The sequence below is a fragment of the Nyctibius grandis genome, chromosome Z (assembly GCF_013368605.1).
Source record: "Nyctibius grandis isolate bNycGra1 chromosome Z, bNycGra1.pri, whole genome shotgun sequence".
NCBI lineage: Eukaryota > Metazoa > Chordata > Aves > Nyctibiiformes > Nyctibiidae > Nyctibius > Nyctibius grandis.
Genome location: NC_090695.1, coordinates 95,058,386 through 95,198,068, shown reverse-complemented (window position 1 = coordinate 95,198,068; position 139,683 = coordinate 95,058,386). Strand labels below are relative to the sequence as shown.

The following is a 139,683-nucleotide window of genomic DNA, read 5'->3' as shown; positions in this document are numbered from 1 at the left end:
GTAGCAGCTCTGAAGCCCTATTTTTCCATAACCATCTTAATCAGAAGAGAAGAAAATAGCTATTATTTCTGGCATTAATTAAAATGACAGTTTTCCCTTCTTTTTTATACTCCAGTTCTGTTTAATAGTTTTGCAGGTTTCCATTTTAGTCCTGGCACTTACAGGAAAATAGACTCCACTGTCCCAGTGGCATATCAGTTCTTTCCAGATTTGCCAGTGTTTCATTTAGTTTATCCCTGCCCCTGCATTGTATTCATTTGTACGTCTCTCAATTTTTAACACTTTTTACTTGTGGAAAATACCATAGTGCCTTCTCCAGACAACAGGTTTGTCTGTTTCTTCGCTGAAATCTGTATTTCTCTACAACATCGTTGCCTGCCAACATGCCTGCTCTCAACAGGAGGGACTGTTCTGAGAAGAAGAAAAGGAGAATTTCATAAGCCAGTAATCGCTGTGAGCCACTCAGTCCTTGACCTTTCTGCCATGACTGACAGCAAGGAGACCAGCAAGCGTCACACCGTGCTGTGGCCAAGTGGGATAATATTTTCAAAAGTCCGTATATGACTTAGAAGACCACATCCCATTTTCAAAAGCACTTAACTCCTCAGAGAGTTTGACTTCCACTGATAATGAGTGGGACTTAAGACTCCTAAATCTCTTAAGTCTTTTAAAATTTTTCCTCTATACATTAGACACTGTACTGAGACTGCCAAATTGATTCAATAAAACTGACCAGATAATAATGACTTGCACAGTTGCTGATCTGAAATGCAATAAAAATTGGCCTACAGTTGAAGAATTGTACATCCCATTATCCTTAGATCCCTCATTCCTTGCCATATCCCTCCCTTTTAAGATGCATTTAATAACAAATTTACCTTTGCTTCTGTGTTCATCCCAAGTCCCCCATCTTGGTGCTTCAGGCTGGTGTGCAGCAGCGGGCAATTAAAAGACCAACAGAATCCAAGCAAAACCTCTGGCGTGGTTGCCCCCACGAGATGAACTGCTAGGTTGTCTTTGCAATGAGCTTGTGATTTTGTCAGTGTCACTCAGGTAGATTGGGTCAGTTCATGTTGGTTTGTGTGATTGTGCTTTTCTGCTCTTTTTTTATGCACATCATTTTTTAACTAACGGTATCTTCTAGAAATCATTTATGTGACTTTACATGTAACTTTCTGCTGCTGTGTTTCTCAAATTATTAATGTTTGAAAGACTGTTCATAGCTGGCGTTTCTCAGAGAATAACTCTTTACCTGCCCAATGCCATCTGTTTGGACTGTGCAAGCAGGGGGATACTACTCTTTTGCAATCTCTTTAGAAAGTACAGGCTGCATACACAATTTGCAACTCCCTCTAGGATAAAGAATAACAGCCAGTTGGGGTATATATAGAACAAATTGGATGATTCTTCAGAGACCCTCTGTAGCTCAACCAGAAATAAGAAAGTATCAGTTGGAAAATTTAAGCCTTCCAGGAGCATTTTGCATTCATTTCTAACATCCTGATAACGCAACCTTGTGTAATAGCTTCTTGTGGTTTGTTACTGCCCCTCTTGTGATAGTTTTGAGTCCACAGCTGAGCGATGGGAAGGACTGTAAGAACATTTCTCAGCTGCTCAGCAAAAAGTTCAGCCATGTCGGCGTCAGATCCCTTCAGGAGCAACCAGCTGACTGCTGGACAGAACTCACAGGATGTCCATGTCCCACTGGCTGTGCCGCAGGGATCAGTAACATCTGGTGGAAGGGCTAGAAGAGATGGCTCATGGGGTGGAGGGGATGAAGTATTTCAAACTGTCATGGTTGTTTCTGCAGTGATCTTCTCTCACCACAGCTTTGTTTCTGAGCTCTCTTTACACAGACAACAGCTGTGGATGTGATTTATCTCACTTAACTTTAGACATAGGAAAGGTATATGCCAAAGTCTAAAGGAGGTTCCTTTCACAATGAATGGAGATACACCTCCAAAGAGCTATTTGTCTAACTTACTGTAGACGGTTATCTGAGGATGAGATGAATTGCCCTCTGAACTGTCTAGGTTCTTTTCATGGACTATAGAAAGACACTAGCCTGGCCTTTAACATTTAGCTTTGTGATCTGTAATTTAGGACAGCTAAACCACCTTATGGGAAAAGTGGAACAAGAGATTGAGGCAGAGAACAACAAGAGATCTAATTATTTCTGTGAAACAAGAGAGGAGTGAATACGTGGAACAGACTTTTCTTCGTGGTATCTGAGTGCATCTCCTGTAAATTCCCAGCTCTGCAGATACTATAAGGCATTGTGGTTGTCTACTCGTGATGCAAAGCAACCAGACTGTTAAGTGAAGTTCACTGACAGAGCTGTGTGCTGTAGCCTGCATAATCCTCATCTCTCTTTGACTCAGTGGAGAAGAACTGAAAACTATATTCCCCTTTGACTTCTGGATGTGAACTCAAAGAGCAAATCTATAGCTGGAGCACATTCCCAGAACTGCAACAGAGCAAAAGGGGCCATTATCATTTACACTAGCTGAGGAGGTGCTACTGATCTAGATCCAAATGCTGCCCATCTAGACTGGAAGAAATTAACCTCTGCATCTTTTGAAATATATTCAAATCTACAAGATTGAAAAGAGCCATGAATTTCCCTAACTGTCAGAGTGTTTGTATCAGTGTGGCTTCCAGTCCTGAACTGGGAGATTTGAAGGGCAAACTTGAAACCTGGGCTGTAGATCGTTGCAGTATTTTTCATTCTGCTACGTCTCACTTGTGAGGTATTGCTTTACACTACCAAGCCCTTCCCTCCTCACATACACATGTCATACATACAAACCTGGGCTCCTCATCACGTATACAAATGCCCACCTAGGCATAGCCAGGTTCAGTAGGGATTGTATGGTTGAGAAACTGGAAGCAACGATTAAGAAAACAAAATGGAAATTGGAAATGTTGTAAATGTTTGTTGTAAACCGGATCACAACTGAGTCCAAAGCAGACTCTCAGCCTGATCTCATCAACGTGTAAAGACGTGACAAAGTGTAAAGTTTTATGTTGGAGTGTTCTTTGGGTGTTTCTGTATTGTTAGACAGCACTTGGTGTAAGATTTTTGATCACTAACAGGACTTGCAGGTACCACTGAAATTCAGATACATTCTCTAACTCAGTCTAATAAAGAGAAAAAATCAAGCTGCAGACCCAGTTTGAACTGGATGCTGTGCTTGGACACCAGAGTTCAGACCAAGCTACCTGACAGAGACATGTCTGGATACCTGTTGTATATGTCTGTCTAAGGTAAGCAACATTTCCATCAATCCATTTTAAAATCAAATCACTCAAGGCTTTTAATTGAAGTCTGGGAACACTTCTCGGCAATTGGTATTTTAAGTTAAAAAAGGAGTTAACAGGAAGTGTGGGCAATTGCCATATATTTGGTATGCTACTTTTTCTGTAAAAAGGTGTAAAGCACAGAATAACAACCACCTTTCAAAATCCATTATTGGAAAACTACTTCTTCTTTCCTTTAAGAGCTCACAAGAGCTTGTTGAAATTTCAGATGTAGATTGTCCTTTGGAAAATGTCATTGAAAAATTGGCCACTAGAAAATGCAATTGGAAAATTTTTCAGTGGAATATTGTTCTGTTAGAAAATGTGTTTTCATCCAAATCAATTGTCTATGGAAATGTTTCCATTCTAACATTTCATGTTTTAAAAATCTGAAGTATTTCAATACTACTGAAGTAATCCTTTGCAATATTTCACATAATTTCAGTCTTTAACCTAAAACCATTTTTTGGTTTTAATATTTTTATTTTTCTAGTTGAAATATTTTAAAGGCCTACGTTTAAACATTTGCTTTGATTGAAACATTTCTTGAAGAAAATTTTATATTTGATGTTTATATACTACAAAATAATGGCAGTAATGGCTTATAGCAATCAGATGTGGTATAATATCTATGATCACAAGAAAAAAATTAAACAATCTGGCTTTGCATTTTGTTTAACTCTGCTGCTAAAATGATGTATTATATAAGTCAGTATCATGCAGTTCAGCACATTGGGGAATTGTTGCAGGTAAAAATTTCATGCAAACTTTATTACACAGAATTTAATATTCCTTTGAATCAGAATTTTGGCTGGAGGGTGAGCTGTCAATCGGTCTGTCTGCAGCACAGACAGGTCTGGCAGCACAATTTGCAAGGGAGTAGGAACACACACAAAGCAGACTTTTGCCTATGAACTTTAAGTGGAGATAGTTGCCAAAGCTGTGAAAGTGCCTGTAAACCTGTTAGAGGTTTCTGTATTCTTTTATGCCAAGCTATTTTCATGGCCTAGGGTTTGAAAACTCTGTAGCAAGGATGAAGTCAGAGAGACGCTATTCAGGTAGACTGAGTTCAGCTCTGAGGGTTTCAGACTGTGTGAACCCTCACGAGTTACAACACTCTGCATGGGCACATAAGGCTGAGATATTTAAGCAGCAGTTATTATGCTGTCCCCTGGAGAGTGGAAAAGCAAGACACAGTTAAGGATTTGGGACTTCGGGGAGAGCAACATTGTAGGATTTTGCAATTATTTGAATTGTGTATGCCGAGTCATTCAGCATTAATCAGCTTATACTGTGAAGCCTATCAAATGTGTTCCCCTTCGGTGCAGTTACTGTCTCCCTTGCTCTTGTTCAGTTCTGAGAACTGAATAGTATAGCACTATTTGGTGCTATATACCATAAAAAGGTACACAAGAATTTAACCAGGAGATTGTGATTCCTTCCTTATAAGTTAGTTTGTTTTCCCCACTTCTCCTGCTTGTTCAGTTTCCAGAGCTCTTGTTTGCTCTCCACTCCATGTAACGCACGGGGTGATTCGGGGTTTGTATCCCTGAGATCCTTCATCAGAGCACTACTCTGTGCAGTGGTCTAGTGCATCAAATGATTAAGGAAAGTGTGTAAATTGAAACTGTAATTCCAGAAAAACCTTGTGCTTTACCAGACTTGTCTGTAGCAGAAAAAGGAGGGTCTCCCATGGATCAATGCAATGTGCCTTTTGACTTTGGAGACCAAATCCCAGTGTGATTTTTGGTTCAAGCACAGTGAATATGGTTCTTTGGCTCTGGCAGCTTGGATGGCAGTACAGTCATTGCCTTGGACACCTCTCCTGGCATAGCAGGGGTTACACCGGCACCGCTGTGTGGGAGTCCTGCCCACACAGTACCTGGAGGAACTGGGGTAACCATTCAGTCTGACACTTTCCTGAACAGAAAACCTAATTCAGCCAACGCAGTGCTGAAAGGCTATGACACGAAATTTCCTCCTGTATCTTTCAGGTACTGCAGAATTCTGCCGTGCTCCCAGAAATCACACTTGATATTTCTGCAAAACTATCTCTAGACCTCAGGGAGGATCCTCGAGCCAAAGACCAAAGAATCTGTGCCATTCTCAGGGACTTTCCCCTGACTCCTTCTAGTGTAAATTTTGATCTCTGTCTCTGAGCCTGCAAAAGCAAACAGAATGCCTCCCAGCCCTGCAGTTTTCATGTGTAGAACTAATGCTTTTTTATCAAAAAGTTGTTGTTAACAACATCTTTGTACAGATAGAGCAAGTGGAGAGAGAGCTGGTGGGGCTTGTCCGCAGAGGTCAACAACACGGTCTGGCTCTCCAGCCCCTGCGCAGTGCTGACTCCCCTCAGTCTACGCTGCTCTAGTCTCAAGACTCTGAACGAGAGTATAATGCAAGTCTGGCAGCTTTATCAAGGATTTGAGTGGTGACTGCCTTAAGCGGTGAGATTTCTAGTTTGATTCGAGAACGCTACCAGTAAGCCAAGTTAGAACAACAGGAAGCTCATCCACCCTCCCTCCCCCGCCTCCTTTTTTCTGTTCCTCTGCTGCAGAAACTTTCTGATGTTCAGATCGGAGGCTCTCCGGGGTTAAATGCATCATTAGTCATTGGAAAAAAGGGAAAAAAAGACCCTTTAAAAGCAGATGGTGGGTGATAGAGAACCTGTTTGAGAGCAAATATCTACAACAGCATGTCTGCTTCATCAGATATTAGCATCAAAAGCTGTCTGACAATTTAGCAACAAACAGCAATATTGATTTTCTTCCAAACTGCAGACACAGAAAGACAAAGATGGAGAGATGGCTCTTTCATAGGATCCCCATCACGCCTGGGCAAATAACAAGACAAGACCGCCAGACAGTAAAGTACCTGCAACACCCAATCCCATCAGCACAGTAACAGCAGCCTGCAGGTTAGAGGTTATTGGGAGATACATGAGCTAGTTCAGCTCCGGGCTCATGAAGAGTGTGTGCAGAATGGAGTGTTACCATCCCAGGGATGAAGAACTGGGACTGGGGCCAGGACCAGGCTGTTCCCCCCAGGGAAAATGGGAAGTAGTGTAAAGTAGCGGAGCTGGGATGGAATGTGGAAGAGCCCTGGAATGCAGCTTGCTTCCCTTGCTGTTTTCGGAGGATACATGAATTAATTGCTATAAAGCAGTCTGAGCAGTAATAGCTACCACTCCACCTGTCCCTCCCTTAGGTACAGCAGCCATCCTGACTTTTCAGCCATTTTGCCACCTTGGCAATCTGGAAAAACTCCACCTGAGAACTAAGATCAGACTCTTTTCTCCTTTATTCTTTGTCCCATTAACTTCTTTTTCTCAAGTTGTTAGAAAAGCCTTCTGGTCAGCAGTCAGATCTTGCAACTGTTTCTTCATTACAAATGTTGGGTATATCCAGTCCTTTGGAGAACAGCTTCTTTTTTTCTGATTTAAATTCACTGCAACTAGTGGTCTCACATCAATTATGTACACTTCTCCTTGGCTCTCTGTCTGAAAAGCCAGTGAATCTGATAATTTTTGCTCACAGAGGAAGTGGGGAGCTAACAAGGATCTCTGGCACAGCCTGCAGTGATTGCATCTACCAAGGCATTAGCAAAACAGCAAGGAAACAGAAACGGGCACTGAAACTCGCTGCAGTTCAATCCCCTGCTCACAAACTAGTATTTACAGAGTAACTCCTAGCAGTGCTCAGGAAGGGCTACACAAGGCAATCTCTAGACATGGTCATGGGGAAATCCAGAATGTTCAGGAAAGAAATAAACACGGTAAGAAATAAAGAATAACTCATAATTAAACTGAGTTATTCCTGGCATAAATGGACACAATTCCATTACCTTTCTGTTCTGTCTAAACATGCACCAGAATGAACTAAGCTGGATATGGACTCTGACCTAGTTGGAGTTCTTTAAAGTAACATTACAGTATTGTTAAAATACTGTTTTAAGAGCCAATTTTTGGTTGTTGCCTTCATTTTTGCACCCTAGAGAAAGCCAGTGGGGTAAACTTCTATTAAATGAATGTGAAAAATTGGTGCCTGATTCTAACTGTACATTTATAAATATAACATCAAATCCAGTAGCTTACAACAGCTTCTCTCCCAAACAGCTCTGCCCTCCAAGCACTGCCTCCCCTGCTCTAGTAATGGTCTTTCCCTGGTTGCCTCCTGAAACAGTCAAGCAGTCTTCCAAAGACAACCTTTCCCTGGTGAGATTTAGCTTTGTCATTGTAGCACGTCTGCAGCATTTCCTTTGCCATATCCTGGTGCTGAGTTGATTTGCTCATTATCAGATTGCTGTTTATTAATTAAAGCAGTAACAATGGGACAGAGAAGCTGGAATACAGCACAGACAGTGCTTCATTTGTTCCAATTGATTTTCCTATCACATTTTATTACTGCTATTTACTTTGTATGCCTCAGGAAGATTGAACCGCACTGTGTAGTAGGGGCACATATTTGAATTTCTCTTCTTTTTAGCTCTTGCTATTTCTATTATGATAGTCAGAACAGTAGGTTCTTCCAGCAACTAAGTCACGACCTTCTCTGCTATAAAACAGCATATGGAGATTTTGTGATAATTAGACTCCACCAGTGTGTGAAGTCCTGCAGGTGGAGTCCTAGGGAAATCCATGAGAATCTTGGATACTGAACACATCTGCAAATTAGATCTTCAAGACAACATCTTACAAATTCTCAGCACTGACCAGAACCATTGCTGTAGCTGAAGCAGCTAGAAGGTATAATGAAAGAGCATGCAGAATAGGCATATGCATATGCTTAGGCTAGGATGATCTGGAGGTTTCAGGATGAGGTTTTGTCTTGCAGTGAAATTAATGGAGATGATAGTGATGATGACACATGTTTTTTCCTGCTTCTTCCTAGCTCTTTCCTAATGTCTTAGATCACTGTTCACAAGCTGGATCTTGCAAACTTCAGCCAGCACATCTAAAACATCAGGGAAGACCAGATGATTACTGGCAGGAGGTATGTGGTGGTTTATGGAAGTTGACACATGGGTCAACAAAAAGGCAAAGGATGGCACACACTGTAAGATTGCATTAGTCACCTCCTTTCCATAAACAAGGCTCACTGAGAACCAAAAGCAACTTAAAAACTGCCTGAAAAAAACTATCAAAATCTGTGGTGAAGCTCCTATTTTAGGCACAGCTAGGATTTCACTCTAGAGATTTATAAGCATTTGAACTATATTTATTCCGAAATTGCCCCATTCAGTGAGTACAACAGGAAACCCATGGTTGGCTGCAACTGTAGGTGTGAGATGCAGTTGCGTGGGGAGGTGATGAGAATATATTTTTTAAAAAAGCTTTGTTTTCTACATTAATTTTATAATTAGCCTAATTCAGGAGTGAGGAGGCAGCTAGCAGGTGGTAGCATGTGTCATTAATAAAGTTCAAAACAGAAACCACAAATAGTCAGCTGAGCTGAAAGTTTCCGTGGGCTCTTCACCGTTACTGGAAATGTGAGAGTTCCTCACACAGGAATTTCTTTCTTATCACGTGTTTTATCTTGCGGAAACGCTGTTTTGTAACTTAAGCAGAATGTGTGAATGTGTGTGCATGTGCAAACACCCATCTGTGTGCACATGGGCACCACGCAACAGAATGAGTCTATATAGGTGTGTGCAACATTATCCTTTTTGGGAACATGCCACATGCCATCAGGTAGAATTACTCTTTTTTTTTTTTAATAGCAGAACTGCTTCTTTTGTTCTACTTGGAGAAGCTTTTTGTTTTTAGAGCAGAAGATGCTGAGTTGGAGTGCCCCAGCCCTGTCTCTGAAGTACATACACACACTTGTCAGTTGTCCCACAGTGTCTGAGTAGTATGACGTTGAGCTTGTCTGATGGTTCCCTATCCTCCTGCAGCTGATGACCTTGAGCTGCACCAAATGATTATTTTCTCAGTGGGTTTTTTCAGCAGCAGTAGGGGTAATTGAATGATTGTAAAATCGGACACTAGGCCACTCGGGGTTAAGTGGAAACTAAAATAATGTCATCTACAGGAACATTTTTTGGTCACACTTAAGGTCACAGTCAGATAAAGGGTTAGGAAATATCAGCCCGAGACTTTAACATCACAAATGGGTTTCTGCAAGCACAGCTTGTGAGTGATGGGAGGGGGTGAGGAAGAGGGAGGAGAATATACAGATACTGGTGGTGGATTTAACCCGAACTAAATTCAGATGCCTGGATAAGAGTCACTTGAGCAGTACTGATCACAGTGAAAACATTAAGTATCTTTGTTGATCTGGCACTGTTTCATTCATGCTGTATTATTATTGTTATTAGAACCTGTGATTTACTGTGTCCAGCCTGGATCAAATTCAGCAGCTGTATTTCTCAAGATTATTTTTTCACCCTTTCTTACTGAAGTGCATTTATGGCAGCAGCAGTTTTACAGCTTTTTAAAAGAATGATGTCTCCCTCCAGTGGTGACGTGATACAGCTTCGGTTTCCAAAATCAATTAGGCCATGTGAGTCTGAGCAAATGAGTGTGCATGACAATACGCTTTTATGTGAAATAATTTTGTCACACATAGAAGAAGAGAATGACCCTTCATTGTTAGCCACCTATTTTTATAACGTTTCTCCCAACAGAACTACCTTGTCTTTTTGAAAAGCCTCTCTTGTATAGCAAATCTCATTTTAATACTCTTAATTTTAACAAAATAGTTTAATATATGCAAATAGCACTGATTTCCTACTCAATTTGCCCGTTTTACTATTTGAATAGTAATAGTTTCTATCTGCTGATTCCAGAGTTGTACAATAAAACACTGGGCTGTGTCCCATCACCCTGTGGCATGAGGTAATACAGCGCTTTAGACGTTTTGTAGAAAACATCTCTTTGGATTAAGCTGTTTTCAGTTCAGAAGAGACATGTTCAAGCCCTGGTCACCTTGTAATAGAAAGCCATATGATACAAGTGCACTGGGGTGAGGAGATATTGATTTACCTTCTGTAAAATAAATGTAAAGTCAAAAGCCTGAGCATTTTTCAGCACCTCTCCAGTACTCTGCCTGATTTGTGTGACCCTTGCTGCAAGCCTCAAGTCTCAGACCTTCCACTATACATCCCACACCTTTCTAATCACCCCTGAATGGCAGATTCATATTATGAGTTGCAAAACTTGTGTGGCCTGTGTTGTGAGCCACAAGTACTCCCTTCTTCATCCATTTTGTGTTCCTTACTCAAGTTCTCTATTTTTCCCGTCTCTCTTCTCATGTTTCCACATCTGAGATGATGAACTTCATAAACCACTTTTCTTAACCTCCCTATGCCTTACTGTAGTCCCAGTAGAAACAGTGCAATATTAAAAAGGATATTAAAATAGCACAGTGATACCTCAACACAGGAAACAGCAAGAAACATTATTCTATTTAAACACATATTTAGTGTTAATTATGCTTTTCCTTCCAATAGTAAAAAACCACTCAGTGCTGAAATTTGAAGACTTGCTCAGAAAGGGCTCCATGTGGTTATTTGATTATAATATATCAGTGGTGCTTATAGTTACCATTCTGCTGATTTCAAGCCAAAACAATGGGCTGTGATGACTTGAGAATCAGCTAAACAGTTCCCTTTCTTCTGAGTATCATAAATGGATTGGAGAAAACATATTTGAGCATTTATTTCTGAGCTCTTTTATCATCAGAACTGTGATATACAGTAGCTTTCTTCAGTGCTCACTGTATCACAACCGTTTGCTAAAACATGAATATATTTTTGAAGATAAAATGTTGTCTCTTCCAGGAGAATGCATTCTCCTGCCGTTCATTTTGGGTTTCTGGTTGTACTTTTACCCTGTACCCACAAATATTCATTGTACGTTTCTTCCTCCTTCTAGCCAAGGTTATAAATTAAAATTCAATTTCATTAAAATTGGAAGTAATCATTCTCTGGCTCTCATTAGTAATGATTCGGTGCAGGGGGATCCCGGCTGCTCCCACAACTGTAATTCAATTGGACTCACCAGCTCTTGTTCACAAATCGCTTGAGCTGCACTTTCTTCACAAATTTATGGCATCAGCACTGTCCAGAGGTTGAATTACAGCTGCAGGTTTGATCAGGGACTGCATTATTCTGCATCTAATCCCTGCATTCTGACAGCAGCGAGGGGGAGCACTGTTGTTTTACAGGAACTGTGCATTGTTCTTCTGCTTTATGTCGGGGCCTGAATTGCCTTTAGAATCAGGGAACTGTCAGCCCAAAGCTACAAGCAAACAACAAGCTCAAAATGACATGGTGTATAAATAACAAACACCGAGACAGTCAAAAGCCAGCACTCCTTCTTCTGCACTCTCCTAAATTACTGGAATGGTGATTGACCACAGACGGTGCTCTTGCATCACCAGATCCTATCTGAATATATTGATGCTCTCTGAATATATAGTTGAAATGTGACTCCCAGCTTTTACCCAAAATGAGGAATGTTGATATTCACTGGTGGCAGAAAGTCACTTAAACATTGATTAAATATTTCAGCCAGAAGCCATATTCATGCATTCATTCACATACAAGCCTTTCCTCTCGGGCAGTGATCTGTAACCTATGGCATTCTTGGCAAAAAGGGTAAGTCAGCAGATCTGGAGTGGCATGCAGCAGGACGTGTGCCATTTTCCACAGAGGTAATATGTCACCCATCAGCTGACAGCAATATGCCCTCGAACCCACTTGTACCCACGGTTTAAACCCAGTGGAAAACAGAAGCTTTTACCCCTCCTAGAAACACGGTACTGTCATTCAGCTGACTGAAGCGGGACTCACGGCTCTTAGTCTGGAATTGATCTGTGTTAGGACTAGAGAGGTGCACGCCCAATGCACATTTAACCTCCGCTTGGAACAGGGAAAAAAATGGTGCATCGCCTTTGAAAGTTTCTCCTGCTTTAATGTATCCACATGCATGTGCTCCAACAACAGAGAGCAGATCCGTAGCTGGCATGTATCAGTATCTACTACTCATTTAATTAAGCTTTCCTGTTAAATCATTAATGGAAATCACTGAACGTGGGGCATTAAGGTAGCCTCGCCACCATTCTGCTGCTTGTGGCTTCTGCTGATTTTCTTGTGTAATTTTGCTCATTTTAATAACAAAATCTGTCATATTCTAGTTTTGCACAAATCCTGGGAGACAAATTACAAGAGATGTGGAGCAATTCTGGTTGACTTTAATGAGGGTTGTGTTTTTTAAAAACTACTTGGAGAGGAAATCTAAGGTCCTTTTATTTCTTTATGCAAACTTCCCTTTTTTGTATGCTTTGTTGTTGGAGAGACTCTGACATGAGACAGGGTATGGGAGATGTCTGCTTTCATATGACAACTCAGAGCAACAGCATTTGGCTACTGGACTGCAGCTTTTAGCTGAGCTGAATCACCTGTTGTGTGCAGTCCCCTGTGGCTGCAGACTCCCCATGCAGGATTCTCACTGTTTCCCAGGTGTGTTCCAACATGTTTTCAGTGGGTTTTAGTTCCTTCATTTGCTCATTTTTCATTCCTTTGCAAACTGAAATATATTTTTTCCATTCCTAATTAACTCCCTGCCACCCCGCTTGTGGTAAAACCTGATTTATTTCTCCTTCTCTGCACTGAGAGGACAGGCTACTTAATCTCCTCTGGGTGGACGCTGAAACACCGTCTGAATAAAATGCTGATCACTCATCTGGTTAGTTCCTGCCAGCTCTTCTCTGCATTCCTGCTGCCTGGGTTTTGCATCATTTGCTATGGTTTCTTTAAATGACAGAGTCCCTTCCTTCTCCATTTTTGGAGACTAATAATTCCTAAATTAGCTAGTAGTCGCATTTAAGTGTGCTTGTGAGTGTTTATCCTTTCATATTGTCTGTAGGACCATGAATACTCACAGGCTAAAAAGAATTGTTTGGATAAATACTTTGAAAGGGTATTAAGCTGATGGCTACAATTTATTGCACTTGCTGTTCTTTTGGGACATATTTTTGTTGACAGGGACCGGCTTTTTGTATTAACGTCCACTTAGTAGCTGCAGAGGAATAAAGAAGGTTTGGAATCCCTCATTCAGGGAGCAATGAATAAACATGTTGTAGAAACAAACAAATATAGCAGCCCAATGAATTAGCATTTTGAAAGCCTCTGTGTTTGATACCCATCTGCAAAATAAAGAATGAATACCAGATATATGGGGATGCATGCATACATGTTTGCAGTGGCAAGCTCTTTCAGATGGCAAACACTCACTGTAAGTGCCAATGTTTTTGCACATCTTGAAAATATTTGTGTAAAAATGGAAAGAGAAAAGGTTGCCCATCTGCAATGTGTCGTGGAAAATGATGTGGGTAGATGCACAACATGTGCTAAGTGAAGGGAGCCAGGTGAAGGAGGTGAAGAATCAAGATTTTTCTTCTTCATGCTGAAGCTTTTCGAGACCATTTAGTGACATCGCTAATAGCAAGCTTTTCAGATGTGCATCCATTCCACCTCCCCTTTGAAACTAACCTGGGCTGAGAAACTTAACAATGAATTCAGCCAGAGGGCTTGGAAGGCTGGCCTGCCAGCCCATTAATGGTCTCAGGCAAATACTGTGGCCTCTGTTCTATTTATTCATCCTAAAGTGTAGGTGTTAAGAAATATGAGGCTGGTAAGTAGGTGACAGGCACCTGCAAGCGTCACCTCAGCAATTCAGGTTAGCAGAGAGCCTTGGAGTAGGATTGTAAAAATTGCATCATTTGTAACCTTTTCAGCACCAGCGTTTTAAAAAAAAAAACAAACTGTAACCAACAGCTTTCCTTTGGACATGAAGAGAATAACTAAAGAGAACATCTGTTTTCCCTTTAGATGTGGAACTGCAAGAGCAAGCCATGCATAAATTTTATTAAGGCTTGCTAATTTCCTATGAGTTTGGGGAGCAACATGTTACCCGTGGAGATATTTGGCTCTGCATCACCAGATGAAAAGTCATTTTAAAAACAATGCAGAAAAAATGGACATAGCTTGGCAACAAACACGTTGGTTCTGTTCGCAGGGAGCTGCATTTTCTTCGGCTTTGTTTTTGCACTTTTTAGATTTGTGCCTTTTTTCCCCCTCTTAATGTCACTCATCTTGTTTTCCAATGACTTTTTATAACATAGACGACCAAACGAAACGTGCGCCTGAACTGACAAAGCTATTTATTGCTTGAGCCTTTTGTACTCAAAAGCAGAGCTCCAAACACTTTTGGGACTTATGTCTGGTTTTAAGTTGTTTCTGAGATGCCAGACTTTTTCTGTATGCCAAGGACACATGCTCAAGCCACCGTGTGCCTGTTCTGTCCCGTCCCTTTGTGCTCTAGGAATATGTCTCCAGATTTAGAACTCAGAAGCAAGAGCTGTTGAGACATAGCCCTGCTCAGGTCCCACAGGCCCGGTTTCTGTGCCCTCTGACGAAACACCTTTGAGGAGAACCTCACTTTCTGATCTTTCTGTACTCTCAGAACCAAGGTACACCGTCCCTGTGTGTAATCACAATAACTTCACGCTAAGAACTTAGAGCCTGCAGGACACTTGGCAGGACATGCCTGGAACAACACAGATCATGCCTTGTGGCATGAAATAAGTAGAAAAGTCACAGGCTGAGTTAAAAATATGCCTGTCTTCTCTCAATAATTAATTGTTTGGGGATTAATATGAGGTTCCGTGTTTTGAAAGTAAACTAATCCACTCGTTGGCTGGTGTGTAACGAAGGAGAACAGGCTACTGTCAAGCAGTCTGAAAATAGTGAAAATTAACTACGTGAAGTGTCACGATTCATGTATTTTAAGTATATGAGTAATGTATCCTCTGTGGGACAGAAGATGAAAATATCACATGGAAAAGAAAAAATGGTGGCTACAAATTTAATAGAAGAAGGAAGCATACTTTGCTTTGGCATAATTTGGCATTTTTACTGCTTAGTGGCAGCTGGGCTGGACCATTGCAAGAGAATCCACATTTGTGAACTCACAAACAACATGAAACAAGCATTCTGCAGCCTCTGTACTCACAGAGGGGAAAGAAAATACAGGTAAAAATCAGAATACTCTGAAATAAAACAATTACAAATTGAAAGGACTATTTGGTTATCCATTTCTCTTCCAGTCTTACCACTACAAGGCTGCTCGTGGTTCTCTAGTTCTTTGTCTGGACCTAGTTTTTCATGTCTTGATGTCAGTAGAAACTCAACGAGTTTAGTCAAATCTGGATCAAAAAATTGGACGGATGTCCCAAACAACTGTATATTAAAGCAATGTTAAAAGGGACAAGGAAAATACTGAGATACAAATTCACTAGTAAGTGTATTTTTTTCTTGAGAAATGCCTACTTCAGTTTTCTTTGGCTTCACAGGACTTAAGACTGCGATCACTTCAAAGAACTGGGATCTCTGAGAAAGAGCATATTACAATAGTAATCATAAAGTCTTGCAGAAAACATCCAGCCAAGCTCTCAATACCTATAGCAAAAAATGTATATATTAGTACTGGAAGGTTCCCATATACTTAATGATGTTAGTAGAAAATAGTTGATCTATTTGAACTATTCTTGTTTCTTTCCGCCACAGGAGAACATTATTCACTTTGTCCCTCTCCACTTTTTCGTTCTGCTATGGGGAGAGTGCAGAGAGAAGGCTGTTGAAAAAGCCATATAAAACCTCTGAGAATGCAATAAGCAGAATATGGCTCTTTTAACATGACAAAACTACCAGCTTAGGTAAGGGCTTGAAGTGCTTATAAACTCCAGCACCTCCTCAGGCAAAGAGAGTCATAGTCTCAACAACGGAGAAGAAGCAAAAGGAGTTTAGATCATAAATCTTCTTCAGATCTACAAGCTTTGCTATCTGAATGCACAACAAGCAATTCAAGGGCCCCAACATCTTTAAATAAGTCAGACTAAGCCAGGAGTGCTTCTGCCCTGTGGTAACAACAGTTCGATATTTTGACTCAGTTTGCTCATCTAGCACAGTGGTCACAAAGGACAAAGTGGATGATTTATCAACTCAGGTGATTCCATTAGTGCATACTTTTTCTTGCTGTTGTCTTAAGGTTGCCAGGTTCTTGCCTAAACTCTGAAGTTTAAATTACATTAGCGCTAGCTCTGATATTGCTGCATGGTGCTGTACTGCAAGGTGGTAGGCATATCATCCTTGTTGTTTATTTGCTTCCCAGTTTCACTGAGCAAAATATTCTTCCTGGCAGTGACAGTATCTGGTAGCACTCAGGAAAACAACAGCCATGTCCCAGGTATGGGCAAACATTCAGTTTTGTAATACAGCATCCATTTGCTGCATTCAAGTGGTAGCACCTCCTTCACACTGCGCCTCCCCTGATGATGTTGATAATACACTTTCAGAGGAGAAAACACAAGTGGACTGGGTAAAGAATGGGCCGTCATCCAGGTAGGGACTTGGGAATACTTTGGGATTAGTCACCTATGAGCTTCAAGACACTGAAATGATAGCCCTGCATTCTTTCAAGGGCTAAATCCGTATAGCCTCTCCATGCTTGACCCTGGTAGAAACAAGGGCTTGAAACAGATAGAAAGAACCATGGTCAGGCACTTCAGCCCTCCTCATTTCACAGACTCTGTGCCAGAATTCATCAGTGAGGCCATGTCCTCTTTGGCCTTTCTGTAAGCAGAAAATGGGAGTTACTGACTGGAGCTCACTATGCTTTTTCCGTAACTTCTTCATTTACCGGAGCTGACCAGATGTCACTCCTGTCTGCAATAAGGTCTTCATGTACAAGCAGTCCACTACCTTCTCCAACAGCCATATGGCTTTTCAGCTTTAATCTTCTGCCATCTTTTTTCAGGGCCAGGGCCTCAGGAGTTCATGCTCCAGCCTTTTCCCCAAGAGCTCCCCGTCCTTCTGCTCATAATTCAGTTGCTTTGTAGCCACAAGGGAAATGGAAATAATGTTGCCCTCATTGCCTCTTTCTATCTTCCAGTCCTCTATTTTCTTCCATCTTTCAGTCTCCTTCTCCCTCTCTCTGTATCTGTGGGAGATGAAGGAAGGAGAAATAGAGGCAGCTGTACAAGTATTTCTTCATCTGAGCGGAAAGAAAACAGGAGTTACAGGAAGAAACAGAGATGGGGAAAAGGAAAATAGAGCAGAAATAGAAAAAAAGGTAAAGCTGAAAAACTGAGAAAGTAGAAGAAGGAATAGCAAAATGAAGTCATTAATATTATTTTATTTTGTATCAATATAAATTGTTTCAATTTCAGTCTAAGCCCAAAGAAGGGAGATGAACTGGAAATCGTGAAGCATGGAACTAGGCAGATAACAAGGAAATGGAGAAAGGGAAGGGGTTGAGACTGAGTACAAGCCTCTCTCTTGTAAGATTTTACTGGGGTGCTTACACCTATTGCTTACGCTCATAACAAAACATTTGCAGAATCATCAATAGGGATCATCACGTGCATTTGTGAGGTTCTGCGCAGTCCCTCAGCGGAGCAACAGAAGGCGTACTGCTGCAGGTCTGCGGGAGTAAACAAAACTGTTTAGTCCTGTTTTTAGAACAGCTTCTGACTGATTAGATGAGGAACAACAGTGCTATGGGGGAAAGAGGGAGGGGTGGACCTTTTCCTTTTGACAATTAGATGTGAGCTGTTGAAAGCTGCTTTCATGGATGAATGCATAGAGAACTAGGGACGTCTGGCAGCTGATTTGTTTGATTAGTTTATTGTATACCACAATTTCACTCTCACTTACAGATGAAGAAGTCCTATCGCAGGAGTGAGACTTCCTAGTTGCTTGAATTCGCTGCCAAAACCCCTTAGAACCTCAGAAGTCTGAAGAGAACCTCAAGTAGGGCACAGACAAAGCCAGTGGGGCAGAAGTAACTGAGCTAATCAGAAAATACCAATCTGGGCACTTCACAGTTACATAGGGTCTGATTTGCAGGCAGCTTAGCATCTGTGGATTCCAGCGGGAGTCCTGAGTGCTCAGCTGTTCGAAAATCAGGCCTAGAGAGTATGGGGGGTTCGGGGTTCAGCTGTTTGTCGCCATCCTACCGGTCTGCCTGGCTTCTTGTGGGGCAATGATGACATCGGGTGGAGAGACTGGTGAATTACAGCAGTATTTTATCCGTGGAAAGAGCTGCTGCCGCGTGTGAAACTACAATCGAAGAGTAAGATCCTGGAAGAGAAAATAACTTTCTCGAGAAAGGTTCTGTGCTGTAGTGAATGGCTCCTGACTAGTCTTGTGGTGTTCTCCTCCTGACTTCTGCAATACCTAAAGGTGATTTTAACTGTCTTTTCTTGCTATGGAGAAAAAGACTTGCTCTTTGGGGAAGTGTTGACGACAACATCTCAGTGTGATTAATACTCACGCAGCATTTTCACTTCCATGAAATGTTTTGTTAAATTGTTTTTGGTTTTGTCCTAAATCTGTGACTCCCCCAGTCTTTTGGGCCATCTTAAAGCTTCTTAACAACCTTAACTTTCTATGAAATCCCAATCATTTTAGTAGTTTCCCTCAGCTCTCTGTATTGTTTCATTTGCCCCAGTGTTTGGTACAGGCCTGGGGCAGGGTAAATTATCTGAAGCTTAAACTGGATTAGGTGTTTATGGCATAGATAATTAGAAGCACAGACAGAACTAATACAGAAAGGATGATGTAGTCTTGTAGAACTGAGGACACATGCCCACCTTTTATGATTTTACTTTGTAGCCAGAAGGTCTGGGATCCCAGTCACTGTTAGGTGATCACATACCAGCTGCTTCTGAAAAATGTTTTATTTTTTTCCTCCGGTACCTAATCAGGAGACCAAGGGGGTTTTCTTTCCGATGTGTACTTTGATACTTTAATCCCCGCCTCATCAGCAGCCCGGCAGTAGATTGCTTCAAATATGCTTTACAAGGAATTAAACCTGACATCAATGAAAAAATTAAATTTCACGCAGAAAACCACCCCGTGCTGCAGTGTGCTTCGGCAGAGGGCCCAGCCCCAGCGCTGGCTGCGGCAGAGGCCCCCGGCCGCGCTCCAGGCAGGTGGATGCTGCCACCGTTACAGGCCGAAGCCACTTGGGAGCAACTCCCTGCGGCACCTGAGCCTCAGGCTGCGGCCTGCAGAGACAAAGCTTTGTACGTTTAAAAAACTGGCTCAATAGGACGCTGCGGATGCCGAAGTGCCCTGAGCGCGTGTACTCATTTGATGGCGTCAGCGATGACGTGTTTCTGTGTGTCACTGCGTGATTTCACACCCTGACGGCTGAACCACTCTGGTATGAAATAACCCCCACCGCCTGGTTCTCCTCAGCACGGTACTGACACCGTCCCGCGCTGCCGCCGCCGGGCCCGTCACACACCGGCCCCGAGCGGGCCCCGCCGCCTCAGCGGCCACCTCACGCCAGCGGCCCGGGACGAGACGTGACGTCACGCCCGCTCGGCGGACCCGCCTTCTACCACGGCGAGGCGCAGGCCACGCCCCCTGTGACATCACCTCGCTCAGGGACCCGCCCTCTCGCCTCTGATTGGTACTTGCGCCGCCTCCCGCGGGGCAGCTCCGCCCCCGTCCCCGCGCTGTCCCTCCCGGCGCTGCCCGCCCTGCCTTGCCTTGAGCCCTGTCGCCCGCTTACCCCCGCCCCATATGTCGGCTTCTCCAATTGGAAGAGGGAGGCGTTGACCGACACTCCTGTCGCCCAATGAGGCGCAGAGTTAGCGGGGCGGGAGAGTCGGGCCGGCACCGCCCTCCGCAGGCGGCGGCGGCGCTCCCTGACTGACGGGGCCGGGGGCTCCGTGTCCCCCCCGCCCCGCCGCGCCTCAGCGGGACTGGAGGCGGCCGCTGGCTGAACCCGGGCGGAGGGGCTCGGGGGCGTCTTCCCGCCGCTCCCCGACCCCTCAGCGCCCCCTCGCCGCTCGGCGAGGAGCGGGGCGGTGGTGCCCCCTCCCCGGGCAGGGCCGGCGGACCGCGCCCCGCCGCTGCCGCCACCCCTCCCCCCGGCCGGCCGGCCTCCCCGGGCCGCACCCCGCCTCCCCTCCCTCCGCAGCGTCGCGCAGCCGAGCCGGGAGAAGGGGAATGGGCGGTCCCGGCCCTTAGCCCCCGGCTGCGGCTGCTGCTCCTCCTCCCCGGTCCCAGCGTCTCGGTGGCCTCCGCCCGATGCTGGCGGAGCTGGCTGGGGTCTCCGCGGCGTTGTGAGCGCTCCTGCCGTCCCGCAGCCGCCATGTCCGGCGTGGTGCGCACCCTGAGCCGCTGCCTGCTGCCGGCTGAGGCCACGGGCCGCGCTGGGGAGCAGCCGCGGCGGGAGGGCAAGGAGCGGAGCCGCGATGCGGAGAGGGAGGCTCGGCGGCGGAGCCGGGAGATCGACGCGATGCTGGCCCGGGAGAGGCGGGCCGTGCGCCGCCTGGTCAAGATCCTGCTGCTGGGCGCCGGCGAGAGCGGCAAGTCCACCTTCCTCAAGCAGATGCGGATCATCCACGGCCGCGAGTTCGACCAGAAGGCGCTGCTGGAGTTCCGGGCCACCATCTACGAGAACATCCTCAAGGTGAGGGGCGGGAGGGGGCCCGGGCCGGGGGGGGGGGAGCGGCGGCTCCAGCCGCCTTCGCCCCGAGCGGTCGGGGATGGAGGCCGGCGCCGACGCATCCCGCGGTTTTGGGAGTTTGGGCCGTGCCCAGAGTCGCCGTCGGAAAAGGATGTGAGCTCGGCCGGGGCGGCGGCTGCTCCCCCCCGGGTTGCTCCTCTGCGCCTCTCGGTGCGCCCTGTCTTTGGGGCAGGGGGGTTCTGCGGTGCAGGTGTTTTGGAAGGCGTGTACCTTTTGTGCGACTGCCGCCGGGCTGCGGGGGGCGAGGCTCTGCGGCTTTCCAGCGTTACCCGTCAGAAGGCCTCGATGAAAAAAGCCTCAAAGGAAACTTCCCTGCAAAGGGGATTGAGAAAAGCTTTGTGGAAACGCAGAGGAAAGAGGATATAGGTGTGGCCTGTGAACTGGAAAAAACATTTCGAGGGCATTCTCTAAGTCAGAACTGGAGAAACTTCAAAATTTGAAGAAATGAGGAATTTCCATGCCTCTGCTAAGTGCCCCGAGTCTGTGTACCTCGAGATGAGACAAGACATGGGTCCCCGTATGGATGATGTGTCTGTGAGTGGTTTTACTTGGTGTATCTTTAGAAACAGGAGCATAGGCCCTTAGAGTTGGGTAGTGTGGGATGTTATCAAGCATAGCTCTGAAATGGAAACAACTTTGTTTTGGTACCTTTGCAAAAAAGTTTTTGTTCAGTGCCTATGCAGGCTTTATAGTGCTGGTAGTGTATTTCTCTAGTGACTGGAGAACATAAAGGCTACTGAGAGCCTACAGGTAAGAGCCTTCGGTCTACAGGCAATTAAGGAAAATCAGCCATAACAAATACTGTTTCTTTCTGGGAAACAAGCTGTGATGCCCTGTGCAGGTAGAAGTGGCCGTATTTCAGAAAATACCTAAAGATGCATAAAAAGCTCACTTAAGAATAGATTTCTCTTCATGTTCATAATCTTTCTCTAGAAGAACTGCTACTTTCTTGCCTATATTGTTCTGTAGGACTGTCTCCATTCTTACATGGGCATGGATTTGTGAGGCTCTGTGAGATTTCATAGAAAATTAAAGGAAAGGGAACTGTGCAAGTTAAGGATAACAAGAGTTACTTCTGAATTTTCAGATTTGTTTGGAATAGAAGCTTAATATGCACTTAATAAGTGCACCACACACAATGACTCCTGTTTTTAAGAATGCTGCTGTTCCATTAAGGGCTTTTGGTTCTATTAGTGAACAAGGAAAATTGTTGACTAACTTCTTTTCCTTTTTTTTTTTTTTTTACTCCATTTTCAGGAGCATGTACATGGATTGCAGGAGGCTGTTAACTGCAGGAAAGTTGAAGCTTAGAAGCTTCTCTTTCATTGAAGTTATGTAAGCAAAGAGTGTTATGAGTTTTTACCTATACACCTGGAAATAAGGAGCCTTATTTCAGAGGTCTTAATGCTTATTTTGGTATTGCCAGTGATTTCTTTGTTACTGTACTGATTTAAAGTAGTAGCAGAGGCTTTTAAGGAAGCGATTTGTGAAAATGGAAAAAAAATCTGAGATTCCTTCCTCTTTAAGTTGTCTAAGCAATACTAGTTATGGTAAAATATTGTAGTATTTTATATATGCGGAAGGTATAGAGCTTTCAGTAGGAGAATTTAGATTGCTTTGGAAAGGAAAGTAAGTGTCTCCATCTTGTAGAAGGGGAGGCTGGGTTATGCACTTGAAACACTTGTCTGCTGGATGGCTTTGGGCAAATTTGCAGAACTTAGAGTAGAATCCAGGTCCTCAAGGTAGCAATCAGGTGTTCTGATTTCAAGACCAGTGGTTAACAACACTTCTTGGACTGTTGCTGGCTGAACACCTTTTTAAGCCTCCTAATCATCAAACTAAAATTTGGAAGTATTTTTAAAGTGAGATAATATGGTTCAACAGATCGCCCTTTTGACCTTGCAGTTCGTGATTTGGGAGTGTTAGGTTAGGCTACACTTCTGGGTACACGGACCGCATTTGCCTGCCTCTTCCTTCTCTTACTTCTCCGGACGGCAGAGATGTCTCTTGGATATAAGAATACAGTTTACTCTTCACCCATAGGTTTTGGGGAATGACTTGGAAATGGTCGCTATGGAAAGAGTATGCAGAAGAAGGGAGAGAAAACAAAGGGAACTAAATGAGTTTTCTGGTGGGAAGGAGGTCTGAGACTGGAGTGTGGCGAGAAGGCAGTAGATACTCTGTTTGCTTTTTGCTCATCTGATAACATCTTGATACTCTGCCATAATCATCAGGAAGAAATCAAATACCAAGACAAAATTACAGGGCTTTCAAAACAGAGCAGTGTTGTCAGTGTATTTATTTTAGGGTAATTCTGTAATACTTGTATTAAACTTTGTTCTGTGCAAAACCATAAAATGTTTCAAGTAAACTTTTTTTGCTTCTTTGATATAAATTGTCAAGTGAACCTGATTGCCATTCTTTCTATAATAAAGTGTTTAGACTACAGGCTCTTTTAACTTTTTCAGGAAGTTCAGACTGGAATCATCATCCATTAAGACTAAATGGAGCGGAGATCTCCATGTATCTAACTTACAAGAAAGGATATAAGATGGGTTTTTATAATACAATACGTGCACAATGTGAAATGAAAATGATCCTATCAAATAGCATATAAATCTGTTTGACGTTGTGAAGTACAGCTGCAGCAACTTTAGCCCCTTTTTCCACGCAGTTCTCAGCATGGTCAAACAATGGGTCTGTTAAGCTTCTACAGCACTGAGATCTGAGTTAGAAATGCAGTGTAAATCTCTGGGATTAAATGGTCAATTTTTGTTTTCCAACCATGACTAAACTTCTCTCTGAAGGAGGAGGATTACTACTCTCTCAATAGTGCTTGATATTTCTGAAGTGCTTATTGCAGTGGTATTTAGGCGGTCTGTACAGCTTACAGAGAGTGAAGGAACTGATTCAGAGAACAGAACCTGAAACCTCTTTGAAAATAACGGTGCTAAGTATGAATTGATGTTCGTGTCAGCTTCCACTTTATTTTGAGTTTTCAGCTTCTCTCTGTTCTAATATCTTCTTAATGCTGAGTTCTTTCCTTACCCTGTTCTCTCAGTTTCTCATCCTTCACTTCGGGAAACCCTAGTTAGAAACAAAATGCTGAAACGAAATAAATCTGTGATACAGAATTTACTTTTCCATTTAGTACAGGTGATGGTTCAGGGCCTTGCTAGCTTTTTCTGGCATTTGTGGGATGGTCTTCAAATACATTAGTTTTGCTTTGGTTTAAGGTAAATAGTCATCGGTTAACTAGGGTTTTGCTTGTTAATCGAGGCTAAGTTTCAAAGTAACTTTTTGGAACTTTTTGATGATTGAAGTGAAAAGCAGTAGTGTTAATGTTCTGGTATGAGTACACAGGCTTCAGGACTTTAGCACACCCACCTGGGAAAGGAAAGCGGATAGGACAGGGCTAGCTGCTGCAGCATGAATTTTAAGGTGACTCTTGGATATACAGAGAAGCTTGGAAAACGTTTGTGTACCTTTAGTTTCAAATCTAAGAAATGGCTGGTGGTGTTACATGAGTGTTTTGATGCCTTTCGACTGTAGCTGAAGGAGAAATCTTTGATATCTTCCAAAACAGATGGGTTGGCCTTGCTGCTCTACTTGCTTCCTTTGATAAGTTAAAGAGCTTAGGTACTTGATGAATCATGTCTCTGATGTTCCTTGTCTAAATGTTTTTTTGTTTCAAGTATGAGAGTATCATGCTGTTTGAAAAATCCTGGTTTAGCTGCATAAGAAAATAATCTACAAGCACCAGAGTGGTACTTGCACTGGCTTGTTTGGGAGATTTCAATCTGAAGAGAGAAGAATTCAGCTTTTAAAAGCCTGAAGTATAATCTGTTGAGTTTTTTGGTAATGTTAGTTTCCCTGTTGAAAATGGGAAGGCCAGCTCAAGATTTCAATACATCTGTGAGTGTTTTCTTGTTGTCTGTGGCCTGAATTGTGATGATTGACTAAGGAATTGAAACGCCTGGAATTGCGGAGGAAAGGACTGTGCAGCAAATGATGTGTAACTTCATTTGTGGGCTCTGGGTGGGAAAAAAACAACCAAAGATTTTGAACATGAAAACTCCCCAAGGATGTATCTTTGGGACTTTTGAGTGGCGGTTGCAATACACGTGAGCATACCCGAGAGCATTTCTCCTCGACAGCTTGAATATGGATGACAGTAAGGTGGGCAAAATGAGTAGCCTGTGCTGAGTCCATTTTAAGAAGAACTTTGGACTTCTGCAACCCATGCTAAGCCTAGACTGCTGCTGCGTGGTTGTTGCAGGTATTCTGTATATCTTGAGTGGGCTTATATTGTGTTTATGGTCTCTGAGTGTAAGGTAGATGTACCTTGTGTCATTGGAAAACAAAACAAGAAAACTTGCTTGCAATCTGTGAGTTTCAGTTGAGTAGAGGTGCAAACTATGGGAAGTGGGAAAAAAATATTCCTGAATTTATTTGGGAGCTATGCTTTAAGTGATCAAATTATCTAGTCATTTATAATGCAAACATATTTCTTCTACTAGCCTACAGCTGAAGGGGGAAGACATCTTTCCATTATGTGAACTCTGGTTACTCTTTAAATTGACTTGACTGCATGTTTCTTTGGGTTTACATGCCAATGAATTTGGTAACCTGTTAGGAGGTGATGATAGTGACACACAATCTGTTACTTCAGAGTTGGGATCTAGTTGTACTTGAGTAGTTGGTCGCAGGACAGCGTCCGTCTCATTTCCACTGGGACAGCTTCTTTTGAAAGGAATGACAAGGACAATACTCTGTAGGAACTGTGGCTAACTAGGAGCTTTTGCATTAAATTTAACATAAAAGTGCTAAAGCTCCATAATAAAACCGGTATTTAAATCTGATTATCTTTGCTTTGTGCTTTTAGTGTTTAGTGGTTATTTTAATAAGAAAAATAATATTCACAAAATTATCTAGAAAAGAAAAAACTCTTATGAGTCTTTTTGGTCTTTCTGTTCCAGGTTCATTTAATCAATGAAACTTAATAACTTCCAGTTGACATATTTTCTGTGTCTTAAATATAAATTCTGTCAGCTCTGGTGGTCTCTTTGCGTTTGGGGTGTCTCTTGGTTGGGCTAGGAGAAAGCAATCTGTCTTCATCATGGTGGATAGTGGAAGAGGAGTAATGGTCAATAAAAGTGATAAATATTCATCGCTGTTCCAAAATAGAGCTTACAATGCTCTTGTGATGTAGTCATTAGTATTGCAGAACATGAGTTAGTCCCTGGAGACTGTAGACACATACTTTGATGTTTTCCAGACGAAAGTTTAGTCACTTGAGTGACTAAATTTGGGAGCTTATGTTATATTCAGTCGGTTGAGTATACATATATTTTTATAATTAACTTGGAAACAGTATTGGCAAAGAAATTAGCAAATTGTGCTACTAACAATGTTTACAAGAAAACTTTGGAGCAAAGACTAACTAGTACACGTTGTTTGAAAAAGTACATTCAATATAAATTACAGCAAGATAAAAGCTAGAAGGAGTCAGAGGCTGTAGAGTTTCCACATGAGTTTCCTTCACTTGCATGGGGTTTTTTCACCCTCATGGGGGTGAGGAGCTCAGCTTATCCTAGCATTGGAGGCCCTTCTCTCTCTACCCTTCCCTTCTGTCTAAGCACATCTGCTAGGTACTGTGGCAGTGTATTTATGAGGGCGGCATGACGGGATCTTGCAAAACATGATGGGGATACTTTTGGAACTGCAGATGCTGCTTCTGCTCCATTGAAAGCATGAAGTAATTATGAACTAGATATTAGTATGATGGTCTCGGAAAAAGGAGAAACCTGGTAATGTAATTCTGAAAGCATTAACTCGGAACTTTTTATAGGTCCTGCACCAGTCGTCACCTCTGAGGTCATCATCTCTCTACTTTGTGCCTAGTTGCAAGTAGAGCTTGCAGTGAGAGTATTTTTCTTCTGCTGCATTTATCGTCATTTTGCTGGATTCAGTCAAAGACAAGGACTCTTTTCAGAGTTTCCAGACAAGCAGACATCACTGCTGCTCCCAATTCGGAGAGTCAGTGGCTAATCCAAATGTTTCTTAATATTTGTGTTCCTGTGGACTAAGTAAATGACACTTCCCCTTTGTTCTTATTTTTTATTTGTATGATGGGCTGGAAGGTAGGTCATCCTTACTGTTTACCCTGCTCTCACCTGGGTGGTACTGGAATACACGAATGATGAAAATACAGGCATAACTGGTGACCCTTTTTGTTGTCTAACTGGGCTGACTGGTGCTGCTCCCATCCCTACCCTTGTGACTGTCTCACCTTACAGCAAACGAATATAGGCAGTGGAAACCACTTTTATATAAATGACTAGGTTTTTGGTGGTGTTTGCTCGTGGATTGGCTTGTGGGCTCAGACAAATGACAAACCTATCAAATAGGAGAGGGTGGAACTACACTACCAGGAAAGATGCCCCTTTTGATGGTACTGAGGAGTTTGCCTGACTGCTCTGTAATAGGAAACCTTATCCTTGATGACACTGCTGGGTTCTTGGCTGCTGCTTGGCTATAATGTTCCACGGACATAGATCAAATAAAAACACTGTTAATGCTTTTACGATAGCGTGCTGTGAAAATCTGATTGTCTCACTATTACTTTGTGGTAGTAGATCACCTTCTTCCCAGTGTTCCAGACAGCAATTTAAAAAAAGTGCATGTGGCTATATTTGCAAACACTGACAACTTTATTTTTAAAAATTGTAATTGAAAATGTCTTTTGTAGAAGGTTGAGATGTTTTCTAAAAATACGAGTAGGTTACATTTTATCATCTCCCTTTACTTGCCAGTAAGCATTGCTGCTGAAAAGTCCAGTCCCATCTATGGCCGTGTGATTCAGCTTTCTCTCTCTTGTATTGGCACCAGTGATCACGGGGCTGTTGCAGTTTTTGGTACAGTTAGATTTGCTGGTCCAGCTGGACCTGTGTTCATACAGCTGCATCGCTTTGTACTGTTCCACAGGCATAAAGGGTGTATTAGAAGTACCTTGCCGAGGTGGGAACACTCCTTTTGGCATTAACTCAGATTTATATTGGTCTCTGTGAATTTTCCAGTTCCTTGTCAACAATGAGGAAAAACACACAGTAGGAAACACGTTTGAATCTCCCTGTTGCCTGCAATGTTCATGTTGGTTTACAGCCATAGGAGAAGACAGTGTTGGCTATTAGCTGTGCCTTAGAGTCCCCTGATCAAGTATTCAGCAGTGATCAGCACTTCTGTCACAACAGTTTCCATAAGTGATATGGATGCTGGCGATCTGGGGCTTTGGTGTGCGGTTGAGCGGTGTATTAATGGTAAAAGCTTGAAAAGTAGCTGCTGCAGTATTTCATGTGTAATGGTTACTCTGTTGTCTGTGATCTCATACCCCGTAGTAGTTAAAATTAGGTTGAGAAAATGCACTGTAGGAGACTTTTGTATTTGTATACAAACTCTAAGTAGTTTTGTAAGTTCTCTCTAGACACTTGACTAGAATAATCAAATCCTTTGATCACTTGACTGTTAATTTGCGCATGGAAGAACCTGCCCTTGCTTATTAGCAAGTGCCCCCCAAACCTATTGTTTCCTTTATGCATTTGGTGCTTAACTGTGGCGTGTTCTCTCGGCCTCTGAGTTGGTCCATCTGGCAAAAGGTGGGGGATATTTAGGATAACAAATCCTTCAAGTACTGGAATATGTGAATAATTTAAGACGTGAATGTTGTGTTTTATGTAGTAGTGTCACCACTGATGTAAGATATTCTTAAATCAAGCTGGTCTTTAAATACTGCAACACTTTTCATGTATTGGCAAGCATCACTGGCTTCAAGTGACATCAGCTGCTGATAACCTTTCTGATAATTCCCACAAAAGCATTTAATTATTATTTAAAAATGCAGGACAACCTGGATTTTTTTTTCAAAACTAGAGCACTTCCAAAAGTAAAGGAGACGTAATATATTTGAGCCAGTCCTAGCAATGAGCATTTGTGCAAATGCTAATAAAACCTTTGTACTGCTGGTGAGTAGCAAACATTCTGCTTAGCGCCTGACAGCTGTGCTCTGTCAGGCCAAGGATCTAGCACTTTGCCTCTGACATGAAAAAAAAAATCAACCCAAAAACAGGTACAAGAACAAGGCAATGTGATACTTGGGTATACTTTTCCAGTTATTGACAGCTTTGGTTTCGGAAACTTATAGGGCCAGAAGTTGCGTGTGGAATGTAATTGAATAGTCCTTTTTTTTGGACCTTTCTTCCAACAATTTGTCTTGATTGCTTTTTGAGTCCATTTATACCTTTGGCCAAAATCCTGTGTAAATGAGTCTGTCTCAGAGGGGTGTGTAGGAAAAAACCCTTCTTATAGTTTAACCTTCTGTTTGATAACTGTGTTGCTGTACCACTTGTGTAGCAAGGGGCAGGGAAAGAATCTTTTTCTACTCCCTTTCTCCAAGTGGTTTGTCATTTCTGATATATCATACCGTAGCTATCTTTTTTCAAAACTGAATTTCTAGATCTCTTTAGTGTTTTCTTCTGTGAAAGGTATGATACTTCATGAGTTAGATCATGTCACACTCTTGTTACACCTTTTCTTGTTCTCCCCTATCTCCCTTCAGGTTTTGTGCGTGCCAGGTATTTGTACAGTGACTTGAATATGCTAAAAATTGTTAGGAAAGGCACGGAACAGAGAATTTTTTCTTCCCTAACTGATGCTTCCAGTGTGCTACTGTTTTGCCATTTTCTAATGCCTGACACTATCCTTATCTGTGAACTTTCATTCTTTCCACCTGTGCTTATTCTGGGTCCTGCTTTGATTGCAGCACAAAAGCTTTGGATCACTTGAACTGTTCAGAAGTTTATTTCGTATCAAAAGCTGTTGCCACATTTTTTTTCTATATTCCAAATTTGAAAACAGAATGGTAATCGACAGTATTTGATCTTCTGAATGAAAGAGTGATTTGACATTTTTCTGTAGTAGTAGAAAATCAGAAAAAGTCATAGCAGTATTGGGAAAGTTTACTGTGAAATGAGAGCTGCAATGAAAATAGTCTGGTGTTGCCTTTGTTGTTAGAGCTTGGGAGGGAGTGTTGTACATGCAATAAGACTTGTTTGGTGGTGTTTTTTTTTTATTTGTACCAATGGTGTCTGAGTCCAAATTCAGGTTTGATAAATATACTTTCGTAATAAATATATTAAACTGTTCTGTTCATTCTGTAATAAATGGAAATTATAGGAATTTTAATTTAATCTTTCTTTGCCTCTGGGCATCAACAGTACATATAAACATTTAAGCAGTTTTAACTACAGATAAAAGTGACTCCTTGTCTATCTTCCATGATGGTCTTTTTGGAGGAAAGAGGTATGGGAAGTGTCTTGAATGTGTTTCCAGAAAGAGGAAACCTTTCCTATGCTAACATGTACTGCAGATTAATGGGGCAAGGATTATCAAATGCTCATTGTAGCTGCAAAAAAATAGTGTTACCAGTAACTCTGAAATGTGAGAATAGCAATACATGGGATCTAAATTTGGCGATTTCTCTGTTTCTCCTCATCTTCCTGACATCCGCTTGTAGCATTTATAGAACTGTTTTGCGGAGATGGAGAAATGGTTAGATTCACTTTACTGGGGATCTTGCTGAGTCATAAATACTTTTAACTGCTAGGAGTTTGGGGGAAGAAACATTGGCTATTTTGCTCATTGTGTAAAGCTTTTACTCCTGATATGGTTTAGGTGTGTATCGCAAAGCTGGTGTGTTCTACAAATTCTGATTGAGAGGTGCTGCTCCTGTGCATGTGCAAAGAACAGCAGTCCTGCTAACCCATTTCCTATTTTTTGTTCTTCATTCAGTGTTTAAAATTGACCCTCTGTGTGTGTCTATATGTCTCTGTTTTATCAGCGTTAATGCTGATTTATCTGCATCTGAATCTGCCACTCTGTCCCAGACTGGGCTCTGTGTGTGATTTGGTGGTAACTCTCTTTGGTTTCTCTCTCTCAGTCAGAGGAAAGTGCTGATGTTATGTGCTCCCCATGGGTAACCTTATGGTAGTTAATGCAAGTGCATTAAATACTTACTAGCGTCTGTGAGATCTAAGTGTAGTTCCCTCTCTTGCCCCAGGGGAGATTCAAACCTGCGTTTCCAAGGAGCAGCAGCCAGCAGATAAGTGACTGTTCTGGGGCTGGAGCAGCCTCTGTGCCCTTGACTGAAACTCTGTTCTGTGGTTTTCTCCAAACAACAAATGATGAAACTTTCCTTAACAACAGTCTCTCGAGATCCTCCGTGTCTCCAGTGGGAGCAGGAGAAGGCAGAGTGGCAGTGCAGGGGCATGCGCCGAGCCTGAGGTCCCACTGCCACTTTATCCAAACAGGAATTGTGCGATCTTGCCGTTGTTCCTTTGAGACTGAAGGGGCTGCGGTAGCTGTGAGATGGGTGAGGGTTAAATAGGTCCGAAAGCTGTAAGGTGGAAAAGCCGGAGCGGAGCGGCCGGGGGAGATGGCTGCGGGGGGCCGGAGCTGAAGCAGGTGAAAGGTCAGAGCTGGCTGTGTGGGCTGGGAGCTCTGCACCGGGGAGATGGCGATGGCAGTCCGACACACAGCACCGATTAACTGTTTCTCTTCATAAACACTTCTCGCTGAACAGCAACAAACCTGGCATTAAATACCTAGAAACAGCGATGTCCCGCCAGTCTGTTTTTCACTGCGTTGCTTTGGGAACAATTAATCTCTAAGTTCTCGATGGGGCCAAGGGGAGCTGACACGGACTGTGAACTATCTCCGGGATGGCGTTCTGTGCAAGTGGTGGGTTTGCAAGTGTCTACGGTTGTGAGACGTAGTGCAGGCATCTGCAATTCAGAGACAGAACCTTGTAAGTAGTTTTTTTCCTCATGCTTACCTTCGTTAACACCATTCAAATAAAGCAGATCTAAAGGCTTCTGTTAATAAAGGGATAAACTCTGTAACTAGGAATGAGAGTTGGCTTTTGGTCTGTATGACAGAGTTACTAGTCCTGTCTGGAATTTAAAGCAGCAGTTTGTAAATATATTCAATTTTAGTCTTTCCGTGGTATTGTGGAGATATATTCTCTACTTTATAAAAAGAAAGTAACAATCACTGGAGAATCATAAATATTTACATTTTTGGGAAACTGCACTTCAGGAACACTTGCATAGTGACAACTATGGTGCTTCGCTTTGAGTTCCTATTCTGTGACACTCACACTAAGTTACTTCTCACTTCCCTCTCCAATCTTAATTTCCATTGGGAAAGTTACTGTTCTTGTTGTGTGGTGCTGTTAAAGGACTGGAGAGGTGAAAGGTGCAAGTGTTAAGAAAACATACGTGCAGCCTTGATAGCTTAAAGTATGCAAAAAAAAAAAAAAATCAGTCCAGTAATGTGAAGGTTCATGTGAATAGCTGTGGAAACAGAACTTCAGTTTTGTTTATTTAGTTTATTTTCAAAAGCAGTAAAACCAAAAGATCAACAGAACGAGAAAAGTAGTTTAATATAACCCACAGATTTTGCTTGTGAATTAGATGGTGCTTGAGATGCTGAGCCACCATTAACAGATCTATCCATTATTGAAATGATGCTTCCTACTGAGAGATAACTATTGGCCATCTGAAGCTATTTGGTATAGGTGTAGTTAGAATCAAGACTGAAGTTTCAAAGTTACTTAACCTCATGTGTTTGGCTTCTTGCCATGAATACGAAATTAAGTTTCCATAAAAACTGCAAAATGCGAAATTAAGCAGTCTCGGTAATCCTGAGTTAAATTTGAGAACTAGATCACTTCCCTTCCAGGTTTTTTTTCCCAGAATTAGAGTATCAAGCCTTACCTGTCATGACTTCTTAGCAAATGTGTGGCAAGCTCGTAAAGTAACCTGATGCTGATGGAAAACTGCATCTGAGCCCAGTAGCTTGAAATCTGTGCAATGTCTTCAGTGCGCTTGCTGCTGGGCTCTCCTATGGGAGGTGGCCATTTGGATGGAAGTGTCTCGACAGAAGATGCTCATTTACAGCAAATTTTCAAGAAGTTTATGAAGTTGGATAGCTGTGTTTTCTTGTGCTGTACCGTGTTTTATAGCGTCCAAGTAGATCGTGTCAAAATTGTGCTTTACACAACAACAAAGCAACATGCTTCTTGGATCTTGCTAGTTTGGTATTGCTCTCTCTTTCTACCTCAATGTTTAACTAGTTGGGGGATTCATACAGCACTGGAAGTTAATAAGTTTCCTCAATTTTGGATGCTCAATATACTTTGCTTCACCAGAATGTACAGTGTGTTCTTTCAACAATATTTTTTAATGCTCTTCTGATCTCCTAATGCTTGAGAAAGCTAGTGTGTCCTTTTTGGTATATAAAACCCAAATGCAAAGAAAACGGTGGAAGATGATGGTTTCAGGCATGGTGTTACTTTTCAAACTACAGCTGTGAGGATCATACATTAGTTCCCAGACACTTTTCTTACACATTTGATGTTTACTTTTATTATCTGTTGGTAGTATTGCTTGTTGCAACTAGCTGTTGATGCTGGTATGTTTTTCCACCTGGGGAAATATATTGTGGCTAAGTTGCTTACACAAGCAAGCTCTTTCTATCTTATTTCTGTTGGAGGTGTTGCAATAAACAATGTTTATATTCTCTCCTGAGTTTGGTCTCACCAGAAGAGTGTCAAAAAAAAAAAAAAAGCTTCAAGTACCTCTGAGTCATTGTTCTTTTACACTTTAATTTTTTTATGACTGACTTTCTTATCTGAATCATTCTTTAGGGCTGCAGGGTTCTGGTTGATGCACGGGACAAACTGGGGATCCCTTGGCAGTACACTGAGAATGAGAAGCATGGAATGTTTTTGATGGCTTTTGAAAACAAAGCTGGAATGCCCATAGAGCCTGCCACCTTCCAGCTGTACGTACCTGCACTGGGCGCGCTGTGGAGGGATTCGGGAATCAAGGAAGCCTTCAGCCGTCGCAGCGAGTATCAGCTGGTGAGTACGTCCCTCTTCATGGTGGGAGGGAAAAAGTTCCGTGCTGTGTAAATCTCTCTTCACTTGAAAGAGTGCTTGCTACGTGCAAGATTTAACCATCATATAAGCTGTTTGTAGTAATACTGTAAATCTGAGCACTTCAGCAGCAGAAACAAGTGGTAATTGGAGCCAAACTTGAAAAACTACATGGCAGTAAGAGGGTGTGGAAAAGCGCACATGACTGGATAAACTGGAAAAGCAAGAGGAACCAAAAAAGGCAGGAATTAGTTGAACTAAAAATATTTTAGCAGCTCAGTAGGTCTGTTCATAGTAGGTCACTGATGAAGGCACACTTAATTTGTAACTTTCCAGTCCTGCCAGCTTGCACTATATTGATACTGGCAAACTATTCCTGCATGCAGATCTTTTGAAGTGAATGCAACACCCATTCCGGCTGCTGCTATTTGACTGTTTCTTTTCATCCTGACGTCTGCAAGTGAAACTTGGATAAGCAACTGAAAGATGACAGTGAGCTTAAAAATGTGCTATCTTGCATGCTTTCTTGTTACTAGGTTTTCACGCTCTTGTGTCAAAATAGCTGCACTTCTGGTATGGAATATGTTTCTGACAGCTGTTCATAATCCACTCCGTTTTCTTCCTATGTACAAGATGGAGATGCTTTTTTTCTATCTTTTTCTTCTCTTTTCAGTGAGATAAGGTACTGATCCATGCAACTTAGTACCTCTGTTAATAGTTCATGGAAGATGATGTGGGATGATAGCCTAATTGTTCTAATAAATTATTATTTTAACATTTTAATTATGTTTAAACTGCAGGTAGAATTCTTTGGCTTGGGTGTTCTGTCCCCAGACTTCATTCAGCTTTTTTTTGTTTTTAGACATTTAAAGGTGACATTCTTATGCCTGGATATGTTATCAGTGTTTAATTAGAGGAGTTAAGCAGAGGTTAGAAGCATGGCTTTGTATAGTCTCCCTTAGACTCTTACAAAGGAACTCGATATAGCTATAGAAAAACTACAGAAATTCAGCAGTTAAATTCTCGTAGTTTGTTTCCTCATGCTGCTCCTCTGTGTGGTTTCTCTAGTGTCTAATACTGTAGTTAAACTCATGTTGCAGCCCTTAGGTACTCATCTGTCTCCACTAATAAGATGCCTGTTTGAGTCTTGTTGCATATTTTTGAAATCTGCCTCTGAAGTATCTTGAGACTGATAAATGGCTAAAGAATAAATAAAACGACTAGGTAAAATTGTCACAGGATGACTGTATAAACCTCATTTCCTTAGGCTAAAAATGTAGCAATTTCCATGTTACAGCATCGGGGATGAGGGGGAGGATGTGCAGGGGGGAGAGAAGAGAGATTAATTGTTCCATAATTCCTAGCGTCTGTAGACACAGACGAGGACTTTGCTGTTCTAAGCACTGTTCAAACGTGGAATAAAAAGATGGTTCATGCCACAGGGAACTTGAATTTAACATGAGGCAACTACTACGAGAATCCAGTATAATAAGCAATAACTGCATCAGCAGCTTGTTACGATTTTTTTTTTTCCTGGGAAACGCTATGATCAAGCATGGGTTTTGTTTTTAGGGGGAGATTCAGCTTGGGATCATGTGGGAGGTTCATTCCTGTACTGGTTAGCAATAAAATTGCATCAAACTGGAAGAAAGAAGTCCAGTTTGTTGAATAAATAGCATTCCAAGACTAGTAGGCCTACCTCTGCATTCTCTGGCTTTGAGAGCAGGATTAAACAGGAAATACCAAAAAATAAAAAAGCCCCACAAAACCCAAACATACAGGCATGCAAGTGATCATTTAATATGCTGTCATCTTCAACATCATGGTATAGTTCTACATGCATCTTTTTGGATGGCATTCATATAACCTGTTTAATATTACTGGGACAACTGGAACTGCTGCAGGCACCAGAACTGTTAACTGGTCACTAGTGCAACGCTGTGGTGTGCTACAGAACTACTGTGTAACTCAGTGCTGCTGCATGCATCTGTGGCACTAACAACTTTAAAATCCTGAGTGCTGTTATTTTACTGTGCAGGCTGCATCACCAGGAGGTTATCAAGTACCTCAATTGTAAATAAAAAGCACTTCCTGCCTAATTTTTTTTAAAATGTAAGAGATTGTTCTCAAGGATACAAATACTACTCCTGGATTGATCACTAAACAAGTTAAAACCTTAACTTAAACCAGTTTCCGTGCCTCACTTCTAGGCTCAGCAGAAGTCTGATTCCTTGAGTACATGGGGATTAGCAGCAGTACAATTTCTTTAAATAAAAACCAAACAAACAAACAAAAAACCAAAACAAAACAAACCAAAAAAAACCACAAAAAAACCCCAAAACTTCATAACTTTTTAAAGAAAGCAGGTGATTTAAGGAGATGCCTTATTTATACTTGCATATGATGTGTATAAACCCATACCTTCATTTAGGTTAAACCCTTGCTGCATATAGACTCATGTAAATAAAGAGAAGCCAGATATAGTGGACTCTGAGAAAATAAATCCTTTCTGAACTGACTTTAAGGCTAAAGAAAAGCTCTGCATCAGCACTCCCTTGTTTATTTAGTGTGAGTTATTAAATGCAATATGCTTGGTTTGAACTGAATTTATTATCTTTATAATAATTTTAAAATCTTCACCAAAATGTGAAGCTTTACATTACTGTGATCTTCCGGGCAATGTTTGAAATTATGACCTTGCTCAACACTTGCATTTTCTTCACCCTGGACTTACAGTCAACTGAACACCACTTCTTTTTTTAATTATTGTTATTATTTTGACTTCTAAGCCGTAGGATTGTATTGGTCTGCTTTTGAACTCTCTATATTTCTCCAGGAAGTTATGTGACTTTGTTTAAAATAAAAAGTAAAACCTGTTGGTTGGTTAACTAGAGCTGAAAATTGCAGCATACAGGTGTCTTCCGTGGTCTGTAATGCGAAGCTGAATGACTGGCTCAGCAGTAGAAAACTTGTTGAAAGAAAATGGCTCTGACCATAACCTCATACAATCTGAAAGCTGCTTCTCTGGGACCACAGAAGCTGCCTCTGGGCATTTGAGTGTTTTCAGCTTCATATTCAGTGCCTAGAAGTGCTGGCTGCAAATCCCTGTCTGGGTCTTTGAGCATTTCAGAAGTGAGTGGGTGGATTATACAATAGCAGGGTGCTTTTTTGCTTTTTTCCTTCACAGTCTTTCTTAAAGCAGACTAACCAATTTCACTTTCTTTTCACAAACATCAGCCTCTCGCTCTTCCCCCACCCCAGCATGTCCCCACCGACCCAAGTTCCTCTGTTCCTTGTATGCAAGCCAAGTAGTTTGGGGACAAAAGCTTCATTGTATGTTTGGTTACATTGTCACGTCTCTGTCCTCGTTTTTTAACTCCTAGAAAAGGAATTCCTTTGTAATCGGTATGTGATTCTTCTCTCTTCTCCCTTGCCCTCATTATCCTACCCCGGTTTCCATCTGTATGTTAGAAAGGAATACATTTATCATGTGTGTCTGTCGTGTAACATTTGTTTGCTTGAGGTTGCCTGTGGTAGTTTGGGCAACTGGGTGTTAATTCTTCATTGCCAGCAGGTGGAGACAGATTCTATTTTGAATGGCTTCCTTGGCGGAAGGACCTTGGGACTTCAGTTGGGATTTAGCTGAAAGGGTGGAAGCTTCTTCAGTTTGAGCCTCATGACAAGTATTTGAGTATATTTGGAAGTTCAAGTGCATGTATCTGCGAGGTTTTTTTGCACCCATAAATGATGTTTCCTTTTATGTCATAAACCAAGGAGACGGAGGCCAAGGTGGGAATTGCTTTGGTCAAGTCATTTCTGTTTTGTGGTTTGGTTGGTTTGTTTTTTTTGTCCTCCCAGGTCTCTAGTGGGAGAATGTGAGAAGTCATTCACTTTTGTTTTAATGTGTGCAGAACAAACAAAATCTGAAGCGAGGTTAGCTACTTTTTTCACTTCATGTCATTTTGGGTAACGAGGGGACAAATAGGGCTTGTCAGGCAAGAAAATGATACTTTTGTGGTGGTCAGAACAGATACATACTGTGCACTAGCAGTGTTACAGAGCTTAAGCTAACAAGGAGCAGATCTGCAAAGGCCATCAGCTGGCTTCATCAATTCTTAAAGCAAAATTGACATTGTTTTATCAGGTTTTTTAAACACATGCAGTGTCTTTTGGTTTTGTTTTTATATCTCCATTCTAACTACTCTTAGTCAAAACAGAATCTTTATTTGAATGATCCTTACTGCTGCCCTTCAAAATACCAAGTCTTTCTTGCCTGTAACTATATATTTCAAGAGCTCCTGAACTTCTCCTGTGGTACAAGTCATATTCTCATCTCTTCAGAGTTGATGAGGTTATTTCCTCTGAACTCCAAAGCCTATTTGCAGTTAAGGCAACTGTGCTGAGTTATTCACATGCAGCCAGACAGCTTCTGACTGGAGTTTACAGATACCTGCTCTTCCTCATACCGAAGAGAGCATGGCCATCCCAGGAGGCTGCAAAAGGCGCCTGTTTTAATGCAGTTATTCTTAATGTACAGAATATATTCATGATCCATCACTAGAGTATTGATTTAAATTTAATTGTTGTTATTGATGTATTATTATTATTATTGACGTTCACTGCACTGTTGAAAGAATTTCTAATGTTTTAATAGCTCCTTTTTTTTAAAAAAAAAAAAGTCAGTATTAATGGCAAGTAGTGGTTCCTGAGAGGGAAGTAAGGGGCTTGCAAATATAGACAAAAACTTACTACTGTGTCCATAGTTATTTTTAGATCTCTGCACAGGGAATTGTGTGGAACACTTCCAGTAATACTTCAAATACTAAGAGACTTGGATGTGGGAAGACTCTGGAAAATGGTTTAAAGACTGTTTCTTTTATATTGATTCACCATTCTCTGGGTGTTTTGAGGTGTGGGGGTTTGGGGGATATTAGTAACAGGACACGAGTCACTTCCCTATGAATTAACTATGTGGGTTTTTTCCTCTAAGCAGACATTTGAAGTAAATCACAGTGGTTAAATTATGCCTGCCAGAACAGATAGCGTGCTGGAAATGTTGCATAGTGAACAGCCTGCTCCCTGCGTTAGTATAGCTTTGTTGTTGCATTCTCCTTATGCAGGGAGCTGATGGCTTCAAAGCCTCGTAGGCAGCCAGCTGTGTGTTTTGGGTGGTGTGGAGGTGAGGCACTAGTCATTCCCACAAATTCTTGATACAGAGTGGACAAACTGTTGCTTAAATGGCTTTATTTTGATACAGAAATACTAAGTAGGGCAGTAATACAAGATGACCAGAAGTTAGGCTGCATACCAGCTGCTGTAGCATATGGAGGGTATGTGGTAGTGTTTGACTGCCTCTATAAGCCAAGCGAATTGAGAGGCTGGGTAGCAAAGCAGAGTACTGACTTGACATGAGGAGTAAGTGACTTTTGAAGTGGCACGTTAAATGAAATCTACAGAAGTGGGCTCTATGTTGTCAGGATTCTTCAGTGCACTTTGAGATTTCTTGAATCCTTAAGTAAAAAGTTTCGAACTGATCATTTGTCTTTAAGATGCAAGGGCAGAGTAGAGTTAGCCTTAAAAGCATATTTCTAGGCATTTTACTCTTCTTTCAACATATATGCCACAGCACTGAAATGCAGGAGTACTTATGCCTGGTATTGACATAATGCACTTGCTAATGCACTTCCTCTTGAGGAAATACCGAGTGTCAAATCAACTCCAGCTTACGCAGTTGGCCATAACACAAAAATGAGCTGCTCTTTGTGCAAACTACTGTTTGAATATGAGCTCAGACAAGAGGCTATTAATGTTGCTTATTCTGTAAGGACTATTTTTTTTCAGAGCCATGAAACTCACATATTTCATCAGTGAAATCCATTGGGGCTTGACCAGTGCTGGTGAGATTTACAAAGGAAGTAGCCACTCGGTTCAAAGTGCCAGCATGGGAAATCTTGTTACCATTTAATCTGTGTCGTTGGGACTAGGCACCCACTCTTTGCCAAATTACTTTTGAGCTTTGCTTGGGTATTTCTAGTTTGCAGCACTCCTGTGAAACTAAATTATTGCTGGGGAAGTTATGTGGGTTTTTTTCTTGATCTGGATGGGATATACCACTCTGACCCAGAATTTTTTTTTTTAAAAAACAATGGATTGACAGTAGTGCTACAAACCAGAAACTCATGTTTGCTGTTGCTGAGCCTTGGTATTTTGTAATTACACAGTTTTAGTGCTGAAAGTCAAGTACATCTGTATCTAACAATGTTACATGAAATTTTTTTTAAAAAGCTAATTGTGAAGCTGTGGAGGGTAAATCAGCCTGTTTGAATTTAGCTATTACACTTGAGGAATGATAGTGCTACATAACTTAAGCCTTCCCTTAAATTTGCCACTTGTTTTTTGTTACAAAAATAACAGTAATAGTCTGTTATAAACTGATTTTGTTATCTTAGAATTCTGAAACAGTGGCTTAATCTGACATAAGATGTCATATTAACTTAAAAGATCGTTAACTTGCAGACTTTATCTATGCAGCTTGAATAATATCCTGCTCTGGACTCATATAGCAGGGTGAATTATGGAGATGTTTCTCTTCAGTTAAATACCTAAGCAAGGTTTTATGCCAGTTAATTAAGTGCCAGAGGCCCAGATTTGAGTTCTTAGTTCTAGTTCTGTCCTCTAATCCTAAGACCTCAAAAGTTTATGGTCAAGTTATGGAGCTTGACTCATCTTTGTATAGCAAAAGAAGTTAATTGCTTGTTTAAGTGTAATACTGCAAAGCATTGTGGCTGGTCTGTAGTAGGAAGGATTAACAGTTGGAGTCCCTGGCTTTTAATCCTGTCTCTAAGACCAAACAGGAAAATTTTTTTTCAGATCAAAGTCTCAAGAACTGTCAAATAACAGTGGCATTTTGTTAAAGAAGGTGAGAGTTAGTGAGTAATAGTTTGGGTTTTATTAAAAATTGAGAGGTAACATAAAGCAAAACACAGCTGGAAAACTTTGCACAAAATTCTGTGAATATTGGCTAATACTGTGTAGTTTGTCAGTTTGCATCTACAGAAGTTAAATGCTGTCTCCTATTATATTTGCAGTATTCTAAAAATAAATGCTTAAATGAGATTTGTTAACGGGCCTGCTGCCACCAGAACTCCTCCAGCAGCATGGTGTTTGGCTGTACCAGCACTAGCCAAGCTGGTCACTGAGATTGAAATTCAGGACTAAGCTGGGACAGGAGGCAGAGTTGAGGCTGCCTTCATAACACGTCTGTCACCTACACCAAGGAATGCTTCACTTGATAATCTCAGTTCTGCTTTAAGTGCCACTGAGCGAGAGGTGAGAAGAACTTGCATTTAAAGGAGGCTGGATTCAAAACCATTAGAGAGTCAAAGTTCATAAATAATTTTACACTGCAAATCATTTTGAATTCTAGCAAAATCCACTTGTGCAATATCTTTTCTCAGTGAGAGAAGGCATTCTCTCAAGCAGAACCATCCATGGAAAGCTATGTGATGGGTAAAATGGTTATTGGCTGTTCTTAAATACTTTCTGCTATTGGAGAGAAATAACAAGAACCAGAAAGGTTATGAATTATGACTTTTTTTCAAAACAGTGCAAATAGAAAATTGTTGGAGCATAGCAATCTGCTACAATACCTACCTGAAGTCTCAACCAAGGATTAAAGCCCTCTGTACTAAATACTCTGTGGAAAAATAAAAGGATTCCTGCTGTGAATTGCTCCTGGTCTTAGGTTATGACAAAATGCAACAGCTGGATGAAATGTAGCCCGCATGGAATTGGGAGGATAAATTGGAAAGTAACGAGCAGATCATACATAATAAATAAGTTGGTAACAAGAAATTGATATGCCTACCATATGGGAACTGAGACGGATGCTGAATAAAAAGAGCTGTGCTACTGGCTGTTCTAGTACTCTGTATAGTGAATTCCTGGCACTCTACATTTTTTTTTTCCTTTTCTTTTTTCTTTTTTTTTTTTCATTTAAAGATCAAAAACTGAGGGCAAAATCACCTCTGAAGTCTGTAAAATGTACAATGCATTAATGCACTTCATTAATGCCCTGCTGTCCATGGTTACCAAAAGGTTGAAATTCAGACTTTGTGTGGTCCTACTTTTTAATTTTTAGGTTCTTGGAGGTAGGTTAAAAAGCCTTGCATTTTTATGGTATTGTGTAAGGCTGCCTGTAGGAGCTTTTGCTTTTGACCCTTGAATGCCAATAAATCTTGACCGTATTTTTGGTGTGGTTAAGGTGAACGCGAGAAACAACTTCATAGATACAGCTCCCATGTTGAAAATTCATTACAAGAATTTGCATCTTGCCTAATTGCCTTTTTTCTCTAGTTAAAAGATTTCTTTTTACTCGTGTGTATTTTATTAAGAACAAACTTTTGTCTTTACCTCTTAGTACTGGAGCCCATTAGAGAACCGTCTGGGTGTCCCAAAAGATTTACAGAATAAATACTGTGCTCATCCTTGCCTCTCTCTCTATGCATGTGGTAGCAGTTATAATTTGATGTCTTACCTTCAGCAGTTGCACTGAGACACAAAATCTAATGTTCTTAGACTGGAAAAGTCCTTTTGGCTCCCAACTCTTGAGAATAAATGCCACCCTGCTTCTGGAAAGAAGCTTTAATTTTATTATCCATAAAATAATTAGAAAAAATACTCTGTGTGTCTGTCTTTGCAGAATTGTTTTTCTAAGCCCTAATTAGTGCTACTCTAAATCTTGCAGGACTGTATTGAATATAAGGATTTGTTCAGAGCAAGTACAGCTGTAATTAATCTTTGCATTCCCATCAAGAAACGCTGGCACATGCTGTGAGAAACAAGGAAGGAAACTTTCAGTTCAAGCTGGCTGAGCCAGTACCCAACTGCAGCTAAAAACCACTGGAGTAAGCTCTTTATCCCTTTCTAGTGTGCAGGAAAGTTCTGGGCAGAGACCAATCTAACCCAGTGAGCAGCCTTTAGCTTTTGATTATCCTGTTTAATTTCCATGTTCAGAAAGTTTCTAATGGATCTCAGTAATTCAAGAGATTTCAAAATTGGCAACTAGTATCTCAGTAGAGATTCCTAGTAATGAGAATGTGTTCCAGAAATCTGAGCAAGTTAAGTACATTTAAAGGTGTGCTCTTTGCATGACTAAGGGAGTCTAATAAACAGCTCCTGCTGAGATTTGGTGGAAGCAGGGGAGAGCTCATATATTAAGTAATGAGAGTGTGCATAGGTTAAAACCGTGGTAGCACATGAGGACAACTTTTATTCTAGTTGCAACAAAATAGCTGCATTATGCAGAGACATTTATGTTAATATTTACCTGTTTACACTGAAGTCTTAAAACAATCAAAGAATATTGTTTCTAGTGGAAGGGCTCCACTTGTCAGACTGGTTTCAACCCTTCAGTCTCAGAGATTTAGCTGAAATGGAGACTGTGACATTTGTGTTCCCATGATATGGGTTTTCAAAGCTTTTGGTGTATTAAAGCTATGTGTGCTACTTGAAGATCCAGCAAAGACTGGCTAAGCTGTGTAAACGAAGAGGGGGTTCCTGCTACTTGCTGTGTGCAGTGTCAGCACTTTTCTGACCCTATGGCTGGTTTCAGAAAATTAGGCAAAAAAAAAAAAAAGTCATTGCAAAAGAAGAGGTGAATGGTTTTGTTAAGCCTATCTCCCTGACATGGCTCACTCTGTGCTCAGAAGAGCAGTGCTGACGATGCGCTTCAGAAAGTTCCAGTTTTACAAGTCAGCCTTTTGCACCTCGTTTATATGTTCTGTGTAGTAATTCAGCTTTCTTTCATATTGGTACCGGACCTTGTCCTTTCCACCTAGAACCGGGACAGCCAGCAAGGGTGATCTCAGTGTCTTTCAAAATTCTCTGAAGTGTTCCCTTGAGGAAAAACAGTAAGAGGTTAAGGCCTGGATTTTTCAAAGAGACCACTGAATTTAATAGGATAATGGGTAATAAATGCTTTCAAGCTTTCCTGAGTATTCTAATTTATAGTAAGCTATGTAGGATCAAGAACAAGTAACAAACATAGATGAACAAATAAGCAGAACATTAAAAACGAGGTCTGTTTTTATGAGGAAGTCTTACTGGCATCTCTTCTGCATTTTTATACTTAAGAGAACAGATATTTGAAGTTGTTCTTAACTTGTCACACTGACAGTGAATTATGTTTAGTGAGCCTACGCTCTTTAGAAGACAGGACCAGCAGAAAGCTGAAAAGGAAGATGCAGGTAGGATAGTTAGGTAGCGATAACTTGCTCAGTTGACTATGTTATATTCTTGCTAGCTATCCAAATCTTGATCCTTTTGCAGTGACTTCTTGAAAAAATTGTAATTTTCTTTATCCTACTTTTCTTTTGTTGTCTTCCCCTGCTGTCCGCCTAATAAGCCTGCTCTGCCTTAAATCATTGAGTGTTTTATTCAATGTATTGTGCAAGGATGGAGCTTAACTTGGGCTGTAGTTCTGTGATAGAGTAATCACGGTGAGCAATAGGAAATGGTGGTTTAGGGAGTTCTGCTTTGCACTGTGCTCTTGCTTATGTTGGCACAGCTGTTTTTTGGAAGCTCTGCTGTAAATTGGGAAGCTCATCTGCGGCAGAGTGCAACCCTATGACTGATTGTAAGCGCAGCCGAGGTAGCGACATGCTGTGGCATTGGTGAAGGAACAAGCAGCTGGCATCGCAAGTGATCGCGAGCCGCCTTAACCTGATGCTTCCCAGGGAACGATGGCAATGTCTTTATCTCGCTGATCCTTCGTCCAAGCAACGGTTCCTTTCCTCCATAAATCTTTCCTGATGGTAAAATAAGATGCCAGTACCTTGAAGATGCTGTTTAGTTTTTAAAATGTTTGTGTTCCAAGTTATCAGAGTATCTGAAGTGTTTGCATACTGTTCAAAGTCAAGGCTCTGTTCCGCAGGTATTGAGTGTAGAGCAGGAGGTGGTGAGCAGAGGGAGGGAAGAAACACAGTATTTGACTTTTGAGTTTGTGAAACGATAGCTGTGCAACAGTGGAGGTTGTCGTAGACTAGACGACTTAAGCATGCATGTGAACATGATACTGTTCCAGAAAATCTCTTGAGGTTCCATACTGCCGCAAACCGACCAGCTGATAATTGGACACTAATGGAAGGAGCAGAGCTGTTAAGTTGTCTTCTCAAAGGAGTAAGGTTAGCTCAGTACTCTGCTTCTCATTTTTCTGAACGTGCGCTGGCTGGGAAGGCTTTGTTACAAAGGCAGGAGGCAGCATGGTCTCCACCTTCTCATTAGCTTGCAGCTATACTTAAAGCAGCTCCGTGGAGTAAACCTGTTTGCTCTATAATTGACTTAGTATTTGGGGGAGGGGAGGAAAGCTTCTTGGAAACATCATGCAAGATTTTCTGTTTGAGAAAGTGGAAAACATGTTGCTCTGAGAAGTAATTTATTGACACCTTTCAAATGTCTCCTCTGTATACAACACAGATTCCTGCAGTTCAGACTGTGGCAGACTTGTGTTTCACTTGGCTTTACTCCTGAACAAACTATTGCTGTTTGTCCTTAGAAGTCTGCTCTCCACCCTGCCCCCAAAGCCTCTTAATTTGCCTTGCTTTCCTTGATATTCACTTAATTCTGCTTTGGAAAACTCAGTAAAATCTCAAACTGAAAAAATAGTAGTTTATTGATGGAACACTTTCCCATTTAATTCCATCTCTGAATTCTGCATATTTAAGACTTTGTTCCATCCAGTTTCAGTCTGGTCAGAGTACAGTACTGAATCAGTAATGATGTTAGATGTGGGCAGGAGGCAAAAGAACCACCTACTATATCCTCTTTTTCTGTCTTCTTTCTCCTAGTCCAGCACATGCATTCTAGGTTGCAGGGAGTTCAGATGACTGTCCCCGTGGCTGGACTGTTTCCCCCTCTGCAGTTCAGTAAGATGTGACCGGGGCTTTAATTAGGATTTTTTTTTAATAGGCTGGTCTGCTGAACAGCTTGTAGAAGTTTGTTAAACTCATTTCAGTTTCCCCTGTGGCTTGATTAATTTATATGTGTAGATGAGGCCTTAAGGATGGAAGCTAAATCACTTATTTCAAATCACTTATTTCAAATCACTTATTTCAAATCACTTATTTCAAATCACTTATTTCAAATCACTTATTTCAAATCACTTATTTCAAATCACTTATTTCAAATCACTTATTTCAAATCACTTATTTCAAATCACTTATTTCAAATCACTTATTTCAAATCACTTATTTCAAATCACTTATTTCAAATCACTTATTTCAAATCACTTATTTCAAATCACTTATTTCAAATCACTTATTTCAAATCACTTATTTCAAATCACTTATTTCAAATCACTTATTTCAAATCACTTATTTCAAATCACTTATTTCAAATCACTTATTTCAAATCACTTATTTCAAATCACTTATTTCAAATCACTTATTTCAAATCACTTATTTCAAATCACTTATTTCAAATCACTTATTTCAAATCACTTATTTCAAATCACTTATTTCAAATCACTTATTTCAAATCACTTATTTCAAATCACTTATTTCAAATCACTTATTTCAAATCACTTATTTCAAATCACTTATTTCAAATCACTTATTTCATCTTTAGATTTGTTTTCAGATACTTATAGTGCTTAATTTGTATAAAGCAGATGCAGGTAAGGGTGAATAAAAATAAAGCTTTTCATTTGATACAAGAGTTCAACATTACTTGTGGGCTTTTCTTCCTCCATGGTAAGTCATTTCTAATAAGCCTGAGCTTCAAGATAATAGCGTTATATTGATTGAGGACTGTGTCAAAGGACTCAGCTGTAGATGCACATGAAAATAGGATGGAGTTGCACACTAATACAGCTGCTGTTCATGCAGTTACCAACCCCATCTCACCTTGTGAGTCTTTGCTCAGGGACGTTTGATCCTTTAGTGAATCAGTACCTGAACAGTTTTAATTTTCAGCTCAGGTAAATCCGTTCAAGTTTTAGTTTCATAAGTGAAAGTAATGATGTGAGTTGTGTGGTAGGATGGATTGAAGTGAAAAATGCAGGAAAAGCAATCCTGAATGTTTGAAAGAGAACAAATTCTGAAATGAAATAAAAAACCCTTTAGGTTATTTGAAATCTTCATACTAAAATATCAGTAGTGCTAAGGTTTAAGTGCACATTTGGAAGAACTTCCCCTTCTCCTCATGCCGAAACAACCTTCAGTAGGGGAGAGAATATTTGGAATAACTGATACGTCCTGACTGGATGTGAATAAATAAAAAGTGTTTTGAGATAATGACTATAAATGAAATCAGAGAAAACGTGACTTGGTTGTGAATGGAAAATGAAGTTTATTTGTGATCACCAAAGGTGGTATGAGGTTCACTATCACTCATCTGCTGGACTCAACATGCTGTGTTGTCACTGGCACTGGAGCAGGAGAGATGTGAGATTGTAGGGAGGGCAGTCACTCTTGGGTGAAACCCTCTCTCACAAACCCAAAGTACAGCTGTGAACTAATGAAATAAATGTTCTTGGCACATGACGTGAGACAACTTGATCACTAGTGATCTAGGGGATTTACAGGTGCATGTGAAGGTCAGACTTCGTAGAAGGCAATACCAAGCTCAGTGTAAGTGGGTGAATGTGAGATGTTGAGTAGCTTCTCAGTGCTGAGCGCAAGCTAGTGTACCTTGTGAAATTCCACTGATGTGAGAAGTCACTGGGAAAGCAAACATAGTAACAGCTGGCAGAAATGGTGCACTTCGTAGTTCAAAGTTGATCAGTCTCTTAAAATTAACAAATACCGAGCTATTATTGAAAAAGAAGTTTTTTGTTTCTAGGGCAAATGATTTTTGAAAATCAGACACAGAAACTGGCTTGAGGAATCCCTCAGACTTGTAAGCCTTGTGCTTTTTGTAGTTGAGCACACTGAGAGCTGAGGTAATGGGCATGGTGAAAAACTTCAGGCTAATGTAAGCAAGGTGGAATTTGTTTTTTTTTTCTGCACTCTACTGCCTACACACTTCGCTTTATAGGAATCAAACTGTTCAGTAGCACACCCGAGTGCAACTATGACTTAACTTGCATTTTACGTCAGTCTGTTTTCCACCTAAAACCTAACTTTCAGATACTGAGCAGCTTTCTGAATCTTGCAAGACCATCATTTTAGTCTACATAGCGTCTAAAAACATCTTGTTTGTGTACGTACAGACAAAATGAGAATCTTTTTTTAAATAAACATGAGGGATAAATGACTCTTCCCAATCCTTATAGTCACCTTTTAACAACAGGCGTAGACAAGTTCCAGTAAAACGTGTCTGAGCTGATGTTTCCACAGAAAGCGGAGCATTAGGGCACACTGCGACAAATGCTTTGATGTAGAAGTGGAGTAGGAAGCATCGTTCAGTGAGACACTCGAGGTTATGCCTGTTGTAAATGCATTCAAGTTGCTTAGCTTTCCAGCTGGCCACCTGCCATGGAAAAGTCCAAGCTCAACATTCTCTCATGGCTGGTGTTAGCTGTTTTTTCAGCCCACAAGATCTAAGATACTTATTTCCCATCCCTTGATCTGATAAGATTTGAAAGGGAAACTCGCTGGTAAACTTGTGATTTAGTCTTGATCAGATAGTCAGCAGTGCTGACGAGATTAATTCATAAGGTAATATTTTTTTTGTCAATGTCTATTATAGTTCTGCAGATGTCTTCTGTAAACAAAGCAAGTTTCAAGTTCGCATACTGAGCTGCTGAAAAACAAAGCATGGCACTAGGGTCACATAATAACGTGGTTGTGTGTCATTCCCGGTGGTTTGTAAAAACATCCAGTTGCTTCGAAGTTCTGATGTGTCAGTTGGAAATGCACGTTTTTGCATGGCAGCTGCCCCCTGAGAATGAATGGCATAATTTGCTAGAGATTGGCCAGAATCTTGGATCCCTTCTTCCATTTACAGCTCAGGACGTTCTTCTAACTGTGGCAAGGTTGCTGCTTTCAGTTGCCTTCTCTTGTGCGTTTTAGCCAACTGTGCTTGGAATGAGAAGTTGAGCTGGCGTGCGTTAGTTCGGCTTCACGGAGAACCTCCGGTGTTGGAGATGAAAGGGTTCTGGCAGCTATTTTAGACAATGTATTCGCTCAGACAGTTGGCAGGGAAACAGGAAGGAATCCTTTCATGGGATGCTTATGACTAGGTCTGTCGTCTGCTCGTGCCAGGATGAGTGTGTGTGAGCTGGGCACGTTGCTGGTGTTGGATACAGTAATCAGGCTTTTTTTTTGTTGTTGTTTAAACATAACCATGATTCTTCCACATGAATTGCATATATATTCCCTCGCATCTGCTCCTGGAATCTTGCTAGCTGCTAGTCACTGAAGGCTAGGAAATGCTAAGTCACTGTAGCTAATGTGCAAGTCTGTCTGGTTAAGGATTTTTCTAGAATTAAAAAAAAAAAGCAATAAATTAACCCTTTTGTATTGCACTGTACATCTCTGTGGCCAGTACTGTTTTCTCTACTATTTGCACCTGCTTTTCTTCCAGTCATTGCAAGTCTGTGAAGCAGGAATAGCAGTGATGAAGAGACAGTAAGTAGGAGTAAAATCAAAACGATAGGGATTTTTGTTAACGTTTCTCGAAGCTTACAGTGTAGGATGAGCCAGCCCTAGTCTATTAACAGAAAATGCCTTTCCTCCTTGAGGCACTGTTGCTAGTGTGCCTATTTGAGACAAATGGACAGAATTGTTAATATAGTATTGAGAGAAATTTATCTCATCTACATCCTGTTGATGTAGAAACACCTAGAATTTGGGAGAAAAATGTAACTTTTTTTTTTCCTTGCAGTGCTTTCAAAAAGAGTTGCTGTATTTAATTGCTGGGAAAAGCCAACATGCAGGAGTTGCCCTTCACCACAAGAACTCTGCTCCTGTTAAGAGTGTTTCTTAGCTCTAAGGCTACAATTTCACTCGGTCACAGGGATCCACAAATCTTATCACTGATGTGAGAGCTCAGATTAGCCTAGACTTCTTAGGAAAAATTAGATATTTATCACCTATTTTTTTATCCATGTGCTGTAAAGCATACAGTTTGGCCAGTATGTCATGTAGGATGAGTTTTATAGAAAGCCATCCTGACTTGGACAAACAGATTTTTGCATTGCCTGTTTGTACTGAGCTGACAAATAATGAATTTTTAAAGTCTTTTCAAACGTGAACGTCTGATACCTACACTGTACAGCTAGGCAGTAGAAAGAAGAGGTAGTTTTTACAAGCAGCTTGGAACCAAATGGTATTTTTTTGTGGTTGGTATGTTTGTAAGGTACAGATAGCAGCAACTTGGGTAAGCACTGGAGTTGCTGGATGGGAGCCAGTAGCTCAGTCTGTTGTTAAGGAGGAAGTTAAATAACATTAGAGAGGTTTGACAGAATTCTGTATGGCGTAAGTACGGAGAAGTGGATAGTCTCTGCTTTGGAACTGGTGATTGAATGAAAAATTAATGTTTGTCTTGTGTCAATAAATTTCAGTGCCCAGACAGGATGTAGAATATCTGTAGAACAGAATTACAGTGTAGAATGGGCATCAGCATTTCGGGGCAATTTAGGTTACTTCAGCATCCTTCTGAGTGAATTCTTAACAAGCACAGACTTGCTTATCTCCTTGGAGAATAATACTTAATTCATCAGTTGTCACAGAGAAGAGAACACGCTTTTGGCTGTACTAAATCCATGCCCTGTTACCAGTGAGGCTGAATAGAAGTGCAGATTTAGGAGATATAGGGATTATGGTGGCAGGATCTTAACCTGCTTGTTGGGTCCAGTAGGTCTCACTGAGAAAAGTGTTTCCTGTGTCTCTCTTTTGGTGAGGTTTTGGGTTCTAATCTCAGTGCCCAAAAACTTGGCTAATCTAACGTCTCCGACGTTTTCAAATGCTGGTCTCCTGGTTATTGGTTATTTTATCCTATTGCAAGTTAGCATTAGCATTGCATTCTGTCAGTGTGTGTCTGTGACAGTCTTAATGGAATAGTACCTTATATAGAGGCCAACTTTGGATGAAATTATGTGTCAATGCTTTAAGTCCATCCCATTCGTGTATTTGAGATCTTGGAGGTTAAAGGCTAAGAGATTCCCAAACTTCTTTCTGGGGTCTCCTGGATTTCCTCTGTGGCTCTCAGCCCTGCTGCTGAATGTTTTCCAGCTCTCAAATGCAGGGTGGGGTACAAACACCACTGGTCTTTTATTCGGATCCCTGTTGCTTTCATCTTGCAGATTTAGCTGCAGTTTGTGGTAGTTAGTTACAGTATCCATTTCTCTGTGTGTTTTTCTGTATTTGTGGGAATCTTGTTAGATCTGTATTATGTGCTTCCTTGAAGTGTAACGTTTCCTTCCTGTGTGGTTTAATTCATCATCTAAAACAAGTGAAGACTGACAGGTCTACCTTAAATTGTGCACTCTAAATTTAGCAGCTAGAAACAGAATGATCAGGAAAGGCTAAATTAATATTATGTCAAAAAGGCCTTGGGACAAGGAAAGGAAAAAAGCCAATTTGGAACAGAGGGTCCCCTTTCAAGTCTTCTAGTTCAGAGCAGAATGTAGAGGAACTGCTTTTCAGAAGCAAAAGTTTGAAATAAGCTTGTATTTTAGGGAGCTGGACAATAGGACATTTCATTATCATTTCTGATCTAAGCAACTGTCACTTTGAATAACTGGCTGAGGGTTAAAGTGACAAGTTGATAAGTTCTAGCCTTGCAGAACATTTCTTCTTATTACTGAGTTTCTATGGATATTTTAAAGCAATCTACATACGATCTGTTGTGCGTTTATTTTCATGAAATGAATCCTGCTTGGGAACTCTGCCCAAGTGTTTTCTGCTTGCTTTTTGCAATGAGGCTATTGATGGCAAAGGAAGCGATGCCAGATGAGTTATAATATTTCTTTAGGGAGATTTCTTATCTGCTATGAACCTAGCCTGAAGGGACAGAGATGTTAAATTCAATTAGTTATTCTCATGGTGACTTATTTGGAGCTGATGTTAAGATGACATTCATATAGTACAAAATATATAGAATAAAACCAACTTCATTGTGTGTCTTTTGTCCCTTGAGAATGCTGGGTTCAAAATAATCTAGCATATAAAAGAAGAGTTTTAGAGCACTGTTTCAGGAAGCAAGAGTATATGTTTAACTTCACCTTTCCTTCCTTTCTCCTCCACCAGGAAGGTGGAGGAGACTCAGTTTTGAAGCAAATTGTACTATTTTCTCTGGCTTCACCAAACTTCATACTGCAGACAGGGCAGCTTAAAAAGATAATAATAATTTCTAGAAGAATAATCCAATAGCAATGCTGCATTGTGGAACTTGTGGGCTCATTTTAGGCCTTCTGTTTGTGTTTCTTGATTCCCCCAGTTCCCAGATGTGCAGTGACTCATCCTGCTGAACAATGGGAACAGCATCTCTTATTCCTTCACTTGGTCCCAGTTGGCAAAACTGTTACTCAGAGGATATGTATTGCAGAGGGAGAAGAGATTAGCAGTGAGAGAATGAATCATCCAAGCGTTTGTGGTAACTCTTGTGTGGTGAGCAAGAAGTTAAGGCAGACTGATGGTCTATACTATGCTCTGGTGTACCAAAAAGGAGTATCTGAATTATGTAAAATTCATAACTCGGAGGTCACTCTTCCCTCCCCCACCACTGTCCCGGAAAACATGGGGCATGGATGGAAGACAGCGTTTTGACATCTTGATTTATTATCAAGGAGCATGAAAAAAGAAAAAAATAGCTAGCTGGTTTATATCAGCAGCAAAATAGATGATGGTCACCTCAGGCTTTGTTGATATAACTTTCAAATGTGAAATATACTATTAGACTATTAGTTAAAAATAAAAAAAAAAAAGAACTGTCAGTACAGGCATGCTTCACTGATGTGCTTTGCTGTGACTGTGACAGAATGGTGTGTTGTGTCTTAAGTACTGTGCTGGTTGAAATGAAAGAATGTCTTTCAGATTTTAAGATTCCTATTTATGAATATTGTTAGAATATTTTTTTAAAAGGAAATAGTGAACTCACAGGGAAATACAAGAAGATTTGAGTCTTTTTAAATCTGAAAAGAGAGAAGCTCAACAATCTTCTATTGAACGTAAAGGATCTGGGGAAGTTTCTTGAGCTGCCACAATTTGTCTTGACACACTAGCCTGTAAAAGATTGACACGTCTGACCTGGACCTTTTTGTTTGTTTTTTAAGTGAACACACCATGATATGATTATCTTTAGGTATTTAAATATAGCATAAATAGATTAAATAGCTTTGATGGCTTCCATTTCTATTTTGCTGCTTGCAAGCATAGTCCAAAATAGACTGGATACTTAATTTTTTTTCACTAGAACCATTAAAATAGTGCGATTGAAGTTGTCAATCTGCATCAAGATATTTTTAGTATCTGATGAATCAATTGCAAATATTTGCTGCCACTTCTAGAGGAAGTCATACTAGTGAACCAGAAATAACTGGCTGGGATCTGGAAAAGGAGAGCATTTGAAGTGCTAAGCCAGCTTTTGAACGTAGTTGAATGGCTAGGTGACTTCGGAGAAGCCCTAAGAATTTGTGCTGAAAAAGCCAAACCAGCTTGTTTATGATTAGTGCCTTCAAGAGAAAAAATAGTTCAACATGAGAGGGACAGCTGATACTTTTTTATTTTGATAATAACTTGCCTTGAGTGGAAAACCTACCATGATGAACAATTCCTGAACTCTTTATATGTGTGTATTTTTTTTATATACATACATATATATATATATACACTTGTATGTATATTTGTATGTATGTATAATACCCAAAGCATGAGATAAATTATTATTTATGCAAAGCTATCGATGGAATTCAAAACTGTGTTTAAGTGCAGCTTGATATAAAGCTAAATAAACTTAACTTCTAGATTTTAATTAATATTGCTATCTTTTTTTTCCCAGGATGACAAAAAATTAAAAAGATAAAGGAATGTTCAGTTAATACAATTGTTCTGATTAAAAATACTAATACAGAACAGTCCTAACACCTGGAGCTTCCATATTTTCCTCATTTAAATACATTACAAGTTATTCATCAAGTCAGTTGGTGCTGTCTGCAGTTGTTCTGTGCTGCTGCTCGATGAACTGAAATACCCCACGTGCTTCCCAGAAGCAATCGAGTTTTCTATGAATAAGATACAGAGCAAGGTTACTCGAGAAGTCTTTGGAGCAGGCACTGAATGCACCCTTCCATAGGCCATAACACAGGATTTAATCAGGGAATCATCTTTAAAGTAGGGGGGTTTGAGTGTGTGGTGTGGGTTTGGGTTTTGATGGGATTTTTTTGGTTTGTGGTTTTTGTTGGTTTTTTTTTCCCCCCCCTCCCTTCACGTTTGTGTGCTTTAATGTTTTGAGCTTTTCTTAACTTCAAACCCTCTGGAGCTTGTCGGGGATTTGTTGTTTTGACTGGAAACAGGTATTTTGGCTTAAGTACTGGATGTTTTTGAATTCTGTGTTAGAAGAGAATATTCTGACATCTTCAGATCTGTCAGACCATGCATATGGTGTTCACACCTGTTCCAGCAACCTGACTTGGTTCCTCAGCTATCCAAGGGTTTTGCAATTGCTGCTTAAAATTTCCCAGAATTAATTCTTTGGCTTAATTGCGATGTTACAAAGAGCTGTGTAAGAAACTAGAGGAGTCTAGTTTCTTTAAATCACTGCAGAAACGAACATGTCTTTTTTTTCATTAATCAGAATATTTTCTTACCTTCTTACAAATGTGCAAAACGTTAGACTGATGGATGTGTGGGCAGGAAATCGGGGAGGCAGAAGCTGTAAATCAGGTAAACTTCTGTGTGTGTCCCAGCAGTTTACAAGCATCCAGCTGTTTCCTGCTGTCAGCGTGGGAGGGTGTATGGACAAGGCAAGGACTCCTAAAGCAACTGGGTAGAAAATAGGAACAAGTTGTATCAGAGACAGCACATTTGCAGTCGTGTTGGACGTCTAAAGGCATTGTGTAGGACAAAGCACAATAGATAGAGAAGATGGGGTTTTTGCAGCTTCAGTGACCTTTTCTTTTTGGGCTCTCCCATCTCCTAAATGTGACTAATGCTGTACAGGAAGACCTTTTCTCTTATTCATGCGGTCTGCGATATCTCTTCTGATCCTACAGAGTGCCAAAAAATACAGGAAATTACTTTCACCTTATGAAAATTCATGACTGTAAGGAAGCTCTTAGAGCAATTGTTCTTTGGAAACTTCCCACACACACCAAAAGTAGTTTTTTCTGCTAGTGATCCAGTGTAAATCTTTTGTGATACATGATTGTTCTTTGCAAATATGTTTGTTCTCTCTCCTTTATGAAAAGACACTTCCAGTTTTAAATGTTAGGAAATAATAAGCTACAGCTCCTTTTTTGTCTATGCCTTATGCTGAAAGTATGTACTTGTACAGTACACTGAATCCTCTGATCTCCAGTCTCATTCTTCAAAGTGAACTGTTGTGTTGGCATCTGTTTACAGTTTACTGGAGGGGAATAATTCTATTCTGCTGTCTCAAGCCTATGGTGTAGAGAAGAATGTATGGTTTAAGAATTTATATTGCTGTTGGAATCTGAGATGGTATTTTGAGAATGTTCCTATTCTGAATTAGTGACTTGGTGAGGGCACTTACTATCAGGTTGGCCATTGCTGGCATGGCCCTGATCTGTGATATATGTAATGCGTTTTGCTGACTAAAATTATTAAAAGGCAGCAGGATTTTCCATTTTATCATTCTTATGACATGGCTACAACTGCAAGACACATGTCCTAAACAATGAAGAATACTTTCTTACTGAACAGATCATTTTCATCTGAAGCAATGAAAGGGAAACGTTTGAAGGAGAATGGGCTTCTGCCAAGGATAGTTTCACTCCAGAAGCAGAGTCTGCATGTGTATGGAAACAATTTTATTACTTCAAAAGAGTATGTGCAGGGCTTCTTGTATCCACTAAAGTGAAGTGGCACTTGATTTGAGTGTGATACATGGGCAAGCTTGTTAAAAAAAAAAAAAAAAAAAAAAAGGCAAACAACAAAAAAACCCATAAAACCTCTTACACATTTTCGCACAAGAATGAATTTTCTTTGTCAACGTTGCCTATATTCTTCTCAATATAACTGCTAAAGATTTTGTACAAGATGAGCAAATCCATTATTAAAATTCTTGAGTGTACAAGGGAAACTATATCTATAGAAGATAAAGTCCTTCAGAATGTTCCTGTTTTTTGACAGGCAGGTCTAACTTAAATTATCACAAATGGTGGGTGATTTAAATCTTTCATTTTTCTAGGTTATGCTTTTGTTCACTGTTACAAATTTTAAACAAAATACATTGATTTCTTATAAATGTATTTAATTTTTTTCCCACCCAGTGTCAATTAATGCATTCATCATAACGGGGAAAAATCCTGATTCTTTAAGCCAAAGGACTGACTTTAATAGTACTTCCTTCCATTGTAAAGATTTACTAGATAGATTTGAGCATTTATGCAGATCTCTACTCAACTTTGATTTTTCTAGAACTAATAGAGAATTGCTTTTAGAAGAAATGCTACCTTACCTACACGTCGGTAGTATATTACGACAGCTCCACTTCATTATCAGCAGTTTATGTGAATTAAGCTATGTAGTACTTCTGTTGTTCCAGCTCCTGAAGCGTATCAGGATGTTGTCCAAGCTTCCACTTGTGATATTGCTCTGTTAGACCTCAGTGCATGTCGGGAAGTGAAAAGGCTATAGTTCAGTTGGATTTGCTATTCTAGAAACAAGCCTGGTTCCAATCTCTTTCCTTTTCCACAGGGTGAATCGGTGAAATACTTCCTGGATAACCTGGATCGGATCGGTCAGCTGGTAAGACATGCCTTCTCTTTCTGAACCAAAAGAGCTCAAAGAGATAATGGAAGCCTGGGTGTGATATGATTAATGCTTTTGGGGATTTGGTTTGTTTTTTTTGTTTTTTTGTTTTTTTTTTTTTAAATAATAATGCATTAAATAACTTCAGTGTTCTTTCTCTTGAAATAGTAAACTCCAGCCGTATGAAACTGAAGCTCAGTATTTGCTTAATATTTTTTGAACAACAACAAATACTGTTTATGGAAGTTGTATTTATGCATGTATTTTCTTTTATCAGTCCTTCTACTCAGTCTCTGAATCTCACTCACTTTTCGTGATGATCTGATGGCTGGTGCTACTTAAGGTAGCAGAATGAAACCTTACCAAATAAAAAAAATTAGTAGCACTTGTAGGATTCAAAATCTGTAATGAAAACATCTGTCTGGAGACTTGCAGGAGAAAGAAGGGAGATAATTTTCCTAAATAGCAACAGTGATAAGCTTCTGAAGAACAAATCTGTCTACAGTGGTGGGCTGGGCCACAACCTGCAGTAGAACATGTTGCCGTACTCGCTGGTCATGGAGTGTGAACCTGGAAGAAGTATTTCCACTAAAGCTTGCAAGATGTCCTTTGTGAGAGTAGTGAACTGTGAAAAACTTGATTGCAAAAAAAATCCTTTCAGTGATGACTTGGTGATCTGCTTTACTCGACACTACCTAAATGGCAATAACTCTGTAGCTAAGAATTTCATAATGAAAACATAGACTTCAGCCTGAAAATGAGAGGCTTAAAGGAGAAAAATATGAACAAGTGCATTAGTCCTATATTTTTACTCTATGTCTCAGGATCTTCTGTAGCTGTTTACCAATGTGTTGAGATAAATGGTCAACAGTCCGTTATTCATTCGTCACTTGATAATTAAAAAAACCATGTCTGTTGTTGATTTTTCCCATCGCTTCAATATTCTGGCATTAGCCAGCATTTTTGGAAGGACTTTTTTTGACACTCTTTTCCTTTCTTTTACAGAATTATTTCCCCAGCAAACAAGATATTTTGCTGGCTAGAAAAGCCACCAAGGGGATAGTAGAGCATGATTTCATCATTAAAAAAATACCTTTCAAGATGGTGGATGTAGGTGGACAGAGATCTCAGCGTCAAAAGTGGTTCCAGTGCTTTGATGGAATAACTTCAATTTTGTTTATGGTCTCCTCCAGTGAATATGATCAGGTTCTCATGGAAGACAGGCGCACAAATAGACTTGTGGAGTCCATGAATATCTTTGAGACAATAGTCAATAACAAGCTTTTCTTTAATGTTTCTATTATCCTATTCCTCAACAAGATGGATCTTCTTGTAGAGAAGGTAAAGACTGTCAGCATTAAGAAATATTTCTCGGACTTCAAAGGCGACCCTCACAGGCTAGATGATGTTCAACGTTATCTGGTGCAGTGCTTTGACAGAAAGAGGAGAAACCGTAGTAAGCCGCTCTTCCATCACTTCACCACTGCCATAGACACTGAAAACATCCGCTTTGTGTTTCATGCTGTGAAGGACACGATCCTTCAAGAGAATCTGAAGGATATTATGTTGCAGTGAAGGAGAGCAGCCAATGTTCTGTTAAAATTTGCTGGAGGGTTAGATCAAAGTTTTTATCCTTTCTTTATGGCCCTTGCATGTGGTGTAGGACCCATGCTAATTACTTGGCTCAGGAATGCTGTAAACTAGCCAGTCCAAACAGAGGAGCTGTAGGCCGAAGGAGTCAAACGTTGATGTTAGCTACTGAACCATTTGGACTAGAAACACTACTGAAACATGGCCATTGTAGGTTCTGTACCTAGTTTGGAATGCTGAATAACACAACCACCTTCTGCCGCCTTAGAAAAAAGAAATCTCTGACAAACCACGTATGGAAGACACGTTGTTTTAAATGAATATGCTCATTTTTCAGAGACACTAGTCGTACAAACTGCCTTTTTTTGTAGTTTGGAGGTGCTCAATTGATCAAACTAATCTAAACATAATGAGATTGGCAGCTGTATTGGAGAATGTTAATGGAAGATCTGTTCTTAACCCTTAGGAATATAACCAGATCTTGTGTGCATGTTCAGCTTTGCCAAGGGTCTGGAATCCACTGATCAAGGTGGATACACAGCTCTTGTCTGAAGGTTTTGCATGAGCCTCCTGAGGCAAAAGTCTAAAACTGTATAAGAAAACCCATGTTGGAGTAAATTGGATGGGAAGTTAAGGCCTCGCTGATACGGAGAAGGGTTTATTTTGCACTATGGGTGAAGGGTATTACATCACGGGAAAAATTATTTCCTTGGTGAAGCAGCCTGTGCTAGAGCACCTGACCATGTATCTAGATGCACAGTGGGTGCTCGAGTGAGATGTACTTCATGGAAATTCAGCACCGCTCTCACACCCGCAGTTGGCAGTGTTTGTGAAGGTTCAGTATCTCGCGTGACAGGGCGTTATCTATATCCAAAAGTCTGAAAGCTGATTAAACTCTTAAGCAAAGATTTTGGTAGTACAGCAGCTGCTTGAATAGTTCCCAACAGCTGACTTTATAGGAAGACTGAACACCCTAGAGATCCCAGTTTTACAGCTGCACTGATGTATTTGGACAGCAAGGTCTTGCTGTCAAATTAGCCTTTAATCTGTGTCTTAATGGGATCTTTAGCCTATAGTAATGCACATGTAATTCTGAGGACAGTCAAATTTGGAGTTGCCCATTTTGGGCAATGGGTTGTGTGTAAAATTGCAAGAGGCTATGAATAATGTTGGTATGAACTGTTAATTTCCTAGCTCTCTGTGTAACTGTCAGGTGCCTTTTTTGTGTACAGACATATCGGATCTTTTCTACTACAGTGGGGTACATGGACAAACTGAAGATCTGCCTTTTATATCAACATTGCAGTGCTATCCTTTAGGTAATTTTCAAACATAGTTTACTGTGCAATTTTTGTCCTAGTTTTTATCCAAGAATAAAACCTGAAGGGCTGTTTGTACCCATAAAAAGACAGCAGATTCCCTGGAGTTCTTCTCCCCTTTGAGCCTGTAATGGCATGTCAAAACAAGCAACGTTTTACTTCAGCTGGTAATCCCATGGGAAATGTGGTCAAAAAAAGTCCTGTTCTGTTGTCCTTTCATGTTAATTTGGATAAAATCTGGAATTTTTCTTCCCCTCTGAAGCTTGCAGATGTTCATATCAGTATTTTTCTGTAGTTTCCTAATGTAGCAGTCTCTTGCCTTTCTTTGTGCAGGCTTCAGAGTGGAAAAGATGTAGCTATTTCAGTGCTGAGTAACACACACAGTATCGAGGTAAGAAGCAACTGAAAAGTTGCAGATGGGAAAATCTAACTTAAATTTGTACAAACTTAAACAGGAATTAGCTTCCTTGTAACAAGTCTTATTTTTGCCAGGACCAACTCTGTCTTTTAAATATTTATTCATTTTTAACCTCGAAGGGGAAAAATGTTATGTGACTCTAATATTCAGATGGGGGGAGACTCTTAAGATTATTACATTTGAAAAGGTAAATGTTTCAACACAGAGTGATGCAAACAAGTTTACTCATCATACAAGATCCGTTTCTCTAAGCTAGCCCATTTGTTTGGCTGAAGCCTAAGACCGTTTTCAAAGCTTTCAGATATTTTTGGAGTTCTTGGTAGTGGTTTTCACTTCACCCAAGACACTGGGAAAGAGGAGGCAGTTGTGGGCTGACCTGACTTCTAGGTTGACTTGATTTTTATTCCCTAGTTTGCTGTGAGCTTTATTCTTTCACTAAATTTTCTAGATGAGTTAATATTATGCTTGTTTTCTCAAATGAGTTACACATTCCCTTTCAACTGTATTTTTTTTCTCAAGATTTACCTCAGTTTTATGTCTGAATCTACTGTAGTTTTACCTGGGAGGCCTAGCATGGAATTTCCTGTTCTGTTTTTCTCTTCATGCTCATCCATGGTTTTGTATCCTTAGTTACCTTATGGATTTAAAACTCTGAACAGAGCTAATAATGCAACTTATATTTTAAGTAACTTAATCTGCACCTGGAAAAGAAACAGCACAAGGTATATCTCATATTGAGCTCTCAAGCATTTTTTTTTTTGTATGATATGGCAGTTTTGCACACTAAATCAGAGTTTTAGGGAACCAGTTTGATCACCTCAGGCCCATTGTTGCCTTTCTTCTTTTTATTGATAAAATGGGCCTAAGCATGATGCTGTAGACTGCGGATGAAAATCAGTAGTTTGGCTCTGTAGGCTCTGGGTGCTGTCAGACTTTGATAGTGATAGTTCACACCAGGAACCCAGGATCAGGAAACTCTTCTTGCAAAAATCAAGCACTTCTCAAGTTTGCAAAGGGTCTGGCCCATGAGTAAAAAGGACTTTTTTTTTTTTTTTTTTTTTTTTTAAGTGGCAGCTTTCTCTGCAAAATACACTCCCACTTCTTGCCACAACTGAGGGGTTTTTTTGTTTGTTTTTTTTTCAAGGTAAGTTGTAGTATAAGAAAGCCAGAAAATCGTGTTATGGTAAATCAGTTAATTACTAAAGCAGAACTTAGGTAGGTTAGGTGGTACAAACATCTCAGGACAGGCTTGGTCGGTTGCTTAGTCCTTTCACAAGAAACAAAAAGAAAACTTTATTTTAAGTGACATCCTGGAGAACTTTGCAGGTAAACACAGCTGGAGAGAACATCTTTTTTTGTTAACTTTATAGGCTTATTGTTCATTTGGCTAGTCAGGAAGTGGGTCACAGGCAGGATGATAATCAGATGGAGACCTTGAACAACTACTTTTTTTTTTTTAAAAAAAAAAAAAAGCAGCTGTCCCTTCTCTGTCACCCTCAGGTCAGTGACCAGTGACTGGGTGTTGCAAACGGGTAGTCTCTCGCAAGGACAAAGAGAGGAAGTGCTTGCAGCATGTGCTTGCAGGAGAGACTTATGTAATCCTGCAGTTCACGTAGAAAAACTAACTAAATGGGAGTCATTTATCAAACACTACTTTGTATTTGTTGTCCTCAAAACAGACGTTAAGCTAATGCAGCGTGTCAGTCAGTACCATGTCTTCAGATTGCAGTGCTGTCATTCTCTGAACAATGCTTAGATGGCACTACGAGGTGACATGGTGAATTGGAATTAAAAAGGAAGAATAGTTTTCTGTAAGTGACATATTTAATAGGCAGTTGTCACTTTGAAGGAATTAATTCATTTTCAACATTAAGAACTATTTAATATCGATTATGGGATGGAAATTACTGTCCACTCAACTTTACACTACAACTCAAGATGCTTCCAGTTTGATGCAAAGAATTTATCTTATTTAATATGGCAGCATAGATTATTTGGCTTATTAATTTGATAATATATTCAGTTTTAATACTGCTATGTAAAAGCTAGAACTAGGCATGTTACAAGCATGAAGAAGCTCCTGAAGACTGACCGTTTATAGGCTTTCTGAGCCAACTAAAGCCTGAACCTCAGCCAAGCGAAGTGGAGAAACTAACAGCAAAAGAACTGTAGTGAAATGGAGTAAGAAGAGCTCATCTGTATGTGGCACTGCAGACAAAAATGTAAGTCCAGTAGGATAGCTAAAGTAGTTTTTGGTATGAAAAACGGTGCATTTGAAAAGTGTGTCCCATCCTGTCCATGTGTTGTCCCCCCATCCCCATGTCCCCATCCACCCTGAGTATTCACCAGTCATGGTTACTGTAATCTGCAAAGAATTGTAGAATTAAAGAAATTAAAAGAATAGACATGGAACCACTGAAGAAACTAGCAACTTCCTTCAGTGACAGACAACCACCTTCCACAGAATATTATTTTAGAAAACAAGCCCTTTGCTGCCTTTAGATGACCGTCTTTGTGGATATTAACTTCATGTTTTGGAGTCTTTTCTGTGTATGTACCTCTTTAGTTCTCCTGGGAAAAAAAAAAAAACGTTCTGCTGTACAGAACTACAGGATTTCTGTAAAAGGCCCCTCTGATTTTCAAGTAGTGAGTTTTGACACCTGACTTAGTTAACTTTTGTTATTGCAAACAAGATATGCAACACACCTCCATACAGTGCAGCTTGTCCTGTAAGCCAAACACTGATCTCATGATGAGAACTATATTGATTCCTGTAAATGTAATAGTAACCTCTTTCCTATATCATTTTTCTAGTATAAAATCACACGGTGTAGTCAGGGGTTTTAATATAGCACTGCCAACTCTTTACCTCAGTACACTCATTATTAATTCTGTAACGTGGGAAGTGGTGGGTAGGGTGTTTCAGTAGCAACCTTAAAACATCTGTGCCTACTTTTGTAAATGGGTTTTTAGCAGATTTCTAGGCAGCATCTGGAAGACTGGCATGGTCTGGGCCAGACTTGGGCTGAGTTAACATTGACTCCACGCACGTCTAGATGAGGACTGTCTAGCCTAGTGAGGTTAGTAATTGGCAAGACAATACAAGACCTAGTGCTTTTTAATATTACCTGTTTTGTAATTAGCTGGGGTGATCTCTGCTTTGTGCTGTGAAGTGGGCACTTCTTTGTTTTAACACTAACCTTTTTTTTACGTAGATGGAAATGAATAAAGCCAGGATATTTGGAGCTGAAACTGCTGCTCTGCTAACCAGATGATGCTCTCTCTTTGCTCATCTTGGTGGTTGGACAGTTTAGCTTGATTCTTAACGTTTTTATCTTTCTAATGGCATTTGGAAAGTGGTGTTGAAGTTTGTCTATGTGTCTATGCTTGTGTTCTTATTGCGTGAGGAGTATGGAGGTACTAGATTGTCAGTGCTAGTGGTTCTGTGCCTGGCTTGACGAACTGTATCATGACCTAGCTCTTGGTGTATGCCCGAAGGTCATATCGTCTGTCTGATGTGAAAATGATCACAGTTGGAGAGAAAAAAAGAGCAGCACTGACTTCCAAGGTGGGCATTCTGGTAAAAAAGCCAAAGTATGTTGGAAGGGAGCAAGAGAGGGGAGCTATTTTCTAAACAGATCCCAAAAGCTGATGGTGCATGAAGACTGACTGTATTGAAGTGAAATGCCATCTGCATTGACCCCAAAAGCTTTGAGTGACTCTGGAGAGCTATTGGCTGTGAATTAACAGCAGCAGGCTGGCAAGGCTGGCCCTGCTGCAGCTGCACACCCTTCCATTGTACATCTCTCTTCGTCTGTTCATAACTGAGTGCTAAAACTCAATTCTTACTAAGACATGGTATGCAGATCTCTGGCCAGACAGTGCATCTTACTCAGTTCTAACAGCTACTTAACCTTTCTTCGAGATACCAGAGCATGAGAAGTATTTCAGGAGAATGGCTGGGTAAGAGACTGTTTCCATTATTTGAATAAAAGCTACAGCTGATGGAGAGCAAAATTTTTGGATAAGTAGGACCTGAGAGAGCATCTTATGAGGGAAGAAACAGATTTTGGATAGCACTGCTTCTCCGCTAAGAACTTCCCGTCAATCTCTTGTGCTGAGCTTGTGTGCAGGTGGTTGGGCACAAAAACTGAGAGGAGATAGCAGAGAGAAGGGGGATGTGGAAGAGAAGTGATCTTTTGGTAGTTCGTGAGACTTGGAAAGCGTGCTTGGTGGACCTAGGTTTGAAAATGTGTTCAAACTCCCGTTTGCATTGAAGCCATTAACTGTCTTTAGGATAATGAGTGTTTTTCCAGTGAACAGGCTTCCTTATCTGGCATGTGTAATGAGCTTGAATTGATGATACACGTTAAACAGTATTTCTGGAGACTCCACTTAACAAAATGGCTAGTATTTATTGCTCTTGTGATGAGTTGTCTTGTTTATGGAATCAATATGTATGAAAGCAAACTGACAAAAAACAAAGTTATCTCGTGACACAATCATGTAGCTAGGAAGCCAATTAGTGTTATGTTTTATTTTGCAATTTACTTGCTCTCTGGTGCCTATGCATTGTAACACACATACTATGCAATATCATTCTTTTTTTAAACCAGTTTACTGCATTGGGCGAGAAAGGCCTGAGTTTAGCCTTAATTTTCTAACAATTCACAGGAAAGTACTTTAAAAACAGTGACAAACTAAAAGAAGGTGAAAAATGCATCAAGTAAAAGCACAGTTCCAGACTGCTCACATAAGTGTCTTTCTAGCACCAAAACAGCATCCACGATAGAAGCAGCTATTTGCTGTAATAGTTTCAATTTATGAAAACTGTGTACTAGATAAAATTATATTGTGATGTGTAAAAAGTGTATTTTATAGCTTTGGTGACTTAGTTTACTGTTTTGTATATATGAATTTTATAAATCTATTAAAACTTGACTTGTTATACTGCTCTTCGTGGGTTTTATCTTTCAACGGTGTCTAGAGTGACTTTTTTTGCTTTGCTCAAAATTTTCTGCAAGAGATCCTCTTTTTGAATAAATTACACCATGGACTGCATGGAACTACAACTGTCATGCAATAAAATCTTGTTCTGTAATCTTTACATATCTCCTACCTCTCCAGTTCTGGTCTGAATCATTCTTCCTGAGCGTGTCCAGGAATTGAAGGCTGGTGAAACATTAACCTATGTAAAACTTCCAGCTCATTCGTCCCTAGCATTTCAGTAGCGGACTGAGGCATTAGAGCTGATGGGAAGTGGAAGGGGAGACACAGCTAGAGTTCAGGCTTGTGTATTTTAAGCTCAGCAAGAGGAGATAATTAAGCCTGTTGAGTTGGCAACACCTGTTAGAGATTCCTCTTCTGCTGTGTAGCATCTGATAATAGCCATGGGAACTATACTTGCTGCATTTCCAGTGCCAGTCCCCTCTCTTGGTCTTGCTTACTTGTGTGCCGTGGTATCTTGTACGGCAGTGCAGAACCATTGACCTTTGGAGAGTCATCGGTATCCCTGTCTCACAGCATTGCCATCTTGGCATTAACTAATTCTGCCAGAACTTGAGCTTCAGTTCTTAGGAATGTCGTTAGCCTTTCCTCATTTGTACTTTGAAAGGTCGTATCTGGCAGATTTTTGTGGCAAGTCTTAATTCTTGGGTGAACTGTTAATGCCTGATTAATTATATTGGCAGGTACACAATTCGAGACACTTCATGGAGCATTGTTCATCCTTTTTACTAATCATTGGAAATGTTAAGTCCTCAGCTACATCAAGTTCTTGGGAATGGTTGACTCTGTTTCCCTGGAGGTGCTGAGCACTTTCAGGTAAGCATGTGTGTTGTCAGTGTTCAGCATGTCTGAAAATGAGGGCAGATGAATTGCAAATTCAGTATGTGCTAATAGGAGGTTTCCAGGTGTGATCACAGAATTTCTAATCTGAAAAGCTCTCAGCAACAGCTGCAGCTCCAAGTGATCTCTTTGATCAGCTCTGTGAAAGCAAAACAGCCCTTTTCTGGGCCAAAATATTCCTGTGAATTACAGCCTGCAAGATAGCACATAGAAAAAGTGTAACAGATTTCTCACTGGAGCAAGAGCAAGCTCTTTTCTGGTAATATCTGCTGGAACACACTGGCATAACAGGGGCCATGCCAGGCTGTTGAGGCACTTAACCAACGGACAGGGAAGGGATTTGTTTTAAGTTGTCACTTTTGTCTGCTCCAAAGCTGGTTGGGGTTGGGTTGGTTTGTTTTGATGGAGTTTCTCGGATGTCTGAATTGCTGAATCTCCAAAGCTTTAATCAAAATAAGAAATGCCTTGTCACTGGAGCGCGTACTCAAGCTCAGTCCTTCCCTAGTCCGCAGTCGTGAGCAGGTGCTTAAACTGTACCGATTTAGGTGGGATTTAAATTTTTATTTGGAACATACGGTGGGAGGCTTGAGTCAGGGTATTTTAGTGACACCATTTTGCCATACTTGCCAATATTTCTGTATCTCAAACTATTTCACTTCATACAGCGAAGATGTCCCTTTTGTAATCCAGCTGCACAGATGTTGCCCCATAAGAACAGAGGCTGAAGCAGGTAAGTTTGTCTGCCCAGTGTCAATGAATGCTGGTACCCCAGAGAGAGCCTGAACTCTGTATGTGAACTCTGAATTCTCTTCCCCGGATCAGCATGGCTACCTGTACTAGAGTATCTCTTCTGCAATTTCAATATCCAACACTGAAGATAAAAGGGAGAACATGGCTATTTCCCCAGGGAGAGGCTTCTCTAAAACGCAAAGTAGGCAGGGCTACATGGCTTTGTATTTTTGCTGAAGTGTACAAGGCGTAAGGTTTGGGGTGGTTATAGTAATATTTAAGTATTTATTACAGCTCTTTGAGGAGAGAAATTAAATCCCTGTGGTTTCTAGCTCCAGTCTGATATCTCATGATCCTATACAGACCTGGGAGGGAGTTTATTGCTAACAAAAAATATCAAATTTCTTGCCACTCTCCCCAAGACTGACCTGCATCTTGGGAAGCTGCATGGCGTTAAGGGAGGAAGAGTTATTAGGAAGAGTGTTCAGGGATTTTTACAAAAAGTAGCTTGCCTTTAAAGCCTCAATTTTGTGCAGCAGAAACAGACTTGAGATAAAAGTGCCATTTTTAGGGGAGGGAGGTGGTCACATTCACTGTTAAATCAGAAAGTGCTGGATACTGCTAATGAAATGTCTATGGGAGACACTGGTTTCTCCTCTCCCACCTTTGCAAGCTGTTGTAGGCCATTCCACCCCTAACTAGCAAAGAGTCAGGGCTTTTTTTTATTGTGGGTTTTTTTTTTCCCCTGGACAGTTGCATTGTACCCTCACTCTCTTCAATTACAGCAACTTGTTTTAAGAGTAGGAGTGGAATGTTCTGCCTGTTTATTCTTGGGAGAAGATATTTGTCTTTATGAGCTCGTAAAGCTATTAAAAGACTGTTTTCTGCTCTGTTCAGGATTATAGACTTTAAAGTTGCTTCAAAACAAGTACCCTTAAGCTTGAGGCAGAAAAGGTGTGACTGGAGTTACTTGGATCGTGGAGGGGCCTCTAGGTAGCCACAGGACGGTGTGGTTTGGGAGATGTTCTGAGCCAGATGAGTCTAATGTGAATCTATGTTGCACCGTTGCCTTAGGGATTGTTACATGAAAGATAACAGCAGCTTCAGGAAGGAGTTACCTGGTTCTGCTGGGGTATCTCCTGAAGGCAGGTCATGTGCAGAGCTCACTTCTAGATCATCTGCCTGTCACAACAAGGCACCCACAGGTCACAAGGCAGAGAAACAAAAGCGCTGCTTTCGGGGGGCTGCGAGCCAGAGCCCCAAAGCTGTGCCCAGGGGAGCTCTGTGCAGGCTGCTGGTTCTGCTGCCCTTTGGGACTTGCTTCATTTCCCCTCTGGGTGCCCAGTTCCTTTCACTGCCTGTCTTCCTGCAGAAGGCTCACCACACTGTGGCTGAAGTGCTGCACGATGGGCACCCAGGTTCTACTTCCCACTGCCTGCTACACAGTGACTCTGTTCCTGGACCATTTGCAACCAACTCCGATCTTGGCTGCTGAGTTGCAAGTAACTTCTGGGTGTGCATTTATATATAGAGTACCCTACTACTTCTTGCTGATGGTTGATCTGCAGCTTGACCTTCTAAAATGACTCCTAAGTATCTCATCTGTATTTCTGTTCCACAGCTTACTCAGCAGCTTACTAGCTGCAAGTTATGCTGCTGTTCCCACACCCTTCCAAGGAGAAGTATCTCCCCAGAAACCTGCTGCTTAAAATGCTGGAAGTCTTATTTAGGGGCTTACCTTCAATTTGTTTTACTTCTAATTCCTCTGTCAGCTGTTTTTTGCCCCTCTACAACTCTGGTACACGCAGAGAAGAGTAGGAATTGCACCTTTGTGCTTTAGTCCTGGTTATAACCTTGATTTTCTGTGTAACGCTGGCCAGTCATTTTATGTGACACCTGTGACCCAGGTTGTCTCCAGTCCTTACTCACACTGGTGTAGACTGTGTAGTGTAAGTGCAAAGTACTGCTTACAGACCCTGGGAACAACACATTGTGCTGTAATGTGCAGCAGCAGCGCTGGAAACCTTTGCTGATGTGAGGAGCAGCTACCTCCATGGGGATGTCTTTGCACGAACAAAAACCTGCAGTGGAATATTGCACAGACCTTCTCTCCTCCAGCTGCTTAAGGACTTAGAAGTGTATTCAGCAGCTTTCTGCCTTTCACAGCAAAGTTGCATCTTGCCTGCGGACCCTGCTGAGCTGCCTGCACAAGCAGGTGAGGCTCCTGCATTGCCACGCTTATTTACTCTTACCTGGAGCGCTTCTGGAAAAGCTGAGCTGGTAAGTGGTGGTGCTGTCAGTGATGGTGTTAAAAATATCTGTTATTGGTAAGCAACAGCTCTTCAGCAGAAATTCATGTGTTCACAACAGAGTGAACATGAGTCCCTAAGCCAAGTGTCACATTGGGAGTTTCCCATCTGTGACTTCTGCCAGCGGTTCGATTTGTTTCTGTGCCCCCCCCCTTTTCTCTGTTGTCTTTGGACTTTGTTATGATAGAAAGCTGCCTCTTTCCCTTAGGCAATATTGTCACCCTGAGTTTATGGTCTCTTTCGGGAAAGTTTCTAAAGTTCAGCCTAATGATTCAGTACAGAATCGAGTAAGAGCAAACAAGGCTGAACAAAAAGTAATCTCTTGCTTAAAATAGTAAATCTGTTAAGGCAACAACTGGGCAAGTATGGGGCAGTACATGGATTTGTAGTTCAAGCAGGATTTGTTTGGAAAATTCCTGCTGCTGGGAAGAATGTCTTGGATGAGAACGCCATCGCCTTTGAGGCTGCCAGGAGAGGGCGGCAGCAGCGGCTCTGCTGCACCGCGCCTGCGCCCAGCCCAGGCGCGCAGCCTGGAAAAAATATTTCCAGGAATTGCCGTCATCGGTCCCGAAGCCAGAACTCCCTTTTTCTCCCTGTGTGAATCATGCGGATGTGAAGTTGCTTATGTTTCTGGAATCCAGTTGGATTTATTACGAGATCATCTTTTCTACTCACCTGCACGAATGAATCTCAAGCTTTTCTCAGATGTCTCCCGCTGACCCTCTCCCTTCCCGCTCCAAAAATGCACTGCGGGGTTACTGCATGGTTTGAGGCCCTCGCAGTGCACAGGCCAAGCACTCTGGAAAGCCAAAGCTATTACCTCCTCTGAGGGAAACCTCCTCTCTCCTCCTGGCCGAACTGGACCCAGTCCTACCTGCTGATATTTTTAGACGGGAGAAATCTGGAGCGTGGCCATGTAGCTGTGAGCTGTAGAGAGCGTTATCAGTGCTGAGGTCTGAGTGAACTGGGGATGGAGAGGGTCAGCCCTTCCCAGCTTGCTGCTGTTACAAAGCCCGAAACCCCATCAGCCTCTTGAGCTCCATCTATAAATAGCCGGAGAGGAACGGCATGCCGTGGCACTGGGAAGGCAGGCTCTGCAGCTCCTGGGGCCAGCACGGCACCCGTTCCTGGTCAGTGGGTGACCTACTGAGCGGAGAAGAGGGCAAAGGCCAGGGTGTTAACTTCTCAAGGCAGAAAGAGAGGAATGCATGTGTAGTTCCCCATTTTAAGTTAATAATCAAGAGTGTGTGAATGTTTTCGAAGGTTTCCTCTCCTGTGCCAATCTACAGAGGATGTGAGTAGTTACGGCTCACGGCTCCAAGCCTGGCTTGCTTTGAACTGAAGCAGCTCTGGAGATCCCCTTGAGTGTCCGCCAAAGGACAGTTGCACACTAACACTGTTCTTTATGGCAGACGAGCTGCCAGGGATCTTTCTGCTTTACTCACTGACATCGTACCCGTCCTCCTCCATCTCTCTCCCCCCCTACTCGTAGCATGAGTCCGCCAGCCTTGGCTGTGCTCAGCGCAGCTGCCAGCTGATGGAATAGAGATGAACATGTGGTATGGGGTGAAATAGAGAGGGAGAAGTAATAGCTGTGCCCTGATTTAATTTGCATCTCTTTGTTCAGATGGACCAAGCTTTTATGTGAACATGTTTAGTGTTTAGCATAGCCCTCTTCCTGGCTGACTTCAGACCAAATGAAATATGGCATGAAAACACAAGCGCCTACATAGGACTTGACGTGGGGTTTGGAGTCGTGCTGTTGCTTAGACCAGCACAGGAAAACCCTTAGAGCAGAACTGATCACATCAAAAGTATGTTAGCAACCTCAGAAAAAGAAACACCTTTTATTCCTGTGGGGAGTTGCTGTTTCTGACAGCAACAACTTGCATTGAGACAAGTCAGAAGCGGGGCAGTACTGTAACCAAAGCTGTGGGAGCAAAGCTGGCCCAACCCAAGGCAGACTCAGCCTAGTTTTCTTCCCACCGCCAGCGATGAGGGGACGATTCCCCTTTGGACAGTTTTCTGGAACTCAGTTTCCTCCGCAAGGAGGAAAATTTATCTCCGAGAACTTTCCGTAGCCCAGTGCTGTCCCTAGCAAAGGGTAGGTCCTTCTTCATAGCAGGCAGTTGTCCCGTAAACATTTCCCACTTAGCCAGCGCATCCACGGTCTTGTCTACCTTAGCCAGTTCCTCCTCGGAGACGTTCCTCTCCAGGGCAGCAATGCACGTCTCCAGCCACAGTTCATAATCTTTGATGATATCCGTGGAGTTGGTGGGCCCGGCGAGCTGGGGCTGGCTGTGCGCCTCTGCCAGTGAACACGAATGCTCGTCCTGTTCCAGCTCCGGGCCGATGGAGAGGGCCTGGCTGCAAGTGTCCGGTGTCAGCGGCTCGGACAGGGAGGTCACAGCCTCGGAGTCATTCTCGCAGCACATCCCAGAGTCTGAGCTGAACGGAAGGATGTCCTCTGAGGCAGACAGGTCTGCTGACTCTTGCCTTGGCCACGTGGACAACACAGTCTGTGTCCAAGCGTAGAGTTTCTGTGGTGAGAGGAGAAACGGTTTCATTTTAGAGAATGAGAGAAAACAGCTATGCTTTTACAATGTCAGGAAACCTGTTCATCTTGGGTGGCTCAGCTTCAGACGCTATGGTCCTCTCTGCCAGAAGGTGGGTTCAGACAACTCATGGTTACCCTACAAAGCGGGGGCTTTGTCTTGTCACATATTCTTAGAGTCACCATCTGTGGCAGAGCTGCTTCCAGTCAGATGTGGACTGTATCTGCCCTGTTATTGAAGATGGTAGGAGAAAACAGCACAAAATCACTCCCTGCTGTGTGGATACGTCTCCACAAGAGCCAAACAAGAGCCTCTCAGAGGAAGCTGTGTCGTTATAAAAGCTTCTGAGATAGTGGTGAAGAATCTTGTTTCATCATGTTGTTCACTCCTGTGGTAATGTGCATTTTATTCCTAAGAATAGCTCTTCTCCTCTTGAGCTGAAATGCACCAGTGGGAAGGCCGAGCTCCAGGAAAGAATTAATGAAAGGAAAATGTCTGAGACAATTTCCTTTTTAAATATTAAATTCTACAATGGGGCATATAAGGGGTTGCTTCTGGCACATTTATTCCTTATGCTTTGGGGAATGAATCGCAGTACTCCAGTCATGGCTGGATAAAAGGTGATCTCCTTCTCTGCCTTCCTGGCCTGTGTTGGGTTTTTTTTTTGTGTGGATTTCAGCTTTTTCACACCCTTGAGGCCTCTTTCCTCATCTTTACTTTCTGCAGCTCCCAGCTGATACCTTCGCAAAGCCCTGCGATCGCTTTGGGAAACACGAGGGTGACAGAGCGTCACCCTGAGATGCCGGTCACTGTGCTGGGTCCGTACGTGCTCAGCTTGGGGTGAGCTGTAGTGGTTGAGAAGTGGGCAGGAGATTTCCAGCCCTACAGAGCTGCCTCCTCCTGCAGCGCCCGCTGCTCCCTCCCCCTTCCCTCCTCTATTGCTCTCTCTTTGGGCAAGTGACAGAAAGGATAAAGAGCTCAAATTGAGTGGGTGGGAGGAATCGGCCCTGTTGCTCATTTCAGTCTGTGCATGAAGCCTCAGGGAAGCATTTCATACAAGAATAAAATGGACTCTTTCAGCTAAGTTAATCCACCCTACCCCCTCCCTCTGGGGCAAGAGAAAATGTAAAGGGACAACTTTTCTCCTGCCTCATCCCACCTCCCATAGCCCTTCCCTCCCTCTGGGTTTAAAAAACAAAGGCGGCACCAGAAGCTGCAACAGGAGCCAGAGTAGGGAAGGGGACAGCAACGCTGTTTGAAAGCTGCAACTAGCCCGTGATTTTATAACGTCTCTCAAAATTCCCAAGAGTAGTGAATCTGGGAAGGAATCGCAACTGCTACTTAGCCCTGTTCCCAAGAGAAAAAGCTACGGAGATGAGGTTGTTCAAAGAGTACATTTGGATTATCTAAGGCAAAAGGAGGGGATGATTGACTCGGGATCCCTACCAAAACCCCAAAATCTTTCCTGTCTCTCATCCTTTGGGTAGTTTATTGATTTGAACTTGGGAAGGGTTTGTAGGGCTGCAGCCTCTTTTTATGTTCTCCTGTTTAACTAGAAAGGGATAACCTCTTCATGGGTTCAGCTTACCTGCAGGCAAGAGTATTTGAAGGGGATGCCCACCCCAAGTCAGTCATTCAGAATGAAACCTGTTGTCTCAAACCTCAAGGGGCTCCAGGTTTGGCAGTGGAAGTTTTTCAAACCCAAGAGCAGATACTGCGATTAACAGCACGGTGAGGATGTCGCTAACCCAACCTCTAAGAGCAGCTCGAGCACTGTTTTCTTCTGCAGTGTGGCAACTGCAAGCTAACCTAGGCACTACGTGCCAAACAGCCTGGGATGCTGCAGAAGCAGCAGGTAGAAGCATTGGTTGTGGTGAGGAAACACCATGAGAATTGATTTGCGTTAAGTTTTCAAGATGACTCATGCTGGAGTAAGCAGCTGTGATGAAAAAAATGGAGTATGTTTCTGAGTGCAACTCGGATAAATAAATGGAGGGGCTCTTCCTCCTGCAGGGGTGGGTTGTTTGTAGAACTAGCATAGTTGGAGCAGTTGGCAGTTGGGTGGGGAGGTGGTTCTAGACCAGGCTCTAGACCTCTCAATGGATCTAGATCACTTGATGGTTCTAGATCGGGTTCTAGCTCACTTGTTGGTTCTAGCTCATGCTGTAGCTTGCCTGTTGGGTCTATATCAGGATCCAGTTTGCTTGCTGGTCTAGGTCACTTGTTGGTTCAGGACCGCTAGTTAGTTCAGGACCGCCTCTTAGTTCTAGAGCCTGTTCTATCTCACTTGATGGTTCTAGACCATGTGCTGGAGCACATTCTAGCTTCCTTGGTGGTTCTAGATTGGGTTCTAGACCGCATACCTGATAATGTTCTAGCTCACTTGGTAGTTCTAGATCAGGTTCTAGCTCTTGTGATGGTTCCACGTCATTGCATGGTTCTCGGGCAGGGACTGGTTTCGTGTCCCACATGCTCTTCTGCCCGTAACTGTGTCTCAGTCGCAGGCTTGAGCAGCGTTACCTGCTCCTGGCGAGGAACAGCTTTGTGTCTGGCATTTCCTGTATTTACTATGAGCGTCTGGGGCTGTTACGTGGCAGGTGGGCATCCACGCTAGTTTTCTAAAGGGAAATGTGACTTCACACTTGCACTTGGCCAGCCACAACCTCTCAAAACATGCTTAGCAAGCACCTTTGCTATCTGCTGTTGTCTCCAAATGCTTTGTGCTGTCTCCTGTCAGGTTCCTTAACTATTTAATTCACCTCTGGCATTTCTATCTTCTCTCTCAATGCTGTAGCAAAGCCTCTTACAGAGATTATCACAACTGTCTTATACCAGCTTGTACTATATCTAGCTGAGCTTTTCCTTGTCGAGGAAGCAGATGTGACATTTGGCAGTGCATCCTCTCTTCAGGTTTGTATTCCCTGTCACCAGGGGATGCTGAGCCAACGACCATATTTATTGCAGGTGTTTTGAGCTGGATTCTGACAGTGTGGGTTCTGGGTGTTTAAATAAACCAGAGTTTATTCCTCTGGTGTTCTGTGCAATTCAGGCACCTCTCAGCCAGAAGCAGGGACCCAACAGCCACGGAGTCAGAGACGGGTCTAACGCCACTGCAGACACACAGACAAGCAGCAAAACCCACGAGCGTGTTTTTTTCCCCCATGTGCTTTGCCGTGCTTCTGTGTCTGATTCCAAGCTGAATGAAACTAAAGGCATCCCCGCTCTCATTCTGCGTGTGTCTTCTTACAAATATAACCCACTGACTTTAAAATAGGCAGTTGTGGAAAAATCAGGTCTCTGAACATGATGTGTGACAGGCAGGAATTACAACCAGGGAGAAGATAGGGTACTGAGGGAGAATGATGACATTATTCCACCAGCCATTTAGCTACTGAATTCGGCTTTTTAGACAACAGAGGTAGAAAACCCTTTCCAGAGCTAAGGGCATCTTAGCACTGTTCTTGATGTTGTCTAAATCTGTTGTTAGCAGTTTTATGGGCAGGAGAGAAGAGGCAAAAGATGAGTCTGGGACCCTCCACTTATTAGGGAGTAATAATTTGGGATCCTTCCTCATATCTTTAAACAGAGGAACTGCAGCAAAGAACGCACTTAATATTTTCTCCCTGTTACCAGAAGCCCCAGCAAGGCAGAAAACCGTGGTGGCCCGTAGGAAGGGGTTTAGATGTGGGAATGGCCGTGCTCACTGCTGCTCTGGCGTGAAATCCGCCTGCCCCCTGCCCCCCATTTTTGGAAGTAGCCAAATGTGGTCGGACTGTTGCACTGTCCCTTGCTGTGAACAGCCAAAAGCCCAAGAGATTGTGTGACGCGCTACGTTGGTCAGAGACCACATGTACGACACCCCAGTACTTAGGCGTAAGCTCTAAGCTGCTCTTAGCACCTTGCACCGAGAGCAGCATCTTTGTTTAACACGCTGCTCCGGCACACTCCGCGCTGCGGTTTGGGGTGAGCCGCTCTGCTCCCCGCTCTGTCCCCTCTGCTCCAGGAAGGGCCAGGGGGTCTGTCACTCACCCTGTAGCGCTCAACAAGTTTGAAGCCCACGACGTGCTGCAGCTTCCGAAGGCAGATGGGACACAGTTCCAGGGGCCGCAGCAGGGCTTCGTCCAGGCTCAGCGCGCCCTGCATGATGCACTGCAGCCAGCGGCACGTCCCCAGCCCCATCAGGTGGCAGATCTCATGACAGGTCACCTTTCAGGAAAGCAAAAATCACAGCAGTGCGTGGTCATTCCTGCTTCCACTGCCCCCTCCTCTGCTGTTCCACTTTCCACACTCCCCAACAGTCTGATCGACTCGTTGTTTAGCCCTGGTGGCCCTTCAGACGAGGCTTTTCCGAGGTGAAAGGGGAACGTGGCTCCCTTCTTCCCAGGTACCCCAACATCCCTGTTTGTATGGTGGAAGAGGAAGGGTGAGTGTGTTTTTTAGGAGCAGCTGTGGGAAGACCCTGTAGATGGCATGTTCAGAGCTCTAGGGCAGTGCTGTGTCACTCTCTTCCCCAAGGACAGTGTTGTGGGGGTTTTTTTTAAGGGGAAAACCAGTCCCACAGGGGTCTGAAAAGAGCAGCACAGTCCATGTGAGACATCTGTAAGAAGCTATTGGCAATAACAGATCTGGGTCCTTCCAACGCAGATGCTCTGAACGTTTGTGCCAAAGCAAAAACTAAGCTGGAGTCAGCTGGCCAAGCATGACTGCCTTGGGAATCGGCAACCGTGGAAAGGCTGAGGAGGGAGGATTCCCCTCGTCTTCCTACCATTGCCACCTAACATCATTTGAAATTACTGCAGGAAGAGAACCCAAACTAGAAAATCCTGAGCAAACACCAGGGGAGGCAGATGGGAATGGCTCCACGTGGGCCAGCTTTGGGAGAAGTGCTAGGAGCAGCGCTGGCAAGAGGGGAGGTGCGGCGATGAGGGAGGACAGCACTCGTGAATCGGATGTGTTGAAGGTGAATGGGGTTTAAGGGCTTCTGCATACAATTATATGTGCAAACTTGTCTGAAGTATTTTTCTCATCCATCCATGTAAGCAGGTCTGGCCAGGCGGTCCTGTCCCCTTACGGATACCAATGTCTGAGGAAGATGCAGTCGCCCCTTCCCAGATATCTATTAGTTAACACACAACCCCACTGGATATTCTGATTAATCTCTAAATACTTCATCAGCTAACAGATCCTACTGCCCATGCGCTGCCTGACAAGCAAAACACTGCGATGTCCCAAGCATGAACCTAGGAGCTGGACAGGGCTTTGTCTCAGTGTTACTGCATGACATAAGGCAACTCCTGGAGCCTCTCTATACAGCTGATACTATAGTTTGCTCTGGTGGCAAGGGGAGTAAGAGATGTCTACATGCTGCACTAAAATATAAGCTCTTTAGGACTATGTAAGTGCATGGGCTTAGCTGTGATTGTCTTCTGGGAGCGGAGTCTTATGCCTGCTTCACTGGGCTGAGAGATGGATTATGCCCAGCCCTGAAATATTTAACCCTACATAGCAAGAAATACGGGGTGCAGGAGATTGCTGGTCCTACCTTGCAGCACTGGACCATCTCTTGGGCACTGAAGGGCAATGTCTGGTCTCTGCTTGCTTTGCTGACTTCGCACAACCGTTCCTTCTGCGTGAGCGGATTCAAGCTGCTGCAGCCAGCATGGGGGAAATCCCCAGAAAATCTGGCAAAGCTGCAGACTCCCACTTCTGTAAAGAGAAGCTCATACAAGTTAGGTGTCAGCTCTCTCCTGGCTGTCTCTCAGCTTAGGCAGCAGAAAAAGAAAGCTGTTGTAGCTCAGTCTAGTTGAGCACACAGGGTGTGATGAGACACACTTCCCAAAGGTTTGTAGCACCTCAGTTACCTTTGTCTGGATCAGGAGCCCTGACTCCCCTAGTTTTAAATTGAGAAAACGTAGTTTCTCTTATCAGGGAGTGAATAAAATGTTGAGGGTAAGATTTAGCTATTCCAGCCTCCCAGGGAAGTCTTTTTGGTACAGTGCTGCCTTATTCACACATTGTGCTAGGAGATCATGGGACACCAATCCCACCTTGTCCTGGCAAGAATTTGCTGAATGTGAAGCTCCAGGTCTCACATGGGTAAAGGTCCAGCAGAGTGAGTCCAAGGACACACAGAGCATCCATGGGCTTGTTGTTCTTCAGGAAATTCAGGATCCCATCTGTACAAATAGGAGAGAGATGTTGATTAAAATGAAGCGTCTCTGGAAGGTGTGCAAGAGCCATAATTTCTGCTGCTCAGGGAGAGGAGGATGCAATCCAAGCCCCAGAGAGGCAGAGCTGCTGGAACCAGTGTCTCAGATGGAGAACCATGGCTGTGTAGCCCGTCCCCTCAAATCGGCGTATGAGCAGACCTGACTTTTGAAGTAGTGCTGAGCACGGAGTTAAAACAAAGCAGAGCTAAGGGCAGGGATGCAGGTGAATTCAGTACTGACCCATGGAAACAAGTGCCTGGAAGTAGAATTTCCCTGCAGGCATTTCAGGCTTGAGCTGGAGCAGCCGCAGCGCTGCAGCACTGGGTCTGTGCTGAGCACGTGCTGCCCACGGTACCCACAAACGCCGTGTTCCAGACGGATGTTTGTGCAGCGCGAGTTTGGCAGCTGACAAACCCATTTCCCTGGGGAGCTGCGTGACACTTGAACCCAAATTTCCTAACATGAAAGGCCAGTGAGTTCCCCACCTGCACCACCCAGGCCACTGATTTACTTTGGCTCCGGACAAGAGGTAGGCGAACTCAGACTGCACCAGATCTGCAGTGCCTTCCTGCAGAGCTGGACCTAAACATAATATCACTGAAAAATACAAACAGCAGAGGAAAAGATGATGAAAATCGCTTTATTTTTAATTCCTGTTTCCAGCCTCAAAGTTCTGTGTTTTCCAGGGGAACAGGATTTCTCCCTTTTCACTCCCTTCCTCCTCCCCTCCCTGCTCAGGCAACAAAGGGCCATTCCAGGCATTCCCTAAGGGAGGGCTCGTGCCCATGTCCCAAGCCGTTGTCTGACCGGGCTGCCAGGTCCTTACCTGCGTGAAGCTGCACCCTATCCGAGTCCCGGCTGTGTCGGTAGCAGCAGTGAATGGAAGAGATGGGGATGGAGGGAAGGCACTTCACACGGAGACCCAGGAAGAAAGACTCAACACAGCTCTGGAGGGAATCCAGCAGCGAGAGCCCGGCAGGCCCTTCGGTTAAGTCTGAGAAGAGAAGCTGTTATCAGTTCCTTAAAGCCAGGGTGAACCATAAGGTCTGAAGGGGTTTTTGTGGGGCTGGCCACAGCGATTAGGGAAGAAGGCTGGCTCATTCTGAAGTTAATTGCTTACTCCGGGATGTGGCGGACATCTCTAGATGGTTATACAGATCTGGAGGAGAAGAGGGAGCTCTTTCTGAGAGGTGGCTCGAGGCATTAGTATGCTCTCTATTAGCAGAGCAGATGTGTCAGGAAGGTTGTCTCCTGTTTAAGTTGTGCAGAAAGATTAATGTGGGAACGGGTGGCTGCTTTTAATGAACCATTAGAGATGGACCTCCAGAAATGCTGTTTTACCCAGCATTGTTTTACAAATAGATAAATATGTATGCATACATATATTCATAGCAAGTCTCACCCAGGGGCACATGTGACATTTACAAGGGAGATCTACTGATGGTTGTCATCATGGCTTGTGATTCTGGACTGGGGGCATGTCAGAGCATTTGGTATTACAGACTTATCTTTGCTACAGCAATTACATTGTGCAGGTTACTCCTTAGAAGAGGAAGTTAGTAGCGTTCAGCACCACCCATCTCCCTCCCGTATCTTTCCAGGTGGCTCAGGGAAGATGCCCACATTACCTATAGGTTGCAGGTAAATGTGCTTGCGGTAGAAGCTCTGCTTCCTCCTCAGCATGGCGTGATAGAACGTCTCAAAGTCCTCGGGGGCATCGGGATGGCTGAGGAGCCAGTCGAAAGCTGTCCGGATGAGCAGCGTGCAGAAGAGTGTTCTCTGTGGGTTGTAGGCTTCAGAGAGGAACAGCTTCTCCGCCCTCGAGAAAGCTTTGGCATAGAGCTCCTGCAAGGCTGGGTTGGTGGAGATCAGCGCATCCTTCAGAGCCCGGGGCCCGAAGCTGAATTCCTGAGCGTGTTTGCACTGCAGCATCGCGGAGAAACCCACCGGCTGTGGCACTGCCTGCACGAGGGGATTCAACCATCAGCACGTGGGACCTGGAAACCTGCTCACACTTTGCTCTCAAAGCAGTTTGCCCCAAGATCCCAGCTTAAGGTTTGATTGGGAGCTTGTAAATGCTGTGCTCAGTGCTGGCCAGGAGCCCTACGCATTTACGTGAGAGTAGCTGTTATAGGGTGCTCTACCTCTGCGTCTATGTCACTGGTTTATGGACAATGTACCAGCAGATGGTGCTCAAGAATGCCTAGCCCCATTATTGCTCCCGGATGTCTGGATTAAATTAGATAGTGGGGTTTTGTGGTTTTTTTTTTCTGTGCTCTATCCTGAAGTCCCAATAACACGGGAAACACCTCTGTGTGCTGTGCAGCTGGCTGCACTGGCCCTCATATGATATTGAAAGGTGGTGCTCCCTTTTTCTTGGGCTAAACCACACTCCTTGGGGCTCTCAAAGGCACAGGTCTCTGGCAGGAAAGAAGAGGTAGATCTTGGTCTTTATTTATCTGTCAGAAGCCTAAACTTCTGACTTACCTGACTCCAGTGAAAGCAGCTGTTCACTGTTGATCTTTAAAGCTGCTCTAACAGCTTTAAATCCTCACTCTTAGATATTGACCGGGGGCATCTGCCAGCTCACAGTGCTGGTGGCAGGCTACAAGATGAGGGAAGGGTTGCCCTTGGTGTGTGAAACTCGTGTTTGCTGGTGCTGCCTCTCTAGCAAAACACATACGGGCCCATTGCCATCATGTCACTTCATGAATAACTTCATGTCACACCATGTTAGCATCAAGAATGGTGGTGATGATGGAAAGGGGTAAATAAAGAGCAAAGGAAAGCCTGCAGCAGAAAGAAATTAATTCAGAGCATCCCAGAAATATCCTCCCCAGGGTCCTTTCCAAGGCCAGTGTTTTCCAAAGCTGCAGAAGTCAGGCACCTATTTCCCATTGCAGTTTGTGCCCTTATGGAGATTCCAGTAGATGTCTTGGGGAAAGGGTAGAAAAAGAGGAAACAAATATTGCTCGAGGACAGCAATATAACAAGAAAATTCAATATTTAAAAAATAGTATCAACATGAGCCAAAGTCTTTCCTCAGTTATGCAGAGAAGGCTCTGGTAGTTTGCACCGTAAGAGAAAGCTGGCAGCCCGTTAAAATTAGCATTGAATTTCTTTACATCTGACCCTGGGGAAGATATGTGTATGTATGAGCAGCCCTTAAAAAAAGACTCATTTTGTATGATCTTTTTTCGTACTATGGGTATGTAGCCTAGCAGAGGGAGCAGGTAAGCAGTTTTCTTTTATTTTTGCAAGCTTTGTATTTCGCTAGCATTAAAGGCTGACAGCAGATGGCACGGTGGGATCTGAAGTGGTACAAGGGCCCTAATACAATGAAAGTTTAGAAATAAAATCTGCAATGCTCTCTTAGCACCTCTTCTTATTGCCCAAAAAAACATCCAAATTGCTTCTGCTGCTTTTTACAGGTAGCAACAACAGTTCATGGGAGGTTGTTCTGCGCTTTGTCACCCAGATCTCTACACTTCTGACTTGCTTCCAGATTTGGGAGGATGAAGTGAAGAGTCTGACCCCACCGGCTCATCAGGAGTTTTGCCTTGGGCTAGGGTGAAGACTTGCCTTTTCCTAGGGCCAAGATTTCACTTGTTCTGCACAAACTTTAAATACAAGCATCATTTTTTCTGGTCATATGCAGAACTTACACTGGGAAACTATTAGCAATATTAAAATCGTTGAGGATGTGATCCTGTGAGCTACTGGCTGCCTATTGCTCCCAGGGGAATCAAGGAGAGACTTTGCATTTGGTCCAGGTTGAGAGTGATCTTGTCAAAGAAGGTTTCTGAGAAGCACAAGTCGCTTTCATCAGCACTTCCTGGCAATAAATGGAGTGTGGGTTTGGGGGAGGAGGAGTTGGTTAGAAAATGAATGGATTTTTCTTTTCTAAATGGGGAGTAGCAAAGAGTGGATGTATGCAACAGCAGACACAATGAGCGCACAGTCTTTTAGCGCGTGTTCCCCCAGGCTCTCTCATGGAATATAGTGTGTACCCAAAGCTATGGCATAGACATTGTTTCCCAAGGCTTCCTAAAAGGGGATATTCACCCAGTTCCAGATGTTCCCATCTATGAGATGGGTGTTTTGTGATGTCCACCATGCCCAAGGATGTCCATGATTACGCTTTAGTGGTTTGAAAGCTCAAGCACAGGAATTCACTTGCCACGCACAGTCCGGAGCGACGCGCGCCTCCTGCTCCTGGAGGCTCGCTTTGCTTCCGACAGAACAGCAGCAACCCAGCACGTTCTCCAAATCCAACACAATTATTTCTCTTTAGCAAGCTTTTCTAAAATACTTCACTGGAGAAAATTAATGCTTCAGAAAATTTTTACAGACAACTTCAGCAGTTTAAAAAAGAAACCGTTTTACAACATTAACTATAATGGATGTTATTTGTGCTTGATCTAATGTATGGATATCGTGTTTCATTAACTGAAGTAGTGCAAAAGGGCTTTGTAATTTTTAGCTCTTGTGTCAAGGGTGCCTTGTACAACTCTCTGATGCAGTGCTTCAGCAGGGAATGGCACTTTAGCTCGGGTTTCTTTTTTCCCCTTCAGTTTTTAAGATGCCAAGGTGCTGATGAGGAAGTGGAAGCCCCAATGCATCCTTCTGCCCTTCAGGTATATATGAAGGAGACATCATGTCTTTAAAGAAAAAAAGCGGCTAATTTGGCCCCTTGTTTAATGACAAGCTGTAGGACTTGACTAGCAAGTCCTGAGGAAGAGAAAGTAACTCTTTTTATTTAAAAGGCCAGTAACTGTAGTTGCACTGGAGGAAATGCTTTAAGCAAAATAATAATTTAAAGATCTCCTGCAAGGGGAGACTCTCGCCATGCCTGCTGATGTGCCATTTTCTACTTTAACCATTAGAAAAAAGCATCCTATTCCTAACTGCACTTTGTCATTCCATCCTTCAGCCATTTGCCAGTGTAATTTTTCCAAAACAAGGAGCACCCGTATCGGATCGTACGAGGGAGCGATGCCCGTCTGTGCAGTATGAAACGTGACCCTGTGCCCTCCTGGCACCCGCAGGGTCCCTAACAGGGCAGGGAAGGAGCCAGCCTGTGCTGGAAATCCTAATCCAGTTTATAGAGACCTCCCTCTCTTTTCTGTTATTCATGTCTTTCATATTATTCATCATCACATCCATGCAGTGCAGTGGGGACACACATCACCCAAACGGTTTGGCACTCTCCTCCTTGTCTGCTCTTGGGGACAGCCTTTTCCAGCAGTGATGTTGTAGGAACCCAGTTGTGGCCTCTCTGCTTGTGGTGTGTGCTGTGAGGCAGGAGCCCCACAGACAACACGGGCCGTACGTCTGGCTTTTGGTAACACATAGGGGTTTCAGATCAGATTGGGCATACTACACAAATCTTTTTACTATGGAATTTGATGGGGTTTTTTTATGGTGGGTGTTTTCACAAGAAATGCCCCCAAAATGCAGTCTCAGCACATGACATCTGAGCAGTCAGTTTACTCCCTTTCTTCCAGTAACCTGTAATGCTCTTTATATGTGATTCAGGTTACTCATAAATTACTCTCTTTGCAAATCAGGCACCTATAAATTATTCTCTGTAATTGAAAATTACCTATGAATTATTCTTTTTGTAATTCACAGTTATGTCATTTATTCTCTATTATACTGACATCGCTTTCTTGGATAGATGTGCCTGGGGCTGACAGTAACAGCGTAGTTCTCAAAAGCCAAGGCAATATCATACAATGCGAGGTCATTCGGGATATTCTGACAAGATAGAAATGGTCTTGTGTGCAGAAAATCTATGTTGTACAGGTCCAGAGGAGGGCACACAGTACATAATGGATTTATTTGGTATTTTACAGAATTTGGCCCTAACATTGTACAGGTTGTGTTTTTATATACAGACCTATTTTTTAAACTTTTTTTTTTAAAGCTAGTAATTCTAAAGTTGTTTATTTTATAAGTCAACTTGTAAGTCATTTCTAAGTCTGACTCTTACATACACTGCAGGCTGTAGATGCACAGAAGGAGATTCATGCTGCTTCCTTCCCCTCTCAGCTCTTGCGAAGTATTTAGAGGCAGACTCACTTAACTGAGCTCTCCGGATGTCAGAGGGACATTAGTGGAGTCTCTTAAAACTGATTAATTGCCTAAGTTAGGTGCTGTGCTGTAAACAAGCAGCGATAGTGCAGAAAATTCATAGCCAGTCGACAGAAATTAAAAGCCCAGAGCAAACATAACAAGCGTTAATTAATTATCAACACGTGCCCTAGATGCTTAATAGCTCTTTTCCTGAGATTTGCAGTTGGTCTCTGCTCCTGCTACTCTCGGATCAGTCTTTCTCTCTCCCAGTTTCACACCGATGACAGCCTGAAAGCAATTTTCTCAATTTATCTGTTGACATGTATAGAAAGAGATTTTTCTTGACTGAGAATCTGAACTCTCAATAGGTAAAAAAGTCCAGCGTAATGGGACAGAGAGAGGACATCGAGCTGTGAGAGCTTAAGTGCTCTCTCCAAATACAACTCTCACTAGTCCAGCTCCTTCCTCGAGGACCTCAGCACAGCCCCTTGCACAGAGCCAGGCATTGCCTGCTGAAGAAGCTCAGCGGCTGGGGTCAGACCAAATCTGTTTTGCCAGGTTCAGACCTGAAATGGGGCAACTTGCAGGGGCTGTGTGACACTTTCAAGATGCTCAGCACTTCTCAGAATCGATTTCCTCTGCTTGCAGACAAAATACACTCTGGCCCTGATCAGCCCCATATGTGTACCCACAAGGAACTGTAGCATCTTCCATTCGCTTTGCACTAAATGGCCACAAAACACTGAGTCAGACCTGTTTGCGTTCCAGACCATCAAGTTAGATAAAACCTTCTGGCCTCATGTACTGCCAGATCCCAAGACTATTTATGTGTAATGTCTCTAGAATATGTTTGTGACTCGGAAACAGATGCTTTGTGTGGTCTCTCTCAAACTGAGTCATTCCTGGAGCTGTGGAAACCATCAGAGATTCACACATGCATTTACTGGGAGGAGAATCTACCTGTCATATTGGAACTATGATTGATTTGTTATTGCCGCAAGGCTCAGTCCTGGAAGTTTGTCCTCACATGAATCTTCCTCATTAATTTACTTGGACTCTTGGGCAAGACAGATGGACAACTCATATGCAGAAAGATAGGATTAAAGACCAGATATGTAAAGGTTATTAAGTACCTAAGATGGAGACAGGTGCTTCCATCTGTCCTTATTTAAGTATTCTTATTTAAGTGTTCTTAAGAACACCTATGCATCCACTTTCCCCTTGATTTTGTTTTACATTAAAGCCTGCTCTCTTCAATATACTGCTCTTCATTTGAATATATATTAAGGACATACATTATCCCTAGTTTCAGTCTTCTGTCCTAAGGATTTTATTTATTCTATGCTCATACCTAATGCTACATTTTTTTTCAGTGCCTTCTATTTGAGACTCTCTAAGTGCCATACAAACATTCATGAACTTCTCTGTGCTACCCTCCAGCAAGTAAGCTGACGGTAGATGCCTTTCCCCCGCCTCCCCCTTATCACCCATTTATTCATCATTTTCAGTGCTTTCTCCGTTCATTTTAGTCTGGTTAAACTCTGTGATGCTTCTCCCATGCACATGTGTGATGAAGGGCTGGCTGCATTCTTCTTCCCTTGCTCTCATATGAAACAAACCTCTACAATCTACTGGCTGGTTGCTGTGCATTTGCTAACCAAAGACCCAAAACCACCGAGCAACACCTATCAGTGCTGTACAACAGACCGAACACTGCAGAGATAGCTGAGCTCTAATCATTCACAGCTCCAGGCACTTTGCTCCTCATCATACTTGTCTAGACAGACTAAATGGTTTCTGTGAGACAACCCCAGTGTTAGCCAGGAAAGAGGCTGCATTTTCCATACAGATAAATGCCCAAACAGGTATGGCTATGGTTAGATATTCCCTCGAGCACAGGCATTATAAAAGTGGTTCATCACGCAGTATAAATGCACTGTAATGCTGTGCCTCCTCCCAAGAAATCAAGTGCTAAGTGGTGCTGCCAGGTAGGGGATGTTTATGTGCATTTTACAGCCAAGGAGTAGGAGCGGGCTCCAAGATGGTACCACAACCGAGAAGCCACAAAGCCAGCACGGCTTGGGGGGGACAATGACAGTCCCCAACCCAAGATTTCTTAGTGGCCAGCTGTACCCTAACCATGAGACAGCTCTGCCCGCCCGGAGGTTTGCTGGGTAAGAGGCATGTTCTGGAAGCGCTGCAGAAGCAGGTCCTGCTCCTGGGACACCTCAGCCCCCCCCCCGGCCCTGCTCCTTTGGCAAAGGGGCAGTTGATGCTGATCCCCGGGGCCGGGATCGCACGGGTGGGTGTGTGGGGAAGGACCAAGTCTCCCAGCACCCCGGGACGATGCACCAAGCACGGCCCCCGGCACCGCTGGGCGGGATGCGCCCAGCTCAGCCCCCGGCGCCCCAAGCCCCCGGGAGGGTGCACCAAGGACGGCCCCGGCGCTCCGGGAGAGTGCCCCGAGCAGGACGCCCAGCGCCCCGTGGGGTGATGCCCTGAGCACGGCCCCCAGCCCGCGGCGGGAGCTGCCCCAAGCAGGACCCCCATCACCCCGGCGCGGGAGGGGGGATGCCCCAAGCGCGGCCCCCTGCGCCCCGGCGGAGGGGATGCCCTAAAGCAGGACCCGCTATCACCGGGGGAGGGTGCCCCGAGCACGGCCCCAGCACCCGGGAAGCGATGCCCATCCCCGGGGAGCGATGCCCCGAGACTGCGCTCCCCCGCCGGGGGAGGCCCCCGCCGCGCCCCGAGGCCGGCCGGACCCCCCTTCCCGCCGCGCCGGGCTGTGCCCTCCCTCCCCCCGATGAGGGCGACCCCGCGCCCCCCCCCGTGCCCACCCCGAGCTGCCCGGGGCGGGGGCAGGACTCACCGCCCGCCGGGCCGGGGCTGCGGAGGCCGGGGAGGTGCGGCAGGGCCGGGACACCCGGCTCGGGGCTGGCGAGGCGGAGCGGAGCCCGGCAGCGGCGGCGGCAGGAGGAGCAGGAGGAGGAGGAATAGGAAGAAAAAGGGGGAGCAAAGGGGGGGGCTCGGCCCCTCCGCCCGCGGGATTCGCCGAGCCGCCGCCGAGAGCCGCCTCCCGCCGATGCGCGGGGCAACCGCCGGGGGCGCCCTCGGGGCGGGGCCGCCCGGGGGGCAGCGGGGGGAGCGGGGGGGCAGCAGAGGGGCTCTGCGGGCTGTGGGGCGGAGGGGAGCGGCACCCCGCTTGGCCGGAGTCCCCCTGCAAACCGGGGAGGGGGGAAAGGGTCCTGGGGGGAGGCCGGGCTGTGGGCGCCCCGGGGGGGGGGCAGGAGGACAAGCCCCGGCCGGGCCCGGGGAGAAGGTGTCCCGGGGTGCTCACAGGCGGGGGGCAGCGGCAGGTCCCTCCCGGCTCGCTGGAGCCTGGGAGAGAGGGCAAGAGCTAAGACAGACCTGCTTTATGGAAGCGCGTTCCCCAAAGAGCCTGGGGCTGAGCAACGCGACAGCGCTGCGAGGGCTGGGAGCCCTTTAATCTCTGCTCTTAATGAGAACTGAGGGCAGGAGTGGGTGTCTGGAGACAGAGCCCGAGTGATGTGGTTATGCCGGCGACTGATGCCATCTCCTCCATGGGAGCGGTGTTTGCATTTGCCTTGATGCTTCATTCAGTACATCTCTCCCACATGACCTGGATGCATTTCTGTGTCCCACGATGTCCTTTAATTTGGGAATATTTTCTGTTCTTGGAAAGGTTAATTACATTAGAGGAGTGGATCTCCATTCCCATTTCTTCATGGCTTCATTTATTCTGGCTTTCATGTTTTGATCCCTTCAGTGCTTTGATCCCGCATATTTGCCACCCCTAGATGGATGGAAAAAGGAATACTCTGGCTGGGACCCAAGTTTGTCCCCAAGTGACATAAACTGAAATTAGGAAAAAAAATATGGTTTACAGCCTCAGGAGATGTAGTGGTCCTGGCAGCCCAGATGCCATCTGAACACCCAGCACAACCAAGGGTCTTGCAAGGACCAGCAGAAATGCCCCGCCGGAGCCGAGGTGGCCATAGAAGTGGACAAATGACCATGTGCTGTGCTGCGGGGTTCGCAAGCACCAGAATAAGACCATCACTGTGTGCTGCAGCCTGCAGTCCCCAGGACCTGTATTGCTCTGAAGGCACTGACAGCATCACTGATGAAAAATTGCCCTAATTTGCTGCTATCATAATGAGGCCAAGAGGCAAAGCAGCAGCTTCTCCTGGCAGCGGCGGCTGCTCATGAAACGTCTTGTGGGAAACGCTGAGATTCAGAGTGTGGGGAGGGCGGGAGGGAGTCCTAAGGCCTTGCAATAGCATCATCTTCCACTTTGGCTGCTACCCCAAGCATAGGAGATGCTCTCTGTGCTGTTTTAATTGGTTGCTGCTTGTAATTAGTGTTTATTTGTATTAATTAACTTAAATTATCTTTTGCGAGTTGCTCAGAGTACTCCATCAACATGTTCAAAACAATACAAGCCTCAAAGAGTTGGCTCCTGCCCCAAGGAAGCCGTGAGCTACAACCAGACAAAAATAGTGTCCCGATACAGGATGCTCCAAAAATGCATTTTTTTTTGCTAAAGGAAACATATTGCATTTAAACTTAATAATTAATACTTGGCTTAGCTGCCAGACCACGGACTGACAAGCACAGGTAAACAGGACTGGTGTTGTTATTAAATGTTCATATAATGATGCATTTATCCTGGGCAGACACAGGAGAAGGTGGGTGGTCCTTGAACAGGAGAGGTTATGGTGAGGGAGATGGAGAGCAGGGACAGAGCAGGCGGTGAGGAAACAGCCAAACATTCACTCTGACTTTTTAGGACATGAGTGGTTTTATTAAGAGAAGATCAGTACAATGGGAAGCAGAAAAGGGAGGAGGAGATGGTCAAAAATGGGATGAGAAGACAGCCGGGAGTTAGAGAGGGCAGAGGTGCAGTGAATCGGAGGGACGGTGACGTGAGGCTGGGGAGGGAGTGGAAGAGCGCCGGGACGGCTGCGCTCAGCGTTAGCTCAGCTGTGATTAAAGCCGGTTGCAGCGGAGACGTGATGCTCACCACAAGTGGCCTTTATCTGCAGTGAGCAGCAGCAATCATTGTCCTGCTTCTACACTCAATTGTTTATGCTGAGTTACGTTGCCTAGAGAGGCCACGATCTGTTGCCTCCACGTAGAAGGATGCAAAACACAGAGGTGTGTGCCTTGGGTAGGTGAGTGCAGGAAACTTCATGGAGCAGCATGTCCTCAGGGGGAAGCAGAATGAAAAAGAAATCCCCAAACCAATGCCTAAGAGTGGAACTTAAGCAACTGTAGTTGTTCAGCTGAAGAAAATTGTATAGTGATACGTAAACAGCTGCACGAGGAGAAAAGGCAGGTACCTGAGAGCTGTTTAAGCCAGAGAAAAAAAGATGTGGCTGAAACCCACAGCTGCAGGCTGAAGCCAGACAAATTGAAATGAGAAAATAGGCGTTAATTTTTAAAGAATGAAGCTGATTAGCTGCTGGAACCAATTACTGGGGAAAGTGAAAGTCTTTCCATATGGTAGTGTTTTCCAATCAAGATAAGATGCCTTTCCACGAGATGGGTTCCTGGGTTCAGCAGAGCAAGGATGGAGTGAACTGTAGTGGTCTCTGCTCTATGTGAAGAGGTGACCTCATGGTCCCACCTGGCCTTTAGGAAATGAATTGAAGACTGTGCTCTTGGTGTGTATTACTAAATCCCTCCTGGATAGCTGTGATGGTGCTGCACTGGGTTGTCCCCTTCTGAAAAGCAGCTGGGCAAGGGTGGCCAGAGGATTGCTCAGACCCAGCCTGTCTGATGGGACTTTGTGCCCTGTCCTGCCAGCCAAGCTGGGCATTGGTGTGAGCAAGACTGGTAGTGCAAACCTCTGCCAGGTCTCTCTGCGTTTGTCACCCCAAGTTGACACGAGGCTGCTGGATGCCCGGCTGGAGGTAGGTGACCCCCAGGCAGCATCATTCAGCCATCCTGAGCTGATGAAGAGCAAGCTCTACGCTGGCTGTAGGGACCTTTTTGGTTCTGCCCCTGACCTGCAGTGTGACTGGGGCAAATCATTTCCCTTCTGTCCTCCTGGTTTCTTTTTCAGCCTTGCTTGCCCTTTCAGCTTGACCCAGGGCTTCTGCTGGGGCTCTCTCCTGGTGGGATTACACCCTGAATATCTGTGCAGTTATTTTTCAGATAGCAAATTGTGAAATATTCTCCTGTTATTGGAGTTCTGGCTATTCAAAACTCAGAGTGCTATTTCTGTATCCTTGTAATCTCGAGGCAGTTTTGAAGGGGCCAGGATGCCTCTTGATTTCAGTCTGTGCTGCCATCACAACGTGTAAAAGCACATGAACTAACTTTTTTAAAGTTTGGATATTAGTGGCAGCCTAGAGAAAGCAATGTGGGCTCAGCTCTTGTTCTCTCTCTGCTGGTCAACCACAAAGCACTGACCTACGTTTGGGCAGCGCTGCAGAATTACTAGCAGCTACTTTGCTGTTTGTTGGTCCTAACGCAATTGTAGCCACAGCTGGGCAAGGAGCTGTCTCGCCTTTGGACTGTGCTGTGCACAAGGAGGAGAATTAAGTAATGCACAAAAAAAATAATAATTTAGTCTTGTGTTGTTGCTTCTCTGAAAATGAGGCAGCTGCAAAATTTGCTAGCAGGGACAGGCATGAAAGCCAAAGGGTGAAATCTGCTACATGTTAATGGTGATGGAAAGGAAGAGGAGAAACAGGAGTGACTGGTTTGTGGTGGAGACTGAGAGTTACCATCCTGGGAGTTACTGGGAGGATGTAGCATGGACCTGTCTAGGGACAAGTTCACTCCTTTGCAGGCTGAGGATCGGGTGGTGTGTTTCTGGTAGACAGAGGGTCTGAAGCAGGAGAGGAGGGATTATTAAAGCGGGCGTTCACCTTGAACAGGAGAATCTGAGGGACCACGTCCGACAAGGCTACAGAAGCTTTGCGTGTCCTCACTGAAATCAGTTGGTTTGGCTCTATGCGTACATCAGAGGGCACGAAAGGGAGATGAAATGTTTCTTGTCTCTTCCATTCACGCATGATACCCTTAAAAATGCAGTATATTGTGCTGGTGCTGTGGAAAGGCTCCTCCTTTGCCCAGCTGCTGCCCTGGGCGCTACCCAAGCTGTCCCTGTTTGTGTGCCAGGACGTGCCCCGGGATGCTGCCTTGTGCCCTATCCATCACCCTTCCCCAGAGAGCCCTACGGATGAACGTCATGGAGGCATGAGTGAACAGCGAAGCGACTGTGGTACTCAGATTTTTTCCCGTGATTCCCTTGAGAAATCCAAGTGGAGCAGCTGGGATGGGCAGCAGTGGAGGACAGCTTCCTTCCCTCAGCAGGAGGTGGTAGAAGAGGAGAGCAGCAGGCACCTTCTGGTAGGTGATGGAGCGGAGGCATTAGTGTCCCTAAGGCAATGCTCGTGCTCCATCTGGAAAATGCACCAGACCAGCAAAACTGTCCCTCTCTGCTGTCTCCTGGTACAGTCCAGGCCCTGTTGGCAAGCTTGGGGAGGAACATCAATGAAAACAAGTGTTTGGCTGACGTTACTGTGGCGCCACAGACTTTAAGAAACAGACAAAAAGAGCCCAGCCCTTCTTTGATGAGTGAGTGCAGTCTGCTGTCACAGGCTGATGCTGGAGGAAAAGATAAGGGCGGGGGGGAGGAAGAGAGAACAGCGATGGAGTGAAGGTGAAAACACTGGGCAGAAGATCTGCAGGGGAATGAAGAGGAGCCATTTATTTGCAAAAGTTGCTAGATCATGCTTCCATGTGTACCCTGGGCAGCTTCTAATACTATGGGTTTATTTAGAGTTAAGACTTTTTACTGGCACTACAGACTCTTGAGAAGCGGCTGTCAGCCCACAGATCTAGGCAGTAGCTGGTCCAAATCTGTCCTGTGCCAATGTAAGGAATATTTATTTTATCCCAAGCTGTGCCCATATGCAGGTTCTTCTTCCCTTTTTGCCACTGATTTCATGTTTGAAGCCTCTCTGTAGGAAGTCAGTGTGGATGCTCCATGATTCATTCCCATGAGGAAGCGTGATTTCAGGTCCCCATATGGTCACAGAGGCAGAAGAGGGGGTAGATATATATTTTTACAGCAAGGAGAATGCAACTTCAGTGTACAAATATGGCCTGGCATATAACATCTGAGGAATGTAAAAAGTGTTTTGTTTTGTTTTTTTAATTTTTATTTTCATGATTGCTTCCTCTTGGCTCCTGATTACGCTTTAGGAGCAATGAGGAAGGAGGCTGCTGCCTGAGCAATCCATCCCAGGCTTTGAACTCAGCCTGGTACCCGGTCTGTGTGTTCCCTGGGTTCAGCAGAGTCCACTTATTGAGGCCAGCAGAAATAGCATCTCACTTCCTGGCTTCAGAGGAGGTGTTAAGTAGGACATAGTTAAATTTAGGATTATTAGTAAGAGAAGAAGGGCAGCTATTTGTTTTGAAATGCTTTGGTTTGATAATAGATCTTTGGGCAAAGAACTGTGAAGAGCTGCCCTTTGTAGAGGGCTAAAAGACAAGACGTTTGCAGTACGGAAACTGTCTCTGATGCAATAAATTATTGGCCAGAAGTGGATGCCTGGGAGCATTTCAAGTTTCTATACATGCAGCACTGACTGGCACCCAGTTCTGCAGCATTTCAGCCCAAGGAGTATCTTGCTGATGTCAGCAGCCAGCAAAGGGCTGGGTCATGTCCTGCATGGGCATCTTGGTCTACAGGAATATGGGGATCACTGCGTGATAGCGCAGGTGGAGGGGCTCTTCTTGGTGGAAACTCCATTTTAAGGTTTATCAGAGTTTTCCTTAAGACAGAGACATCAAGTTTCACATGGGCAATAATGTAACTGGCGACAGTACCCTCTATAGAAACATGTCCCATATAGAAGGATGGAAGTCTGCGAATGAGAGGCAAAGCCCCCCAACGAGCTGTCTGCGTAATTAAAAAGCTGCAGTGAGATGAAATACAAGATGGAGAGGAGAGATAGTTGGAGGCACTGAGAAACAGAAGCGCTTTCAAGTATTTTACTGCAGAGATGGCTGGAGAATTTGCCAGGGGCCTGATTTTTCTCCTTGCGCTGTCCTTTGCCAGGTGGATCACACTGTGCAGCCTGGACACCATCGCTGACCCAGAAACCTCCAAATGCTGGTACAGGTGTGAGCGCTAAACTCACCTTGGGCGTAAGGCAGCCGAGAGTCATAGGGCTGCAGAGCTTTAAGTCAGAGCTAATATCTGTGTCTTGTTGCACTCATGCACCACTGTGATTTTTTTTTTTTTGCTTGTGGGTAGACTACAGCCTGCTTTACTCTGGGCTAGGTGATGATCTGCTTGCGCTCAGCGATGCTCCAAAGGTGGCTAAAGGCCAAATGCAGTCGTTGGAAACCAGCTGCAAATTAATACACGGTGTGTGATTAATGTGCTTTTTAAATGTATTCATGTCCTGTCGCACTGGCTGCGGCTCTCGTGTCACATTCGGTGTTCTCGGAACATTTATTAGCCTTACAGATCCCTTGATTATTGCTTTCTCTTTTATAATTAAGCCATGAAACTCAGCATGGTGCAGCTTATGTGGTATTAATTCATGCCTGGCCTGTTCTGCCTGTGCCCTAGGATAGGCTAAATGCTGGCAGCTGGATTGCTCTCTGCACAGTTGCTGTTCTGTAATTTTTTAATATGATTATAAAAATCGCATTCTGTGTGCATACAGGCAACTTGGGGCTCATCACTGCCACACGCAGTAGCGAAATGTGGTGTGAATTCCCTGGGAGCAGGATCTGCCCCCGGCAGTGCTATGAGAAGGGGTTTCCTCCTCCCTAGGCACTGGCTGATGCTCTCCAGGTCGGTGCTATTAGCTCTGCTTCGGTGATAACGCAGCCCCCCCATGCTCTCCACTCCCTGCTTGCCCATTTCAGGACATGCCTGTGAAAATGTGAGTCTTGCAAGTGAATTCTGTTTCGCTCCTTTTCATCCTGACTTTTCTTCATGAGGTTTAAGCTGAATCCAGGATTTCCTGTGAGGCTGCAGCTTCACGTCAACTTTCTGTCGGCAGCAGCTACAATGGCTGTTTGACCAGTTTTCCTCCTGGCTGATCGCTCCTGCCCCCAGTACGGCAGTTTAACAGGTGGTGTGGCCATGTGGTGAGCTGAACAGGGAACAAAAATATCATAAACTGTGTCCGGTTTACTTATTTTTTTTTTCCGTCTGCTGGGAATTAGTTGTAGGAAAGACTATGCTGAAGGAATTGGAGCTCAGTGCTACTGGGAGGGAAGTCACTGGAATGACCCAGCAGCAGTGCCCCAGCCACTGCTGGCCCAGAGGTAACAGCATGAATGCAGAATTCATGAAGTCTTTGCTGGGCTGGATGTTGAGCCACTTGCCGTCTCTGCTGGCTAAGTCCAAGCAGCTCCACAGCTGCCTCCTCTGAGGCCTGAGATGCAGCACAGGGTGGGCAGTAATGGGCTCCAGCAGCTCTGCCCACATGGCTCTGGTCTCTACGTCTGCTGAAAGTCCTACCAAACTTCAGATACGGCGACAAAGTGCTGGGGGCCAGCTATGGAAGAACACACATGTCAGTGACCCTCATCTACTCTGGATGTGAGGGAAACAGCCTGGAAGCCATAGGAGCCAGGGCACGGGATGCCTCCGTGTACAGCTGAACGGCTGCGCTCTTCATGGACCGCAGTAATGCAAGGGCAGTTCTGCTCCGCAGCGTGCGTGTTAGCTACACACATACGCATGCTGCTCAGCTCATCGATTACTGCTAATCAAACCATTTCTGTAGAGACCTGAATGCTGATCATCTCAAAGCTGCTGTTTCAAAAAACAGTGCCAAAACCTACGTGCAGGATGTAAAGCCGTAGAGCAGAAACTGTTTGAGCTCCAACGTTTCTATGGAGATGGATCTTTGATCTCGTAATAAATAAAGGGCGGAGAAGATGCTCACGAACTAGGGAGGAAGGCAAGTCTGATCCCTACAGGGCAGAAGTTCTCAACAGGAATTAGGGACACAGGAGGTTTCTCTCTCTTTTTTCCCTCCATGATGCCATGTTTGTAGTAACGGCGAGGTTGAGCTGTCTGCCCGCCAGCGCTGCGGCGTACGCCGAGGACGTGCCTTTCATCCAGCCAGACAGCCGGCGTGCTACACCTTTGAGCTGGCTCATTTAATGCTGCTGAAAAGTCAGACCTTTGTCTGCACAGCAACATTCACCCGGTGCTGTGGGATTTAGAGAGCAGCGACACAGGGTTTTAATACCAGTATGAGACACACTTGTTTTCTTGACTGTGGTGAAGCAATCTGAGGAATAAGAACAGCTAGGAAAAGTGCTGCATTTGTGGATAAAATATAGAGGGGGAAAAAAAAATCACATTTTACTCTGGCACAATGTGAAAAATAGAAGTGTTTAATATGCTGATGTGGAGATAGTGACCAACAGTCGTTGGCTTTATCCACGTGGATGAGCTTTGACTGCACTGGTGACTCGTGTGTTGTTAGAGCTGCAGCAGGATCAGGGCTGTTACTGCTGGCACTGGAAACTGGGGCTTCTGTGGATGGGGCCAAAAGAGTTCATTAGGAAAGGGCAGAATTATCTTCAGTAGACGCTGAGAACAGCTGCTTGGAGTAAACGTGGTCACACGCACTCTGGCAGGATGTTCTCGCCAAGATGCACTGCGTTGGCGGCTGATGGTGATCCCTCGTGTCTGGGTGCCTGGATGTGCCCGTACAGCTCTCGCAGCCGGCGGCTGTGTGTGCCGAGCTGTGCATGCCTGGTGTGCAGTTCTCGCTCCGTTTGGTAGCCGGGTGGTGGCTTTTCCTGGTCACTTCTGATCTGTTCACAGGACATTGACTGATCCACCCCTTTGTGCTACCAGCACGGCCTCAAACAGGCTTTTCTGCAGTGTGTAAGAGTACATAGCATGAGCAAGCTATTGTATACAGCCTGTTGCAATACATTTTCTCCTATTTTTTTTTTTTAATTTATCTTCCTCAGATGCATTGAGCTGCCAGTTGTGCTAATTAGGGTCTCTACTAGGGGTTTGCAACACCCCACCCAGGCAAAATGGTGCTTAAGTACCTATTATGACTTCCTCCCACCCAGTCCCACCACTGCTTTCACTGGAGCAAGTGACCCCTTCGTGCCTTGCTGGTTCCCAGACTCATTAACAACTCAACCATTACTTTATGTTATTTTAAATTTCCAGTTTAAATGCTTTATTTATAAGGATATATGTTGTTTGCAGCTCTGAAAAAGTTATAATCTTTTCCAGATATTGCAGAAACCTTCAGTGGCCATAGCCCACAGGTTCGCTTTAGAAGCTGACAGGTGGGGTTTTTGTTGATTTTGTTGTTTTTTCAAATGATCCTCACTGAAAATACTGTCTCGTAGCTCCCTATTTTTCAGAAATGGACCATTTAGCCAAGAAAGCCATGTTGGTGTCTTATGCACTAGTTCACTGTGAAGAAAATATATTGAAAGAGCATGCAATATTAAAGATATTGTGAATCAAACTCACTTCCACTTGTTTCAGCGGAGGCTTTAGCCTTGTTTTCATGGGGCTCTTTGTCAGAACCTAAAGCATAAAATATTCTGACAGGTCGAAGTTAAGGTTACTAGACGGTAATGAAAACAGCATTTTTATCCTCAATTACATGGACAAGACAGGATTGCTGTGCAGCCACAGCTGTTTGTCTCACGGCTGTGACAAGCCTGTATGGATGCTGTCACTTAGCAACCATTGCCATTTGTGTTTTAACTGCAGCTTTTTTGTTGTTGGCACATAATGAGAGTTGTAATCATGAGATCAGTCCCATCAGGGGTGTTTGTTTCTGAGAGTGATGGGCTCCAGGGCTCACCTGTGTCCCTGCCCAGCCTGTATAAGGGCTAAATCAGAAGAATTTCCTGTGCGATGGCTAACACCGCTTAGTAAGGAGTTACTTTGGGGTTGGCTTGGCTGGGCCAAGTTGTGTTTCAAGATCTACAGCCTGGATTCACCATCTGTCAGACCTGGCTCTCTAGCTCCTTCATGCTGGTCAGAGCCCAGCACAGAAGCTGGTTCAAGGCCAAAGCTCTGAGTGTGGTGGTGAGGGACCAGCCAAGGCAAGCCTTGATGTCCCTGTGCACAGCAGCGAAGCTCCCTGCTCCCTTCTACCGACCCAGGCTGAAAGCTCAAGGAATACGGGGTTGATGGAGACTGGAAATATGAGGACCAAGAGATAATGAAATGGGAAAACTGAAGATCTGAGAGTGCATCTGTCTCTTCAGGGTAATTCCCACCTATCTTGCACTAAAAAGGGGCAGTTCTACCATGGTTCAAGCTTTAATGCTCTACAGGAGCTGTTTAAGGTCATGATTTTACTTTACACCTGATCTGGTCTAACTGGGCAATGTTCCTCAAAGGGGTGGGTGCACCCTTGGTCCCAAGTGTTCCTGCCCTTGCACAGAGTTTAACAACAGGGCAACTGCAGAATGAGCTGGGGATGAACTGGGTTTGGATGGGTTTGTTTTGCTGTGTGAAAGGTATTTTGCAGCCCTGTTGTATGTTTATGGTAAATAAACGCATTAAGCTGCTGTGCTCTAAGCAGAGACTTGGTATTGGTATTGCAGACAGAAATTCTGTTTTCTTTAGTCTCATTTTGCTTTAACTGAAACAGTTGTGTAATTGCACCTGTAGCATTGCAGGGACTTGATGCAGACTGCTCATTTCCCCTTCCATCTGGGATGAGTTATAAGTGTATCCATGGTGTGTGTTTGCGGAGCCCTGAACGCTTTCGTTACAGCTGTACATCAGCAGCTTTGTTCCACCCTGTTCAGACACACAGTGTGCTTCTTTCAGGGAAAGCCCTTACGTTTCTCTCTGTGCTGGCTTGCAAGGTTATAGGCAAGATCTGTCCTGCCTGTGGAGGAGCGCGTCTGACGCAGGCTGAGGTCTGGCCCTGTTAAATTGGTGCTTTATTTCTCAGCAGGGGACAAAAACCACTGCTCTAAAGGGAAATGACACAGACTACAGAGGTGCTGCTACTGATATATTTTTCCATTGTAAAGTGCTGAGAACTTCTGTGAAGCTCGTTGATGAGTTTCCTCTCTAACACACGGTGGTTTTTAGAAGCCTTGATGACTGTGTAGTGAAAGGTAGAGCAAATTTTATTAGAGATGGACAAAAGAAATTGTCAAGATATGCAAGAGTTGATCTGTAATCACAGATCACATATATCTAAGCTAAAGCAACAGCTTCAGACATTTATGGCCCATTTTTCACTAAGCTGTGCAATTAGTATAATTAGGCAAAGAATAGTCTTTGGATTTTAAAAGTCCAGTGTATTAAAACAGAAAATTAACAGCCATTCTTCTGGCAGCTTTTATAAAGCTATTGCTAGTGTAGGGCTGAGCCAAAGATGCTTATTGTCTCCTGTGTCTGTTTGAGTCTGAGCAGTTAAAGGATAAATCCTTTCTTCAGAGCTCTGTTGAAATGCATTGAGAGCAACTCTAGGAATTTCATACCTGTGTACAGATCAGGCAACAGAACTTACTTTGCCCCTGTGCAGATAAAGAGCTGAAATGAGCTTTGTGATCTTCTCCTTTCACAGTGCCAGCCATTGGAGACATAAATTTTCTAACCTGTGATGTTTTGGGTTGATACCACTTGTATTGTTACTGCGTGCTATCCACAGGCCACCTTAAAGCAAATAAGTCCTGAGCCTTGGTGCTTCTTGGATTAAATGAGGCCCATGTTTAGCCACAGCCTTTGCTGAAATCAGCTGTAATGTGTGTGTGTATTGGAAAAACTCTCTCAGTGGTGCCTGCCTCCTGGAGGAACTGTACACAGCTACAGCTACAGCACTGATGGTGTGAAAGCAGCAGTTTCCACAGAAATCCATCCCAACAAGGCAGCTTTGAACTTTCTCCTGTGTCTATAACGGAAGGCAAGGCAACCCACCTCTATGTCACTGGGAGTCCTCGGTGTGAGACAGGAGCTAGCTGGGTGTGCAGAGTATGGAAGGACAACTGTTGTCACACTGTGAAGTGGTAAGTAGCTCTTGAAGGGAATGCTCAGTATGCATCTGGGTGTAACATGTCTGCTCCTCAGGACTGTCTCCTTGAGAGTTAAACCCTCCCCCTCGGTGCACCACAACCACAGCTCCTTGGCAAGATATACCACGTGGTGTAAATTCTGAACCCAGCAGAAAGCTGTGTGGCTGGGATAGGGATCTTGTGGAGGTGCAAAAAAAGCTTTGGTAGGTAAGAAGTGGGTTGAAAATGAGTTAGCAGTAAGTGGCGTAGGGCTTGTATCTGAGTTCTTAACAGTATGCAAAGATGGGCATCCTATAGAAGGTATGGCTTCCCAGCATGATGGATGATTCATGTTAGTAGATGTTGATGTGTGTTTACTAATTCAGTAGCTAAATTTTCATCTCGCAAGTCCCACTGCCATCATTTTCTGTGGAAACAAACATGGGATTTTTCTTTTGCTTTCATCTCCCATAATCATCTCTCTATTCCCTGGCATGTGTTCCTCATGCTGCTCAGACATTCATGACTCTTCATGTTTCTTCCAATTACCAGGTGCAGGATGTCAGTCTGAGAATCTCAGTGTTAGTAAGACTCTCTACTGTAACTAGAGCAGCAGAGAAAACTAAGGGGATGTAGTGAGCTCAGAAGAGAGAGAAGTACAAAATCAGCACTGAGTCACCTAATTGCTAGAGGTGGAGACCTGTTTTTAATGAAAGATGAAAGGACTCCTTAATTCCCCTTCTAAAGATAAGGAGCCCTCCCAGTTTGTTGTACATTGGGTTTTTAGTGTACGAGCATCCTGTGTATAAACAAGACTTTGGACTGCAATTAGGCAAATGGTATCAACTTAACAATGTCACCATCACCCCAGTCGATATAAAAAGAAAAAAGTTCCATTAAAAATTAATAGGTTAGGGAGTCAAGAGACCTCGGTAATAAGCAGTGGAGTTTCCCTTCTGTAACAAGTCACTTTTTCAATTTGCTGATATTTGAATCATTCCTTGGAGTCTCCTAAACTGCACAACCCTGAAATCACAAAACACTAGTGCTGAATGGGAGGAAGATGTTTACCCAGCAACCTGCTGTCTCCTTTCCTGGAGCATCTCTGACCTATTGCCAACTTGTAATGCTAGTTTTGGAACTATAATCCCTTCACCAAACAGGATTCCCAGAACTCCACAAACAATCCACGCTTCTTTAAAAGCAAATCCCCAATTTCTGAGAAAAATGCAGTGGCAGGAAAAGGCCTGATTTTTAATATCTTCTGTCTTTTGCCAGGTGTGGACCCTGCTCAGGTAGAACTGTGTGTCAGAAGCAGAGAAATTACTTTCTCCGAGTAACAGCTGCTGGTACAACACCCAAGGGCTCTGTCACACATAAAGCTGCACACAGAGCGATAGGTAAGTGTGCTGACTTAATTAAAAGGCGTAGAGTAAATCTTCAACCTCAGCAGCAAGAAATTCGAACTACATCTCACCCCATTGTACTGCTGCAGGGATAATATTGAAGGAGGAGATCATAGAAGTTCTTGCACTGCATTAGGTGCTATAGCCTCCATTAGCCTAAAATGAGGGTTGTGTTCCTGCCTTTACACAGGCTGCAGGAGGATAAAGGATGCCAAGTGACACCTCAGTGCTGGAATGAATACAGCATGGTTTGACCTACTGGTAAAGGTACTATTTCCCCCATCCCAGGTTTCAGAAAGCTTCTTAGAACATGGCAAGACATTGGAGTAAGTTACAAACTACAGTATTCGCTGAGTTTTTTAAAAAATTGGCAATTTTTTCTCAGAAAAAAAGTGTTGCCATTTGCACTATAGCTGCTGTTTTTCTAACTGTTTACTGAAGCTAAGCACAGATCTATTTTTATCATGAAAAAGCTGCAGGTGTCAGTTTCTCTTACTAGTTAGAAGCTATCCTAGTTTTTTAGGAAGGGAGAATAGGAACACTTGAAAAAAATCAGCAAAATGGAACTTGCTTCTGGCTTCAATTAAGACAAAGTCAGCTTTTTAGTGTCGCTGCTCAGATCAAACAAGTATGTTATCTATAGAAGAACGTTCGTAATGTTAAGGATGATCAGCTTTTGACTCCTTAAATGCCACCTTCTGCTCTAGACCTCAAAATGCAACAGGAAACCCGAGAACTCTGTTTTTAGAATGGAGATACAGGCAAGGTCAAAACAAGTGTCCCTAAAACCAGTCTTCATCAGTTTTAGCTACTCTGGCTCCAAAAGGAGCATGCAACAACTTGTTTTCAGTCACTGTTTTGTTTTTAAAAAATGTTTCCTTCTGTAGGCGTGGTTTGGTGCTTTCTTAAAGGACACAGGACTTAAAAAAAAAAAAAAGGAACAAATGCATTTCTTAATGTGTTTACTTTGAAAAACAAATCACAGTTTATTGGAAACTATACTTTTTAACAAAAAATTCAACTGTATTAAAGCAAAGATTTTCTAACCCATTGAACAGCTAATGAAACCATCCTTTTTTTCCATTTAGTGTAACACTTCTTTTTATCCTCTCTCAGGAAAGACTTTGTGACTTTCATGACTGGTAGCAAAAAAATTCTCCTCCAGAAGAGAACTGCTTAAGCACTGCTCCCTCAGAGCAAAAGATGTCTTCAGTAACAGTCAGCTTCATTCTCCTCTATGGTCCCCACAGTAGCAAGGATGTCCTGTAAGAGGGACTGAGGGCTTTTTTCCACATGGTCACTACTTTTATTTAGCTCATCATGTAGCTCTTCTAAGTCTATTGTACCCAAAGCTAGCATCATGATCTCTGGATCTTGAAAATCCACCCCATTACCACCATCTGTGAGGAAGTTCTGGGCCAGAGAACCTTGCCTTAGTGTCCTTTGTAACCAGGCAATGCTGTCTCGTGCAGGTGAATCTCCAGTCCCTTGTGAATCCTTCAAGGTACTAATTGGATAGAAACTACTTCTTAAGCCAAGCAGTATATCACAGGCTCTCTGACCTACTGGTTTGTCACAGTCACACAAAGACCGAAACAAAAAGCTGAACAGTTTTGTTCGGCAAAATATCTGCAGCAACTCATCCTGATGAATGGAACTAGTGACTGCAGAGGAGACAGGAGCATACGGGCATTCAGGAAGGCCAAGTTGGCAAATTGTCTGACTACAGAAAACTTCAACCAGTTCCAAACCACCAAGTCTGACTTCCCAGTCTAAGTCATACTCCACAGTTTGGATCACTCTAGAGACAAACTGCTCTGTATCTTCCAGCTGACCTGTGCAGCCTTGTCTCAGCCACTTGGTGAAGATACTGATCACAGCCCTCCTAGGAAAGCCCTCTGGGTCCGTTGACAAGATTTCTTGAAGCTTTGCTACAGTGTTCTAAATGTAAAAAGACAAAGAAAGCACAATGAGGGGAAGAAGGTGCAAAGAAACAAGAACAGTGGAAGTAAAAAATCTAGTCTCTTCACTACTGGTTTTGAAATGTGCCTGCATGAGACTGGAGATATAACTTGTGAAGAAACTTCTAAGTAGTACAGCAGTAAACTGATGTGTAGTTCTGCTTGATTCTGCAGTGGGCTACACAAAGTCATCATACCTCTTTATTATACTGATTCCCTACGACAGGTGACTCTGAAGCAAAGTAAGTAATGAAGGCCAAGTGTCCCACAGCAGTCACAGCACTCGCTCGCACGTAGCTTTCTGGATCCTCAAGAAGATTTTCTGTAAGCCTTGGCACCTCCGAAGACAGGAGAGACTGCCTGAACTCATCCTGGTCTGTAAACAAGACAGCAATCCAAACAAGTGAGGCTTTACTCTCTCAAAGCATGAAGCTGTTTCCAATGCAAACAGTTCTTTGCATCATACAAGGATGCCCACTGACTGCAGGGACAGCTGCCAGAGAGCTGAGCCACTGCAGGGACCAGGCAGCTACTCACAAGAGCACAGACGCTCTGTGTCAGGCTCTCCATTTCCCAGCAGCTTGGTGACTTTCAGTCAAACCCTGCTAATCACTGGAACTTGGAAAAATCCATTCACAGCTGTTCCAGTGGCAAGAAAAAACTTTCTCTGGGCAAGCAGGGACATGGTTTCAGCCTCATCAAACTTATGCCTTTGTTTAAAGGAGGAAAATAGTCTTCCTTTCTTGTTGTCAAGGCATACGGCAAAGAAGAAGAATGCAACTGCAGCACTGAGAGAAGCTGCAGGATAAACTGCTAATGCAGCAGAGTGTGCTGGATACTTCATTTGAGACCTGGGGACAACAGTAGTCAACAACATTCCCTTATCCTCCAACATCGCAGAGCTGCCATAGGAGAACTAACATTGCCTTAGTGCTACCTGCTGTAAAGCCTGAGCTACCAGTAAAGTGGAAAACCAGTAATTAATTCAAAGCATGCAAAGCAGATCTAGGCTTTTAGCCTCCTAAATCCCAGCCCCCAGCCTGCTGAGTGAAGGCAAACAGACTCCGCTGCAGAGCAAACTGAAAAAAGGGAAAGTATTATCTGCCATTAAGCATTGTCACCTGTCTCAACACGCCTCAGTTTAACTCACCAAAACTACCATTAAGGAAGGCACAGCCATCTGAGTTCAACAGAAAGTACGGTAAGTTTATTAATCTTTTTGTCAGATTTTGGTTATGACCTAAGAGCAAAAATCTTGACACTTCTTTCTTTTCTTACCACTCCAGTTACAGGTCAGAGGATGCTTCACAAGCCTGACTGACTTTCATAACATTTAAAGAAATACTCTTCCAATCTGAACTGTTACATCTCTGCACCTACCTCTCAAGTATTTAATCAGAACAGTGAGGAACTCCAGAGAAGAATCTCTTACTTCCCAGCAAGGACTGCACAAACGCTTCTGCAGCACCAGAAACACATCTGTAAAAGCCAAGTGACAAGCTTGAATGGACACGAAAGACAACAAGCCTTACTGAAGCAATCACTGTACAACCTCTGTATCATTTTATCTGATGCAATCCCTTTTGCTGTTGCTGTGTGCTTCTCCCACAGTTCTTCAAAGCACTATTTGGGCAGCTAAACCTAAATTCAAAATCATTGTGACCAAATGAATCCTAAGTGCTTTAAACTGGAAAGGTAGGCAAGAGCAGATTTCATATATGCCACTCGCTGCTGTTTGTCCCAACTTGAACAGCTTTGTTACCTTCCAAGATCTTCTGAGTTTGCTGCCACTGACTGTTGGAGCAGGACAGTTCCTGCAAGCGCATCAACCACTTGGATGTAGCTTGAAACGTTTTCTTTAGCACCTGAAGCAAGATAAAGCAGACTTACTTTACTACAGTAGGAGGCATTGTTGCCTTTATGCTAGATAAAATTTGTTTTAGTCTCAAACTTACGGAGAAATTCTCAGAGTAAACAAGTACATATGCTTCCTTACTAAGAAGTAAGCCACAAATAAATGGTGCTTATACAGTATTTCTAACAAATACCTAGAAAATACCTGTTCTCAGCTTAGTACTATAAAGTTCTAGTACCTACAGCTTTTGATTTGCAGTTGTCATCGAAGTCATTCGAACAAAACCAAGCAAAAAACCAAAATGCCTTAATAATGCAAAGAATTCAATACTTAGGGGCGAAGTCAAGCTGAGCATGTTGGCGCTACTCTTAGCCGTGATGGCTCCTGTCTTTTCAAGAACACTCAGCGTATTGGCCAGTTACTCGCTCACTAGAATTTTCCTGCAAGCCACCCAGAACCAAGACACGTCTCCTACATATTCTAATATGAACTTTGCTAAGAAACAACTATTATCAGATGATTTCTCAGAACTCATCCTACGGGGGCAAGCTAATAGACTTGGATCTCTCCTTAGTTCTATACTCACAGTGGGGCTGGTGTTCGGACTCTCCAGGTATGCCAGAAGGACATCAAATAGACTTCCTATGAGTGAGTCACCGCCTGAAACACAGAAAACAAAACTAAAGGAACACCACTAAAAGAAGGAGCAGTTTAATCACAATTAAACTGCTGACATAGAGAAAGACACAGGATTGTAAAACTGTTTTGGAGAAGAAGGCAAGTGCAGTCCTTAGAGTAAAGGAGAAACATCCAATTTTTCACAACCACTAAAAATTGTGGTTTTTTTTTAATTAGAGCATTACCTGCCGTAGCTCATCACCAGAAAGTAAGGTTAGTCAAGACAGTAGGAAGAATTGGAAAAAATGAACAAGTTGCAGAAATGGAAGTGGTAGTCATCATTCACAAAGATCAGTGAAGGGGAATGAAAAATTCTGTAACTACAGAATAGTCAAGCATTTCCAAAAATAAAAAAAAAAAAGTGCAAAGATTATCCCACCTTTTTTCTCCGAGAGTGCTGCTATGACATCAAGAGCTGACCTCTGTACTCTGAAGGAATTGATCAAGATTCGGCTTATCATGCTCCCCAGAGGAGAAGCTGGACACAAGAAGCCATTACAGAATTGTAATATTGTCATGAGAGAGCGTAGCAAAGATGTACAGGGTAAATCCACTGGCAGACGAATCTAATGGGAGGGGAGAAAGAAAAAAAGAAAAATAAGTTTCCAGCAAAAGTCTCAAGCGTGCATACAGAGCAGGAGCCTTTGGTTAGGAAGCAGCAAAAATTGCCATTTCTAGTGTGTTCTTAATGTACCACAATGCTAATAACTACAAACAAATTCTCTTCCTCTCTCCCAAGAACTATTGCACGGATGGAAGGAGATTCTTCTCACTGCTTGGGAAAGCACTTCAATTTATATTTTTTCCCTGGATCAACAATTGCAGTATAAGTAAGGTATGGTAACAAAGCTTGTGAAGATGGATTTAAAACTAAGTGCAGCCCCTCTTTACAAGACTCCGTATTCCTCCGTTTTCCTATTTGGAATCTACTGTGCTAGATTTCTTTAAATTATGGAAGCCCTCACTGTCAACTCCTCTCCATGTTCTGTTAAGCTCTACTGCAAAAGTTTGCAACAAATCTTAACGCTGTCTTTCAAGGACCAATTTGATCCTCAGGCTTTTTTCCTTCTTTGAATGTTACCAGAGACAGCAGCTCCTCCAGATGAGCGAGGGTCTGACACAGGAGACTAGCACAAGATGACTTGGAGGACAGAAGACTTTCAACAGCAGTTGGATCACTAACAGACTCATCCAGCAAACCTAGAGGACCAAAGGAGGGAAGAGCTCAGGTTGTTAGTGAATACAAAGGACTGTGATTTTTTTAAAGTTAATCATGATATTCAGGTGATGTTGTATGAATATTCCTTCAAATGCAACTGTCAGTAGGATGCTGCACTTCACCACAAACACTGCTACCATCCTTGAGTTCTTCTACTCTTCCTCCTCCAGTTTTGTCTGCACCAGACACTTAAAACACTGGCAAGCAGACTAGACTCTAACTTTTCTATCACAACTGTACCTGCGTATTCCAGAGGCTGTGAAGCTGCTCTCAAAATACAGTCCATTGGCTGAAGCAGAACAGTCACTGCCTGAATCCTCACATCTTGTGGGCTTCAAGGAGGAAACAGCAGTTACCAAAACAAGAACACTTCAATTCCTTCCCAAACATCTGCCCCCAAATGCTGAGCAGAATAATGTTTTTCACGCAGGCTTTTAAACAAGCCAGCAATGACAGAGCAATGGCAGTATTATACAATTCAAGCCTTCTTCCAAGCTTCTCTGGCTAACTGAAAGCAGAGGAGAAATGGGTCTGGAATTTAGGAGCAGCCTTATCAAGCAATGCAAATAGAGAGTAGGATTCTGTGTAAGAAGGGGGTTTAGAGAGAGGCATTTCTTGTCAACAAAATGGTATCCTTATATCTTAAGACAGGTATTACTTAGCCTGTAGATCAGTATCCATATGTGCAGTATTCCTTTAACATCTGATAATTTCTTGATGCTTTTTCACTCCCTAAAGGGGAGTTATACAGAAGATGCAGGTAGACTTCTCAGAGGTGCACAACAAGACAAGAATCTTAAATTGCAACAGTGTAGATTCCAACTAGACATACAGAAAATACTTTTCACAGTGAAATGAAAGTGGTTAAGCACTGGAACAGGATGCCCAGAGAAGCTACAGAATCCTCGTCCTTGGGGATATTTGAAACTCGAATAGTGAAGGCCCTGAGCAACCTGATCTATCTGTGTAGTTAGCCCTGCACTGAGCAAGAGGTTGAATTAGATCACTTCTACACAAGGTTGAATTCCTTCTAACCTAAGGTATTCTACAGCTGTCAACAGAGTCTCCAGATGCACACTTTTGCTGGACAGCAGTGAAAGCTCTTACAATAGTGTTTTTGTGAAAGAGAAAACTGAACAGAGACTACTGGATTTGACAGGCAGTCAAATTGTGTCCATCTTAATCAACCTTGGCAGTATAAAAGTAAAAGGATTTTGCTATTTCTTCCTGAAATTGGCTGGCTGTAGGTAAGATGCAAGTGTACGTAAAAACGATATTGGCTCCTTTCATTTCTCTCCTTTGAAACTGTATTATCCTTACTATCAGTGTCTGAAGTTTGTTAGCTACTGGCATAGTTCTTGCCAACCAGTCTTACATACTAAGGAATGTAGTGGAAAAGTGCAGCGAGGCAAAAAACAGTTCTTGGAAAGACACCAGTGACATTAGTACAGAAACACTTGCAGAGTGCAAAAATTTCATTGCAGTAAGTCCTACCATTTGTAGAGCCTCAGAATTCCCACCGCCAAAGGACCTGCTTGTACTGGGGTTAAGTGTTCCAGAGCAGAAGTCACTAATGCCCAAAAACTGCCTTCAGCGTCACAAAACACAGGGGACCTGAGAAGAAAGAAGTGTAAGTAAGTAATATGTCCTATTAGATGGTGGAAAATATATATATCATCACTGGATTCAAGGTCCCAGAAGATCTTTACCATGCCATGTTAAGGAAAAGATTCGCCAGCATGTGCTGTGCTTGAACAGTCTCTTCCGTCAAAAAGGATTCTATCTGCTTTGCTACGCCTAACCACAGTACTTCAGTCCACGTAGCACGACAACTGCCAAACAAACTAGTTAACAGTTTTAATGATTGCTCGATGTGAGAGGCTGAGCTGGACTGAAGGGAATCTTCTATACGCTTTATAATCATTTGGGCACACGCTGGCCAGTCACAGTCCTTTGTACTGAGAGGTTTAGTCGTTTCAGACTCTACAGAGAGGGTCAGCATGTGCACCAGAAGTTGACTGGCAGCTGAAGCCACAAACAGGCTGGGATCCCCTTGCAGAGTGAAGATCACATCTATGCTTCCTGTGTGAAAACAAAACAAGTCACTGGAAGAAAAAACAACAGCCTTCCTATTGTGAGGTGGAGCCTTGTTGCACTCCAACTATATATTATTCTAGTTCAAGTAACATACAGCTTTAAATGGTGGCGGTGGGGTTTTTTATACTTTATTTTGTAGTCTCTGCCACATTTCAAACTCAGCCAATCCTTTATGACAAACAAACAAACAGCAAACAAAAGAAGAAAGTAACATTGTTTGCAAATCCTCAGGTGTTTTAATAACTCAGGAACAGAAGAGGACTTCAATATAACATTAGTAATATTAGGAGAGTTGACAGCATGCTCACCGTGTATTTATGGAAGGAGCCTGCACCATCTCTGGACACAACCAGTCGGAAAAACATAAACAGCAGCAACAGAACTACTTTTGCATCACATGGACAGCAGCACATACTGCACGTTAATACCAGTCCAGTCTTTTAGACCCTTCTGTACATGGGATCTAAAGCTGGTGTTAACAGCAGAATTTACATACCTGCATAACAACAACGGGACTGCAAATGTATGCAAGTATTAAGAGACAAATGAGCCCCTGGTTAGTTTCTCTGCACTAAAATCGTACTGAAATGTACCTTTTAGTAAGAGTTACAAGTAAGAATACAGAGAGCTTTTAATAAGCTATTTTTATCGTGTCTTTCATGAGATGTGCCTCTTTTCCCTCTAAAAATGGCACCATCTTCAGTGTTTGGCAAAAAAAAAAATAAAGAATTAAATGCATAACTAATTCAACAAAAACCCCACCATCTTTCAATGATTTCCTATTGTCTCTCTCATTTGACATCTGAGCAACAGACTGGAATGGAAGAGACACAGAGGATTTGGGGAGTTCCCAGTCTTAGAAGTACTCACCATCATCACAGAGGAAGTGGAGGGCAGGCTGGTGATGCATCATGCTGTGCACACCCTCCACCCAGCCACTTCGCACAGATGCATCTTCCCACACTGCGCTGTTCAGAGGCCCATCCCTGCCAAAGAGCCTGATCAACAGCTTCTCCTGCTGAGGCCAGAAGACAACACACAGAGTAAACAGTAAGTAAAGGGTCTCGAGGGGAGTGGAGAGGCTCCTCTGTCATCCAAGTCAAGAGTATCAATACTGTAGCGAAACCTTCTCTTGCTAGAAGTATCACTAAAATAGAAAATTTTCAAAATTCCATGCTTAAACTCAACATCTGTCTCTTTCATGGACTAAGCAGTAGAGATGTTCAAAACCAAAACTGCTTGACTTTAAGATGCTAGGGACAACTTACATATGTATCAGTTCCATTAGATTGCTTTATGCAGTTGTATGCATCTCTTCTCTCAAAGCCTTTGGGGTTTTAAGTTTTGTACTATAAATGTATTCTATTGTAGAAAGCAGGGCTTTAAAAAGCTCCCTCATTTTTGCAGGGAATCAGAAATTTCCTGTCAACCTACTATGGAGGGAAAACGACATCTGTTAGTGCAGTTTAAATCTACAGGATCTGTCCAGAGATACAATATTTTGCAATGACTGCTGTGAGATAGTATTATCCCATATACTGTTTTGAACTGAAAATGAAAAGCACTATGCATTAGTGTTCACAGTACTACCGTGGCAAGACAGAAGTGAGAAGACAGCAGCTTTACATGAGAACTGAAAAGGAACGGTATGATTGTAGGTCTTCATGATCATATCACTGTTTGCTGAGTTGTTTGACATATGCCAGAAATTTTATAAGCAGAATACTTACATTTTTGAGGTGTCCTCCATATAGAAGGAGGAAACAGACAGATGGCAGCAGGTACCTGGGTAGCCGACTCACCTGCAAGTGTTGGAAGCGGATTTCGGAAGCGGCAAGTATCCCAGCTAAGCGCAGCGTAAAGGAGAGGATGCTCGGACTGGGCTCTGGCAGCGCCAGCACAGAGGAGATGAACTCTGTCAGACAGGGGTTGTCCTGCAGCAGCTTCACAGTAGGATCTAGCGACCGGGTGTTGCCGGAGAAGAGGCCAGAAAACAGAGGGTCACTGCCAGGACTTCTATCCTCTCTCACAACTCTAAGGTGCTCGTCAGGGACGAATTTGGGTTCGCCTGAAGCCCAAGCCTAGGTACAGACCTCAAGTACTAAACAGCGTTTTCAGGTGTCACCGAGGAATCAGCATCTTTGAGGGAGGCTTGCCCCAGAGTCCGGGCCTGCAGACCTCCCTCCCCCTCGTACAGGCCCCTGCCGGTCACCGGCGGCCAGGGCTCGGGCGGGGGGGCCCTGCAAGCGGCGGGCACTCACCGAGCTCCGTCAGGTCCCGGAACCAGTCAAGCAGCTTCTCCAGGCAGGTGTCGTCGGAGCCGGGCTGCCGCGGGTCGGCCAGGGCGGCGCAGACGCGGGGCAGCAGGAGGGAGCACTCGCGGGTCATGGCGAAGCGGCGGCGGGCGCGGGCGATGAACCACGACTCCGGAACGGACATGGCCGGCGGGGGGCACCGACCGCAGGGCCCCTCCGCGCCCGTCCCGGCACCGGCCCCGGCCCCGGCCGCAAATCGACTGTCGCAAAGGTGGGGCGTGGCCAAGCGGGAGAGGTCAAGAGGCGTGGCCCGGGCGGGCTGGCGGGCGGCGGGGCTCGACGCTCCGCTCGCGGGGTGCTGCCGCCTGGGCTGCAGTCGGGGTGCGGGAGGGGCCCCGCAGCTGCTCTAGGGGCGGTGCCCGTGGGGGGCTGCTCTCAGGGCCGTGCTCCGCCTGGGGTTGTCCCTGCGCTCCTGGGCAAGAAGCTGCTGGCGGGGTGGCGGAGAGGAGCCGGCCCTCGCAGGGGCTGCTCCACAGCCCGCCGGGGTTTCCTGCCTTCCGGGGCCGCTTGGTGGCACTCGCGCTCCGTAGCAAGGCCCAGGCCCGCCCGGCTGGGCCCGCGGGCTCCGGTGCGGGGCCCCCCCCGGCCACCCTGCGCAGGCGCCGCCATCCCCGGCCGCAAGGTGGAGCGCCGCTCGCCCCGCCGCCGCCGCGCGGCTGGTTGCCATGGTTTCCGCAACCCGGAAGTGCCGGGGAGGGGAGGCCAGCGCTCAGCCCAGGCCGCCCCGTGCCGGGCGCCATGGCCCGAGGCCGCCCCCGCCGCCCTGCCACCCGCTGAGGCCTCCCCGCCACCCTCCCGCCATGGCCCGGGGGACCGGCGAGGCAGCCGCGGAGGGGGAGCTGGTAAGGAGCGGGAGGCGTGGGGGGAGGAGGCGCCGGGCTCGGGCCTGCCTCAGCCCGGGCCCGGCGCGGGAAACGCTCCCGCCTGCCCGCGGGGCCGGAGCAAAGCCTGGAGCCCCCTCAGGCTCGCCAGGCCGGTGAGGCGGTGGCTAGAAGAGAGAGGAGGACGGCTTCGTCCGTCTCCAGCCCGCGGGGTTCTGCGTTCTGCCTGTGTCTCCTTGGCTGGCCGGTAGCACGGCGCGGGGGGGTGTTGGCGTTCGTCTCCCTCCCCCTCGGCAGCCACATGGAGGTTTTGAGGCCGTTTGCTGGGAGCCACCGTGTTCTCTTGTCTGTCATAGGTGGCTCTTGTTGAGCCTGTTTTGCAAGAACAAAGGGACTGTGAAGGTTTCCAAGGACTGCAGTGTTTTTGTTACTGCACATCAATATCCTGATGAATGTTTTGTTGTTTACTATTTCGCGTCGAGGCTGGGCGCCTTCCACGTTCTCCGATTCCTAATGCGATAGCTGCAGTTAGGTAGAGAGATCTCCCAGAGTGATAAAAAGACCTTAAAATAACAAAAATAATCAGTGTGCTGCAAGGAACATTGCTTCAGGAAATTAAAAACTATATGGCATGGTGTGTGAGATGTATACCTGCGTGCTCTCAGCCAGCACAAAAAGCTGTTTTACCTGCTCTGTTGCTGTCATTTCCAATTCCTGTCTGTCAACCAGGGTTCTCAAAAATGCTTCACCTCACCCTGCCTCTTGCAGAGATAGATCAGCATCTGTCCAAAGAATGGTGCCGCAGCTGTGAGCACCATGGAGTCAGCAGCAAGTGAAAATGTTCATTCTGTGAGGGCAGCATACATTCACATAATTGGAAAGCAAAGTGGAAATTTTCGTTCTGCTGTGGATGCTTCTATTTGAGAAGCAAGGAAAGTTGTCGGCTCAATCTGAGGAAAAATTAACCACTTTTTTGATTCCTTGGTTTGGGGTTTTTTTCCTCAGCCTGATCACTTCTCCAGTTGAGTTTACTGAACATTCCCATAGCATAGCAAGGGTAGGAACAAGTGAGTGAGGAAGGGAACAGATGGATGAGTTGCTGCTTAACTGTTGCTCGTGGAGAAATTCATGCAGAACCAGCATCTTGGAAGATGGGGCACCTGAAGGTTCAGCTGTTGTAATGTTGTGCACTGAAGTGCATAAGTGTCTGGCTCGAGTCTGAAGTGACTTGCACTCTATCATACAGAACGTTTGTATTAGAGTAAACAATGCTGGTTTTTGCAACGGTGGTGACACATTTACCATTTGAATGTATTGCACTCAAACTTTATTGTGATAGTAACAGGATATAAAGTTTTCTGGTTGTGTGTTATAACCAATTACTTAGTAGCAAATGTTACAGTTAATGTCTCTGTTTCCCAGGGAGGTGACAGCCTGTCTGTGATAACCTGTGAATCAGATACAGAAACGGTGAGTTTTATTAATGGCGCGCTGTGTGTGAATGCCTCGTAAGGCCTCTCAGCATGTTCTCACCCATAGTACCTCCGCATGATGCCTCCTGGTTGATAAGACACCCTTCAGAGAGGAAAGGTGACAACGTTACTGCAATGTAGTTTGATTGCAAAACCTCCTCTGATTTCAGATGTAATTCTGGCGCCTAATTCTCATCACTGGGTGCTGCAAATGATATTTGGCTTCATTTTGCTGTTCTATCAAGTTACGGGCCTAAGTAATCCTTTTACAGAGTTTCAGTGGAATTGGATAAGTCTTTCCTTTAGCTAAGTGGTTCTACAGATCAGCCGCTACTCTGTGATCATCTTGAAGTTGCTGCTACTTGTGTCCAATACTGATGGGGAAGGTCTTAGTGTTCTGAGCATGAACAGACTACTTTTTATCTGTACCATAAAACTTCAGTAGGTACCACCTTAATTCTGGTGACTGTTACGGTGGCCAAATCTGCATATACTTAATGCTACTATTTTTCTTTTCTACACAGAAGATTTTGTGTTATTAGAACTCTTCATACAAAATGGAGATTGAAGGCAGTTTTTGAGATTGTATGCTGAAATCTTTGAAAAGTGGAATACTTTAAATACATAAAAAATTCTTTTTCTCTTCCAGAAGTTAAAGAAGAAAATTTTTCACAAGCCTCCAAAGTCACCAAGTAAGTGTTCCAAAATTTTTTCTTCTGCGTCCATTATTGCAGAACAAGATAGATTTGTGGGACACAGGAACTGGAAGAGTTACCTGAAAAAACATCTTATTGTTCTCTTTAGAATTATTCGCTGGTGTGTGCAGAATACACCTATCTGAGATTTGTCCTGTAACCTGTGAAGTTAGACTTTTATAGGCTAAATATGGAAGTTTATGAGTTAGCTGTAATTTTTGATTCTCCAGCTTAAACTACTTTCTTCTCATATTATCCCTTCTAATGGCAAGCATTCTGAATTTCTTTTTCTCTCTGTCTTTTTGGAGAAATGCTAATAATTGCTGTGTAGAAAGAATCTAGAATTACTGGAGCTACCTACCATCCAGTAGATACCTATGTTTGTAGATTAAGCAGTTCTCTGTTTCATTTCTTGGGTTTTTTTTCCATATGACCTTAGAAGTACAATGTTGTTATTAGAGCTGCAGTTTTAGTGTGGTTTTTTTCCTTTTTTTTTCTGGGGTTTATCTTTCTTACTATACTTTTCCATTTACCTTCCTTTTTATACTTCCAGTGAATGTTTCAAAGTCTACTTTACCTCAAAGTGTTGCCGATTGTTGTTACTTTGTTTTGTTTCTAATACATTAAACAATGCTGTACTTTTAAATTTCACTTTAGCTTGAGGAAGAGGCATGCTCTTATGGTAGATGTACATCTATCTTCTCTCTTTTCCTGAAATCTCTTTGCTTGCCTAAATGATGGAATTTAAAATAGCTGTTTAATTTCAGCTGTAATGTTTGTGGCATTGCCTCTTACTGTATGTACTTCTCTTGGTAATTTGAAGACTAACTAGTTAGCCCATATAGTGCACATCTATACTAATAATTTGAAGTGGAATTAATGTCAGTAGTTGAACCTGATCGCCATACCTGAAGTAGTAATGGGAAGGGCTCCCCAGCAGTTGCATCAGACCAATTCTGTTCTTCGAATACTGCAAGAAATTTGCTAGTGGATTAGGAGTGATAGTTACTTCTGTCTGTTTAGCCATACATATTTTTCTGCTTGATAGGACATTTGTATATACATTCCTTGAAAGGTCAATTTAATGTATGAATTTAGACGTGCAGGTATCTTAAGGATGCCTATCCAAACTGTACATGTAAGTATTTCTACATGCGTTGAGTCACATTACTGTCACTGTGTCTCTTGCTAAGCCTCTTGATTTTTTGGAATTGGATTTTTCTTTATCGTGATTTTCTTTTTTTTGAAGTGAATGTCCCATTGCTCTGTATAAGCCAGTATGTCGTATGCTGTTAAATTCTATTTTTATAAGTAATAGGACTGTGTCTGGGAACCTTGAAGCACAAGACAGAAAGAATTTTTGTGACCTTGAGCTTTTTAAGGCAACACTGAGATATTTTCTTTTCTTATAGAGTCTCCATACAGCTCTAGCACACAACTGTATCCTAAAAAAGCTGCAGTGTGGCGATCTCTGCAGGGAACAGGCAGTGCACGTCTCGAGAGTGCAGCTGTAAAAAACTCAAGGCAGATGTGGCTGAGATCACTGAAACAAGGTATTAGTATAGAAACATTATCTGCATATATGGATAAAATTCAGTGTTGGGGACAGCTTAACTCTTAAAAAATAGATTTGTATTTGATTATAGGCTACATAGGAAGTCATTTCGCTATTATTTATTTGGGTGGTTGGACTTACCTAGTCTTGAGCATTGGAATTTATAGAGGGAATAATTAACAGCATCTGGAGCTTACTATGTTGCATTTGCTCAGAATAAATCCACAAATTTAATTCACAATTATCCCTGATTTTTGCATTTTTGTTCCATTTTTGTTGGCAGGAATGAGCCATCCTCTGAAATCAGATGTTGACATGGGGCATATGCGAACTAACATTTCTAGTAGCACTCCGGAATATTTGAAGGAAGCTCTGGGAATGAAGAAGCCAAAACATTCTCGTTCTTCTAGTAATGGTAAACTATGTAATGGTGTGGTAGATAAAAGTTAATGATCTTTTTTCCATGTAAAAACAGATGTTGCTTGAGATCTTAGCTTTAGTAAAGCAAGAGCCATTTCAGTTTAGCCTGTATTAAAATATATGTGTCAAAATATGATCCATGAGATACTTTTTGAGATTTCTAAATTGTATGACAGGGGTTTCCAAGTTTTTTGAGCAATGAATCACTAGTAGCTTTTAGAACTTTTTGCAAATTGCCATGCATCTGCAGCTGAAAACGTTGCAAATATAATGTAGTTCAATGGGCCAGCTGTAGACAATTTATTGTGACTTTGCAAAACACAGTTTAGGAACCATTGATAGAAACCATCTGCTTGCTTGAAATTCTGTGTAATTGACTCCTTTTACTTCTTCTCTATAAAGTGTTTTATCATGTGGTTCTGATATTAAAATCAATTGAGTTTTATGAGAAGAGCAAAATTTAAAACTTCTATCCTGCTTTTCTTAAAGGAGAACTGTAAACTTAAAAATCCCACTTCCATTTAAAACGACACCTATACTGTTACTGGTAATACACAGTTTCTGGCAACTTTAAAAGATGATAGACTTTTACATTCTAGGCATAAATAGAAAAATGCATTCTGGACATCTTTTAGAAATCTTGTAAATAATTGATTTGTTAGGATGAGAAGACTGCAGTCTTCTGTGAAGTGTATATCTTTCTTGAGATGGATATTTTAATCTAGCACCAGAGAGAAGAGAAGTGATGAGGAGAAATTTGCTGTAAAATCTGGCAGAAGTTTCATACAGTAACATCTCCATTTCTAAAATTAATTTCCTTGCTGATTTTTCTTCTTCTAAAAAAAAAAAAAAAAAAATCCTAGTCTCCAGTTTGGTGCTGTTCTAGGTATTTTCCTTTAACTGTAAGGTTTCTGGTTAGTTAAAAACACCTCTTTCAGATCTGCTTATTTTACACATTTCTTTCTGTAGGCTACATTCCTGGAACTCCTGACTACAAAGAAAAAGAAGATATGTATGATGAAATTATAGAACTGAAAAAGGTACAGTGTCTCTGATACTTACATATCATAGCGTTGCTCTGTCCACCTGTAGATGTCCAAGCCTTGTTGGTTCAGAATACTTTGGTTTCTACAACTGGGACATCCAGCAAATTTTTTTGCGTTTGTAATGTAAGGCTAAACTAAACTTGTGTCTGTTTAAGGCAATTTCATTGTTCTTATGGTGTGATAGATACTTCTGAGTACTGGATATGGAAGCCTTGAAGTATACCCAGTCCTGAACCCCAGCCATGGCCCTAGCTGGATGCTGAAAAGGTTCATTGCATTTGGTTTCTTTGTCCCTCCACCTCCTTTTTTTAAATTTTTTCTTCCCCTGGGCTGTTACCCATCACATGTTAACAATTTCTCGGTTGAGTTTATTGCAGTGTATGAAGGATGAGGACTGGGCATGTTGAACACTAGGGATATCTATAGACAAATATCTTGTCTGTTGTGGATCATTTGTGTAAGGTTGCCTTTCTGTTAAACCTTTTCCTTTTCTCTTTGCCCTGTCACCTCCCTTATCTGTCAGCCCTGATCCAGTGTGGTGGTCTCTTTTTTTTTTTTTTTTCCTCTTTCGCTTCATCCTCACCATCATAATTGGATTGTTATTGACATCAGAATGTGTTTCTATGTGAAAACTCAGTGTGTTTCTATTTCTGAAATGTGCTTACAATTTTTCTCCCCTCTTTTAGACAATACAAGCACAGAAAAATGAGGGAGATAGAATGAAAACTAAGCTCCGTCGACTAGAAGAAGAGAACAATAGAAAGGATAAACAGATTGAACAACTGTTGGATCCTTCCAGGGTGACTATTTCTTGGGGGGGACAAAAGTGGGACAAAAGAGTGCTGAGCAGTGTGATCCTCTTCTCCTTGTCTCTCTAGATTTCAGGAGTCTGTAGTGTGTTGGCTCCTAGGAATGATGAGCTTGAATATGAGAGGTGGTTGGCTGGTATGAAGGGATTTCTGTTTTGTATATCTCAGCTCATCAGTCCAGCACAGTTCAAAGGAAGATCATGCCATGCTGTGCAGATAAGTTTATTTAGCAAAGATACTTTTAATTTCTGAAGGTAAAATTAAAATGCTGTCTCTTTAGAGCCCCACTTTCTGAATATTTTGCCTGCAAGTAGAAGCGAGTTAACCTCTTTCATGATGACTGATGCATGTGGTCCTGAGACCTGAACCAGGAAGCTAAAGATGAGCCTTATTGTCAGACCCACGAGGTGGAGAAGCATTTAGGGTCATAGTTAGAAGACCTGAATTTCACTGAATTCCTTGTGGCTGTCATTTTCTGTGTGCAGATCTACATCTTGGGAGAAGTGTGTTAATATAAAGCAATGAGCATAGGGACTTCAGAACTTAAAGCTGTTGGACTGTGAAGATGAGTAGGTTAGAAAATTCTGTGGAAAGAGCCGGCAGTAGAATAAAGTAGCAAGGTTGGTCACTTGCTTTATCTGTCTTATCTTGCAGGGCTCTGAGCTGGCACGAGCTTTGTCAGAAAAGAAGACTGATAATGGATGGGTAATAGTTTCTTCATTACCTTTTGCTTTCATTTTTCCTTTTTTTCTCTTGCCAAGCTGAAGCACTACTGATTAAAAAAATAAAATGAAGTAAGAAAGAATAAGCAATTGGGGAATCATGTAACCATTATTTCTATAGTCAGATAAGAAACCAGTAACAAAGGTCTGGAATTAACATTATTTTAGGAAGCCTTCTTGAATTGTCATTGTCTTGAATCTGTTTAGGGACCATTCTCCCTATTACTTGCTGCTTTGAATTTAGCAGGGTAATGGGCAGTTGTTTTTATTTAATGATTGTGTATAAATATCATTAAGCTGGTTATGCTGCCACAGATATAAATTAGGGATCTGATTTCATTAGTGTTCTCTTTGTCACAGGGTAGCAGACATGCATATGACTTACTAAGTACTGAAGTATGTAGAAGTAAGTATATCTGGTTAGGTATAATTTATAAAGACAGGGCAAGATTATGGAGAAATGGAACTTCTGTGAAGAGATGGATTATTCTAGGGCTCATGAGCATTTTGTTCTTTCTGTAGGTGGTTAGTGGATTAAAGCAGAAGATCCTCAAGCTAGAACAACAGTGCAAGGAGAAAGACAACACTATTAAGTATGACTTTGGGAGGGGTAGAGGCTGGTACTGGATGAGATAATAAAGGGAATTTGAAATCCATGTTATTTTTCATCTGTATTCTTCTGTTCCTTAAGATGTTTTAATGAATTCTGCGAACATATTAGCAATTATAAACCACCCACACAGAAATTGTAAACCAACAGGTATTGCAGCATTCTTGCTGGTCTGACTGAATTATTTTTTGTATTATTCTATTTTCAGCAAATTCCAGGCAGACATGAAGACCACTAATCTGGAAGAAATGAGAACAGCTATGGAAACCTACTATGAAGAGGTATGTCTGACACGTGCTTCAACATGCATACAGGAGAGGAAGTTGTTGAGTCAAAGTATAAATGGAATGTTTTAGATGGGTTTCTTACAGCTTAGCTGGACCTGTCATTGAAATTCAATTTTCATAGATATTCTCATAGCTCCAAATATATGTACTGAAAAACCTTTTTTTCTTCAATAAGTTGAGTGTTAACCAAAAAGCTGAAATAAATAAACTGATGTACATCCATAAGTGTCTAGATGAAAGCCAATATAACAGTAGCTTGATTTTCAGTGGTGGCATCATTGCCTCTGCTACTACCCAAAGAGTCTTGTTCCGATTTTCACATAATGGACAAATGTGTTGTATTAGCCATGTCAGCTTCCACAGCTAGCTACTTAACGGAATCTGTATTTCATATTTCACAGGTTCATCGTCTCCAGCTCCTCCTGGCAAAATCTGAGGCTATGAGGAAAAAGTATGTTTAATTCTTTTGAGGCAGATGATTGCGTATACATGTTTGATATATCACTCATATACTATAGCTGATGGAAAACAGCTACATGGGAATCGTTTACTTTGTCATTTAGATTGCTGGATTTGCTTTTTCATACTGCTTTGGTTGGCAAAGCCTTGGCATATGTCTTAGTCATGTTTTTTTTTTTTTCTTCTAGATAGGTTATTTTGTGGATGTGGAAAAAATACTAGAGCTATGTAAAAAGAACATGAAAGCTCTGAAAATTTCTCTCTGTTAAATAAAATCCATGTTCCCCCATAATCACACCTATTCTGACATCACTGGTGATTGAAACAAACTCACTATATTTTTTGCATTTTACTCTTGAGTCAGTTCTGCATCTTGCTCTAGGGTGTATGCTGCAAAGAAGGTATTTTGGAGTAAACGTTATTTTCCTGTGGTACAAAGAGACAGCTTTGTAGGTCAGGGTAGCTTTTGTGAGACACCCATGAGTGGCACTAGTAAGACATGTCAGAGAAGCTTGTACTAGTGCTTGTCATTAGTGTGCAGGTGTATACATGGTGGTGAGGATAAACAGTCTATAGAGGAAATAAAAATCAAAGCAGAAAAGCACAAGACAAAGCTCCAGTAAGAGAACAAAGTAAAAGCATCTATGCAAGTGAGTGTTATTTGAGCTGAGAAGAGGGTAAGAGAGTCTTGTGGGATAGAAAAATTTGTTACAACACCACTTCAAAATATGCTTGCCCTCCTAGTGTTAAGTACAGGCAACTGTCTTAATTTTGGGTGTAATTATTTCGATTGATAGAAACATATGAGAACTCTTTATGGGTCATTATGTATACTACTTGTGTTTCCATAATTCACTGTCTCTTGTGGATTGAAAACTGCAATTTGTTTTGTCACTGTTATTAAAAAAAAAATTCTCTCTTTTGTCTCAGGCATGCAGTGACTAGCCTCTCAACGCTGTAAGCCATCACACCTAATTTATTTACAGGTGAAAATGAGTCATCAGGTCTCTTCCTTGTCCTCATTTATTCATAGCTTCAAAAAGCAGTGGTCAGGGCAGTCTCTCTCCATTACATGACTGTCAGTCTCTACTTGAGAGGCTGAGCACTGAAATAATAAATGATGTTGAAGGTCAGGACTCTGGCACATAGAAAGAGTCATAGGGAGAGTGTTTCTTTCATGATGCTTGTCTACATTATTTCTGGCTGAAGTGAATGGCATTTAGCTCCTCTTTTTCAGTGTTAATGCTGAAATATGATTATATGTGAAGCTGTAGTATCCAATCTATCTACAGCTAGAAACTAGGCAACCTTTTGAGTCCTCAAAATGGTTTGCAGTTCTTTCATTTAGGTTTTGATGAGCTTAAAATAACAGTACTCAGTGATACGATTATGATTTCTGTCATTTCTGTCACTTCCTGGTTTTGATGGTATGTGGTGTTTTGTTTTTCACTTTTTTTTCCCTCCTGCCTGGGACAGCTGTATGAATCCATGACATCTGGACAGCCTTATTTGTTTGTTTTTATGGCTTCATTACCTTTTGATTTCCAAAAGGTAGATTAGATTCAGCTTTTCACTCTGATGTACTAATTGTAGACTGTCTCCCCATTTACCTTGTGATTATTCCAGTGGATGGGATGTAAGATTCCTTCACAAACTGTTCTGTGATTGTCATTGGCAGCGGCATTTGTCCAAAAGTAGGTCCATCAGTTACTTTGGACCTTTGTTTCCAGAAGTAAGTTTTTAAGAATTTTCTCATAGCAATAAAGAACAAGTATTTCATCTCACTAGAAATCTGTTTTGTGAACAAACTTTACCACTTTGCGCATCTAGAAGCTAAGATTTCTTCCGCCTTTTATTAGAAAAATTTAAAAGGCAAAATCACTGTGATATACTTAAAACAGTTTTAACACATAGCAGGCTTTCTCTTTTCTGATGCCTTTTATTCCCATCACATTGAAGTTAGCTCTATTCTTCAAATCTGTTTCAAATCTCTCATTGATTTAAATATATCTTAAATGAAGAAGAAATTTCTCTGGGGTTTACTTTCACAGAAGTAGTTTCTTTTACATTAGAAAATACAGCAGTGTGTTGGATTTGTTTGAGAGTTACTCCATCTATGTATAGCCCTCTCTCTCCCAGTCTCAATCTGTTAAGTGAAATAAAGTAATTCAGAGCACGCAGGTTAGCTTTCTGTGCTGAACAGTTTTTGGAGGAGTCTCCCAGTTGGCTGAAGATAAGTGTTTATAAATCAGCGGTTGACAGAGCACTGGTAAAGCATTATAAGGTTGGTTAACAAAACAAACAGAAAACCAAATAAGTAAAACTCATACAAGCACCCTTGCTTATGCATTAATGAAAATGAACTTTCAAAGTTTCAAAGTATCCTCTTTCTTTGACACAAATTAAAAGAACTGTGAAAGTGTTGAGCAAGATGGTCTTTGAATGTTTTTTCCTAAAAGAATAAATAACTCCTCTAGTAAAAAATGTTGAGAAATGCTGTTGGGGTGGAGCTGAGACAGTTAACTTAGCCAGCTGACTTCAATAGTGAGGCTGTTCCAGTCTTTTTAATGCTGCTTCTTTGTTCTCTGCTTTTAAGTTAACTTTCTGGTTTTGACCCTATTTCCAAGAACAGAGGGCAGAGATACCCAAAAACGACTAAAGGCACTGAATGCTGCTGTCCTGAGATTATCCAGGAACATCAAGGAACTGCAGAATGAGAATCAGAGGCTGAAAGAAGATCTAGATCATGTACTGAGCAGTTCTCCTCCTCCCGATAACACAAAAAGTATGTGCTGAAAAATTGGTGAACACGGGGCAAGGGATTTAGGTGCATTTGAAAGATGTGTTTGAGAGCAGGACCCTGCAATGGTAGATATAAGGGAGTTATTACAAAGGTGAAGATTCAGGAGGGGCAAAGGTTGGAACGAGAAGTTTCTTAACAAGAGTCTCTCTCTGACTTCTGGATATGCTGCTCCAGTCAGACCTGAGTTTCCTTTATTATTATCCCTGAGAATTCTGGACTGGAATCACTTGAAGATTTAATGTTTCACTGGAAAACTTTTTCAGTTGTTGAAAAATGATGCATGTGAATGGTTTGTATTGATTTCTGAGGTAATTGGTGTAGAAGTCAGATATTTTAAGACCATTCTCATTTTTTCATTGCTGCATATTTGAAGCTGAGGTTCAGAGGTCTTTAGATGGTCTTTCTATATGGACAGAAGTTTCAAAAAGCAAGAACAGTGTTGACTTACTGATACAGTTTCACGTTTAAAGCTTTGTTATTGTATTTAGATTATAGTGAGTGGAGCAGACAGAGGCTGGTGAGGCGGATTTCAGAACTAGACAAAGTAAGTGCTCGTAATCATGTGGCCATCTTATCTGTCTTTGAGCAGGAAATGCAGAACCGCTGGCCTTGTGCTCATGGCATGTAGTCCTTCAGTGTATCAGCCTTGTGCATTCTGGCTCATACATGTAAACTGATGTCTGTCCCATATGGCCTTCCTCCCTTTCTTCTTTTTTCATACTTGTTACATATAGATGCACGTTTTAGAATTAACTTCCACTTGATCTTTTCTCATGGCCTGAATAAAATATTTTTATGCTAAATTTAGTGTTCTTTTTTTTTATTATTTTTTGTGTAAATTTATCCTGTTTAGAAAGTATGTGCTATGGAGAACACCAGGGTGTCATCAGCAGATAGCGAGTCATCGCAGTTACTCGCTGTGTCATCTTTGCCATCGGCAGACCTAGATCATCCAGCCTCTCAACAGGCAGACCATGTTGAGGAATGTCGTCGTCTCCAAGAAGTAGTGAAGAAACTGAAGAGTGACAGGAAGGCACTTCAAAATCTCCTACTCAATAAAGAGTAAGTACAACTCTTGTCTGAGATGTTGTTCTTTTATTGGTGCAAAATATTTAATTATTTCCTATCACGTTATGGAACAATGTAATAAGTCCTTCATACTTTCAGCAACAAAACAAATTTTGAGGGTCCCTTCAGCTTTTATTTAAAAAAGCTTCTTCTAGTTGTACTAGCACTGTAAAATTACATTGCAGGAAAAAAAAGTCCGTGAGAGGACGGAAAATGAGAATTTCTGCTTGTGTCTAACACATTTTTCAAGATGTATTTTTGTGCCAACCACACTGAAAAGCTTTTGAAGGGTTACGTGTGACTTTACGTAGCACTTCTTGCAAGTATTTTGCTGTAAAAGTTTGTCTTTTTTTTTTTTTTTTCAACGTGTTTTGCCCTGATCTACCACTTTCTGCGTTTAAGCCTGCCTTCTGCCATATGATGCCCTGTGACTTCTTTTCTCCCCAGTAAGCAATTGATTTGTAATTTGTATTGCTTGGATTCGTTTGGTGTGTCAGTGCGTAAGGGCAGGCAGGTTAATGGGATCCTGAGCAGAGATGTGCACACAACCGTGTATTGTTGATAAGACACTCTGCATCCTGTATCAACTCACCTCTGAACAAAAATGCATAGTGAGAGCATGCAAAGAGGCCTTTTGCTTCTGAACAATGTATGCTTGCATTTTGCTTTGTTTAAAAGGAAAAATTAAACATTTAGTTACTTTACAAATCTGAGAAAACCTATTTTATTTAGACATTTAAACAAAAAATAACTACTTTGTTGAAGTATGACTGTCTTAAGTATTGCTTAGATTTCCTTCTACCTTTGTAGATTAGATATCAAGCAGTTAATGGAGGCTAAGGCTGAAGTGGAGCTGGAGCTGCAGAAGTGGCAGAACAAGATGAAAGAAAAGAGTACAGAAGAGCAGACTTTAAGGTATCATATTTGTATTAGTAGATCCTTTCAGAACCAAAAAAATATCTGTCAAAGTACAATTCTTTTTTGAAGTGGCTCAAAATCCACAGGATTCTAGATACAATATTAGTAGTATCAAGGGTAGCATTGAAACCTTGGGACTCTTTAATTTTAATGTAAGGCTGTGCTATCGCAACTTGAGAATTGATGTTACATGTCTGTTACTGTAAGAATATGTATCGTGTTATCCTGAGCAGTTTCCCACTTTGGCTTTTAAAAAAAAAACCAAAGCAACCAAATCCTATTAAATAGGTTCAGAATTTTCAAAGCAGGAACAACAGAAAATTTCTAGCTATAAATATCTTTGCTTTTCCAACCATAGTGAGGAAATCCAGAACCTGACACAGAAAGTAGGGAAATTGGAGTCAAAATTGGAGGAAGAGAAGAGACAAATGGCAGAAGATACAATGGAAAAGCCTAATAAGGTACAGACGCGTGTTTTTGTTCGTGTTTTTTTTTTCCCTTGCCTCTAACTAATATATTGCAAATTGAGCTGATAGTCTAAATAGCTGCTAGTTGTACCTTTTCAGAAAGGCATTAAATGTTGTCATAGAGATTCTGTGATGGTTAACTCCCAGAGTTCGTTGATAAGTTGTTTCAATAATTACCACCGCAACTTGGGGTTTTTTTGGAGCAGTTCTCTTAGGGATTATCTGCCCCACCATCGCTTTTTTCGTATTCAGTAGAATGTTCCAAAAAGCTTACACTTCTAAGTGTTTGAGGTTTTTTGCTTTACTTTCTAAGAAAAAAAAGACATTTGTGGCTTTGCTTATATCTTCTCATAACATCTGAACCCATTAGCTAATTTCAATCCGATTTTGTAGAGGACAGGAGGTCTTGTAGGAGTTGACAGATAAAGGATAGAGGCACAGGTAAGTGTGCACATTGGCAGACTGGCAAAAGAGAAAAAACCCTATTCAATGATTTTTATGCTGGTCAGGTGATCAGTTAGGGCACATGTGCTGTCCAGTCCGGAAATATTCATTAGCCTTTCTGTTTGGATGGAAGCTGGGTACTCTTTCATGGGAAGGTTTGCAGGATGTAGAGCGCTAATTGTCATGAAATTGAGGGTTTTTTTTAATTCCACTGCTGATGGGACACCATATTTGAGTAAAGAATTGGGGAAGATGTCAATACAATAAATTAAACCCTTATCCCCTTTGAATTGAAGTTTTTCTAGAGTTGATGTATTCATAACCTCTTCTTTCTAGATTTTCCAGTACCTAATACATATATTTGTGCATCTATTAACCCTTGACAGTCTTAAATGGGGCTCTGTAATCAGTTGGGTTGTTTTGTGAAATATGACTGAACGCCAAACGTTGTTGTACTGGCCTGTAGAGATGAAAGGGCGCTGACAGACATGCTTTCACATGCAGTGTGGTCATGTTAATCTCATTTCACTAAAAACTAGTTGAAAATTATTACTGGGGATTTTGATCATTTGTACTTAAAAATAAATAGACCCTGAAATACAGGTAATAAAAAATATGAATAAAAATGTCCACTGGCTTAAGAGGGTGCTTGTTTTTGATATACTGTGCAATTCTTTAGATGCTTTTTTGTGTGTTATAGGCTGATGGATGCTAGATGATGTTTTGAATACCAAATAACTTGAGTCTTTAAAAACAGCCAACAAACAGTTCCTTTTTTCCTCTTCAGACTATATATATTCTTGGCCAGTAACCATCCATTTATTGAAATGTTCCCATTATTTGTAATTATCACTAAGTTCCTACCAATTTTTCATTTTAATAGTAGGTTGTCATTTTTAATATAACATGATCCATTTGCTAAACTTAAGCCTGTAACTAGTGTTTTTAGGTTATAAATAAATCCTTTTCACAGAATCAAGAGGGTTTTTTTCAGAGTCTATAAAATCTCTTGTTCCTCTACTTAGAATTTTACACCAACAAATTAAATTAGTCTTAAAATTGCAGTTAACTTTTGTTTGGCAAGTGAGATATGACAATAAGTATGGGATAATTAGGGATCAAAAGAATCAGATAGTGAGAGGTGGAATATGCAGTAACACCTCAGAAGAAATAACTGGAACAAAATCTTGTTTTGTTCTTGGTTTCTTTCTTTTTCCTCGAATTCCTTCAAGATAGAGGAGTAGAGTTATGCCAGTTTACACAAGCTCTCCATCTTGTGGTGTCGTATGATGGCCAACTCATCAGTAAGCTTAAACAGATGATTATGGGGCCACAGTTGCCAGGAGGAGACATGAGAGAGCTCCCCAGTTAATTAATACTAGTCTTTCCTGGGGAAGAACTGCAAAATTAGGTATCCTGACATTTGTTCTCAGTCTGTCTATAAGATACAAACCATTCCTGATCAACAAAGCAGTGGGTTCTACTGTTGGAGTTCCTATTGCTTTAGCAATGCATAGAAAAATAGCAGTATGTGTAAATGAAAACCTTTCCATTCCCATGCTCTGCTAACAGCTAAAGTGGGGACAGGAATGTGTTTCACTGTAACAGTCAACTAGATTATGAGTTTGAACATGAGCAGTATGAGAGTTTCCTCTTTAAGGTCCTTCCACCCTGCAGGCAGGATGAACATTTAACAACTCTGGTGCTGATTTTTCCAAGTCATTTGTAACCCATTTCCCTCACAGAGTTCCAACTTGTGTCTTTAGTGTACCAAGTTAAAGATTCTCCTTTGCAGTCTTCACCAGTCTGCATGGTTAAAGGCAAAGAAGATCACAAGAAGGAACAAGCAGCCAAAATCATCCAGAGGCAGTGGAAGATCTACCAAAACAAGGTGAGATTCTCCTATCAGGGAGCAGTGAGGACATCCCCATCTGAATCTTACTTTTGTTTTAGTATCTACAGTAACCTGCTGCTGCGCTCCAGGAACTGTAGCAGTGCTTCCCAGTACAATTCCTTACCACCATCTTCTCTTCCACCACTTTTTTCAAGCCCTTACTGCTGCTTCTTTTGCCTTTGCTCCCTAGAACCCTGTTGTTTCTTCTGTGAGATAGCCAGTTTCTGAATGAAGGAGTCTGGGTGAGCAGAGAACTAAGGAAGCGTAGCAGTGTTTGAAGCAGCACTGCTGCTGTTGCTTCCTTGGGGTATGACTGAGAAGATAAATTCCCCTTGCAGAAATTCTCCAAACAATGCAGGAATTTTCATATATTGAGTTACACTCAACTAGGACAAAATGATCTAGGAAAAAAGCGTTGCCCTTAAATTTTGTGCTATGGGCAGCAATGTAATGCTGCTTTTTTCCACATATAGGACGTATGGTGTGAGATGGGTCTTTTAAATGCTTCTTAGGAAACTAAAGACAAAAGAACTATCCACACATCTTTCAAAGATTAAAAGCTTTTTTTTTTTTCCCTGAAGTTTGTTGTTTCAGTTTTCAGGGGGAGGTGGGACAGATATTTGTGTGTTTTAATTGTTGGGGAAAACTTGGAACATCTTTATTAGATAATGCCACAAATATATACAAGTTTTAACTTAGGCATTCTTCATTTCAGAAAGGAGAAATGGCTCTGGATGAGGTGAGTGTGTTTATAACACCCAGATTTAATTTGTATCAAAGCACAAACAAATAACTTTTTTTTATTTTTAAAGAGGTTTTATGGTAATGCAAACTGTTGTACCACGATCATGTTTGTTCTTTAGGCTGGCTCATGATCTACCTTCTGACATCCTAGTTTTGTTTGATACATCTTGTCAAAGCGTTCCCCTTTTGGTCTCAGATTTTCTGTACTTGGTACCTTCTGCAAGATGAACGCTTCTGAAAATTTTGAACAAAATTTGATAGAAACAGACAGGGAGGTTTTTCTATATTAGATAATTCTAATAATGCTTTCATTTTCACTATGATGAGTCTTCAGAAAGTTTTGAAGTAGGAATTTGAAGCCTTTGCTAAGAAGAAACGTCTCTGAGTATTATGAAGAAATTGACTTTGACAAACGTCACTTTTTGATAAATGTTTTGCACACAGGTTTTGATTAAACTGTTTTTTCGAATAGCACAATGTAGCATCTTACATTTGTTTCTTCCAAAACATTAAAAATCCTACTTTCAGAAATTAGAACAAATTCTAACCATGTGATGCAAACATGCTGTTTTACATTTAGATGCTTTTTGTTGATTAGAATCCAGTAAAATCTCTGAGTAGAGAGGAAAGACTTATGTCCAGCATAATCACCACAATGGTCTGACAGACTTGGCTTGATTTCTGGTTGTACCAGAGCATCACAGAGCCTGCTGGGTAGCCAGAATCTAACATGGGAATGGGAGCATGTTGCTCTATATGTGAAATACAGGCTAGTGTTGGCAGCTGGAACTTAACTGCATTTGCTAGGATCAGTCATGAACACCTCCCAGATTGAATTTAAACCATGGAGGTGTATGTCTATGGGTTGTCACGGGCTGGGGATTCTCTGGATTGCAGCAGAGTACCTCTGAAGTAATGGGGATGTGTGTGTATCCCTTAAACATAAGAAAATGTCAAGACATCAAGGAGTTTCCATTGCACAGGGGAAAGTTATTTTCCCCATATGCCACTTCCCTCTGGAGTCTTGTTTTAATTTATAGCTGCCATCTTTCAAAGGAGCTAACACCTACTTATTTCTTTCCATGCTAGGCTGTTGTTATGCTTCAGGCAGCTTTCAGAGGACATTTAGCTCGACAGAAACTGTTACTGAATAACAGGATGCATGATGCAAAATCTCACAACAAGGTAATTGTTGGGGCAAATGGGTATCCAGGCATCCCATTATGTTTAGTTTACAGTGTAAAGTACTGTACTTCCAGACTTAATTCTCTGAATCACCCAGTGATGTTGTTTTAATGCACTGGTTGGCAGCACCACTGTAGTTCCAGACTTCATTCTCTGAATCACCTGGTGATGTTGTTTAAATGCACTGGTTGGCAGCAGCACTGTAGTTCCGGAAAGATATCAAGCTCATTCCCTAGCCTTTCTTGTCATCTTCTTTAGTTCACAGTTTTTCTTAGAAATAAAGCTATAATTTCTCTGCATTATGGACTGTAACTAGGTCTCCTCTTTTTTTTCTGGTTCTCGCATCAGCTAATAATGTACCCTTTAACTCTTTAGTTCGGAGTGCTATTGAAAACTGTACTTGCTCTCAAGGGTTCGCTACTGAATCATTGTAGTAACAGACAAACCTTTGTCACTGAGGTTCAGAAATAAGAATTTGGAAAGCATCTTTGATTGGATTGAAAAGTAAAGGAGTCTTGCATGTGGCATGCTCAACCAAAGATTTGTAGTATCCTCTGTCATGTCAAACTTGCTCCAGATGGCTCAGTTCTGAATATGAAAAAATTTCCTTACCAATTAACCGTTTAGGTTCTGTAAATCATTTGCCAACTTATATGAACATCCTTTGGACCTTTAGCAGGCTAAAGTTAATTTGTAGTTCCCATCCAGGTTGTCTATCTGGTTGCACTTTACATGTACTTTTATTTCAGTAAACTGGCCCAAGGTAGTAGGATGGAATACTTTTGCTTGATACAAGCAGAAGATACATCCATCATGAAGGTTGCCTTACCTCCTTTGACTTTTAAAGGTTTCCTTCCTGGAAAATAAATGAACTTTCCTTGTAGGTGTTTGCTCTTTCATTAATTGAATACAGATGGTTCAAACCTTGTATGATGATCAGATTTGCATTTCCTGCTGGTTTAGTCTTATAGAACCTTAAAGACTGCAGACGAAAAGATGGGAATATTTGCTCTACTACCACTTTCACAATCAGGAGTAAAATTGTGAAAACTTCTGTCAAGTTTCTGTTCAATCTGTAAAAGGTCAGTTTTCTTTAATCTGATTGATTGCTTTTCAGAACTCCTACATGTCTTCCATGTCAAACTCCTTGAGCTTGTCTTCTGATTGCAAGGAGAAAGATGAGGTTGTGACATTAATCCAGTCCATCTTCAGGGCTCACTTAGCACGTACAGTACTGCTGGAGGAGAGGTAAGTGAGGAATAGATATTTCTGCAACATGCAGTCACAAATTGTTGTTATTACAGGAAAGGAGTCATTTTTTATAGAATTTGAGTGTGGCTTCCTTGGCAGAGAAGGAGAACAAGGCTATTGTTCCAACAAAGACGAGGGAGAGCTTGCTTGTGAGAAAATGCTAAGGGTATGCAACTGAAAGGGTTTCTTGTTGCAGCAGTAGTCTTCCATATCCTGTTGCATGTTCTCTCCCATAGCAATGAGGAAAAGTAAAGTAAAATAATTGCTCTTTGGGAAAAAGAAAAAAAAGAAAATTATAGTTGCTATCAAACTGATTGCTAGTACACTCGCTTAATGTAAGTGAATCCGAAGCCCTGACATGTAAAAGTTAAGGGTTATGTGGAGGACGAACAGGGAAGAGCTAGAATACCCTCTTGCATACAGTCTAGTGACTTAGCTCAGGAAGAACGAGGTGATCTGCTTACTGCTTAGGTTTATGATGACTCTGTCTTGAAAATACTTCCTTTCTCTCCAGGGTTTACTGCTCTGAAGGTCTTTAATATTGGCTGCCATGGTTACAAGGAGAGTTACATAGTTGTCACCTCACTTTAATGTCTGAGTTCAGTTCTGCAGGTGATAAGCTTTTGTCTTGTGGAGGCTAGCAACACAAGAAACTTTTCTGCATACCCTCTAAAGACAGACTGCAATTCCTGTTCTGTGCCTCATGCTATGCAGTGTGTCTTTTTGCAGGCCCTCTGTGTCTGGTGCACCAAGTGAGAAAGCAGATTCTGCAGTTTACATTACAGAAAAGAAACCGGTCTCAGCAGCACTCCAGAGACCTCCTTCAATCTTCATGTCATCTCTTCCTGGTAATCTCATTTTCCTCTGTGTTCAAAAGTATGTGGGTTTTGAGTGGGTGCACACACAACTTTATAGAGAGCATCTGCACATGCACACACATGTGCAAATGCATACTTGTACTCTGTGTGCATCTTCTTTCAGTTTGATGACATGTTGCTTATACTGGCAAGTGCAGTCCCGTACATAAAAAAATAAAAGCTTTGACAGTGTCAGTACCAGCTTCCTCACAGCGCTTTGCCTTTTTGTCACAACTGTGGTTTAGAAGGTCCCTCTTGTGAGTGAGTGGTAATTATTCAAGGAATATGGTGTTCCCCTGTATTGCCTCTCTACTCCCTTTTCAATCCCCCCAGCCCTGTAGCTGTAGTATGGTACTTTCCACTACATTTTGGGCCCGAAGCCATGGACAAGCTGAGAACATTTTTACCATCCTGACTTAGTTTCTGAAGGGGACAGACATCTGGTAAAAACAACCATCCTAGTCAGCCATGTGTATTTAGTCACGTTTTTTTCAGCAGTCCTCAGTTGCTGCAGTAAGGGGAAAAATGAAGTCCTGGATAACCTTGCTAACTAGTACAGCTATAATACAAACTGGGAAAATGTCTGTCTTTTTTATGGCTCTTATGCCATTTGGTTTCCTTCTTGAATTCTTCATTGCTGTTTGTGAGAAGATGGAGTTAAAGCCAAAGAGGCTTTTAAGAGGATGTTAGAAGTACTGAGTAGGAAAGGCAAAAGAATGATGCAGATAAGACAGCCTTAGACATGCAGCTTCAAAGGAGTTAAAAATAAATTGAAAAAGTTTGGTTCTGTCCAGAATGGGATATTTTAGGCTTTTATGGACCAGTTGGAGAAAAAAGAGCAACTTTGAGGGTGACCTGAGAAACACTGACTTGTTTTTTCTCAGTGAAAAGCTGACAGTCTCTGCAGACTTGCTCAGAAACAGAGCATACTGTAAGCAGCTGAGGCTGTTTCTCTAAGATAATGAAGTGTGGAATAAGCCAGATTTGCAGGGGTTGTGAATGCAGAAGTTAGCTTTCAGTGAAGGAAAATGTGTTTAAGAAACTTTACTGTATTCCACTTTCAGGAACATATTCTATTTTGTGAAGGAGTAGGTAGTACTTCCTTCTGAAGATGTTACAGTTTTGAGTGATCTTAGTTATGTCTAGTGACAGTATCCAGAAAAAAAATACTGGAGCATCCTGTTTTGCCTAGGTTCTACTGCAGCAGTCATCATTGGTGTGCTCAGTCTAAACCCAGAGTAAATCAGTTGTTAAAATCTACTGAAAGAGAAAGAATCACTAAAAAAAAACCCAAACAAAACAAAGCAAAAAAAAACCAACAAAACCAAACCAATGTTCTTTGTGCTTCTGAAGAAGTGCTTCTCGGACCCAGGGAAGGATGTAAGATGAAGCTAGTCTGGTAAACGCAGTAGTACGAATACTAACAGAGCACAGTCAGTGTCTAGCTATGAAGTCTTCAAAGCTAACTTCTATCACAGATTATGATGACAAAGTGATGAGTGAAGAAGTTCTGGAAGAATTTATACCGGAAGGGATAGAAAGGAGACCATAAGCATTCAAACTTTCTTCCTTGCAGTCCTTTTCTGGTGAATATTGAAAAGGAGAGATTGGGAGCAAAGCAGGTTATATTTGCTGCTGATCTTCTGAATATGGGAGATGTTTTCAAAATCTGGGATGCGGACAGAATGCATCTAGGTAGATTGTGAAGAGGCATACTGGATATGTGCTTCTGTAACTGCGCAACTGCCAGAAAAAGACTGACCTGCACTAAATAGCCATGTGAAGTATTAGCCCTTGATTTATTGGGGGCTTTAACCAAACTCTCCCAAAAGACAAATTGGGAAAAACCTACTAGAGGAAGAAGAGCATTGCGGTGTAAATGCCACCTCTATGAAGAAATGTGACCCCTCGGCAATCTGTTTGGTTATAGCAGGGTTTTTTGCCATTTGAATTCATGTAGCTTAAACAGGTTAAAGTTAACTACAAGTCCAACATCTGTCATTCCTAGCTCATCACTGATGTAAAAATCCACTAGCAAAACTGGTTTTTGATGTAATGTTTTTCATTGAGCATCCTGCATGGATGTACATGACACAAGGAGCTTGTTTAACAGCTGAGTGATTTAAAGCAATCAAATTCCTTTAGCTTTAAATCATGCAGCTGTTGAACAAGCTCTCGCTTCATTTGTCCCAAGTCCAAACTTGCATTTCATGACCTCTAGATCTTGCAATGATCTTAAACTTTCAGTGAAAGTATATATTGCAATAAATCATGTAATTTCACTAGCCTTTTGGCATTATTTTGAGAGGAATGGGAAAGATGAAAATGTGTTTTAAAGAACCTTCCTTATCTGCTGGAATGAATTTATATAATCCTGGTCTAGCATTGCAGACTTTTAATTAATTGTTTGCATCAGGTTAGATGTCTGTTTTCTACAAAAAAAAAAAAAAAAAAAAAAAGGAAAAGTGCTGTAGCATTCAGTGCTGCTGCTCTGCTTGTCTTCAGACTGTGGACAGTGCTTGGAGGTTTGTAAAGTCATTTCTGCTGTTTCCCATGAAATGGAACAGATAATAACAATTCAGTCTGTGAAACTTTAGCGTTTTGTTTCTTTCTGTCAGGGGAGTGGCAGGAAGGAAGAATATGTTCTGTACATGCACAGCAATCTTGAATAAGGGCAGCATTTCTCTCTTCATATCGCTAGCCACTCTGGATAAAACTGTTAATTTGAGACTTTTTTGAGATCATAATGAATTTACGTACAACCCTTAACTCTAATCAGTGCTTACCCCTTCACAAGCACGAAGATACAGTTGTCGCTCTGAAGTTTATTAAACTGAAGATAAGGACAATAAAATCTCAGACATCAAGCACAGGATATAAATCAAGAGTGATTTGGACAATATTAAGTTATTTCATATATAATATCTGTTTATTGTTGGAGTTACATCTTCTAGTTATCATGCCTGCTTCTGGAAGTTCTCTTTGCTTATCCTTATCACCAGTATTACTGGCTCATAAATCTTCTGAAAAACTATTACATTATTTGTTGACTGATGCAGGGAATATTTTCACTTAACTAGAAAGTCATATGTTTCTTTGCTTCTGTAGGTTGAGGTCAATGGAATGGCCTCCCTGCATTCCTCCTTTCCATTCACAGGCTCTCTGTCTGTCACTCTTTCTATTTCTGGGCTGGTTGTGGTCCCCTTTCTTTATTCCACATTCCAGTTGGTGTGTATGCCTCCTATTCCATACCGGGAGGCTTTTTTTCTGTGTCAGGAATCTCTTATTTCACTATGAGACCCATGACATGTCTGTTTTCCTCCCCAAGTAATATTCTTTGTGTGCCTTCCATTTTCCCTTCAATTTCAGTGTCAAAATCTCAGTGTATGGCTTCTTACTTGTCTGTTTCCTCTTTCTACCACAAGTCTTCTTGATTTGTTCTCTTCTCTGGGAGATAGTCTTTTCAGAGAATTGATATTTGAAACTGAAAAATAAGTGGAGCTGAGGGGAGAATACTGTTCTACTAGGTATTAATAGCTGAGGGGAGGGTATTGTGCTAAAGGTATTAATAGCTGTCATCATTTAGTTCATAGATCTTTTGCAGAGGAGATACAAGCTGCTAGTTCTGCTCATTTAGTTCATAGATCTTTTGCAGAGGAGATACAAGCTGCTGGTTCTGCTCATCAGATCTTAGGGGCCTTGTATGTATCCATTTTATCCCTCTGATTTTCCCATATTTACTGGAATCATGAGGGTTCTATCTGCTCATGCCCTGAACATTTCCTCAAATGTTGGCGTCTGAGATGCATAGAACTGTGCATCCAGAAAAACAGCAAAGCAGCAAAAGAAACAAACAAACAACAACAACAAAAAAATCCCAGAAACCTAATGGTGTGGTGTGGTCACCATTTTTATTGCCATTAAGTAAGGTAGTACAGCATGTGAATAATATTTTTGGTGTTTTATGGATAAAAGGATGAAAGACAGTCACAGAGAGCTTCCATCCTTTTTTTCCCCCTTACTGATTTCCCTTTTCTCTACCTATGTCTGACTGAAGTTCTCATTATGACCTTTCTGCTTAGCTTAAGCTTGCTTGGGTCATTTTTTCCTTTTCTGGCCATCTAATAAATATTTATTTTTATGACCTGAGATGGCTTCAATATCAAATTGCTTTACTTTGTGGTGTGTAACCACTTGCAAAGATTTAAAGACAATAAGACAAATCATGTGTGGTCAGTATGTCAACTTAACGCTTGCCATGCATGGTCTTTCATTAAAGAGGAACGGGAATAGTTATACGCAGGAAAAGATAGATCAGAGTTATTCATAACTCTAGGTAATTCTGGAAACTTAATGGCTCGGAGAATATTACATTTCCCACAAGGGCTTGTTTTTGTGAATGTTGTTTATTGATGACCTTGTTTCCTTTGTAATTATTTCAGCCAGGTCCTCAGAGAAGCAATCGCAGCCTACTCCCTCTCTCTCTGTGGATGAAACGCACTCAGACGATTCGGATGATATTGTCATTGTCTCTCCGTTATTGCAGATGAAGAAAAACTACAGCCACTTTTAAGTTTTGGTAACAGGCTCTGGTGATCTTGAATTATTCAATTCACAAAACTATTTCTACCAAGATAAAGCATATCAAAGATGAAAAAAGGGGGAGTATCAGCCCCTTTTTAATGACAGTTGTCATTATTTCAACCATAAACGAGTAATTGTTTGGTATGTCATCTCTGCAGACTTTATGGCTAAAAGGTACTGACTGTTAACCTTATTCTCCTGGTAAGCAGAGGGAGTTTGGATTTAAAAACTAAAACAAAACACTTCAATATTTTGTCTCACAATGAGGATTATAAATTCAACTGCCAAATTTAAATGAAAGCAATAAAGCCTTAAGCCATTTCACATCAAAATTATTTTGTTTCAGGTCAACTGAAATAATTTGTTTAATCAGAAAGTGGTTAATGACATGGCTCCAATTTTCAGCCTGTGTATGTGAAGGGGAACAGCTTATATTTGTTGCCAGGTCCTCTCTATTTAAAAATTTTACTGTGTCACATTTTAATATCTTTTTTTGTTTATTTTTATATTGAACATTTACAGTCTGTGCAGACCTTGTAAAGGCTTTTAGAAAGCCATTTCTTTGTCACAGAGCTATTCTAGGCCTACTGTATCAGCAGGGTTTTCTTATATATTACTTTTTCCAAGTGTGCTTGCTGTGATACATATAGTACTATTTTATATTTGAAACATCCGATCACATAATCAATTTTTTGTATTTGTCAGAGAAGGTGCATAATAGCAGGAGTGTTCTGTGAAGGATGCCCTTGTGACTGCTGCTTCTGCTTACATATCACAAATATGAGTGGACAATGCAGGGTCATCTCTAATATGTGAAAACACTTGACGTAGGAGATATGTTGCTTTACATCCTGTTTTAGCTTCCATCACTTGACTCTCTGAATTTTTAATCTAACTAGATTGCTCATACGCTGAGCACTAAGGGGTTTTAAGTCTAATGTTGCTTTGCTGTTGTTGAAATCTCTTCTCAGTACTACCTTTGCATGTGCACATTATATATATTTATTTGTATATATACTGTGAGTGCACAGTAAGTCCAGTCACAGGCTGGGAGAGGGATCACAATATACAGCCATATTCTGTCATCAGGTAAAGTTGGGAGGCTGACTGCTGGAAAGTATGGGCACTGTCTGCTCTGTTCTGAGGGATATGGATTGGGATGACACAGGATAACCTGTGGAGTTTGGCTTTGGAATAGAAGTGGTAGTTGGATTATAAAAGAAATTAAGACTACATCCAGAAATAACACTATTTGACAATGTCGTTGTCCATGGAAGGACCAAAGACATAATGGGCTGTGGAAAACATGGTCAGAGGGGTCTTTCTAGATCTCTTATGCAGACTGTACCCATTCTTGAATGGAAGGAGGACCTTATAGTTCCTGCTATCATGCCAATATCTTTCACAGGCATTACAATGTGTGGGGGTTTTTTTAAGGTGAACTAGGTAAATTATGTAATATTTACTGGAAGGAGAATTTAATTTTACAAACACACAGTGAAGTTTTTGTAGAGACCCTAATGGTTTCTTTGTTATCAAGAAGTAATAAAGACTCCTGTAAACAGAAAGCACACTTTTAAATATAAGATTTTTATCACCTTTTCCCTCTTCTTTTTTAAATTAAAAATCAGTCGCCACTCTTTCACAGAATACTAATAAGTCAGAGCTGTGTCAGTTCTTTGATTTCGATGAAGCACTATCTGAGGCTTATCATAGTTCATGCCAGTACTTGCAGCCAAAGAGGAAACTGGATGGCTGCAGCACAATGCAGCTGATTTCATTTAATCCCATCAGTGGAAATGCTGCCTGTGCTATTTCCAAAGGCAGTTTTGGGAGCTCTCCATAGCCAAAGCAGTCTGAAGAATGTCATTTACACTCCCATTGGGTAAATTTTTCCTGCTGGTACTTTGGTCACATGACTGTCATCTGCAGAAAGGTTAAAAAAAGTATATAAAATAAAAGAATAAAAGGGATAGAATCATCTTGGTAGAAGCTGAGACCTGTTTCCCTCTTTTTCTGGAAGTCATGTTATGAAAGTCATTTACCTAAATAGACGCAGAGCTCTACGGAGTTGCTTATGTATAACATTTCAGGTCTGTAACTGTGCCTCTGTCATGGATACCTCCAGAGAGAGTAACTAGAGCCGAGGACTCTGACACATTAAGGGGAGAGTATGTAGTGTGTCAAGACCCAGACTGATATAAAATACCTACCTAGTTGTTACCCTGTGGGGAAATACTTGGACAGCAAATATAATGAAGATGACAGTCTTTTACTTTGCTGTGCTGTAATAACCAATATGAAAGCATTAGGAAGTAGATACAGAGCAGAAGGATTTGCATCTTAACTGAGCATACGACTAGCAGTAGTGCTGTCACTAGACAAGTTCTGGCATGAAGGGGAGATAGTATCTTGGTATGACCCAAAGGCACAGACAGAAATTAGGGTGAAAAGGAGCAAACATGTTCTAGGATGAATGAAAATGTGTCTAGAGCTTCCTAAATTTGAGTCTGCTATCTCCTAGCTATCAAAAATCTGATACTTAACTTGAGCTGGGGTTGAAACTCATATCTTAGTTTGGAAGATAACTATATGCTCACTGCACATCAAAAGTTTGGTGTGGTACAGTAGAAAGAGAAACCTCCACGGTATTAGTAGCCTTTAATGGTGTTTTGTTATATACGGTAATGGAATGTGTTGACACGAGTAGTAATTGACACTAGGTTTCATTCTGTGGTTATCTGTCTGAATGCCAGCACCTGTAAATCTCGGAAGAAGTGTGGAACAATAAAGGAAGAAAAAGTTGATTTTGGAATAAACAGCGTTTTTCCTGAACGGGGAGCTGAGGACAGTAAAAATTGGTGTGGCTCAAACATGTCAAGATGGGCCCAATACAAACATTCAGTTTCTGAAAAATATGTCTTCTGTAGAAAGCACTGGTAACCTTGTGGGGGCATCAAGGTCCTGAATTAAAATTAAACTCCACTGTAACCTACGTAACCTAACAGGATGCTTTCCATTTTCCTGATATGGGATAATGTTGCCTACTTAAAACCTTTTGCAATTTACTGTAGTGTTTAGTTAGAGATCTTGTGTGAATGTAGAGATCTGACTTTCATGGGAAGTCATCTCTTTTGATCTCTTTTTGCCCTTAAGTGCCTATGCCTGTAAGTCTTTACTGAGGCATCAAGAATCACAGAATCACAGAATCAATGAGGTTGGAAGAGACCTCTGGGATCATCGAGTCCAACCGTTGCCCTGACACCACCCTGTCAACTAGACCATGGCACTAAGTGCCATGTCCAGTCTTTTATTAAACACATCCAGAGATGGTGACTCCACCACCTCCCTGGGCAGCCCATTCCAATGTCTAATAACCCTTAAGAGCTGAAAACTGTCTTGTTTTCTGCATAGCTATAAAAATAATCCCTGCACAGGCAACTTTTAATATAGTTGAAATGGAAAAGGATTAATCTTGGCATATGAGAGTGCCATTAATTTTTATGATCTTTTTAATATTTAGAACTGTGCAAGTCTTTTATGTAATTTATTTTGGGATCTTTTAAGAGCTAAAACAATTGCAATGTATTTTCTCCTAATTGTGGAACTTTCAAATAAAGTTAAAGTTTGTAAATGAATTGTTTATGCATTCCTGATGCAGTTGCTGTATTTGCATTGCTCCTCTGGCCTCTGCTGCCTGCTCCTGTTCTTTTCACTTTGCACCTAGGCTGACCTTTTACCTCTGACTGTTTTCCTGAGCTGGTAGTAACGAGATAACTCTTAAACATGTAGGGTGTGAAATTTCTTCTTTAGTACACATTCAGGATTGTCCCATCAGGAGTGAACAGTGTTCTTGGCCACAGCCTAGGGGAACTGACAGAGGTGATGGGCTTCTGCTTTCAGTCTTGCCTTCTGGTGTTTCATTCAGAAAAGAAAGCCTGTCAAGTAGTTCTATAACTAAGCACCATGCCATTGCCTCAAACATACCTGGTTTTGTGTGGAGTACAGCGGGTTTCACATATGCCTTTTCATCTGTTGTTGTGCTGCTTGCTTCTTGGTTGCACCAGTCATGCTGACCAGTTACTGAACCAGTGGAATTCAGATAAAAAGATTCAAAAGAAGTCATTGTGGTGACTGTGCATGCCTAAGTACATTATTGATGGATACTTCTCAGAAACCTGTTGTAGGTGCAGAATGGATAACTGGCATTTGAACTTGCTAGGGCCACAGAGCTCTCGCTGTGCCAGGGTTTGGTA

At 42.4% G+C, this 139,683-nt stretch overlaps 4 protein-coding genes across 5 annotated transcripts; 2 read left to right on the top strand and 2 right to left on the bottom strand.

The window, feature by feature from the left end:
* The first annotated feature begins 20,046 nt into the window (after positions 1 to 20,046).
* On the top strand, positions 20,047 to 65,020 carry GNA12 (G protein subunit alpha 12). Its single transcript, XM_068422149.1, has 4 exons — positions 20,047 to 20,791; positions 33,612 to 33,827; positions 56,663 to 56,713; positions 57,722 to 65,020. Exons 1-4 carry the CDS (start codon positions 20,471 to 20,473, stop codon positions 58,289 to 58,291), a joined length of 1,158 nt encoding a protein of 385 aa, XP_068278250.1. The 5' UTR covers positions 20,047 to 20,470; the 3' UTR covers positions 58,292 to 65,020.
* Positions 65,021 to 70,789: 5,769 nt separating this feature from the next.
* AMZ1 (archaelysin family metallopeptidase 1) lies at positions 70,790 to 86,701 on the bottom strand. The gene is made up of 7 exons (XM_068423277.1): positions 86,640 to 86,701; positions 79,321 to 79,654; positions 78,519 to 78,686; positions 77,531 to 77,659; positions 77,026 to 77,189; positions 75,513 to 75,689; positions 70,790 to 71,468 (listed from the first exon to the last, which is right to left on the bottom strand). Exons 2-7 carry the CDS (start codon positions 79,622 to 79,624, stop codon positions 70,899 to 70,901), a joined length of 1,512 nt encoding a protein of 503 aa, XP_068279378.1. The 5' UTR covers positions 79,625 to 79,654; positions 86,640 to 86,701; the 3' UTR covers positions 70,790 to 70,898.
* A 14,435-nt stretch (positions 86,702 to 101,136) lies between these two features.
* Positions 101,137 to 110,511, bottom strand: BRAT1 (BRCA1 associated ATM activator 1). Of its 2 annotated transcripts, none has more exons than XM_068422602.1 (13): positions 110,263 to 110,511; positions 109,804 to 109,958; positions 108,872 to 109,019; positions 107,614 to 107,986; positions 107,399 to 107,518; positions 106,145 to 106,236; positions 105,767 to 105,885; positions 105,065 to 105,251; positions 104,594 to 104,667; positions 103,915 to 104,017; positions 103,533 to 103,631; positions 102,350 to 102,528; positions 101,137 to 102,132 (listed from the first exon to the last, which is right to left on the bottom strand). In XM_068422602.1, exons 1-13 carry the CDS (start codon positions 110,438 to 110,440, stop codon positions 101,401 to 101,403), a joined length of 2,559 nt encoding a protein of 852 aa, XP_068278703.1. In that variant the 5' UTR covers positions 110,441 to 110,511; the 3' UTR covers positions 101,137 to 101,400. The 2 variants fall into 2 exon arrangements, with proteins under 2 accessions (XP_068278703.1, XP_068278704.1); XM_068422603.1 differs by having other exon boundaries at positions 108,872 to 109,016.
* A 502-nt stretch (positions 110,512 to 111,013) lies between these two features.
* Positions 111,014 to 138,978, top strand: IQCE (IQ motif containing E). The gene is made up of 22 exons (XM_068423873.1): positions 111,014 to 111,158; positions 112,560 to 112,607; positions 113,259 to 113,301; positions 114,717 to 114,857; positions 115,143 to 115,274; positions 116,249 to 116,319; positions 117,012 to 117,125; positions 117,789 to 117,839; positions 118,379 to 118,449; positions 118,675 to 118,747; positions 119,155 to 119,204; positions 121,840 to 121,997; positions 122,504 to 122,559; positions 122,869 to 123,077; positions 123,894 to 123,998; positions 124,360 to 124,462; positions 126,708 to 126,803; positions 127,522 to 127,545; positions 128,640 to 128,735; positions 129,853 to 129,983; positions 130,716 to 130,834; positions 135,286 to 138,978. Exons 1-22 carry the CDS (start codon positions 111,117 to 111,119, stop codon positions 135,414 to 135,416), a joined length of 2,064 nt encoding a protein of 687 aa, XP_068279974.1. The 5' UTR covers positions 111,014 to 111,116; the 3' UTR covers positions 135,417 to 138,978.
* Positions 138,979 to 139,683: the final 705 nt, after the last annotated feature.

What these genes read in the sequence shown, in the direction of transcription:
- BRAT1 (XM_068422602.1), bottom strand. Translation starts at nt 110,440, where the DNA reads ATGTCCGTTCCGGAGTCGTGGTTCATCGCCCGCGCCCGCCGCCGCTTC. An exon ending in TCCGCTTCCAACACTTGCAG is followed by an intron (nt 109,020 to 109,803) that starts GTGAGTCGGCTA and finishes TTCTGGCCTCAG; the next exon opens with CAGGAGAAGCTGTTGATCAG. An exon ending in AGCACTCTCGGAGAAAAAAG is followed by an intron (nt 104,668 to 105,064) that starts GTGGGATAATCT and finishes TCTGTGTTTCAG; the next exon opens with GCGGTGACTCACTCATAGGA.
- GNA12 (XM_068422149.1), top strand. Translation starts at nt 20,471, where the DNA reads ATGTCCGGCGTGGTGCGCACCCTGAGCCGCTGCCTGCTGCCGGCTGAG. An exon ending in GTCGCAGCGAGTATCAGCTG is followed by an intron (nt 33,828 to 56,662) that starts GTGAGTACGTCC and finishes CCTTTTCCACAG; the next exon opens with GGTGAATCGGTGAAATACTT. An exon ending in TGGATCGGATCGGTCAGCTG is followed by an intron (nt 56,714 to 57,721) that starts GTAAGACATGCC and finishes TTTCTTTTACAG; the next exon opens with AATTATTTCCCCAGCAAACA.
- AMZ1 (XM_068423277.1), bottom strand. Translation starts at nt 79,624, where the DNA reads ATGCTGCAGTGCAAACACGCTCAGGAATTCAGCTTCGGGCCCCGGGCT. An exon ending in CAAATTCTTGCCAGGACAAG is followed by an intron (nt 77,190 to 77,530) that starts GTGGGATTGGTG and finishes TTCTCTTTACAG; the next exon opens with AAGTGGGAGTCTGCAGCTTT. An exon ending in AACTTGTTGAGCGCTACAGG is followed by an intron (nt 71,469 to 75,512) that starts GTGAGTGACAGA and finishes CTCTCACCACAG; the next exon opens with AAACTCTACGCTTGGACACA.
- IQCE (XM_068423873.1), top strand. Translation starts at nt 111,117, where the DNA reads ATGGCCCGGGGGACCGGCGAGGCAGCCGCGGAGGGGGAGCTG. An exon ending in AAATTATAGAACTGAAAAAG is followed by an intron (nt 116,320 to 117,011) that starts GTACAGTGTCTC and finishes CCCCTCTTTTAG; the next exon opens with ACAATACAAGCACAGAAAAA. An exon ending in TCTGAGGCTATGAGGAAAAA is followed by an intron (nt 119,205 to 121,839) that starts GTATGTTTAATT and finishes CCTATTTCCAAG; the next exon opens with AACAGAGGGCAGAGATACCC.